We start from the raw sequence: 144,179 nt of genomic DNA on the forward strand, positions 1-144,179 counted from the left end.
AGTGATGACTTCAAATCACTTCCCTCCAGGAGCTTCTAATTCAGTGGATAGTTATAATTAACAACACAAGGCAGCATTTGTTAATAAACACTCAAATGAGTGTCACCAGCAGTAAGTTCTCCAGGAATTCATAAGAAACAATCTTTCTAAACAGAGAGGCTCATAAAGGCTCCATGTTCCCTGACAGTAATTTGTCCAGGTTTCATGTGAAATCAAACACTCAACTAAATGTACATTCTTCCCCAAGGCTTGATTATTGCCATACACAACTTATTCTTTATTTCTGTTTTATAACATGGCTGGGAACAGCAACAAGCCTAAAAGGCATTAGTAATGTTCTCTGAACATATTTCATTAATGTCTTTTAAAAACATATATTTTTAAGCCATGATGCAAAATTACCAGAAGTTTCTATAACATGATTATAAATGTGGAATACTTTTTTAAAAAAGGAAACTCTCAAGACTCATAAGAAAAAAATAGAAAAACATCAATCCTACTGATAAACTAGGTTGTGAAGGTTTATCCAGGACCTTGTCTCTTGGTGAAGAAAAAAAGAAGCTGCTTTTCCTAGGACTTGATTCAATCTCTTACATGGCACTTGTATAAATGTATCATAAATTTTTATTAAGCCACCACAATAGTTAACCTAATTGCCCCTTTCTGAGAGAAACTGATAGAAAAGTATATGATCTGTGCTATGCTGTTTTTCAGGTCATTACTCAAAGGAACTGCAAAAGAAAGTTTGTGAATTCATAGAATCATCCATAGAAAGTTAGATGATTGCAACAATTTTCATTAGTCCCCTGGACCTATTCAAAGGGTTACAGAGGTATCTCAAACAATGTAGGGATGTAAATATCTTTTCTGGCTCTTATGTACCCCATCTGACTGTGTCGTATGGGTTTGGAGGATATTTAAGTATTGTTCAGTGATTTAAGACAAATGAGACAATTGTTGAGACTGTCCTTAGGATATTTTTAAGCTTTTTACAGATCAGATTGCTGCACAAGTTGCTTATTTTCTATAGTTTCTTCCTGTGAAGGTGGAGTAAAATTCTCAATATGAGCAAAAGGGGATCTGGAAATCCTATTTAGTTGTATAGTCTGAAAAGATTTTCAAAGACAAGGAAAGGAAGCAGGATTTGGGTAGAAGGAAAAGGAGGATGGAGAATCACTGGTCACATACACCTTTTGTTTTTAGGGCTTCTTTGGTGCTCCTTGGAGTGTGGGAAGATTTGCTAATGCCACTGGTAAACTAAACTAGTTCTCTCATGTGCCCAGAGTGACAGAGCTCCAAAATATCAAGTCAGTGACTTCTATCCTCAGAGTATCATCAGCTCTCCCTTGAATGACTTTTTGTCAACTTGGTAGCACATCAGTCTCCCAGTGTAACCAGAAACATTTCCTCATACAGATCTTTGAAATAATTTCCTCTCAATTTCCATAGAAAGCCTTCAGTGGGATGGGCCCTGAGCTAAATAAAGGGAAACTCACTAATCTTGAGTTGTGATTGGCAAGTAACTGAGCCAAACCTCCAAAGGACTTTATATGATAATGTGACAAAGGTAGTGGAGTTCTCATGTGGGGTATCATCAAGGAAAGTAGAAGTGACATTTTTAGACTCAATGCTTTATATCATCTCTTTGATCCTACAGATTATCCTCTTTGATCCTACAACCGACATATTATAGCAAAATGAACCCGATCAGTTTCTTCTGGCTTGTGAACTGGCTTGCATGCAAAAACAAAAACATAACATTTCATGAATGCTTTTATTTAGTGACTTTCAACCTTGGTCTTTGCAATTCTAATTGAATCTCTGATTTAGCTTCCAACTTTCAATACTCACATATCCATTCATTTTTCATGTGTCCTCCATGTTTCCCTTTATATTCATCAAAGGCCTTCTGGACTCAATATACAAAAAGGATTTGATGTACAAATGGCAAAATAGTGATAAACACTGAAGCTGGGAAATGGTCATATAAGGTCATTATACCTTTATTTCCACTTTTAGAGAGTCCAAAACACAAAGTCAAAAGACAAAACCATAATAAGAATGATTTTTAGGTTTTGTGTTTATTATCAAGATGAGTACATAGAGTTACAAACTTTACAGAAAGAAGTTTATAGGCAGGCTCAGACTTAATTGTGCTTCCTCTGTCCATTAAAGAACACAAATATGTCCATTGAAAAACACAGGTATTTTCTGTATTAGTTTTGTGTGCAATTAAGTCCTTGAAAGACTGTCAGTGTCCTGTGGTTTCTAAGTTTCCTTGATGGGGTGATCAAGAGTTAGGCCTTGGAATCTTAACTGCTAAATTCACCATTTCTATGTGGTGGTCATTGTTGTTAAATATAAAATTCCACAAATTGCTGATTCTTTTTTAACACATCACTAGTGTCAGGGACCAGATGTTTCCTTTAGATCACGTTAAGGCTTCTTAGTTGCTTCCCTTTTTTCTCTTATAATACATATCTTGCAATATCTTCCATGCAGTTGTTTAAGGAACATTACACTATAGAGTCCTTGAGCTGGAAGCTTGAAATAGTGTCTCAGTGACAAGGAAGGAAACTCTAAGTGAAAAATGAGGAAAGAAAAAAATAATAATAAAAGAAACACAGTATATAGATATACCAGATGAGACTAAGAAAAAAAATAGGCAACATTCTCCAACTTGTTTAACTGTGATCTTAATAGAGAAGAAAAAAAAAACTAATGGGGAAATGTTCCAATTTGCATTGTTAGTTTAATATTCAGAAAAACTTTTAGTAACTGTCTTTTAGAATGTGATAGTATCTCCATGGCTTAATATTCACACTGTATTGGGGCACCTGGGTGGCTCAGTCACTTAAGCGACTGACTCTCGATTTTGGTTCAGGTCATGATCTCAGGGTCAGCCCCATGGTCAGGCTCCTCAACAGGAACTGAGACTGCTTAAGATTCTCTTTCTACCCCTCCCCTACCTCTCTCTCTCTCCCTCTTTCTAATATATATATATTTTTTTCTCACTGTATCATTAAATTTTCTATTATGTATCATTTAATGGGAAAACAAAAATACAATGTTATTCATTACGTTTCTTTTGAGGTAACTTTTGTATGATCAAATAAAAAATATGCATCAACAAAAGGCAAAAATCAAGTTAATCAGGTTTTATTAATTTATCATCTTTCTTCTGCATTTTACAAATGATAAAATTAAGATTTTGAGAAGGGGTCTATGATCACATACATTATAAGTGGGAGAGTCACCATCCCAGATCTCCTGATTCAGTGTTTAATTTTCAAGGGCTCCCGTTATGTAAACAGCTCATTTTTTTTCCTTTGATAAAAAAGAAAAACAGCATTTAAAAATATATTCTGGGTTTTTTTTTCAGCTTCTCAAAAGTCTTTTCCTCCAGATCTAAATGAGTCTCAACTAAGTTGTCATTAGGTTGTTAAACATATTTAAGTGGTGAATCCTGTATCTCATCTAAATCTCATTGTAAGTGGTTACGTGTTTTTGCCTGACAACCATTATTTCTCAAGATCTCATTATATTTAGAAACAGGATATTTCCAAAGGAAAGAAATGACAAGGCTATATCTTTTTTTTTTAAACTAATGCTGTATTTTAGGGGTGAAGGCCAGCTTCTTCGAAGTCTCATCAGAAATTATGGTGAGGACTCATTTGTCACTAGGAAAAAACAGTCACTAAATTTTGTTTGTTTTTACATGCTTGACAATTCAGAAGAAATATTGGATTTATTCTGCTATCTACTAACTTCATCTATAAACATATACACAGAATATAAACAAATTCTTAAAATACCTTTAAATGTTCAAATGTCTGTTCTAAAATGTATTTTAATAGGTGATAAATGAATTCAAGAGGCCTAAATAGACTTCATTTTAAACTCCAAACTGTTAAACAAAGGCTGGTCATTTGGGACACCATATGAGTGTCAAGGAAGAAGATTTGAGTTTTTCGAGGACCGAGACCTCATTGAAAATAGCCCACTCAAAAAACTAAGCAACGGGGCGCCTGGGTGGCTCAGTCGTTCAGCGTCTGCCTTCGGCTCAGGTCATGATCCCAGGGTCCTGGGATCGAGCCCCGCATCGGGCTCCCTGCCCGGCGGGAAGCCTGCTTCTCCCTCTCCCACTCCCCCTGCTTGTGTTCCCTCTCTAGCTGTCTCTCTCTCTGTCAAATAAATAAATAAAATCTTTAAAAAAAAAAAAACTAAGCAACCGTCATTGCAGATGGAATGAGCCTAAGCAAAGTGCATAAGATAAGGTTGAGATCCATCTTCCAGGCAAAGAACCTAGGAATACCAAGGTCAATGATGAGGCTTGAGGTTAAAATCAGAGAGAAGTTTCAGAGCTAGATGAGAGAGTTAGGAATGTCATGAGCACAGATTGGAAATGAGCAAGCAGGTCTGAGTTTCATGGGTTGTCTGAGCTGAGCAGCAGAGTTCAGATGCCAGTGAGGCCCACTCATTTCTCGCAGATTCTGAATGGAAACCTATCAGTAATTAGATAAAATGACTTGAGAAAATTTTCTTGCTTTCTGCTGGGCTTTTCTTCATCAGGAATAATAGCCTATGCTCCCAATGAGGGCCTCCCACTTTGAACCCCCCCCCCCCACCACACCACCCCTACACTCACCAGGCTATTTAAACTGGAAGTAAAAGAAAAGAAGTTACATGATTATATGTTCAAGAATTTATTAGCATCTGCCTGCTGGCAAATTTGTGACACATACATCAGGCACATCACTTAACATTTATAATTTCTACAGTCTTCCTTCACTGAAAAATGCGTGGCAGCACGCGTCCCCTTCCCCCCATTGAGTGCATCGCCACGCCCCATGGCAGCTCTGGAAATATTTGGGGGAACATTAAAGAAAAAAGTATCCTCTGTCATGATGAGCACTGAGTAATGAATAGAATTGTTGAATCACTAAACTGTATACCTGAAACTAACTAATCAAAGTATGATCAGCAAACATACAGGTTTTCTTTATCATCTGGTAACAGAGACTATTGTGATGTATTATATAATTATAAAATAATTTGAACTTTCACAATTATTTGAACTTTATCTCATACAAAAATATAAAAACACCTCGTTACGTAATATTATTATTAAGTCTTTAGGCTTTCTGCCAAAAGTGTTTCAACTTTGATAGATAGGAAATCTCTTTTCCTTGTACCCTTATTGTTATGACTGATTTCTGGCTGCATGTTGAGTCACCAACCGAATCATAGACATGATCAGTTATTATGATCTGAACTCAGTACAGAGATATTGTGGGTTTGGTTCCAGACCACCACAATAAAGCAAGTATCACAATAAAGTTAGTCAAATGAATTTTTTCATCTCCAAGTGTATATGACAGTTATGTTCACATATACTATAGTTTATTAAAGAGTGCAGTAGCATTACAGCTAAAAAATGCACAATTTATTAATTTATTTTTAATTAATTATTAATTAATTAATTTATTATTTAAAATTCTTTATTGCTGAAAAATGCTAACCATCATCTGCACTTTCAGTAAGTTGTACTCTTTTTGCTGGTGGAGGGTTTTGTCTTGATATCAATGGCTGCTGACAGATCAGGGTGGTGGTGTTGCTGAAGGTTGGGGGACTATGGCAATTTTGTCAAATAAGACAATGAAGTTTGTTGCATTATTTGAGTCTTCCTTTCATGAATGATTTATCTGTAGCATGTGATGCTGTGTGTTAGCATTTGACCAACAGCAGGACTTCTTTCAAAATTGGAGTTAATCCTCTCAGTCCCTGATGCTATTTTATCCACTACATTTCTGTAATATTCTAACTCCTCCGTGGCCATTTCAACAATCTTCTTCACCAGCATAGATTCCATCTCAAGAAACCACTTTCTTTCCTCATACATTAAGAAGCAACTCCTCATCTGCTCAATATCTACCATGAGATTGCAGTCATTCAATCTCTTCTCTAGGCCCCACTTCTAATTCTAGTTCTTGTGCTGTTTCCACCCCATCTGCAGTTAATTTCTTCACTGAAGTCTTGACCTTTCAAAGTCATCCATGCGGGTTGGAATCAACTTCTTCCAAATTCGTGTTCAGGTTGATATTTTGACCTCTTCCCATGAATCATGAATGTTCTTCATGGCATCTAGAATGGTGAATTCTTTCTAGAAGGTTTTCAATTTATCTTGCCCAGGTCCATCAAAGAAATCACTGTCTATGGCAGTTACAGCCTTATAAAGTGTATTTCTCCAATAATAACACTTAGAGATCAAAATTACTTCTCAGTCTATGGGCTGCAGAATGTATATTTTGTTAGGCATGAAAACAACATTAATCTCATTGTCCACCTTCATCAGAGCTCTTACCAATAAGCAGTAATATTTTGAGTCTTTTTTTTTTCTATGTAGTAGGCCTCAAGAGTGGTCTTCAAATATTCAGTGAACCATGTTATAAACAGATGTGCTGTCATCCAGGCTTTGTTGTTCCACTGATAGAGCACAGGCAGAGTAGATTTAGCATAATTCTTGAGGGCCTTAGGATTTTCAGAATGGTCAATGAGCATTGGCTTCAACTTCAAGCCACCAGCTGCATTAGTCCCTAATACGAGAGTCAGCCTCTGTCCTTTGAAGTTTTGAAGCCAGGCAATGACTTCTCCCTAGCTATGAAAGTCCTACCTTGCATCTTCTTCTAATATAAGTTTGTTTTGTCCACATTAAAAATCTGTTGTTTAGTGTAGCCACCTTAATTAGTTTGGCTAGATTTTCTAGATAGCTTGCTGCAGCTTTTACATCAGTACTGGCTGCTTCACCTTACATTTTTATGATATGGAGGTGGCTTTCCTTAAACCTCATAAACCAACTTCTGCTAGCTTCAGGTTTTTCTTCTGCAGCTTCCTCAATCTTCAGAAAATTAAAGAGAGTTAGAACATTGCTCTGGATTAGGCTTTAGCTTAAGAGAATGCTGTGGCTGGTTTGATCTACTCAGACCACTAAAACTTTGTATCAACAACAAGGCTGTTTCATTTTTTTATCCTTTGTGTGTTTATGGAATAGCACTCTTAATTTCAAAAAGTTGTTTTTTTGTTTGTTTGTTTGTTTGTTGCATTCATAACTTGGGTAACTGGTGTAAGAGGCCTAGATTTTGGCCTATCAGCTTTTGACAGGACTTCCTCATGAAGCCTAGTCATTTCTACCTCTTGACTTAACATGAGAGATATGAGACTCTTCCTTTCACTTAAACTCTTAGAGGCCATTGTAGGGTGATTGATTGATTTAAATAATTGACATACAATGTTATATTAGTTTCAGATATACAACATAGCAGTTGGACAGTTCAATACATTATGCTTACCCTGATAAGTATTGTCACCATAAAATGCTATTATAATAATATTGACTCTATTTTCTATGTTGTACTTTTCATCACCATGACTGATTTATTTTATAACTGGAAGCTTGTACCTCTTAATCCCCTTCATCTATTTTACCCATCCCCTACCCCTCCTCCTCTTTGGCAACCCCTAATTTGTCTTTTGTATTTAAGTCTGTTTGGTGTTTGTTTGTTCATTTGTTTTTTAGAGTCCACATATGAGTGAAATCATATGGCATTTGTGTTTCTCTGACTTGTTTCACTTAGCATAATACCTTCTAGGTCCATCCATGTTTGCACAAATGGCAAGATCTCATTCTTTTTTATGGCTAATATCCAATTGTATATGTATACCACACATTCTTTATCCATTCGTGTATGGATTGCTTTCATATCTAAGTTATTGTCAGTAATGGTGCAGTAAGCATAGGCGTGCATATATTTTTCGAATTAGTGATTTGGGCAAATATCCAGTGGTAGAATTACTGAATCATATGGTATTTCTATTTTTTATTTTTGAGGAACATCCATACTATTTCCACAGTGGTTGTACCAATTTAAATTCCCACCAACAGTGTACAAGCGTTCCCTTTCCTCCACATCCTCTCCACACTTACTACTTCTCACCTTTTTGATACTAGCCATTCTAACAGGTATGAAGTGATAACCCGTTGTGGTTTTGATTTGCATTTCCCTGATGGTTAGTATGGTGAGCATTTTTAATGTGTCTGTTGTCCATCTGTATGTCTTCTTTGGAAAAAAAAAAAGTCTATTCAAGTATTCTCATTTTTAAATAAGATTTGTGGGTTTTTTGGTGTTGTATAAGTTATTTATACATTTTAGATGTTAACCCCTTATTGGATATATCATTTGCAAATAACTTGTCCCATTCACTAGTTTGCCTTTTTGTTGTTGTTGTTGATGGTTTCCTTTGCTGTGCAAAGGCTTTTTATTTTGAAATGGTTCCATTTGTTTATTTTTGCTTTTGTTTCCCTTGCCTGAAGAGACATATCTGTAAATATGTTGTTAAAGCTCTTGCCCAAGAGATTACTGCCTATTTTTTTTTCAAGATTTTATTTATTTATTTGACAGTGAGAGACACAGCGAGAGAGGGAACACAAGCAGGGGGAGTGGGAGAGGGAGAAGCGGGCTTCCCGCTGAGCAGGGAGCCCAACGCGGGGCTCCATCCCAGGACCCCGGGATCATGACCTGAGCCGAAGGCAGACGCTTAGTGACTGAGCCACCCAGGCATCCCTGCCTATTTTTCTTTCAGGAGTCCTATGGTTTCAGGTCTCACATTTATGTCTTTAATTCATTTTGAATTTATTTTTGGTTATGGTATAAGAAAGTGATCCAGTTTCATTTTTTTGCACGTAGCAGTTTTCTCAACATGATGTATTGAAAAGACTATCTTTTCCCCATTGTATATTCTTCCCTATTTCATTGTAGCTTAATTGGCCTTATAAGTGTGGGTGTATTTCTGGGCTCTCTATCCTGTCCCATTGATCTATGTCTATTTTTGTACTAGTACCATACTGTTTTAATTATGATACCTTTGTAGTATATCTTGAAATCTGTGATTGTGAGTAGGGTTATTAACTGGTCTAATTTCAATATTGTTGTGTCTCAGGGAACAGGGGTGCCCCTGCAAGGGAAAGAGACCAGAAACAGCTGGCCCTTGAAATAGTCAGAACACATACAAGATTTAACAAGTTTGGTGTTTTATATGGCACAGTTTGTGACACCCCAAAACAATTACAATGATAACATCAAAGATCACTGATCACAGATCACCACAACAAATATAACAATAATGAGGTAAACAGTGATTTCTCTATCATCCCTCTGAATGTGAATAGTTAACAACTTTTGTTGGACTTTATTTAGAATAAGAGCATATTAGATGTGGTAGACAGAATTCCATAATGACCCCCAATATTCCTGGTCCTGATACACACACCTTTTATGATTTCCTGCCCTTGAGAATAAGTGGGAATGTCTATATTTCATTTTTCACTCCAGTGATGACAGTGTATTTTATTGCAAAATTGAAGGGAGTCAACCAGAGGGGGAGGTCTTAAAAGAGGACAGAGATTTCAAGTGTGAGAGATTGTCTTGCTGGCTTTCAAGAAGTAAATTACTGTGTTGCGAGAGGTCCACATACCGCTAGGGCCTGAGGACACCTCTAGTAGCTGAGGACAACCCCTGGCCAACAGCAAGCAAGGAAGCATGAGCCTCAGTCCTACACCACAAGGAACTCATTTTTTTCCAAGAAACACATGAGTGTAGAAGATAACCCCAAGCCTTAACTGAGAATGTAGCCCAACAAAAGCCTTGATTTCAGCCATGTAAGACTCTCAGAAGAGAATTCAGCCAGCCCGTGCCCAGACTTTTGAAATCCACAGAACTGTGAGATAATAAGTGGGTATTGTTTTAAGCCACTAAGTTTGTGGTAATGTGTTATGAAGCAATAATGAACTAATTCATTAAGGGTATTTTTGTTTTGTTGCTATTACTTCTCATCATTTTCTGAAAAACAAACAAACAAACAAACCTGGAAGCTATTTCTTGACTTATAAATATTCTATCCCCCATAGAAATCCTTTCATGGACTTAAGGTTCAATGTTAAATCTCAAACATTTTGGTTGTGGGTTAATGTAATAAATAAATATATGACAAATAGGGCGCCTGGGGGGCTCAGTTGGTTAAGCGACTGCCTTCGGCTCAGGTCATGATCCTGGAGTCCCAGGATCGAGTCCCGTATCGGGCTCCCTGCTCAGCGGGGAGTCTGCTTCTCCCTCTGACCCTCCCCCCTCTCATGTGCTCTCTCTCTTTCATTCTCTCTCTCAAATAAATAAATAAAATCTTTAAAAAATAAATAAATATATGACAAATAGTTTACTTAACTTAATAACTTTTTCCAGTATGCCTTCTTTCTGTGTGCTGGATAGTCTTCTAAGCAGTATGGACTATGGCAGTGAACAAGACAGTGGAAATTCCCTGGCCTCAAGGAACATCTATTTTCATATAGTATATTAAAAACTTAAAAAATACCAAACAGATATTTGATAAAATCAAGTAACATAATAAATGGAATAAAGAGGACTTAGAAGATAGAGTATGATGAGAGATTGTTCATTGACTCATAGAACACTAGATCAAAAACTAATGATGTAATGTATGGTGATTAACATAATATACATACATACATACATACATACATACATACGTTGGCCCCAAGAGAGGTAACATTTGAGCAGAGAAGCTGAAGGAAGAGAGGGAGCAGCACCAGCACAGAAACATCTGGGAGAAGGGGGTTTAAGTAGAGGAAACAACCATGGAAGGTCCAGATAGAGTTTGGCCTGTTCCAGGAAGGCCAGTATGGTTTGAGCAGAGTCTATGAAATGGAGCATAGTAAGAGATAAGCATGAAGAAGTGGTTAACATCAAAAGCATATGAGGTCTTTTTTATTTATGTATTTATTTTAAGTAGGCTCTACACTCAACGTGGGGCTCAAACTCATGACCTCAAGAGCAAGAGTCACATGCTCTACCAACTGAGCCAGCCAGGAGCCCCCATATGAGGCCTTTTAGATTCTGAATCTTTGAAGATATTTTCTACTTCTGAACCTTTTGTTAGAATTCTTTGAAGACGCTGTGCCTTTTAATGTCTATCTCAAAAAGATCTACTTAACTGAGTTAACTTAGAGTACATGAAATTTGAGGTCTACTGAAGGACTGCTGTTTTCTTTTATGATGAGAGCTTTGACATATATCAGAGCTCCATTGTGGGCCTGGCCACCAGGGGACACCAAGCTTGGCTTTGAGTGAACTAACATTCCTCAGGTAGGGTTTTGAGATATATCCATTGCCCCTCCTTCATGGTTGTCTTTGTTATTCATTTCATGTCTCCATGGATTTTATGTTGTTTATTGTTTTAAATAACTTCTAGAAACAGGTACAATAAAAAAAGGGGGGACATTAAAGATTCATTTGCCAACCAGAGATCTTTCTTTCTAAAACTATGATTCATATTAAATCCCTTTATTAAACAATTGGTTAGTATCTAGGGACTGTGGATTAAATTAAATGAAGAAAAGCCCTCCATGTCATCAAAGAGATTAAATATGTATGTTAAGTACGATAAAATAAGATTGAAGTTTACAGGGAAGTAAAGCCTCATATACGATACTATGGGAGGTCAACACAGGAAAAGCTTATGCTAAGGGGAATTGACAAAGACAAGACAGAAAGGAGAGGTTTTCACTGAATTTTGAAGGACTACCGTGGGCTGCTAAATATGGTAATGCTTGTTGTACAATGAACAATACTAAAGGGTGTCATCAGTACTGTATATGTCATAAATTATATACATGTGGTAAATTATATAATATAAATTGTATAGTGTAAGATATATAATATAAATAAATATAAATATACATGGCAATTTTCTTATAGAGTGCAGGAGAGTGTCTTGAAGAAGCGATTGTTTTCATTTGCAAAAAGTAACTCTGTGGGCTAATAGTAGCACGAACAGTAATTTTTAAACATGGAAGTATCCATTAATTCTGATTTAATTTGTCTGGGATGGAAATTAAGCATGTTATATATTTTTTAAAGCTTCAAGTGTACACACCATGTTAAAGGATCATTGAATTTGAAGAGTAACATTTACGTAGAGCTTTCAGACTTCTACACAGAGGAAAAATTTGAAGCGGTGGGAAATGCAAGGTGAGAATGCAGGGACCATTTCACTGAAGAATGGACTTCACACAGGAATAGAAATGACAGCTGAGGGCCTTCAACAGTGGTCTAAGGAGTTTAAAGTCCATTCTCTGGGCTATGGGTACAATTAATGTTTTATTTTAAATAAATAAGTCATAAAAACTAATTTGTGTTTTTGGAAGATTAATCTGCAAGTAGTGGAAAGGAGAAATGAGCAGGCACTAATTCTGCATGCAGGAAAATCAATTAGGAGACCAGGGCAGTGAACAAGGTACATTGGAATCAAAACCTGACTTAGGTAGAGGCAGTGAAAATAATACACAGGAGACAAATAGAAGATTCATGGTGAAATTAGAACTGTTAGGAATTGGAAGATGATTGGGTGCATGGGAAACAGTTTCAGGCTGGGTGACAGAAAGAACAGTGATATAATGGTGCAGAGATCGGGAACACAGTCTCAGAGATATGGAGGCGGAGACATGTGTTTAAGGCAGCGGAGTAGAGATGTCCCCAGAAGTGGGAGATGCAATTATACCACAGCGAGTCAAGCACAGCAACGTCTCCCAGCTCAAGAGCTGGATCCATGGAGAGCCGGACCCATATCTGGCCACCTGGAGCACTCTAACCATGAAGCAATAACTTAACTTTACTAAACTTCCATTTAAATTTGTTAAGTGATAAATATTAGTTTTATCCCAAAGTTGTTTTTTGTTTGTTTGTTTTTTTAATCACATGAGATAATACAGACATTTGACTAATGTGTAGAGAATTCTCAACAATGCTAACTAAATGTATTAGTAGGATAGAAGTTATGGATAAAAATAGATTTGGGGGTTAACTGCAGAGGTGCTCAATTAAGCCCACAGAGTAGGATATGTTGCCAAGGAAGAGAGGATACAGGAGAAAAAGAAGGGATAGGCCTAGACCTTCGTAGATGCCTACTTTGAGAATGCAGGCAGAGCAAGGGAAACCCAAACATGGATGGGAAAAGGACAGCCAAGAAAATGGGTGTCTGATCTTTACATGAAAAAAAATTATGCAGAAAAAAAGGAATCATTGCAAATCATGATCTAAAGACTAGAGGTCTTAATTCTAGAGCTTTGTTAGAGCCTTCTAATTGACCTCAGGACTGTCCTACTTAATCTTTCCATTTCTCTTAAAGAAAAGAGGAGAGAGCTACAGTGCCCTACACACTGCTTTGCACAATCACACACCAAGAAAGTACTAAGAATTGCCTGATGATTAGCTGATTAGTACGTGATAACATCAAAACAAAATATTATACCCAGAAAATGCTACAACGTGGAAGTAAGAATTATAACAAACCAAGGTTCTGTGTCTGGTTTTAAAAACCAGTGGGACATCTGCTTGGCTGCTACCATAATTGGCTACCAGCCTGCTGTTTTGTTGTGCTGGAAGGAGGACTTTATGTTCTGTGGGTATTATTTGCTCTTGGTCCAGAGGGACCCAAGTTTCCATTAGATTACAAGCTCTAGACACATAGCCACATGTGTGCAAGAGTCTGTGCAAGAGTCTTGCACAATTTCTCCTAGTCACTAAATTTCTTTCCTTTGAGCACTGGGTTCTTTCAGACTTTCTTGATACTTCTGTGAGAACTGACAATCCCCCTGACCTTCTGGTCTCTGAGGTATCACTTGGTGTGTTATGACTCCCCTTGGGGTAGCTTTGAGAAAACTGCCTATGATAACCTAAACAAACAAACAAAGATACATGTCACAATATAACTGTTCACTCCTGTTCACAAGCACTTAATTCCACTCACTCATTCATTTATACCACCTGTCATTCAAGAAATATTTCAGCATCAGTTCTGTGCCAATCACTGAGCTAGATGTCTTCTGTTATCTGAAGAGTAGTGTGCATGTTAGCGTCTAGAATGATTTCTGGAATACTTTCAGTTTAAAGACTTCCTCAATTCTTCTTCCCCTTTCCTCATATACCACAACCACCACCACCACCAAAATCTGTTGAATTTACCTTCTAAATATATTTTTGTAAATCCATATGTTTTTCTTTTTTTCCCCCCATTTTTCCTATATCCATTTTAGGTCAAGCTACCATTCAAGTTAGTAATAGCTGCCTTACTGGTTTTTCCACACCCATTCTTCCATTCTTACCTCTCTTCAATCCCAGCAGCCATGCTGCTATCAGAGTTTGTTTTTCCAGTGTAATTCAGATTTGATCATGTATCTCTCTGGATTAAAATTTTCAAAGGCTCCCCACTGTTCTTAGGATAAATCCCTGCAAGTATTTATGATGTCTGGCTCTTCCCTAACTCTTCTGCACCATCTCTTATTACTCTTCCCTATCCTCTTGTCCAACCATGTTGGGCTTCTGCTCTCTGCTTTCAGTGACTTGAATCTTCTGTGCTCCTTCCTGTCCATGGCAGACTGCTTACAGTTGCTGGCTTCTTACCTTTGAATGCTTTCCAAATTCTTTGCCACTTAAAACCTACTCACTCTTAGGGGCGCCTGGGTGGCTCAGTCGTTAAGCGTCTGCCTTCGGCTCAGGTCATGGTCCCAGGGTCCTGGGATCGAGCCCCGCATCGGGCTCCCTGCTCGGTGGGAAGCCTGCTTCTCCCTCTCCCTCTCCCCCTGCTTGTGTTCCCTCTCTCGCCGTCTCTCTCTCTCTCTGTGAAATAAATGAATAAAATCTTAAAAAAAAAAAAAAAACCTACTCACTCTTAGATATTAGTGTGTCTGTTAATCAATGGTAAATAAAAATGGTAAATAAAAAGCCAAAGTTTGTGCTCCCAAGTATCTTATTGTTTTGTGAAGAGAGCCAGGCATTATTTAAGAAATCATAATATATAATCATAAACTGAGATAAATGGAATAAATTGAAAAGGAATGTTACACTGTGATAAGCTAAGCTGAAAGTTCAGAGAGGCTTCCCTACATATATATAGGCTTCCTTATATAATGTGTATTTATATAGATATATAGATATGTATGGATATATATCCATATCCACACACATGTACATATATAAACAAATGCTTACAATTTATATGCACATATACATATATGATCACATACACATATATAACATATATACATATATATGTATATTAGAGAAACCTCTCTGACCATTCAGCTTAGCTTACCACAATGACATGTTCTTTCATTACTTACCCCAGTTTATTGTAACACATTATGATTTGTTAAATGGTGCTTGTCTTCCTTCAATAAACAATAAGATACTCGAGAACACAAACTCTGGCTCTTAATTAAGCATTTTTCCCCAAAGGAGTAGCACAATCCTGTACACAGAAACAGAATTTCAATGCATCTTGCTGTTGAATTAATAAATGATTAAATGACTACCCATCCAACTCAAAACGCTGCTTTGGGGCTATAATATTTCATGCAAATTCTTGGTAAAGCTTTTATGACTAATGAAGATGACATTGGAAGGGAGATAAAAATAAGGATATGAAATTTAGCAATAATTTGAGGCTTCAAAGACTTAAAAAAAAAGCAAAGAGAACTACTCTGTTAGATTTTTTTAATAGTATAGATTTCCATGTTTCCTCATTACTTTTGAATAACAAACATAGAGCTAGAATTCTCTCCTAGAGTCAGTTTTGAGAATAAATGGTAAGAAAAACTTTACCTGAAGCTGATGTTCAGACTAAAGGCATTTCACACATGTATAGATTTGAAGAGAGCAAGTTAAGAGATGACTAGTAAGCCTTTATCCAAGCTCTCCTGAGGAAAATGCTCCTTATGAAGAAGGTCTTTGAGTGAAATTATTTATTCCATGCAAACAACCAACAGCCAAACAAATAGAAAACCCTGGTAAAGAGGAGTCTACTAATAGAATCTGTTACAAATAAGCCCAAAATTGTCTTTCAGACCCTGAATATACACTTTAAGCAAGCTGATAATAATCCAAGGGCGTTTTCCAAATACGTTTTTCCTAAAAACAGGGTAGCAAGGTTAATGTGTTGAAGTGTCTTGGTGAATATTCTCATTGTTTTCAAGTGTGTACAGCGGTGTAAGCCAAAATTTCCCAACAAGGCTACAAACTATTCCTTCCCTATTATGTTACAGAGCCAAGGATTCAAGAACACTTTACTGTTAACTCTTACACAATGGACAGAAATATAAAATGAGGGACAAATCTTTGATTTAAAATTTGAATTTCTCTGGAGAGAATTTTTTAAGGCATATTATTAGTTTAAAAGTCCTATACGCATTCATCATGGCATGCTTAAGGATGAAGTCCATTCTGTTACCAATACTTGATGAAGGCCACTGCAAGAGGCTGGCTGGATGAAGAAGAAAGATATCTGGAAGAAGAAAGGCACCCTGGGGACATCAGAGACACAGGACTGGGAGGTGTTGGGAAGGACAGAAAATGAGTCCTCTTAACGCCACTGTATTGATGATGTTTTGCATACGTACAGATGAACTGCTTGTTTTGAGAAAAGATTTTCACAATGAAATGGGAAATTCCGTAATAGCATCTTGTGAGGAAGAGTCTATCAACAGCTGGTGAGAGCTGCTATTTACAGCAGGATTATTGGTTCAACTTGAATGCCTTAAAGTTCTGCCATTCAGTGTGCAACAAAAAACAGATGTTTTGGTTTTGTCTGGTTCAAAAATTTAGGCTCATCAACACTTGAAAGATGACTGATTTGTGGGGGTTGGGAGAAGTCCTGGGTTTAACTGACATTCTGTGATGAAATGTTTAATTTTAAAGATAGTTGGTGAAGAAAGTTTCTGATGATTCTCTGGATGAAGGGGGTCAGAGGTCTTGTCCTCATTCATTATCCTAGAGCCATAGTCTTTTTTTAATTTTTATTTTAAGTAGGCTCCAGACCCAATGTGGGGCTTGAACTCATGACCCTGAGATTAAGAGTCACATGCTCTACCAACTGAGCCAGCCAAGTGCCCCTGTAGTCTTTTTTTTTTTTTTTTAACTCAATCTACCACTAGTCTTTCCTCTCTCTCACCACCCACTGCTTATAAATTGGTGCCTAGCAGGGAGTGAACAAGTTAATGACAATGAATAGGTAATTCATGGAAAGGAATTTCAGGATTTCCTATTCTTATTTATAGGACATAATCCATATTCAAAGATAATGGTGCTTAGAGTGTTGGAGACATCCTGTGATATTCATTGTGATTCATAGAAAATATGTGTGATCCTGAGTTCACTGGATTTTTTGTCTTTTCAGTTCTTTGATGAAATATTTTATTAATAAGTTCAAATAATAGACATTTTACACACATGGAAAAATAATTTTTTTGAATGAACAGGGTGACATTGACATTCTATGATAGTTGAACATGGGACCCCCCCACCCCCCTTCTCATGCAAAATCTCCCTGGTATTTGTTCGCTAAGCTCACTGGCTGACCCTCTGCCCTGTGGCTATCCCTCCTCTAGGCCGTTGCCCAATCTCCACCTGCCAGACATGATGTAATGGCTGAGAAGTGGCCATCGGGCTCTGGCAGGTCAAACTCTGCTTATACAAATTCATGAGGACAAGCTGAAAAACATAAATGCAAGAGATGAGAAAGATCTTTGGCTAGAATTGTGCCTTCCAGAGCTATCTTTTCCTTGTGCTAGGGACATAATGCTTCTGGGCATTTCCTGGTGTCATAGCAATACTCCACAGGGACCGTTTCTGTACTTTCTCTAACTTTGTTTTAAACTAAAAAAATTGAAGAAGCCTGGGTATTACTCATAGGTTGGCTAATCTGATACAGAAAAAGCATGGAAGAAACTCATTTTTAACCTGTAACTATCTTGCATGATGGGAAAGAAACATACTTTCAAGTCAAAATTACATGAGATAGACTCTCCTATGAGTCATTTATTAGCCATAGGTCCACTGTCAGTATTTACCCTTTTAAGTTCTAGGTTTTTTTTCTGCAAATGGGACCTAAAAATATTAACTTGATTTGAAAGGATTTTTTTGGAATGGGAAAAGAGAATGAGATTATATGATATCTACTTAGCAAAGTGCCAAGAACATAGTGCTCAAAACATGGGACGTACTATTCAAATACAAAAATACTGGTTTCAGTCATTGGAAAAAAGAACGATTCTCCTTTCTGGATGATAGGTGCTGCTAGTTACAGGCCTGCATCATTTAGAAGGTGGTAACCCAAAATCCATTATTTTTCTCTAATGCCATTCAGTAAAACACATACTATTGACTAAAAGTATTTAGTACCTCAAAATCTAAGGAGAGCAGTGTGACTTTTCTAGTTCCCCGGCTCACTTTGTTCTAATATAAAATTAGAGATTCTTAAATTATGAATCCTAGAAAGTGATTTATTGTTAGAAATTTTGCCATCATATTGTCAGAGTAATAACTTTAATCATAGCTTCTCAGGCCAAAGGTAACCTTATTTATATGTTTACAAATAGTACTAAGCAAAATTCAATTTCAATCCACTACATTATACAACTCTACCAAAAGATTAACTTAAACCAAAGCACATGGCAATGCATGAGGCTTTCTCTCTCACTGAGACAAACAAAACAGGACCAAATTACCCCTCCACCTTAGAAGAGAAAAGATACCAGAAAGTTTACCAAATAGATATTTACATTTATGGACTGACCTGCATAAGTTACTTAAAAAAAAAGTTGAGTAAATAATTCTTAATATTCACTATTATGTTTCTTTTATACTTCAACGAGAAAGGAGACTTTGCCATAACAAATGGTAAATCTGGAGAGAAGCAAATTGATTACTAATGATTATTTGATTTCTCATGTTTCATAAGCACAGAAACTATTTTTTTAAGGGGCATAAAAGGTTTTAATAGGAAAGGGATTAAAGGTTTTATTTTCCTCAACTGAAGCACAAAATGAATGAGATTTTTCAAGTTAACTTTCATTCCATCTGGCTCAGGTGTCAGGGATCTATATTTATCTCGTGTTAGGCATGAGCCTAAAGTGCTGGAAGGCTCAGGATGTCAATGGCTTTCAGATGTCAGGATAACCTTAAAGACAGATGAATGGTCAAGACCCCGTGCCTCATTTTTGAGTCCTCAGCTGCTGTGCTGTGGAAATCATGTGTTTATTTTCTGCGTCTCCTCCTACAACAGTGTCTCTGAAGCCAGACTTCTGATCCTACATCTAGGCAAGCAAGCTCCTCCAGAAGTTGGTGAGCAAAATTATTTTTACTTAGGGGTGTGGCTATAAGTGTCTTTGTTGTGGATGGGCTATCATCTAGTAAATATTAATAACTATTATTTTTGACTCTTTAGGAAGATCATATTATCTGTTGTAATAATTTAGTCTAGGATGCTTCTTTTAACATTTGTAAGCTTTCAACTAAATAGACACTAAATGACACTTAATTGTAACATTTCCACTAGTCTCCAAATTCATCCTATGATATTTCCATTTGCACATTTTCATGGCTTTGACTTGGAAAGTATCAGAAAACGTAAATTTCTTATTTCAAAAATGATAATTTTACTGGAAATCTTATTCCTTCAGATTCTCTAAGTTGATATGGCTTGTCCCAATCTACTCTGAGTTATCTTATTTTAATTTCTGTATACCTTCTTCTAGGCTTTAAAAAATACTATTCTTGTGAAAAGGACACTCTAAAAATCTGGCCAATTAAATTTTTCTCTGCCAAATTGGAAAAACTTTTATTTTTTTTAAATGAGACTAGAGGTTGAATGACCTTTGTTCATGGGACTCTGAAAATGTTTTTTGACACACTGTCAAGACTAACAAGTATATTTAAGAAATAATTTAAAAGATCCAATCCTTTTAATAAGCTGACTCTTAGAAGGAAAAAAATAAAAAAAAATCTTTCCATATATATACTTACTGATCACTGGTGATCATACAAATTGTGCTGACTGTGGGCACCAGATATCTTATTTTGGAGGGAGGGGGTTTTGTCACATAGCAGAACTTTGTTACCTGGGTTGTTTCATAGTATGTCTGTATGAGCTCAGAGAACACTGCAGAGAATGATAGAGGAGTGACTTACGCAGAAAGGAAACTTAAGGACATACTTAGCTTACAGACAAAACCAGGTGCTGATTTAAAAACAGTCCCTTCTGACACCCCATGCTGTTTTATAAAGTCTCAAAAGGAACTGGGTAGAATTTACCTTTAAAGAAGATCACTTCCTTTTATTCTTTGGAGAAATGGTTGCTTGGAGCTGTGCTGAATTCTGGGGAGAGCATTTTGGGCTGATGCTTACAAAAGTGTTAACTTCTTGTTCACTCCCTGAGTGAGAACTCACAACTCAGGTGGGACGTGGATCAGATGAAGAGAAATAGGCAACCTGTCCTGTTCTCAGGTACACCTGACTAAATAATGAAAGTGGGATTTGTAGGGCAATACATGAGACTCCTGTAATCCTGACAAGGAAAGGAGAAATGTTTTCAAATGATGTACAACGCAAACAATTAATTATTTGGAATCCGATCCTTTTGTAAAGGACAATGACAACTTTGCTGCTAACCGTTCTGAGAGTTTGAGAAAGAAAGCAAACACTTGAGGATAATAAAACAATTTTCACCTGGGAAAAGGTAAGCTCTTGAACTCCGAAGAATCACTGTCAGGCAAAAGTGGGAGGAAAATAAAAGGTGGGGCGGGGGGCCATAACGTGGCTAACAAATCAGTGGTAAAGACCATATAAGACTGCAGAGTAGGTCAGTAAATGGACAAATATGTTTTTCTTAGAGTGAAGATATACATAATAATCTACTGATGATGATGTGACTATGGCTAATTTTGCTTTTAGCACAAATGGCTAATTAAGATTACTCATTAAAGAATTTAATATTCTTAGTATTTATAAACGAAGCTTCATAGAATTCTGAAATTCAAAAGAAATGCTTTAAAATGAATGACAAGGGAAAATGTCTTTTATTGGCCCGTTGTTTATGTTTTTTGATTGCTCTTTGGATGAAACTGCAAAGTGTATCACCACTTTCCTGCAGCCTAAAAGAAGTGGTCTCAAGTGAGGAAGGGGGAGGTGACTGCAGGTGAAGTGACCCTGTGTTTTCTTCGGGTTCCTGGAATCTTAAATTCTGCTGGGTTGAGTGATTCTCTCCATCATAAACAATGAGCTGTTTGTCAGGAAAAAGGAAACAGACTTAAACTAGCATAAGTGCACAGAGAATATAAAAAGAAACATAGATTTATAAATAATTAGTGTTACTGTTTGTTGTATTGTAGCAAAGTGCAGAAGCTGACTAAGCCACTAAAAATTTTTTTCTTTTACAAAAGGCAGTGAGTATACCACTGGTTTCCCAATGAACTTTCTAGCCATTTCTTTATGAAGGTTGGTAAGGTGGATTCCGTTTTGTGTCTTCTGACGAATTTAACTGTGCGGAAATTGAGTAACACTTTAAAGAAGGTGCTTGGTGGTACATTGTTAAATTGTTTAAAATGTTTTGAAATATACTTGGAGACCTTTGTCACACAAACACTATCATCTGAAAGAGGAAATGACAGAAAATTGGCAAGCATTATTGAGGGGCATAGCAAACAGCTTGGCTATATTCATTAAGGAGTCCAGAGTGTCCCCAAATAGAAAAGCATTGTTCTTCGTTCAGTGCTCGTGAAGTTTAAAAGTGGAATAAGAACAGTGCTTTAAAACACAATTAGTTTCATCTCTTAATGTTGTTTTTCTCATTAAATCTTCCAAATATAAATGTTCTATTCCTCCCACTTTGATTTTTAGGAAATCAAAAAGGATATTAGTAGTCACGTCATAGTTTTAAAAAATTAAGAGCACAGTCTAAGCAAAATTCATGTGGAGCCTCATCTTGTCCTATTCTGGAATTTCATTATTACTCTATTTGAAATGTAACAGATGCCATTGTAAAGTGTCCTTCTTCCATCTCAATCTAGGAAGTTTTAGAAATGAAGTAATCGAAGTTAATTTATTCAGGACAGTGGTTTCATAGCATGGACCCTTAACACAGTATCTTCTTAGAGCACCCGTAAATTTGCAGTAAGTGAGAGGGATCTTTTCAACAAGTATTCTTACTTTAAGAGTGAACCCTAAAACAGCAAACCCAATGGAATCAACTACTCTGAATCACTTATTCATTGATGCATTTGTTAAAATATACATATGAGCATTTACTATGGGTCAGACACTGTTGTAGGCTCTAAACAACATGATTAACCATATGGTGCTGGACGTTTGTAAGGATCCAGAATCTTTTTTTCAGGTGCTTGTGCCTTTTTTTTTTTTTTCCAGGTGCTTGTTCTAAATCTTGTTTATATGGAATGAAACCTTTTGATGAAAGTTTAAAAAAACCTGTTAACTTAGTAAATGATAAAGACGTAGGATGATTTTGTGGACACTTTCCCCACCATGCACACAAACAGACCCCTTAATGAACCATCCATCTCCTGAAGAAGATAGGCTGGATGGGTGACTGTTAAATTGACAGAACTAGAAAGAAGATACTGGGCAGAATTGCTTCCTTTGACCGCTCTTAACTTCTTGTCATTGCCCCTACAAATGAGCATTGCATTCTTAAAATGCTAAGTAACTAACAGAAAGCACATGGAAACCCCTCCGGAATATGATCACATAACTGAGTGCGCACTCTCAGCCTGGGGTTTAATAGCTCCTTAGGGTTACTTTTTGTTGAACTGTTTCGTCTGAAATGGAGAACCAACACTCATCTAAATCTTAGCTTGGTCTCTTGGAGGGGAAGGGAAAGACGTCTAGTTTCTATGGAGACTTCTAGTTTCTAGGAGCTGCCTCCTTTTCAGAGCCGCTTGGTCAAAAGTTAGATCTCAGCAGACATGTGGAGGGGCAATTACAGGGCAGGAGGACACAAGCGGTGATAAGTGCAATGAAGGGAGATAAGACTTTCACTGTGCCCTCAGAGTTGGCCCTTTGCCTGGGCTGCCGACTCCATGGAGGCAGGGGTCATTTGTAACTGAGCATCAGCACTGCCCAGTGTCTGACATAGTAAGCACTCAGTAGCTAGATTTTACTCATTTATTCAAAAGTATTATGTCTAAATCTTTCCTAACCCAAAATGTTCACCTTCCACTAAGCGCTCTAAAATTTTCAGAAGTTTTAATCATTTAAACATTTAAATGCATCTCTTAGGCTTAGTGCTCTTTAAAAAAATATCCAACTTACTACAAATCTCTACCATAAAGCGATAGATCTGTGCAGTGTTTTGTGTGCGAAATCCTTAGGTAGGCAGTTTCATGGAACATTACAACGACGAGCACCACCCTGCCCTTCCCAGCGTGCCTGGGGGTTTGTTTTTGTTATTTTGTCATACAGGATAGATCATCTATTAAAAATTTAATTATAAAATGTAATACACAAATATTCTGTAATTCACATAACACTAAGTGTGTAAACTCACACTGATGATCTCCCGTGGGTCAAGTCCATGAAGCTCATTTATTTCACCGAATATCACTGATTTCTTAGTCATCCCTCCACCCCCGTCTGTGTGCTTGCTTCTGCTTTCAGTCTCTGAGATGTCTTTACTACATGTGCCAAGTTTTGGACAAAGCTGGAGAAAAACTCCTAGATCTGTCTGTTCTGTTCTACTCAGGGTCCAATGGTAATCTTCAAGATTTGTTAAGCTGGCCCCAGGCATAGATCATGATTTCTCCACTTCTCACACGCTTAATGGGAAACCACAGCAAGTAGAGTAGCTGTTGTTTGCTAGCCTAGTCACGCAGAACCCCAGAATCCTCCCCGGGGCGGGGGAAGGAATGGCCAGCTGGTGGCAGAGGCACGGTTATCATCTGTTGTCTTCCTCAGTTCCCTGGTCAGGCTTCCTCCGTGACCACATTGAGAGTGTCTTGCAAAGTTTCTTCCTTCAGTTTTCCAAACCTCTGTATTGCATCCTTATCCTGCACTCCTATTATGATAATTCAGTGACGTTTTATGTTTTACCCGATGAAGTCAGGAAAAAAAAAAAAAAAAGGATTAGGCAAGGAAAAAGGTAAATCCTGGTACTAAGAGGCGAACTTCAGGAAGCTTACTGTGATTATGCCCATTATCTTCTCTACCCCATTAATATTCCTCTTAAGTAATAGAGATGCCATTTTGTTTTTCTCTCTCAAATCTCCCACGCAGAACTTCTGTACATAGTAACCGCAAGAACATTTCTGAAGTTGAAATTCTGTAGAATAAATAAAAGCAACTGAAACTCACTGAATGGTCTTTTGTGAAAAGAAAACGACTTACTAATTATTTACCATGGCAGAGCGACAGCTATGAAGCTTGGCTTTTTTCTGAGGTTTAAAGCTAGAAGTTGACGTTCGGCAGCCTCCCAATGTTCACATTTGTTCACAGCAAAAGCTGCAAACATTAGAAGTGGGAAGCGTTCTTCGCATACTCTTAAACCAAGGTCCACTGATTTTTACAAGTGAGGACTCCGAGGCCCACAGAAGCTAAAGGAGCTTTTTATGCCGTTGCCCTAATAGACATTGAAGTGACGGTCCCGTTTCCTTGTGAATCTTCAGTGTTTTTAGGGCCCCCTTCCCCATCAACACTTACTAAGTAACCTTATCAGTTTTTTCATTTCACCAATAATCTATATGTTCAAGAGCACCCAAATCTCTATCTTATGGCCCCCAGTGCCTGCCGGTCAAGGTCTCGATGTGGACGCTTTGTATCTTATGTTGATAGTATCTGATCCCTTTAAAAACATAATTTTGTCTTCTGTTTCATGATGTACATTTTATGTTCAAAATTAAACTGAAAGCATCCCAAGATAAGTGTGTCACTTACTATGGCTAGATCCTAGTATTGAGTAAAATGTATGTACATACATAGACTCTGCAAACACTTTTTTTTAATTTTATTATGTTAGTCCCCATACATTACATCATTAATTTTTGATGTAGTGTTCCATGATTCATTGTTTGCGTATAATACCCAGTGCTCCATGCAGAACGTGCCCTCTTTAATACCCATCACCAGGCTAACCCACACCCCCACCCCCCTCCTCTCTAGAACCCTCAGTTTGTTTCTCAGAGTCCATCGTCTCTCATGGTTCGTCTCCCCCTCCGATTTCCCCCCCTTCATTCTTCCTCTCCTGCTATCTTCTTCTTCTTCTTTTTTTTTTAACATATAGTGTTATATGTTATTTGTTTGTTATATTATTTGTTTCAGAGGTACAGGTCTGTGATTCATCAGTCTTACACAATTCACAGCGCTCACCATAGCACATACCTTCCCCAATGTCTATCACCCAGCCACCCCATCCCTCCCACCCCCCACAACACTTTTTAAACAAATGAATAAGTTAAATAAGTAATTATATCCTGCCAGTGAAACTAGAAATTATAACCACTCGGATAATAATGATGTAAAATGATTAGTATTTAACGAGAGGCATTGTAAACCATTGGCAGAAATACCCTCTCTGTAGTCAGACTGAAAAGGTTTGAAATTTGGGTCTGTCACTTCCCAGCTCTGTGACCCTGGCAAAGTTGGTAAACCTCTCTGTGCTTCACTCATAAAATGGGGATAATCGATTGCTCAAAGTCAGCAAGTTACTGCACATAAGATACTTACACAAGTGACTTCTACGTGATAAGTGCTTAGAAGAATTAACTGTTATTTCTCACAATAATTTAGACATGGGTAGTGTTATCCTCATTTTAAGAATGAGTAAATAGAGATTAAGAACCTGGCCCAGGATCTTGCAGCTAGTTTGGTGAAAATGGCATAGACCCAACCTCTTCCCATGCCCACATCTAGTCCTATTATTTTCTCTCCATTCTTTTCTTTCATCTTGTTCCTAGAGCCTGAAACGTAGGACTCTTTCTTGATTTTTTTTTTTTTTTTTTTTGGCCTCTACCTACCTAATTATTCAGCAAGGCTGAGCTATTCCTGCTACCTTCTAAATATCTCCCCATCTCTACTAAATATTTCTGAAATCTTTCTCAACTGCTTCCTCCCCAGCCACTGCTTTAATTCAGACCATGTAATTTTCTGCCTGGGTTATTTCAAAAGATTTCCTCTGGCTTTCTATCCAATCTATTCTCCACATCGTGCCAAAGCCATCTTCCTAAACCTAAATTTTATTATGTATGCCTTCCCTAAAATCCTTGAGTAGCTCTAAATTGCTTTCAAGAGAAATTCCTGAGAGAAGGAATTCCTAGGTATTCAGGCCCACATCTCAGCCTGGTGCGGGTTTTATTAGGGCTTCATGTTGTCATTTGGGTCCCTCTAGCATCTTGTCTTTTCTTTCCAAAGTCCATACCATGTACTAAAGCCTTCTCAAAATAGCTATATTTCCTCAGCATGTGTTTCTTTTTTTAAAGATTTATTTATTGTTTTAGAGAGAGAGAGAGCACGGAGTAAAGGGGCAGAGAGGGAGACTCTCAAGCAGACTCTCTGCTGAGTGCGGAGCCCAACGGGAGATGGCGGTTGGGGGGTGGGGCAGGCGCTCGATCTCATGACCTGAGTGGAATCAAGAGTCAGAGGCTTAACAGACAGAGCCACCCAGCCACCACGTCAGTGTGTGTTTTCTTATGTATGTACATACACACACACGTATTTGGGGAGAAATGTCTTTGCTCCCTTTATCCTCTCCCACTTTCTTCACCTGGACCTGTATTGTATAACTCTCAAGTAAGATAACACACTTGCACCAAAATGTCCTTCATCACCCTTCCCCAATCCACCATTCTTCTCCCAACCTGGGTGTAGATGTCACAATGTATCCTAATTGTCTGTTTACAAATTTATCTTCCTAGCCATGCTGTGAGCTCCTTGAGGGGAAATACCAGCTTTTTGTTTTGTTCATTCTCCCATTTTATCCCAATTAGAAGTCCAGACTAAGAATACCTTAGGAATTTATTTTACTCTTGCAAAGGCTACAGAAACATTTGCCAGTGTCACTGGAGAAATAAAAGTCTAAGTGAAAAACAAAGTTAATGATTTAGACTATGGTAGGAAAGTGCTTCAAAATTAATCTGGAATTTTCAAGAATGAGGAAGAGTTTGATAGGGAAAGTGATCCAGTATTAGAACCTGTAAAAATAACTGCAAAAAGGCTGAGCAAGAATTTTCATATCTCCTGGGCTGTGCTATGGTGGTAAAGGGAGCCCGATCAGAGCTTGGTTCAGGTTGCAGGCATGACTTGCTAAGTAGGCAAAGGGTTGCTTGCTAAGTAGGCAAAGGGTTAAGGGCAAGATAAGATTAGGGAAGGACAGCACTATGATGGCCGAGCCAAACTCAGAGTCTGATGTCGTTTTAAATCCTTCCTTCTTTTGGAAAACAAGGACTAGCAAGTGAGTGTTGGAAACTAGAGAGTGAGAAGTATTATCTCCTAGCACTCCACTCATTTAACAGCTGTTTAAATCAGACTAGATTTAGCACGGCAGTTCTCAACAAAATTGGTGTGCATGTGAATAACCAAAAATATTTAACTCGGTTCTCATAATGCCTGCTTTTAAAGAAATCTGTTGTTACATTGCTGTTGTAATTAGCTTCATCATCACCATCATCATGATCGCTCTTACTGTTTTCTTAATCTCGGCTCACACCCTATACTTCCCATCTTACTGGTTACCATGAAAATTTAATCCCTTTAAATACAGACTTTATCTTAATACCTTTTAAGAAGTTGTTTAAAATCAACCTACCATTATCTTGATAGCCCTTTACTGGGAGGATCATTAGTTTTCTAATTATATGGTGCTATTTCTATGTTTTGTAGATATTAGAATTGTATAATATTGTCAACATAGCGGCTGAGACTCCTTCCCCTTAGTGGGATTTTGGTGATAAAGACTTAACATACTCCTCTAGCTTCTCTTGAAGCAGGACTATAAAGCTCTTCAGTGCTCAGTGTCCTTCAGCTCTTGATGTGTCTGTCCTCCCCGAGCCCTGGCTTGTGTTCCTATCTTGGCATATTCTTTTATTCTGTGTTTGACACAGCTGCTCTAACCTCCAAATCTTTGTTTAATGCCGTTTGGCATGACCATAATCATCTCTCTTGTTCCTCATCACTACGGCATCTTCTAATTTTCCTTCCTTAAAGTTCCATTTAGTCTTCTACAACATTCTGGGGGATTGTGGCACCAAATACGTCCGAGCCTCCTGACAACAGTGGCATGAAGAGGCAAGCTTTCGAGATACTTTATAATTGTCAATGTTCTTTAGCCAAAGACGAGCAGGAACACACCTGCAGTTGAACAAGCTGAGCTGATTACTCATGGCAAAGAAGGCAAAGTGTACCACAGGGAACCAAGGATGACTCAGAAAGGTATTGGAAAGAATCTCTCATAGAATTTGGACTTTGATTGGGTGATTGGGTGGCAGGGGCATGGGGAGAGGGTAAGGAAACAGCTTTGCTCTGAACTGGATGCTGTAGGGAAGCAGGGTAATTTTGCAACTGGGTGTCTAATAAATCTTATCTAGGAGGAGGCAAGATGAGACTGGCTGAGGCTGCAGCTGACCCAGAAGCAGTAATGATCCTTATTATCTGGGAAAGTGGGTTGTGCCTTATCTTAGTATTCCTAATTGGTCTATTTTTTTAAAGATTTTATTTATTTGAGAGAGAGAGAGAGAACACAAACAGGGAGGAGGGGCAGAGGGCGAGGGAAAAGCAGACTCCCTGCTGAGCAGGGAGCACAATGTAGGCCTGGATCCCAGGACCCTGGGATCATGACCTGAGCCAAATACAGGCACTTAACCGACTGAGCCACCGAGGCACCCCGATAATTGGTCTATGTTTAGACACAATTACAGAGCGTTTTGTTTTTGTCGTGACCCATCATGATCATACAGTGGCCGTGTCTAAGGTCGATATTCTGTGAAATTGTTCATGTTTGACAAACCGATACCAAGTCTTGGCTGCGAGTACCAGGCCAGCGTCCAGAGACAAGACCTACCACGTAGCAGCTGGACAGGTCCCGGACATCAGGGGCAATTTTCTCTTTCTCAGGACAAAATTGTTATTTCAGTAACGAAACCTACTTCTGTGAAATCCACTTTCCACTACTTTGGTGATAAGATTCTAATAGAGTTTCTTTGTAATTTCCTCCCTAAGCCCAAAGGTATGGTCAATGCACGGAGTATTTTAATACAAGATTTCATTTATTTTATGCTAGTATTTTGATGGTCAGTACTGCAAGAGATCAATCTTTGTATAACTATAATGTGCACTGGTTTAGGGAATTGATTCATTTCTTTGCATTTATACTATAAAAACAAATTTGTTATAGAAATGAAAAAATATACCATTGACAGATGTGAAGTAAATGGAGTGAAATCTTAATTTCACTTAGTGAAAGTTTCTTGTGGAGAAATTAGGGGGTCTTTCCACTTAGTACTAAGGAAAGAGCTTAATCAGAGATTGTAGAATCTCGGAGTTGAGAATTAACTATAAATCAAAGTATTTCTAATAGATCTAAATTGAACTTAATGTGGTTAAAAATAAAGATGCCAAATTTCTCCTTAGATATTCTAGATTCCTCCTAAAATAAATGGGATAATCTTTCTTTTTCTTTCACATAATAGACTAATTTTGCTTAAAAGAACATCTAGTAAGTGATTCAGTTTCATGATTGAATAATATTCAATATTTTAGTAATGTGTGGATTTAAAATGATTAGAAACATTGACAAGTGCCACATGCTTATAATTTGCTTTAGAGCTTGTTATAGGTCTGTACAGGAGGTTTTGTGGGTTGGGATGGGACACAGGTGGTGGGGGCGGTGGGGAGAAGATAAGGCTACAAATTAAACTTGATTCCATAAGTCACATATGGAAACAATACTTTCCACGATGTAATATTTAAGACACTTGGAATATTGTTAAATATACCACTCTTTTTTTTTTTATTTTATTATGTTATGTTAATCACCATACATTACATCATTAGTTTTTGATGTAGTGTTCCATGATTCACTGTTTGCGTATAACACCCAGTGCTCCATGCAGAACGTGCCCTCTTTAATACCCATCACCAGGCTAACCCATCCTCCCACCACTCTCCTCTCTAGAACCCTCAGTTTGTTTCTCAGAGTCCATAGTCTCTCATGGTTCATCCTCCCCTCTGATTGCCCCCCCCTTCATTTTTCCCTTCCTGCTATCTTCTAAAATCCAAAGGCAACTAGGACTTAAGTCTTTTTAAGATTTAAGGCTTAAAGTCTTTTTAAAGATTACAGATGTCTGTCACCAGCCTAGGTGATGTGGGTTTATTCAAGTCTTGTACAACCAATGGCAGCACTTCGGATCCTGAAACCCTAAGAGTTCAGTAGTTACAGCAAGATCCTGATAACTGACTTGATTCCTTGTTATCAGTAATAAAAGGGAAATAATGTCAATAAAGTAAAAATACCCATTAGTTACTTGGGAAATTAGTATTCTTGGAGACCATTCTTCTCTCTTTTATGCAGGGTCAAATTTGCATAAATGTACTTGCGGTTGTATACTTTCTTTAACATTACTGTCTGGAAGTTTGCTACAGATAAGCATTAATTACTGCTTTTTGTAATGGTCAAAGTATTTTTGTGTGCTCAGTTTAGCAAGAGATACCTATTTTAAATGGAAATAAAAGAGGATTAAGGCAAATCACTTGCCTTACCTGAAACATTCCTGCACTTGGTGTGTTTCTGCAAACTCTTCACACATCACAGATATTCTTAAAACAGTTGTTATGACTTATGCCAGAATAAAATGGCAACTTTCTCCTCTTGCTTATTTCTAATCCTTGTATCTCCAGAGCATGTCAGCCTTAGGGGCAAACAGAGGTGATTGTTTTTAATTGCAAAAACTACCCAGATTAGGTGATGGACACTGGGGAGGGTATGTGTTCTGGTAAGCGCTGTGAATTGTGCAGGACGGTTGAATCTCAGATCTGTACCTCTGAAACAAATAATGCAATATATGTTAAGAAAAAAAAAAAGAAGAAGAATGTAGCAGGAGGGGAAGAATGAAGGGGGGGAAATCGGAGGGGGAGAAGAACCATGAGAGACAATGGACTCTGAAAAACAAACTGAGGGTTCTAGAGGGGAGGGGTTGGGAGGATGGGTTAGCCTGGTGATGGGTATTGAGGAGGGCACGTTCTGCATGGAGCACTGGGTGTTATGCACAAACAATGAATCATGGAACACTATATCTAAAACTAATGATGTAATGTATGGGGATTAACATAACAATAAAAAAATTAAAAAAAAAAAAAAAAGAAATACACAGACACAACACTTGTTAAGAATAAAATCAAACTGATCTACAGAATTCAGTAAGGGTAAACTCTTCTATTAGAAATAAAATAAACTAAAATGTATTCTCAAAAAAAAAAAAAAAAAAAAAAAAACTACCCAGATTATTTCTTGGAGAGTCGTCTTGTTTTCCAGTGGCTTGGATTCTCTTTCTTTCTTTATCCTATACCTCTTTCAACTGTCCTAATGCATTGACATTTTATGCACCCACCGGCCGAACAAGACCAATTATATAGGTGTGCGCCACAAAGCAGGTTCATACGATCTTTTTCGTACTGCTTATTCCTGACAAGTTCCTTCTCGAAGTTACTGACCCTAGACTAAGTAAGGCAAATGATCAATGTCTCCTAATTACTGGTCCCTGCCTTTGCAATAGAGCACTCTGTCTCTCGACCTTTGTTCCCCAACCTTATCCTCTGCATCTCTCCCCCAACCCCCATGATGCTGAAGTGCTACCCCGATTCCGCACGACCTTGTGAGCCAAATCACAGCCTGGGAAACGTGAGAAATTAGGAGATTAAATGCTTCCTAATAGCCGCTGAAGGCCGTGAGTGCCCTTGTTATCTGCTTTGCTATTTGTTACCATTATACTGGAGTTGGCACTTCAACCAGAGCCAGTAAAAGAGAAATGCTCCTTCCTAGGTGCCTTTGGATTTTAGTGTTTTTGTCTCTGCCTTTCCTGGGGCTGTCAGTTCAGTTCTTACCCAGTTTTCATTACTTCTTCCTACCCCTGCTTTTAGGCTCCAGAGCCCCATCAAACAAGCTTTGCAGGAGTACTTCTCCCACTCCTGAGGAGGACTCCAGGGACTAGCTTCCCAGTTCGACAGCGCCCCCCCCCCTTGCCATGGCTGCCGCCATAACTGCATGTAGTCCCATGACTCCAAATTCTGTCTAGAATGACTCTACCTTCTCCTCATTGGACTGAATACAAGTTTTAGTTCAGAACCTCATGTCGTTCCAGTATTCATTAGTCTTCTGTCGACTCTCATCCCAATTTACTGCTTTTAATATGACCCTTTATAAGTGAAAACTCTTATCTTGTCATTTCCCCTACTTACAGTTACTTAATGATTCTCTTCGGCTTACAGAATAAAATTCAAGTTTCTTAGAAATACGCAAGGGGCTTCAAAATCTTGTTTCCATCCATTTCCTTCACTTTTTGATAGTTCCTTAAAAATGATTTTGTGGTTTTCCAAATACATCATTCCCTTCTGACTTTGAATTTATTCATGCTGTTCTTTTTGCTTGTCCTGCCTTTTCTCCCTCTTGCATGATTAGAAGATGTCTACTTATCCATTGAAGCCCTTCCGTTAATGTATAGTGTAGCTCCTCTCAACAAATCCACTATCTATTAAACACCATGTTTTTATTCATCTTTGTATCCCTGTGCTAAGCTCAAAGTCTGGATATAATCAGTGGCCAGTAAGTGTTTAAATGAATATATGAGTAAATGAGTTCCCTAACACCTTTCCTCCATTTTAATCCAAAGCTTAGAACTTTCTTTACTTCTACTCTTTATAGTTTCTCCCAGAAAACCTTAGGAGGAAAGCTTTATGAAAACTCTTGGAGCTTTCCCCGATAGCAGTTCCTAGTATAAAATTTATATGGCATTTAGTAGATCTGAATTCAAGTGTTACATATTAGTTTCATGCCCTTGAATAAATTGTGCAATCTCTCGGTGTCTCAGTTCCACATCTGTAAAATGGGTGCAAAATTATCGTGTGGTTATGATTTTATAAGCCATACTGTACCAAAAAAAAAAAAAAAGGAACTCTATTTCCTCATCTGAGAAATTAATCATTTAGATGAAATGATTTTTTATTTTCCTTTAGGGTTCAGAATTAGAAGACATGAACTTGGTCCCTGTTCTCTTACTATCCGTGACATTGAGAAAATAAATTTTGGGGTCCTCTTTCTGCTTCCTAGCTAAAATGAGGAAGTTGTACCAGATGATCTATAAAGAATCTTCCAGTCTAAGTTTACTTGATCATCTGTTATCTGAATCTATATCTCTATTTCCTTTCTTTTGTATATACAATTGCACTCTAGTTTCCCAAGTATGTTTTTAAAATTATTGACAAATGAAGATAATTTCAATGGGGGAAAGTGTTCTAGATTTACAGGATAGGTGGCTGGGAGCTGGTAAGCAACAGGCTATAATATCTTGGTCAAATTCCAAACACAGAAGTAAATTTTAGTATGTTGATATTCTGATCTACAGAATTATATAGCAACCATTTGTAAAGACTTCAATAAACTTTTTAGACTAATTAGGGATGATGTCAGCAAGAGAGCAGTTTTAGAAATTTCTAGTATCCATTCCGTCCCAGAAACATCAATCTGAACAACTACCTACACATGAAAATACCTTCACAAGAGCTAAGGATTCCAGGCGAGGAATTATAGTCCCTGTGCGAAGCAGATACTCTATTTTTATAGAGACATTGAGACTGTATCAGATTACCTCAATCTTTTCAGTGAAGTAAAAAATAAAGCAGTTTTCTGAGAAGATAAATTTCCTGGGAAATTCTTAAGAAAATAAAGGCAAAGAAGAAGAGAGTGAAGGTAAGAGACACAAGGTAGGGAAAAAAAGTAAAGGATTGGTAAGTACTTACTGTGGACAGCTCAATTCGAATATAATATTGTTTTAAAATGTATTTGATTGGGGCACCTGGGTGGCTCAGTCGGATAAGCGTCTGCCTTCGGCTCAGGTCATGATCTCGGGGTCCTGGGATTGAGCCCCGTGTTGGGCTCCTAGCTCAGCGGGGAGCCTGCTTTTCCTCTCGCCCTGCGCCTCACCCTGCTAGTGCTCACTCTCTTGCTCTCTCACAAATAAATAAAATCTTAAATAAATAAGTAAATCAAGAAATGTATTTAATTTTCAAATGAATGTGATTGAAAAAAAGTCAAGTGGTATTTTAGCACCTAAAGAAAAAAAATTCAATTGCCCTAGTTTCCCTGTCTTCTCCCATTCCCCATGTCTCTTTCCAGGAGAAAGAGCATTTTCTAGATAATGTACCTATGGTGTTATTCCTTGAATTAAGAAAAAAAAAATTGTCCTTTACACATTAGCCTTTGATCTGCTCCTGTGGAGGAGAAGGACCTAGGTTTTTTTTTTTTTTTTTTTTTAAGATTTTATTTATTTGACAGAGATAGAGAGAGGGAGAGCACAAGCAGGTGGAGTGGCAGGCAGAGGGAGAGGGAGAAGCAGGCTCCCTGCTGAGGAAGGAGCCCGATGCGGGACTCGATCCCAGGACCCTGGGATCATGACCTGAGCCGAAGGCAGCCGCTTAACCGACTGAGCCACCCAGGCGCCCCAGGACCTAGCTTTTCTCGTACACACACAGAACGCTCCCTCCACTTTACACACCGCCTGCACATACACACTTCTTCCAACCCGACCAGGGCGGCTCCTTCTTGATACTGTTCACTGTGGGCATTCATATTATACATTTTCTGAGAAGTAGAGCCACAAGTTTGGAATGAGTGCTTTCTTTCTGGTCAAATGTATCTTTTCCTGGTGATGATAATTGCCTCCTTCAATCTCCTGTCATCCTCCTGATCCAATATTATCTTTCCACACCCCCAGGCCTGTGACCTAATTCTTACCCTGAAACTTCCTTTAGATTTCTTCTTGGAAATTCCCTTTGTCTCTCAGTTATCAGACCAGCTATTTCTTCAACCTTCTGTCTTCTGGTTTCTTGGTTTACTTCCTTGCTTTGGTGGAGGGTTTCTGTTCTGGGAGTTCCTTGAGCTCCTTAGGAAAGGGTAAAAGCCAAGCAAAATTTGGGAACTTGCAGACATTGAAATGTCTTTATCCTCACTCTTGAAAATGTGTTTGCCTATAGAATGACAGCCGGAAATAATTTTCCCTCCGATTTTTGAAGAGATTGCTCATGTGACTTCTAAATTCCCAGCGTTGCTATTGAATTTTGTTGTCTTTCTGACTTGCGTGTGACATTACTCCCAAGCCCACCAGAGACTTTTAAGATCTTTTGTTTGTTCTTGATAGTCTGAAACCTCGTGAGACAGCGAGGACACAGCCTGGGGCCCTGTGAATCCACTGTGCTATATAACTTGGGTGACTTCTTACACTCTGGAGACTTCTGTCCTTCAATTCTGGAAAATATTCATGCATTCTATCCTTATTTCCTCGTTTTGTTTCTGATTTTATTTTGCTTTCCCTGGAAATGCCTTCACGGGAATGTCAGATCTGTTTTACCGCAGTGACGGTGCTCTCTGGCTCCTCTCTGTACAACGAACAGCGTGATCCGGATATTCCAACAGCTCCGCTGACTCTGTTATTTCTGTGATCATCGCTTGCATTTCCCAGATTGCTACCTTTTATTTCCCTTTCTATGATTTTACGATTTTCTGTTTCACTAGCCTCAGGATGGAATCTCTTCTCTTAGTTGCCTAAAGACATCAATCACAAAAATATTTAGTGTTTTTTATTCCCCTGTCTTATATTTATCCTTATTGTTTGCTTGTCTGTTTTATTTATTTTTTTTAAAGATTTTATTTATTTGACAGAGAGAGACACAGCGAGAGAGGGAACACAAGCAGGGGGAGTGGGAGAGGGAGAAGCAGGCCTCCCGCCGAGCAGGGAGCCCGATGCGGGGCTCGATCCCAGGACCCTGAGATCATGACCTGAGCCGAAGGCAGACGCTTAACGACTGAGCCACCCAGTCGCCCCTGCTTGTCTGTTTTAAATTGTGTCTTGCAGGTCAGATGTTCTTCAAACGTCTGACGATTGTCCATTTATATTTAAAATGGTGGCAAATAAATACGAATCTCATTCTAGAGTTTCACTGACCAATAGGGTAGCCACTGGCCATAGGTGGCTATTGAGAACTTGAAATACACTTAGTCCCAACTGAGATGTGCTATTTTTTAAAATTTTATTTTATTTTATTTACCTTCAATTAATTAACATATAGCATATTATTAGTTTCAGAGGTAGAGTTCAGTGATTGACCAGTTGTATATAACACCCAGTGCTCATCACATCACGTGCCCTCCTTAATGTCTGTCACCCAGTTAACCCACCCCCACCCCAGCAACCCTCAGTTTATTTCCTATGGTTAATGAGATGTGCTATAATAGTAAAATAAAAACCAGACTTCTAAGACTTTATATAACAAAGGTAAAATATCTCATTAATTAAAGATAATATAATAATTTTGATTAAAAAATTATGCTTTGTAACGTTATAATTAATACATATTAATATATTAGGTATACAGATTATAATTGATTAAAATGATAGTATTTATGATATTGGGCTAAATGATACATTAATATTAAAATTAATATCACCCATTTATGCTTTTAATGGGGCTACTGGACATTTCAAAAGCATATATAGCATGAGGCCCATGATATACTTCTATTGGACAGTATCACTCTGGAGGAATCACGTAAGGTCCTGGCCATGTCATTGTCCTCCCCCACAGCCCACCTCCACTAGGAAGTCCTATCAACATGTTTTCTCTTACACCAGTCAGTTCCCCCAGAAAAGAATCCTCTCATTTCTGGCTTGCTAGAGTTCTGGAAATGGCAAGAGAAAAGGAATCAGTATGTGGAATTTTGCTTAAACTTATTTCAGCGTGGATCTCCCTCATGCCCCTAAGTGGGCCTCCTGCTCTTAAGTCCAGAATTCTCTGGCTCAATATTGCCAAAGAGGAAGGACCCCCCCCCCCCTTTCAGCAGGGCGAGGAAGGCGAGTGAGCAGGCTGAGTAGAGTATGTGGAGAGAGGATCTAGGGTTTAGGACTTACAAAGATACTCAACCAAGTTAGACCCTGCTTCCCATGACACCCCACGCTGCTAATCCATGGCCTATCTGGGATTGTAGAACAGATTCCTTTTGCTTCTTACTGGCTTTCTGTTGTAGGCATAGATACTGAGAATCTGACACTCTAGGGTTTGCTGAGCAATTATTAGTCCATTTGCTTTCTAAGTATTGACTTGTTTCTGACCTCTCTTATCTAAATATTTAGGCTGAACAGGTGCGTTCGTGTTCTTGTAAGCTCTATCACTTTCATTTTAATGAAATATCGGGTGCCAGTGAAAACACATTCAATCCGCCACATTTAACCAAAAGTCTTAAAAGTACTTCATCTTTTCTTTCTTCTTTCTTTTCCGTCAGGTTACGCTCAGACATTTAAGTCTCCTATAACCTGGTCTAAATATATTTACCTCTACCTGTAGATATATCAAACCAGGAAGAGGTTGTTCACATGCCTTTTTTCAACCATGCCAATTACAGTGCTAAATGCTTTATGTAATTACCTAGTTTTATTTTCTGAGAATCCCACTTCCTTCTACCTGGATCTAAGAGTTCTGCGAATATATTCTTAGGACTCCATGTGATTGTTTCCTACAACTTACAGTTTTTCTAATAGGATAAAATGTTATTGTGACTTATTAATCCACATAGTTTTGTCCTTCCCACGCTCTTCATCTTCTCTGAACTGCAAAATAGGAAGCTGCAAATTGGGGAAGGACCTTAAGTGGAGACAAGAAATGGACTTTATGTGACTAATCAGTTTTTTGTTTTTAATTTGAGAGACAGGGAAAGGACATGAGTGAGGGGAGGGGCAGAGGGAGAAGGAGAGGGAGAGATAGAACCTCAAGCAGACTCTGCACTGAGCGTGGAGCCCCACAAAGCCCCACACGGGGCTCGATCTCATGACCCTGAGATCGTGAGCTGAGCCAAAACCAAGAGTCAGATGCTTGAGGGACTGAGCCACCCCAGTTGCCCCAACTCTTCAGTTTTAATAAAGATCTGGAAAGCAGTTATGACCAACCTGAAACATTGTTCTCAACATTATCCCAAGGCAGATAAAAGAGGATTAAGTTTGAATGGAAGTGGGAATACAGGAGCTTAGATGTGAAGGAATCCCAGAGAGCTACTGTGGTCAGCCTTGCCATAGACACACTGCTGGAGACAAGCTTTCTCCCCTCCCTCCCCTCAGGCGAATATAAGGATCTCAGAGCTGAGGTGTGACTCAGAGAAAACACTGTGTCCATCATGGCACTAGAGCAGTGGTGTCCCGTGGGCTCTATGTGGTATATAGGCAGCTACGTTTAGAAGCAGATTCATGAAGACCCTGGGACCCTAACAGTTTGTGCTCAGGGTTCTAGAAGGTTGTGTAAGTAAACAGAAAAACAGCCATGATCTGCCAAGAGCTCATGGCCAGGACAGAGAAAACCATAGCCACCAGTTTAGAGAGGGTATGTTCTGTGTTCTCCTCTCTTCCTCTGAACCTAACACCTACTGAGAAACCATAATCGAGAGTTTAAACCTGAAATGACTGAGAAATGTAAAAAATGGGAAGTGTCTTAAAAGTGGCTATATGAAATATGCTGGGCCAGATAGAATGAAAGCTTGAAGTAAAAAACAAAATGTAGAAAAATAGAATTTCAGTTTTCACACCTGAGTCTGTGACTCTGAAGCTCATTTCCATTTCAGTGATAAACAGCCACTCCCAAAGTTGCCAGCTGTGATGGTTCACTCTTGCCAAGACAAATGGAAAAGCCTCTCGAGGTCACCAGGACAGCTTCTCTTTGTTGCATGGTTGTGAATTTTATATTCCACATTCCCTTTGTCAGGATAGACAGTTGTCTTTCCTGGAGGGATGGAAACTTGGACTGGATTTTTATTTTAAACTTTGATTTTAGTTTGAAACCTTAACATGGAACGTTCTCCCTTTAAAGAAATACACACCCTTCTAGGTGACAGGAGATCCCGTGGCATTTCCGTGGTCTCTGGTTCAAGTTGATGGCATACACTTACACGTGCATAAGCAATTTGAGCAAATGACTGTGCTTTCAAGACGGTAAAACGGCACAATGTTTTACACTGGCTGCTCCTGAAAAAAGGTAGCGTTTCAGAAGCTGATCGTTATTTCCTAATAGGTATTATTTGACAAGTATGTCAGTGTTCCTCCATATTTTGAGCTACTTTTATTGGAGCAGTCTGTTCCTTGCAGATAAAAGCATCCCCGGTGATACAGCCAGAGCTTCAGCACTCGTTGACCTTGAGCCAGAGACTTAACCTGTCAGTCCTTTACCCTCTCAGTACTTGGGCATCTTTGCCATTTGTAACACTGGCAAAACGATAATCCCTCAAATGGTTGTGAGAAAGATTCATTTAGACCCATATCGAGTTCTCGGAATGGTGTCTGGTCTGTAGGAAACACCCTCAGTGTTAGTATAACGTGACACAATGTGGGGTTTTCAAAAAAAGCGTTCTTCTGATAAGATGATCATTTGGCAAATTAAACACAACGTGATATTACAAAAATAAAAATGGAGATGTGATTATTTAAAAAGTCAAGCAACACACAGTAAGACTATGTCAACCAACCCTGCAATCAGATTCTGGAGATAAATGCGGTGACTGTTGAAATTACTCATGAGAAATGATTTTGGTTGTACTTAACCTTAAGGATGAAGGGGCACAAGGTACCATTTAGGTGGTATTTACTAGATTAAAAGAATTATTTGCCCAGGTGTCTCATTCTAGGAGCTTGCCCACATATCTGAACATTTATCTGTGAGTTTAAACATTGAAGCTCAGTAACGTTTAGGGAAAGAGGAATCCGGTCCCTACCTCCAGGGGGTTAGGGAGTTACCTATTTGATAGAGGAAAGCAAGACTTGGCTTTTTATTACCTAATCCAGTTGAGCAATAAAGAGGGAGAGACTCCAGGGTAAACTGCCTGACAGAGCTCAGGGGGGAGGATTGCATGCTGAGACAGTGTTCTCTCCTCACATTGCCTCCCTGTCTCGTAAGGTTAGGAAAGCCTCGCAATGAATATGACCAGAAAGCTTTATATTTGGGTGGCGCCTGTAGGAGTAGATGTTAAAAATCAGTGATCTGGGATGGGGAAAAGACTTTTAAAGTGAAGGAAATAAAGGAGATAAAAGGACAGTCAGTACTTCCAGAAAGCCAACCTCCCTGACCTAAAGCTACAAGGTAGGCTATCCATATTTTAAGAATGTTTTATGATGAAAAATAGAAGAACTGAGAAATTTTTCTTTAAGAATTTTTCCTCTATGCGTTCAAATGGAAACAAATTCCACCCCTCACCCCTGCATTTAGTTTCTTTAAACAAGAATGCATTACTTAAGTTTCTATCTTTTGTGAATTAGTATTTGTACCGCCTCAGGTTTCTTGTTTCCCGAGGCATGAATATGAATGTTTGCTTTCTGCAATGCCTAACATTCACGGTAAGATGATAGATTTTACCCATAACAAGAGATATATAAATATACGAAGATCTTAAAATTTACTTAATACAACAAGGCAATCTATAACTGTCATAAGCATGTACGTTTTGATATGTTTAGCCTGCCTAGTTTTAGATATAAAAATCATTAAAGTGCTTCCAAGGTTATATATACACCTTTATTTTTCATCTTCATTATTTTCAGATTAAATTGATATGTTTTTATAACAGTCAATATATTTATACTCATTTTCTAAATTTAAGTAACCTTTCATTATCTGTGAAGGTATCAAACAACCAATGATGTTCGTAAAAGGCATCTAGGATGTTTTGTTTTTTCCCAGCATTAAGTAAATTTTTTGTGTGCTTTGAAGCAGAATTTTTAGTTCTTTCCTGGACTTACTTATGCAAAGTTATAACTCTTGGCAGCTTAACACAAATTGCTTTTGAATTTTAGGGTGAAACCACATTTTGACCTAACGGTGCCCGAACTTAGCAGGCACTCAGTTGGAAATTAATTTCCTCTAATCTTGTTCATTTTGATGTTGCCACAACAACTTTTTATATTTTCTTCCTTGAAGTCACTAGCTTTCTGGTAGAAATTGCTATATCTTTCTGAAGATGGAGAAATATTCTCTGCCTACAACCCTTCTCTGCGTTGGCCAATACATGGTAATTGGTGTCTGATTCATGTGCTTATGGAAGGAACTAGAAACAGTTCCTCTGTGAAGCTCGGCATCTCTCCTGAAAACTCCCCACTCTGTAAGTCCTCCACTGCACCATAAATCTTCCGTTAGATCACCTGTTTTCCTATTATAATAATTTTTCTGTATGTCTGTCTCTCACTCCATGAAGATAAGGTTATATTTTATTTACTTTCATAATCTCTGCACCCAGAAATATCCAGTGCCAAGAGGAATAGATTTTTAAGACAACAAATTTATTCACTTTTATTTAACTCTAATCTCTTGATAAAAGTAATGAAAATAATTCTAAAACCTCAAAGTAGCATAGCAAAATGCATCTGCTGAGAGCTTTATATTGACAAAAGGTAAAGATTTAGATCGGGGCAAGGAAATGCTTGTATGTAACCACATATCCTTTTGTCTTTCTACTAATCTTTGATATTGTCACTTGGATGCATAAACTCAAGGTCATCCATTTCATACTAATACTGAAAATCTTAGCATTTATCTAATTTTCCTAGTTTTCTCTGTGTTAGTTATCTCTTCCGTAAAAATGTGGCTAACAATACCTAATGACAGAATTTTCTGTGGACTTGAATAATGACACACGGAACCATTTAGGCACAATGCCTGGCCCATGGTATAATGTTAATAAATATTAGTTTTCTCCCTTGCCCTTTCCGAGAATTTTTCACATTGTCCCATGTGAAAGGGAAGAACTAGAATATATTAATCAAATAGAAATGTTTTCTTTTCATATTTAATAATTTAAGTAATTGTTAAAATGTTTAAATATTTAGAATCAAATTTGAAAAGTCGAAAAAGCAAGAAACAGAATAGTTTTAAAAACTTCACTCTGGTAACAGGGCCTAACATATGGGAATCAAAAAGAGGGGAAAGTTATTCTAATTATCCAGGAACTGAATATTAAATTAAATTAACTAGGATTGCTGAAGAAGAATAAAGAATAATGGAAGGCACACACAAAATCAAAGCATTGCCTTAGCAAATTATCAAGCCAGAACCTGGAAGAAGATATGTGAAAAAGAGGTAAAAATTGGAGAAAATAGAAACATAAGGAGAAAAAGCAGTATTCTGGTTGAGGTTTTGTTTGGTCTTTTTTTCTTTTTCTTTTTTTTTGTTTTTTGTTTTTTTTTTTGAAAGAAGACAATGTAGAACAAGCATTTCCGGCTCTCTGAGTCTCTGTAACCTCTTCTGTTAAATGATCGGGACCAGATGATTCCTAAGATTCCTTCAGTTTCTGCAGCACAAAGGTCATGAACAGAGAGAAGAAATGTGTCATACACAGAAGTGGGTGAAAGATCTTTGAACGAAGAGTCACAGCTATTTATATCTGAATAAATGTGGATGTTGTGGGAGCCCAGGAAACTTTGTGGTCTTCTGCCCTAGACTATATACATAGAATTACCCTTTGTGTGTGAGCTATCTCCTTAGACTGTGAGCTCCTTGCAGGTAGGTGTTGCTAAACGATCCAAGCCAATTTTGAGCATGCACTATTATCAGGTTATCTTAGTAAATATCGGTAGCCCTCAATAACTAACAGCAAGGCGAGCTACAGACCTCCTTCACAAAACAAAGTGAAAGTTCTCTCAGATTGGCTTCTGACTGAAGCAGATGAGTAGCAAGCAGGAAAAGCTGGAACTCGACCTGTTGCTCATGCTCCGTGAAGCCCTCACACTCAGTAGGCTCAGTAGTTCTTACATGGACAGTTCAGAGGCATGCGCTTACCATGCAAACAACGGAATTCAGCTAACCACCTTGGGTCTAGGCAGATAACCAGGAATGCCCCCAAATCAAAATTAAGACAGTGGGCCATTTCTCAGCTGAGCCTTAGGCAACTGGGCTCGGTGGGTATTAAGAGCCTGTGACATAAGAGTAGGGAGTTAACCATATGTCTAGGCAACTCATAAATCTTTCATTTCACCACTGAAAACCCATGTATATATTTTCATGGACATTTTCAGATTTTAGGAGATAAAGATAATAAAATTATAGACTTCGATTACATATTAAATAGCTCGACAAGGAATGTTCACAATCGGGGGGTAGCAGCCCATTTTAAGAAGGTAGCTTAAAAGTGCTCAGTACTCACACGTTGTATTTTCTATGGAAGTATTTGAAGTACTTTACAGAAGACCTCTTGGTAGGAGTCATGCTTTCTTCCTTTTTGTGGCAGACTTCTGGGCACATCATGGCCACATGATAAATCTTAATCGAATATGTGTATGGATAAGGATGCAGGTCATCAACAGTAATCCCCAGGGAATTATTGCCTAAATGATGTGGGAAAAATCATATTTTATTTTGTCCAGTTTAGCATATACCATAATGGCTTGATTTGGTGTTGGAGTGTGTTTGTTTTAATTTTTTATTCTGATGAGTTGCATATATAATAACATACCCACCAAATATTGCTATCCTGGTTCTCTCATATGGCCAAAGAATGTCATGATTCTTGTAGACCCGAACCTGTTCATTTTGCAAGGCCCTGCACCAGAAGCCTCTTATCTCCAGTTTTCACAAACTAGAATAGGCACCGATGCTTTGTTTCTTATCCTAAAGACAAGTGTGCATGTTGTTATGTGGTTCCTAGGAGGGCTGGAGAGTCCTATAACAAAGACACAGGATGAAAAGAGCCAAGGGAATTGCCTTGAGAAAATAAGTAGGGAGATCCCCAGAGAGGGACCTGCTTCTGTGTTCTTTTAAACGTCACAGAGTAATTGTTTCTCTCTCTCTCTCTCTCTCTTTTTTTTTTTTTTTTTTTTTTTGTTTTAAAGGAAAGACCCAGGGTGAGGAGCAGCTCACTTTCTAGCTGGGGAGGTTGGTAAACACTGGCGACAGGGCTCACTGTGGTTTAGGAATCCCACTGCCTCAGTGGAGTGTCACTCAAAATTCCACAGCCATTCTTGGATACTGGGAGGTGGGGCTGACCGATGTACAGCCGTGATTTGACCCAGCACTTGGGGCAAACTCAACCACAGTTATCAGTGTTAATTCCATTTTCTTCCAACCGGCATTTTGCAAATGAATTAATATTGGCGGCTTCGCACTTTTTCATCGGACTTCAAACTGGTAATTATGCTTATGTAATCACTGTGAAGTTTTCTAGCTTAACAACGTAGGACTCAAGACTGGTGCCTGCAATACTAAAATCTCTCCGTTGATCTGATTTTTGCTTTCTTCTTGTCCAGTGTAAGCTCTACTTGTATTTTTCTCTTCTCTCGGCGAGTATTTGAGACCCAGATGTACGGGCAGCCTATGCCAAGCTTTTAGATGAGCAGTTGTATCTAAAAGAAAATGGAAAGAGTTGGTCAGGTGTAGTAACTGCTGTGATCTTGTCAGTGATAAGTATAATACTAAGTGATAAGAGGATATTCAAAAATATTTGAAAGTCTCCAGCCCCTCCAACATACAAGTGCTTATATACATGCAACAATGGAGGAATATCTTCAGAGAACAACAACATACTAAAAGGGCAAATTCGTGCATGGTTATCTTTTCCTCTTAAGAACATCAGTGCCCAGGAAGACTGTTAAATTACAGATGGTCACTTTTTACGTGAAGAGGCGGTTACAATAGCATGAGCAAGTTTTGGACTCTCGAATATTAAGATTGTAAGGCAGAGTGGTTGTCTTCCCGATCTTGGAGAAGGAAGCAGCTATCCTTCCCCACTTCGAGTCAACAGTAATTGGTAGAGGTCACAGGCAGAGTTTGTCCTGCTGACACTCCTGGCATGGCTCTAGCCAACAGGTGGCTGCTGTGACTTGTTGGAGAGGTGATTCTGCAACTTTATTTTATACTCAGGTTAGAGAACTCGGTCATTGTATTGTATATCTGACTTGGGTTACCGAATCTTTGATTCAAAGGCTAAGAGACTATAGGACGTAACATTAGAGAATTAGTCATTAAATTAAAGGCAGTTTTCAACTTGCACATCATTCCTACACTGTTTTTGATGGTAAGAACCAGCCACATGGAATGATAATAGGAAGCATCAAAGACCAGATACGAGAGTTAGGTAGAATTTTTACAGATTTCCGACAGAACCATTTTACCGGTCACATATAACCATTTCTAGTCGTGGCATTTTATTTTGACCTGCGTTGTGATACAGTGTTCTGCAGCAACAAACAATATCTGTATGCCTTAACTTTATTTCACCGTGATTATCTTAACTAGTTGGAAAGTGAACCTTGTGAATTACAAGACAGCTTTAGGTTCACCTCTGTGGGTGTGAAGACAGGGGACTGAGGGGAGAGACTGACATAGAGAGGGACAGGAAATGCTAATACAACCTCATTCAAAGAATAATTCGTGACCTTGCTTGTACCTCAGACCTATACAATTCCGTTTGACATCTGGGTGGTTAACGTTGTTTAAGCATTCTAGACAAGCCATAATTAAACATTCCAATACCAGATCACAGGCCATTATGGATTTACAGTTACATATGTTACCTAAATGTAAACCATTAGAAAACAAAAAAAACTGAAATGACATGCTGTGTGGTAATGCTACTAAACAGATACATTTTCTTTTATACTCAAGGGCTAGGACTTCATGAATGCTAGCATTATGCAAATGACTTTGTCTTTAGACAGTTGGATTATTTATTCAACAAATATTTGTCCAACTCATACTTGGTACTGATCATTTTCTGTATCTAATATCATCCACTTAACACTTTGAAAAGCAATTCACCGCTACAAATATTATTATTTAATAAGTTAAATGGATATCAAGACAGGAGCATTTTATAGGAGGTCGCCGCTCTACTAGGTCATCAGGGAACCCTCCACTGAATCTGGTACCACAGGTTTTCATATTTCTCCCTTAAGGATGATGAAAGATCAGTGAATTCCTGAGTATCTGAAGTCTGTGGAGTCTTGGGTTGCTTAGAAACTGAGTGACTAGGGGCTTGCTATGGCAACCCAATTTATCAGTGAATGCAGAACCAATGTAGCTGGCATTGTGCCACATCTCCATACTTCGCCGGTAAGAATATTCAGACTAGATCCTCTGTTGTAACAGTATTTTTTATTACTTATACAATCAAACTAAAAATCACAGATTACCAAATATTGAAATAACGACCTATAGCTCATAATGGATAGAAACTACATGAAAATTAAGCTTAAGCGTACCGTGTAATTTTAGCTATGTCAAATATATTATGTCTGTTGCTTATTATTCCATTGCCTACCTTGCTTTTATAGAAATGATTTTCATTAAATTGAAAGCATGAGAAAGCAAGACTAGTAAAGTATTTAATCTCCGTGATAATAAAAAGGTTCTGGGGGCGCCTGGGTGGCTCAGTCGTTAAGCATCTGCCTTCGGCTCAGGTCATGATCCCGGGGTCCTGGGATCGAGCCCCGCATCGGGCTCCCTGCTCAGCAGGGAGTCTGCTTCTCCCTCTCCCACTCCCCCTGCTTGTGTTCACTCTCTCGCTGTATCTCTCACTGTCAAATAAATAAAATCTTTAAAAAAAAAATAAAAAGGTTCTGAAATTTGACTTAGATTGATAGTTCCATACAAATAATCTGTAAATGTATCTATGTATGTAGTATATTTTAACGATATCCTCATTTTATATTAACTCTTTATTTGCATATAATGTGTTTTACCATATTATTTTTTTTTAAATCTTAGGCCATAGGCGATATACCATGTTCTCTGACACACAAATGTATCAGATAATTAATTTATTTGGAAAGCACATTTTTGCAATAATGGGGGAAAAGACCTTAGAGGCCTACTCTCATCCTCAGTTTGAGTATTTGCTCCCTTCAGTGCAGTTTTAGACATGTTTTCGGATTTTAACGACACCTTTTCATAGTTTTTATATATTCATGCTATATGTAAGTGCAATCTCTGCCCCTCTTCATAGGTAGGTGCTGTATGGATCTTTTCTCCCTGTTGCCCCCAACTTTCCTATGTTTATCACGGTCCGTAGCAGAGAGATTTTGTTTTGATTGTATTAAGGGTTGTCCCGAGAGTAAAAAAGAAAATCAGTGTGACTCAGGTTTTCATGGGACAAAGAAGGATACATCTGGTGATATTTTCAATTTGTTCTTTATACTTATTCATGTCTACAGAATTCTGAAATTGATCAGTGTTTTGAATCCTCCAGCATGTCTATTCAGCTGGGCAATGCCCAACTTAATGATAATATGTCTCATCTCACAGGTGGAAATAAGGACAAAGACAGCACTTGAGCCAATTTTCTGGAACTAACTGCTATCAGAACAGAAAAGCCAGTTCCCAGGGGTGCTTGTGTAAGGCGCCAAAGACTGAGCCATACGAACTTTGTCCCTTGACAAAGGTGCATTTTGAAGTCAGAGAAAGGCCCACTGTTTTTTAACAAAATAAGTGAGCAGTCCAGAACAAATCCTCTACACAGCCCAGAGGAATCAAACTGTTAGCAAGGGATCACATAAATTAGTTTATAAAGAGACAGATTGGCATGTAAAAAATTAGATGGCAGAGTATACTATTTGGAAAACTTGGAAAAATTCTAGTAGACGAAACAACACAACGCAATCACTTATTAATGGTCCACATCTAATATTGAATCGTGATTTGAACAAATTTAGAAATCTTCATTTTTTTTTTAAAGATTTATTTCAGAGAGCGTGTATGTGCGCACATGAGTCGGAGAGGAGCAGAGGGAGAGAAGAAGACTCCCCGCTGAGCACAGAGCTCATCACGGGGCTCAATCCCTTGACCCCGAGATCATGACCGGAGCCGAAATTAAGAGTCAGATGCCCAGCCAAGTGAGCCACTCAGGCGACCCTAGAAATATTCACTTGAATAAATATGTCTTTTCCTTGCTGTGGACCCATAAACGCATTTGGTCTATTAGAGTCATTTAAAACACTTGCAAAGAGCTTACTGTGTAGGAGCTTGTCCTACATCCTTGCATTGCAGTTCCTCAGTTAAGTGTCTGTGGAATGGCAGAAGTAAAGCCCTTCGTAAGAATATTTTCTAATGTGGAAGAATCAGACTGTTGGTTCAGTACATGCAGATTTTTGCTTAAAGCAGATCACAACTGTTCTTGGTTTGATTTCATGCCTGGTGTCTACTGCATATAAAAAAACACACCTAGAAAATAATCAGTCCTTCTAAACTTGATGTCAGATAACCTGGTACCTCCTCTCCTAGCACAGTATTGAACACACCCATGTCTCTTTTTGATCTCTGCCGTGATACCTCTAGTATAGGTTTTTCAGTATCACTTCAATGCATATTTGAACACCTGTTAGGTGGTAGGCACTATTTTAAAATCTGGGATATAAAGATAAACACTACCAACACAGTTCCCAGTGCGTACGTCACAGGGAGCTCCATTTTGACAGGCTCCCTTGCAACTCAGGAATAAACAACTAAATGATGAACTGAGCTTTTTATAACACTTTTTATGAGTATAACACTAAAGAGTTCTGGAGATACATAGAAGAAAATGTAGTTACATGATATTTTATATGTGCTTAATAATATATTAATATCTCTGTTGCATATGGTGTAAAAAAAACATACTTCTTGCCTTTTTCTTATTTTTTAAAGGCCTCCTGGTTAGGTCATGTTTCTTGACCACATTTAATGAGCCAGGACTTTGGTTAGATATTTTAGTTGTTTAAAATGTATGTGATCTAAGGTGCACATTTTACATAGAGTCTCAAGGTATCAGTTTGGGTGCTTTCAGCTCAAACTAGCTGAATCAATACAGGGATTTTTGGTGGTCCACATAATTGAAAACTCCAGCAGTACTCTTGAGGCATAGTTGGATCAAACTTGCTGGTTCTTTCTCCTTAACTTTCTCTGTTCTTCCCTTTATTTGGGTGTTGGCTTTGACTTAGATTGACTTTCCTTGAGGTTTTAAGAAGTCCTCCAACAGCATGAGTATGTGTTTCCCTATTCTTCTACATCGAGGATGGGGAGGGGGGAGAGAGAATAATAGAAAGAGTGATTCCCACCAATGTTGAGCAATGTTGGCCAATGTCTTCGTGAGTCCTGAGGGAAAATGTATGTTCTGGTAACACTCCCTATTTAATTAAAGGAAAATATTAAATGGAACATTCGTATTTTTAGAGGCAATGCCTCTAGAACCAAAACCTTTATAAATCAAAATCTGGAGGCAGTTTTTTGAATCTTTCCTGCTGAACTCAATATGTAAAGGCATTTCTAAAAGCTGAGTCAGCCACTCGTGGCTTACAGGGCACAAGCTACCCACCCTACATGGGAGGCACTGAGGATCTGAGGGTGTGAAGTTCCTGAACAAATGTTACTGTCTTTCTTTCCTCTGGGAAATTATCAAGCATAGTGAAATATCCCTTGCAGATCATGATTTAGTCAATTATAATGGCTGAATTTAGTCAGATTTATTCATTATGTTTCATCTTTAAAAATCAAAGCCAGGGGCGCCTGGGTGGCTCAGTTGGTTAAGCGACTGCCTTCAGCTCAGGTCGTGATCCTGGAGTCCCGGGATCGAGTCCCACATCGGGCTCCCTGCTCAGCAGGGGGTCTGCTTCTCCCTCTGACCCTCTTCCCTCTCGTGCTCTCTGTCTCTCATTCTCTCTCAAATAAATAAATAAAAAATCTTTAAAAAAAAAAAAAAAAATCAAAGCCAGTTTCCCAGGACATGTCTTGACACTTATGTATTGGACTTAAAACAAACAAACAAAACAGACATTATCTATTCTCAGTTTTAATTTCATTTGCCTAGGATCGGATGAAGATCGAAAGAGTGGCCTATACGATGGTAGAATATTCTAGAAAGAAAAGTTTTCCAAGTGATAAATTTGCACCAGAGGACTTAAAATCACATGGTATTTTTTCCCTCACCTAGCTGACATGGCACTTAAGCCAGAGAAAGTTTAGTAAATAGCACAAATGTAATTTAATCTTCATTTTCTTGAGTTTCATAGTTTGAAGAATTTAAATATTTTCTACTGCACAGGATGGTAAATATGAGGTTAAAAGAATGACAAAATAAGGCAAAGTTTTGACTAGAATATTTTCTGGTAGTATTTGGTATATTGAATTCCCATTGGAGGCTGGTGCCTTTCAAAACAGAAATATCTGTTAAGTGGATAATGTGAGTCTGTTTGTAAAAGGAGTGAAGGGTCAAATGAATTCATGATTTCCACTGATTTAGGGATAGCTGTGCTTTTGTAAATGCAACTGCACTAAGTAATTTGGATGGAACTCCACAAATTTACACATCCAAAATCATGGACCCTTTTGAGAGAATACTAGAAAGAAAAAAAGGATATGTCAAATAGTCACATAGAAATCAACCAGGACAGATACACGTAGGGTAACCGAGGAAGAAGAAAAGGAAAAATTAAAACAGAGAAGCTCGTGAAAGAGAGAAGTCAATGCTGAGGCTTATTATAAAAACAGTATTTGGGGACATGCCTCTTTATAACATAGGAATTATTTTCATGGTTTTTAATTTTGAATTGAGCTAACTCATGAAATGGTATGGTTTCCGTGCTTTTATGGACTTACTTCAGCTCCGATTTTACTCACGGTAGCCGCCTTTTTTCCAACCTACCATGATGACCCAGTTTTCCCTGAGGGGTTGTAGGAAATGAGAGGAAAAACAGGCCTAGCAACATTCTTGGATCATATCCAGAAAATGGTTTTTAGCCCTTGGAATACATGGAGGATGCCGTTCCGAGCCTTGTATCTGTGGCTTGGGAAAACAATAATAAGCTCAGCATTCACTCTGAACCGGAAAGCACTGTGCTGTTAACAGAAGGAGCGTCACAGAATAAAATGAAAAGCCCTCAGATAACATAAGCACTCCAGTTCACATTTGTGTCCTTACCCATGAACTGGAGGCATTGTGGAGGAGGATAGTTTGCTTGCCTACATACCACAGCTGAGAGAACTCGGGCCCCAGTAACCAAGAAAACAGTTGGGTCCCAGCAGTCACTGAGGAGAGAAGAGGTCATGAAGCAGAACAAAACTAGCAGGACTAGCAGAGTCATGCAAGGGTGACATTCCGCAGCAATTCATATTGTTCAAGCTGCTGTTGTTTACATGAATCATACCCTCAGAACAAAAGAGAAGAGTGACCTTCAGGAATCTGAAAGGGATGGCCACAAGAAACATGTTTTGAGTCCTTGGTGGCTTGTTGGAGAGCTATGAGGATGACAGAGACTTGCACAGAGACAGGGTTGATGCTGCCTAAACTCACTTAAACCTCCCTAGTACGGTTACCACAAGGTGATTTCCTTTATAAGTTTTACTCTCAAAGCCCCAAAATGCAACGCAAGCTTTAATGCTGCTACTAAAGTGTCACAGCCAAAATGAAGTTTAATAGGCAAGTCAGACTTCTTTATGATTCAGAATTGAAGTGTGGAGATTACAAAGGGAAGGTTTTACTCTACCTCTACCTCTGCTTGCATGAAAGAAGCAGCCAACCAGCAATCACAGAGACACATGTAGGCCGGTTTCAGGGTTTGGATATTTTAGAATTATTCTGAATTCATCTATCTGTCTAATGCATCACAGAGTGGTAGTGTACCCCTTTTTATTCTGTCTGGATTCTGATGTTTATGGTATCTGGGCTATGCCCATTGGAATATGTAAAGGACATGAGCTAAATGATTCATAACCTTTCCAGGTCAATATTTGCTTCTGGAAGTTTTATCAGATAGATTTATATAAACAGTCTATGTATGCATGTGTATATATTCAATGTTTTTGTTGTTATTTTTCTTACAAAGTATTGTACGAGGCTTTATTCAAACTGAAAAATACGTCTAGAATAAAATGTGCCCACCTTGAATCCTATGGAGTCTTGGAAATCTTAAGAATATATTTCAAGTTCTTCCAAGGAGTTTATTTGATAAGTAGCACTCTCAACCAAACTTGTTGGTTTCTTTGAAGACAGAAAACTCAGGCTTGTCCAAGAGCAAACCCTTCCCTTTAGCCCACTAAGAACCAAGCTGGAGGATGAAGATGATTTGATTTCACTCTAGGGCCGACAGACTGTTCTTTATACTCCCTTAAATCTTCCAGCAGCAGCTGCCATGTCACTCAAATGCAGGGCTTGTGCCAAGTGATTCTTTGTAGTGTCAAACTTTTCCACTTCAAACAAACAAACAGAAAGGCATCAAGAATCTATTTTTTCCTGTGTGGTGATTTTTTAAGATAAATTATTGTTGTATAATGTGTATCTTAGAGACTTTTTTTCATCTTTGAAAAGAAATCTAATTAGGTATGCTCCTATGTCCCTGGAAAACTGCACATGTGTGTGCATGTGCATGTGTGTACATTGACCTCTTACAGGAATCTGATGTCCAGGTGTCGTGTATCTTTAAACTTAAGGTAACAGGTTGTCCGGTGAGATGGATGTCCATATAATTAAGGTGGTTAGTATGTCTCTTAAATGGAACAAAATCACTTTGATTCTCATTATCCAGCTGGTTTCTCTGTGTAAATTTTTTTGTTGTTGTACATTTGCCACACTCTTCAATTTTTTAACTGGTGCTTAAACAGTAAAAAACCTGATATTTTAGCATTTTAAAGCACATCATTTTGACCAAGCCATGAGCTAACGCGAATGTAAACTGATTTCTCTAACCCTTCTTAAAATTATTTTATTTCATTTTTAAGACCCCACTTCAGGGGCTATCTGTAGTCAGATTACATTTCTTAAGAATAAAATGTGTTCGGGGCGCCTGGGTGGCTCAGTTGGTTAAGCGACTGCCTTCGGCTCAGGTCATGATCCTGGAGTCCCTGGATCGAGTCCCGCATCGGGCTCCCTGCTCGGCAGGGAGTCTACTTCTCCCTCTGACCCTCCCCCCTCTCATGTGCTCTCTCTCATTCTCTCTCTCAAATAAATAAATAAAAATCTTTAAAAAAAAAAAAAAAAAGAATAAAATGTGTTGCACCCTCAATTCAGTCATTTTTTAATATTTCTGTCCTCTGAAATTTCAAATTAGTTGGTTGTATATATTTTTTCCCAACCTTTTCTAATTTGGCATTTGTTAACTAAATGCTTGTTTTCCTTATTGATTATTGTGCTTTTTTCCCTACTATTTCACCATGCCATGTTTTCAGACCTAGTTATCCTTTTACCTGACTATTTCTGTTTCTCCCCCCTAATAATTTTCCATTTAGTGTATGAGCACAAATTATTCTGACAACTATGTTGATCATATCTCTTCCTTGTGTTTCCTAGTATCATTTACATGTTGACTTATTTTCTTCCCCCTTACAGAGTTGAGTCAGCTTTGCAAACTGTTGAAGTAAAGATTAGTTAGGTCTGTCAACACTTTTAGATGGCGTGTGAAATTTACATATTGATTTGGCCCTGCCCACATGAGCACTAGCCACATACGCAGAGGTGCTCTCTCTTTAATCTCTTTTACACACAGCTCCTATGATGGCTTCTATTAAACATGTGGGTAAGTTAATTTTCTAATTGTAATGCAGTATCTTTGCTTTTATCCTGCATTTCAATTCATTAGATTACATGGTTTAAATCTAAACTTTAATTACCCTGATATTCTGCCTTTTACCTTTGATGATGTCCTTGAAATTCTCTTTTTAAGGCCATCTTACAAGCCTCTGTTTTAATCTCTCCAGCTTTTGCTGGCATTACATTATACTGTTGTGTCTTAATTATGTACATCTATATTTATTTCTTTTTATTCCTTCATGTGAAGTCCTTCCTCACCATAGAAAGCAGGTAAAACATGCCATTGGTTTAATGCTTTCACAAATAAGCAAGGTAGCAATTGAAAATAATAGGTGTATGTTTATACACACACACACAATTATGTGTGTATATACATGTGCATAAATATGTATGCGTATGTATGTGTGTATGTAAATCTCTATGGTTAGTTATCCCCAAAGATTAAAGTGATAAAACACATTTTACTTACGGTTTGACACTGCTAACTAATGTTCTGAGGAAGTTTACAGGCCTTTAGAAAGATTTTATTGAATTTCAAAATAATTCTTTTTTTTTTTTTTTTTTTTTTAAGATTTTATTTATTTATTTGAGAGAGAGAGAATGAGACAGAGAGAGCACATGAGAGGGGGGAGGGTCAGAGGGAGAAGCAGACTCCCTGCCGAGCAGGGAGCCCGATGCGGGACTCGATCCAGGGACTCCAGGATCATGACCTGAGCCGAAGGCAGTCGCTTAACCAACTGAGCCACCCAGGCGCCCTGAATTTCAAAATAATTCTATTAGTTACCACTTACAGACTATGTTCACGGCTCATTCTCCCTTGTGGTTAAAAATCATTTTCTTCTCAATGTAACATCAGGTTATTTAAAATTGTTATTCAATTTGTACAAATGTGTCAAAGAATATGCAAAATTACGTATTGATCAAGAACTTATCTTCTTTTTTTTCTTTCAGAAAAGAGTATAGGCTCTTCATTCAGTCTCTCTGGGTTTTAACCCTTGCTTTGGCACATACTAGCTTTGTGACCTCAGTTGTCTAAAGAGCCCAGGGAGGTGGTATGACAGGTCGATGAGATAACACAGGTAGAAGACTTAGTTGGACAAGACTCCAGTGTGTGTGAGCTCCCTCATTATGTCATCATCATAATTTATAGGTCTTTGCGTACCCATACAATCTACAATTGCCATGTCTGTTATACTAAGATTCTTCATTTCCTGAACTGTAAAAAAAAAAAAAAAAAAAATCACTTAAAAAAATTCCATCTCCTAATAGAAGCTGCATACAGATTTGCATTAGGTTTAAACCTAATATCTGATTTGATCTTTCAGCCTGAGGGTGTAGGTGTAGTCTGTATGATTATCCTCTTTGGCGAGAAAGGAAATCAGAAGTACAATGACTATGTGTTACTGAGTCCACAAATCTTGTTGTTAATAAGCAGTGATCAGAACTCAGGCCATGTGACCCCTCTTTTAGAGTCCCTACAATGCATCTATCATCTGTTTCTCAAATATGTTGCAATATTTGTTACTCAACTGACTTTACTCTTCCTCTTTTACTTCATAAGTGTTAAATTCCATGAATCAGCTTATCTGAAAATACTGTTACCAAGGATTTTATCTAAACCATACAAAACTAAAAGAAGGTTTATTATTTTTAATATTTTTGAAATGAAGAGAGTCTTTCAAAGTGTGACACAATATTTAAAAGGAAATTACTGTGAAAGTTAATGACATAAAAATTTTAAATTTTAGTATAAAATTATAAAAAAAATAAAGTTTAAAATTGTCAAATTTTTTTTTATAATTGTCAAATGTCAGAAGACTGGCCTGTTCCTTACTAATTAACAAGGAAAGGACAAACAAAGTCATAGGAAAAAAAAGATGAACGAGAATATAATCACAAATATTTTAAAGATTTATTTATTGTAGAGACAGTGTGTGCACCAGCATGGGGAGGGACAGAGAGAGAGAGAGAATCCCAACCAGACTCTCCACTGAGAGTGGAAACCACACAGGCTCAGTCTCAGGACCCTGAGAGATCAGGACCTGAGCTGAAACCAAGAGTCAAAAAACACTCAACCGACAGAGCCACCCAGGCACCCCTCACAAATATTTTAAAATAGAAATGGCTAATATACTTAAGAAAATAGGTTAAATACATTCATTTGAGTATTTACCAATATAAAAGTACTTGTTGGGGGTGCCTAGGTGGCTCAGTCGTTAAGCGTCTGCCTTTGGCTCAGGTCATGATCCCAGGGTCCTGGGATGGAGCCCCACGTTGGGCTCCCTGCTCAGCGGGAAGCCTGCTTCTCCCTCTCCCACTCCCCCTGCTTGTGTTCCCTCTCTCGCTGTGTCTCTCTCTGTCAAATAAATAAATAAAATCTTAAAAAAAAAGAAAATCTTAAAAACAATAAAAATAAAAAAGTACTTGTTAAAAACTCAAAATTCAGTGTAAACCAGTATGAGTGTGTATGCAGACAGGTAGTCTCACACATTGTGGTGTAAAAATATGAACAGAAATTTGGTAAAACTCTACCCCCCCCAAAAAAAAATGTACACACTTTTGACCTAGAAATTTCACTCACTGCTGTTTACTGGTGTCCTAGATCAGGAAAACAAAACTATATATACATGCAATGATATTGTAATAGTATTGTATGGTGACAGATGACAGCTACACTTAGGAGCATAGCATAACATACAGAGATGTTGAATCACCATATTGTACACCTGAAACTAACATTGTGCGTCAACTATACTCAAAAAATTTTTAAACTGTATATGAATGCTTAGCATTTTTTGGTAAGATTAAAGAACTGCAAATAAAGTATCCATTAAATAAGCGATCAGTTATTTAAAAGACAATACATCCTTTACTATGGAATATTTTTCAATAATGGAAAAAGAGAGCATTAACTCTATCCAAAATATGATCATGTCTCCAAGGCACATAATTTGAGAAGAGTCAGGTTGCAGAAAGTATGATCTGGTATATGTATTATTCCATATACATATGTATGTAAATTTAAAATTCATAAAGCTCTAGGCGGTTGCGGAGAACATACCTGAACTGGGGGTTGAAAGAAACTTCTCATTTTACACCTTTTTATAATTTTCAAAATTTCTTATTTGTCCATATTACTTTAATAAATTCCCTAAAATAAACATTTGCTTAATAGCCATTGATCACCATAGCAAGTATTGATTAAACACTATATGTCAGGATCTGTGCTAAATCCTTTATATTATCACTGTCCATTTTTACAACAATTCTGAGAAGGCAATATTTCCACCGTAACCAAGAGAGGTGAAGTAGTTAGCAACAAGTCACACACTTCAGGAAGTGATGAACTCCAAATTCAAACTCTGGTCCATTGACTTTCAAAACAGATGCTCTTCATCCCAATCAAACCATTGAATATTCGTGGTATGAACAGACAGCCTAGTAACTTCTGATTTCTGGTCATCCTTACTCTTTTTTTTTTTTTTTTTTTTAAGAGGGAGGGAGGGAGTGGGGAGAGAGAATCTTAAGCAGGCTCCATACCCAGTGTGGAGCCTGATGTGGGGCTCGAACTCATGACCCTGAGATCATGACCTGAGCCCAAATCAATAGTCGGAAACAACCTACTGAGCCCCCCAGGGGCCCCCATTCTGACTCCTTTTAAAATATTATTACGGTTATGACAATTATTGTGTGTGTCCATTTATTTAATTGGTTACCAGCTTTGAGTCTGGTCTTTACTCTGGGGATTCAGCAGTGAACTAACCAGACAAATGTCCCCCTCCTGATGGAGCCAGTATTCTAGCAGATGCAAAAACAGAACAAAAAATACAAGCCAAATCTATGGGGGATGGTGCTATGTAACCATAAGAAAATAGAGGGGAGAAAAGGGACAGGGGCCCAATGGAAGGGGTTTGAGTTTGAGTGCTAGTAATCAAGCCCCTGTAAAGTGTTGCAAACAACTCCCTCACTTAGTTCTTATTACTATCCGCTTACTTAGTTTTGTCCATTTTTTGATTAAAAAGAGTAAGAGTAAGTGGTCCTTTAACTGCTAACCCCCACTCGGTACAACCTGTGCCCAGGAGCACCAGGATTCACTTGGCTGTCGGATTCCAAACCCTGTGTGGTCACAAGAAAAGAGTTCCCAAAGAACTGTGCCTAAGCGGACTTTATTATGTTGAAAGTTTTATCCTTCATCATACTAGATCTATCTAGTGTTCTAGTGGATGTACATAAGGTGTACATAAGGTGTATCTCGTGTAAGATATATCCCTTCAAAATACTGTGGGTACATATTCTTTTCCCAAAATGAAAATCTCAACAATGTTTACTCAGAAATGGGTACAGTGTTTTTCTACCTTATTGTTCCAGGTAACGATTTTGCTCAAAATCTAGATGTATGGTTACAGATTTTACTTAGCTGTGCTCTTTCTGGGTCTTAGCACACAAGACTCAGAAAGCTACTCAGGAACTGCTGTCTATGGGATTGAACACAGCTGCTTCTGGGAATGTAAATTTGATTCTTTGGACTGCTTGGGAGTGTGTGACATTTCCCTCTCCAGAGACAGTCAGAGGGTTTGGATGACATTGGGCTACTGATGAGTGATCCAAGTAAGTTCAGTGTCAAAGCATCTATTTTGCTTGTATTTTTTTTCTGAAGGATCTTTCTCTAATGGTGTTCACGTTTTCATTGTTATTTAACTATCCTTTCCATATGTTTAAAATGTGCTCTTTAAAACAGGAACTATCTGAACTCCTGTGTGAGCTATTTCTGAATTGTCATGTTGGGGGCGGGGAAAATGTGTGAGAATTCAAGTTGAGAAGAAAATATATCAAAGCAGTTTAAATCCAATAAAATAGATACTCTTAAGATAGTTATTGAAATAGCCCTTTTATTACCTTTTTACTAATACAACAAAGATTAAAGTTCACAGTTTAAAGGACTCTTCTTTTTAAGTTACCTGAAATCTCTAAGTTCTTCTGTTGAAACGAAAAGCATGAATCACAAGGGGACCGTACAAGTTCATTTCTACTTTATCCTACCGGCGTGGTCTAAATTTTGGAAAGAAAAAAGCCCAATAGGCCTAAAGTACTAATACCTAAGCATTCATCTTTAAATAAATGTGTCAGTGAAAATACCTGGGGAAAAGAAGGCAATGCTTGAGGGAAAAAAGAGCACTTGGGATTCTTGTCCAGTTGTACCACAGTGCTAACAAATAAAAGATACACCACATACTCAGAAGGGAGAGCACAGGCAAGCCAATGAGAAGGACTGCTTTAAATATGATCTAACGAACTAAATATACTTCTGCCTGTTATTGTCACCTAGCTTTATTTCAAGGTTGACTTGGAAGCATGTATTCAGCTGGCCTGTCTGATAGATGACAGTTTAACTTTGTAAAGATGTTGATCTTCCTCACATGATTTTGGGAATTTCTTTGTAAGAAGGGATTCTTAATATTGACGGTCTTTCCCCCACAAGACCTTTAGTTTTCGTTAGATTTTAAATATTGCCTTTCCTTTAAAGTACCTTACGTATATACCTTTTTACACTAAAGGTTATCTTAAATGTAATTCTATTTAAATGTTATTGAATAGTTGTATTTTGGCTGAAGAAACTTAAGGGAAATTTAATTTTTTGTTTTCACATGGATATATTGCCGTGCTCGTGAAACTTGGGGAAAACTAACAGAAAATGATAAACGGTGAAGAATTTCTAGTTAGAACAATATGCGATTCCTTTTTTAAAGTCAGTTTATCATCCATGCTGATTGAGTGTCTCCAGTTGTTTTCAAAATCCTTAGTCTTTATGCACTTTAGATTAATGCTGTATAGAGAAGTGCATTCTATTTCAACCTCATGGAGTTTTGCAAGCTAAATCATGACAAGGAAGTAAGATTGCTAATTCGTCCTAATTTACACTTTCCACCCCCGGACCCAATTCATCATCTGGAATAATAATGATTGTGCAGGAAAATAGGACATATTAGAGGCAGATCAGCAGGTCAGTGCCTTTTGTTTCTCTGGCCTCTGACTTACTTGGATGGGAAAATGGCCAAAAAAAAAAAAAAAAAAAAGTCTGCTGAGTATCTGAGATATAGGTAATGGGTCCTCACCAGACTATAAAAATAGACCCGTAAGAGCCATACCAGTAGTGTGATGTGGGTGGGTTTCTTTTTTTTTTTTTTTTTTTTTTTCCTAACTCCTCTGGCAACAAACCACTCATTGGGATTTGATATCGTACTTTTTTTTTTAAAGCATATTTAAAATCACACACTTTATGTAATGAGGATTTTAGTGTAGGGTTTTTCTGCAGAATACCATTTGGTCCTACCAAGAACTGTCTGTTCAAATGTTTGAGCCTTTGATTGAAAGATCTTGCTTAGCCTTTTTAAAGGTAAGTCATATGATTTGTTTTTAACAAAAAAGATTTCTATCTCCTAAGTGATAGGAGATGACTCTACTCTATAAACACTCTTAAGGAGTTGTAGAACAATAACAGTAAAAAGCTGTAACTTTTTTCAAAGACATTAGACTTTATTTAAAAATTAGGTTTGTGTTGTTTTCCAAGTTACCAGTCTTTCTACATTTTATGTTTAAAGAATATTAAAACCTTGTCCAATGGTCAATGGCATTTTATTTTTTGATGTTTAAAGTCTTCTGTAAACATTTATTAATATTTAAAATGATTTATGATCCAATTTGATTATTGTGAAACTTTCATTTTACACTTAGGCTATTTATACCTGACTTTTAATTTAATTTAGGAATAAAAATCATCATAAGATTAATATAATGCATTAATTGTTATAAATGACTTACCACTCTTATGTCAATGTACTTTCTAGTTTGCAATTACCTTCTTATTACCTGACAGAGTCATTAGTGTGTTTAATTTTCTATCTATCTATTATATTCTATCTATTATTGCTATCGATTAATTTTTGGTGAACTTTGTCACTATGGTTAAATGCAATGTGTATTTTGGATATGTTCTTGTTAAGCATTTTTTTTCTTAATGAACAAAGATACTATAATTGCTACTTGGAACAGTAAATTATATTCTAAACAATGATTCTAAATTTAATTAGTGTAAATTATGTAAAATTTGGTAGGTAGGAGAATAAAAATAAATCAAAATTAATATTTTTGGCTCTGTAGGAAGCTTATTACAAATATCAGTAAATTATTTACTTGAATGATGACACCAAGTTTGAATAAAGGATAAATCATTCTGGGAAAATTTAAAGTTTCAGTTTAATTACAGTAAGTTAATTCATACTGGAAATGGCATAAATTCTCTGGAGTGAATCTCACACAGTTTGGGAATTATCAAGAAACATAGTGAAAGACATATTTAAAATGTTTGCAGGCAATTTTCAGTCCTCTCCTATGCGGTTTTGAATTAGTAATGTCTTTTGAATCTAAAAGAAGCATTGCTTCCAATATTGGTTCAGAAAATAATCAAAATGAAATTTTAAAAAGGTTTTGTTATATAGAATCCAGTGGCCCATTGGATTTTATGAGAGAAAAATATGTAGTAGAAAATCTTTATTTACCAGAATCATTAAACCAGAACAATGAATCCAATCCACCATCATCAGATAATAGGTTAGCCTGGGAGGAACATCATCCTTACAATTGGACAGTACTTGCACAGGATGTACTAAAAAGTTTGGAATTTATAGTTGCCTCCCTTATTTTTTATGAGAATGTTTGGCGCTGTTTACTCAAGCACATTTGAATCTTGTGGATTTTTTGTTTCCGAAGGAACAGATTCTGTAATTGTCTTTTGATATAATCACAAGGTGTTTTAGTTCACTGGCCCAAGTTATGGCTAAAAGCTTTAAGGAGCATCTCCTAAGCTAGCAGCTACCTGTCCATTTGTGATACTCTAAGTTCCTATAGATAAAAAAAAGAAAACATCATTTCATCAGATTTTATTGTCATTCTCAGTGTTTTGCAAATAATCATTGCTATCTATGTACACTATATACATTTATTAGATTAAAAAATTGGCCAATATGAAATAACATTTTACTGTTTAATTGTATGGTTGTTCAAAATAATATTTCATGATAACATGTCAAAATAACATTTTCTATGATAGGAATTTTTATACATAATCTCATTTACTTTTGACATTTACAACCTTATTTGATTAGTGATACAGCCATTTTAGAGAAAATTTAGCCACAAAGAAACTATCCTATTAAGACCCAGATTAAATCTAAATCACTTGACTTCAAAGTCCAGAATCTGAACCATTGCAAACCACATGGCATCTTACTGTTTATAATATAATTTGAGGTGGGAAAAAAATAGAATTCCTGTGTGAGATTCAAAGATCAAGAAAAGCTGTAGACAGTCCTATTTAAACTGCTATGACTCTAAGAGAATCATTTCAAACCTATAGTAATTCCAGTAATCAAATACTCCAAAAGATAAGCTTGTTTCTAGAAAGATCCTTAGTATAGCATATGAAGTCCAATATACTTTTTTAATTTAAGTTTACTACCAAGTTTTAAATTGTAATATTTGAAAAGTATAATTTAGTGATATGTATTATTGTTTCATATTATAGATGTTTGTAATTTTTTTCTATTGTATATTTTTACCTCCACATATTTTTTTTAAGATTGATTGATTGATTTTTAGAGGGGCTGGGGAAGGGCAGAAGGGGAGGGACAGAGAGAAGCCCAAGCAGACTCCCTGCTGAGTGTGGAGCCCGGTGCGGGGCTTGATCCCCAGGACCCTGAGATTGTGACCTGAGCTGAAACCAAAAGTCAGACATTTAACTGACTGAGCCATCCAGGTGCCCCTACCCCCACATATTCTAATAGAATAGAAATGCACATATCAAAAGGACTGTGGTAACTTCAATAAGAAAAGATATTGGAGAACTTCTCATCTAGTTATTGAAGTATTTTCTGCAGAGGGGTAGGGTTCTGTGAGGATGACTCAGAGCCCAAGTGAAGTACAACAGGAAGGGGAAAGGGCTACAGTTCTCCCCCCCTTAACCAGAATAGTTTTTCTTTTAGCTATGTTTATATATTGGAATTGCACATAAAGAATTCTGTCTCTAAATAGAAGTTTATAAGGTACGGATCTAATGACCTTCTGTTCCCACATAATGAAACATAAGCAGATTCAAATTATTGGTTTACATCCATTGTAACTAGCTTGGATTTGAATCTGCATCATACTCATGTCTAGGAAATCATAGCTTGTAAACACACCTAGGCATGGTGTAGGGTCAGAGTGTGAAAAGAAATCTAATTTTGAAAGCTAACTTTCATCATTCATATCCAACCTGTTGAATTAATCACATCCCAAAACTCCAAAAATGGGTTTTGTGGGCAGGTAACATATTTATTAGGTGAGGAAGGCTGTGTATCAAAAGAACAGTGTGTGTGTGCGTGTGGTTGAAAACAGAAGCGTGTGGTCTGGTTTTCTATTCTAAGGAAAACTGCAAGGAAGGCTTATGGATAGAATAGGAAATCTGAGCTATTTACTCGTGAGTAAGAAAATGTCATGCGGGTCCTGGCATTCATTTATGGTACAAATACTCTTGTAATCTGAAACTTTTTCAAGTTTTGCAGTTCACATCCCAGGAAATTTTACATCTGGGCCATGCTTTTTCTGGGTGGAGTTTCCCAAGGAACACAGCTTTATCCACACATGGGAAGAATTACAGATTCTCTGGGAATTTTCTCTGATTTTCTGACCTATTTATTGGAGAGGCTTCTTAGAGCTTAGTCTCTCAGTTTCCACCACCAGGTTTCCAACATAGTGGAAAGGCGTAATGCTCCTAAATTCATTCTGGAAACACCCCTTTGATTTGACAAGAAAAAAATAAAAAGAAAAATTGTATTCTTCTTCTTTCAAAGATAACCCAAGGGAATAAGATACATTTACAAATTCTACAAAAGGAATAGAATTTATAATCTGTAAACTGATAAGATACACCTGATCTCCCTATAGCCTCAAGAAAGGAATGTGATAAGTGATATTTTTAAATATGCCTTTTTCTTTTCTCTTCTTTAGACAAGTCTCAACCATTAGTTTTCTTGCCTGTACCTGTGATGATTCTTTGCTTTCTAAATTTAAGTATGTCAAGCAAGAAGTAAATTATTGCAGATATCAATATCTTGTCTATTCTTATGAAGGAGAAATAATAATAAAATGTAATCCAAAATTAGCAAGTGAAATAAATTACTATTTTAATCTGTAAGGAACTATGGTTATGAAGAAAACCAAGTGTGCAAGACACACACTTCACATGCTAAATGTGAGAGAAGAGTGGGGACGAACTACACTTTTTTTCCTGAAGATAAACATGGGTGGAAAAGCTGTTGAATAGAATGTGCTGGAACCTGAACTTTCCTCTTATGTGTGCAGTGTGTGTCTTACATAATGTGTTTGGCCCTCCTTTGCCTCAGGTGAATAAGACTGATTTTAATTTTATAATATGAAGCATAAAGTTAAAGTATGAGTTGAATAACGATACCTAATTACTCATGGCATCAAGGCACTGAAGGAAAATAAATGAACCCAAGTAATGTCAAATATCTTGCCTATTATTAGGGGAAAAAAGTTGGAAACTTAGAACAGAGTACCAAACATGAATCAGTTGAAAATTTGAAAAAAAAAAAAATACACATACTCAGTCTCTCGCTCTCTCTCTCTCAAAAATATTAGTACGCATGTGAAGTAATGTTAGATTAATACTTGTAGCTTTCCTTATATATCATCCAGACCAGTGTTATTCCAGTAACTGTCTAACCATGAGTTCAACAGAATAAATTACTTGACACTTCTGTTTTCTGATGAAATTAACAAAACAGCAGTGGGATGGATACACTGTCTCACTTCAGTTTTAAGTTTAAAGCAGACAGAGCCTAGGCAGGACCCAGGCATATCCATTACTTGACATCTCTGGGGCTCAGGGTCTTTAGAAGTCATAATAATGAGTTTCCTAGTTCCGAGAGGGAGGCATTGGACAACACATGCTGTCCTCTGGGTCTTCTAGTGGACATTCTTGGGACTCTTTGCCCTTTGCAGCAACCCTTCCCTCTAGTACATGGGCTACTTTAATAAAGGAGAATAATTCTGGAAAAAGTCAGATAGATTCATGTCTTGATTATGGCATAGAATCTGGAAAAGGGCAAATATATACACATATATCTATTTTAGCAATAATAGAATTGTAATTTTTAAATCATTTTATGTTCCATCTGTCAAGAGTTGCAAATGACATTAATATTAGTGAAGATGTTTAGTGATGTTTATATGGAATGTAAAATAACTTTCCAAAAGGGATGACTTAATATTTGAGTTGTTTTTTTAAATAGATTCATGATATTATATAAAGAAAACTGCAATTGAACTCTGGGGATTTCCTGTACTAATTTTTAAATGGGTTTGCAAAGCCATGGATTTCTATAGAGATTCTCCTAGAGCTTCCGAAAAGTGGAGAGGAGAGTGTCGGGGGGAGTGGGGAGACTAAGCTGGGAATTGAGTTCCCAGGCACCACAGTGGTACTCCATAGTCACTCTGCCTGTTTGTCATCCATGTAAGAACCTGAAGAAGAACCAGTTCAGCTACTTAAATTAAAAACAGCAGATCTCATCTTAGTGTCTTATTTTACACATGAGGAAACTGAAGTATGAGAGATTAAGTGGTTTGCCCATGGTCATCTGGCAAGAGAGTCACAAATCAGTTTTTGGTTTAATCTCTAGTCTACTAGCCTCAACTACACTAGGTTAGATCTCTGTATTTGGATGGCTACTTTAGGTATAACATGCAAATGAGAGTTGGAGGATGGTCTTTGAAATGAGCATTCAGTAAGATAGTACTTGATAAGCTACCCTGAATATGATTATTTGTTCATAGTGTACAGAACACCAGGATGGCACGCATGTTACATGATTTCAGAGGGTGGGGAAAGTTTTTCTTCACATTCCACCCCCAAGCAATTAATACAAAGCCAACTCCAGTCCACAGGAAAACTAAGTCACTTGTTTAGGCTTATATATTTTCCTTTTACATTGGAAAAAAACATTTGGCACTAATAGGATTCAGGCTTCTTTGCCACCAGAACCTCCGTGTGAATGAGTTCAGTGCATCTGATGTACAGTGGACGTGTCCAGGGTATGAGGCATGGGTAAAGGGAGATGACAAAGATAAGCAAGAGTAGAGGTAAGTAAATAAAACTGCCATGGGAAAATTGTGTAACACTTATCTTTCTCCATTTTGAGGTAAAGTCTAATTTTCCTTATTTTCTTAGCTATGCAAGTAATATTCTTGAAAAGCCAAATGGCTCCTTCCGTGGAAATAAGTACTAATGGCGTCATAAGGGTGGCGCTTCTGTTTGCAACAACACTGTGGAGGGAAAATCCGAGACCATAAGAAAATAGAATTTTTGTTATTGAATTTACAGTGTTGGCAAAAATATTTTGTGTGTGACTTTTTTTGTCTGCAGTCTCCATTCTTTTGGCATTTATGTTTTCCATGGCCTTGGGCAATGAAGTAGGGAATATGTGTTTCTAAGCTACAAGGCATATTTTGACTGTTTATCAATGTCAGGTCAGCCCCACTTAAAAAATACAGTTGCAACCAAAATAGGAATGTGTTTTCAAATATTAGAAGAAACAAATTCTTATTTGTTACAATAGAATCCACTCATTTCAGAAATCACTTCCTTTCAATTTTTATGAAATAACCACATAGTGTATAAAGATACCAAAAATAAGATTGACTAGGTGAAATACATACAGGCACAAATTAGTTGATTTTAGCAGAATTGGTGTGAAACAAATGCCCATGATGACAAAATAATATTACAGTTGAATATACAAAAAAAAAATCTCTGAGACTAGTAACAAAGCAATGCCTATCATTAAAACTAGGTATCCTCTACCTCATGTATTTAAATTCTTCACACCTTTGGTCTATCCAAAATTCAATTATTAATGATGAAAGTAAAGCACACTTCTTTAAAATATTTCTGTTTTCAACATTGTTTATAAAAAAATTCAGGCATGATTTCAGTATTCATGAAAATGAGATTTTCTTTTAGTAGTGATTATAATTTTGGTGACATGAGAGAGTATTCTCATATTAATTTCCTGACAATGTATTTTCCCCAATTTAACCATTAATTTTTGTTTTAACAGATAGCTTGCGAATGATTAGAAGAATTGATTCTTTCTGAGACTCCTCAGAACATTCCCTATAAAATTTGTATCTTGCTCTATACTCGTGAATAAGGTATAGTAAAGACAGTGTGTGTTATCATACTTAACATTTGGCAGAGAAGACCTCAGTCCACGTATCCTCATGTGCAGGAGAGCTTCAGGCAGGCTGTGGGTGGCAGTGTTGGGGAGGCAAAGCCGGATAAAGCACAAGGAGGCACCCAAGTGTCCCAGGAAAGCAGAAGAGTCAGGAAGTATAGCAAGCATGTTCTCCGGAGATAAGATATCAATGCTCATCATCCAACAGTAGAAAACTGAAAAGACGAGAAAATAAGAAAGGGGAAGGCCTAACCTAGAAAGTCCGTCTCGTAAAACAAAAAGAAAAAGCATCTGTTTATAACTGGCAAAATGATTTTTCAATTGTGTTTTCATTGTACTTTGATCTCTCATACTGATTATTTAAGTTTCTGTTTTATGATCTCTTTCTAATGCTAGAACCAGCCCTCTTGAAACCACCTAATCAGACGCAGGAGTTTGGAAGAAGCAGGTGCTGAACCGTAATTTCTTCCCTGATTAAGAAAATGGGCTGTGATCGAAATTGTGGGCTCATTGCTGGGGCTGTCGTTGGCGCGGTGCTGGCCGTGTTCGGAGGTATTCTGATGCCGGTTGGAGACATGCTTATTGAGAAGACCATTAAGAAGGTACGAGTAGTCTAAAGGGTATTTCTTGTCTTGTGATTCCGTCTGTCTTCTGTCCCTGTTTTGCTGTGGTACCTGTTTTATATTTCGTGGTCACTGGCAACATTGTGTCTTTAATACAAAGGTGATGATGAACCATTGCAACTTCACCTGATAGAGAAATGTTGAAAGTATAATGTACATTGAACATGAATGCATCACTATCTTAAGTAAAATATCCAAATTCTGACAAAAGCTGTTTAGAGGTATGCAGGTTCGTAGAAATGATTGCTTTTCATTATGTCTCAAGATTATGTTGATATGCTTTTGAATGAGAAGTAAATGTCTTTTGTGATGGTACATTTATAAATTTAGTTGTACTTTGGTTCACATTGAGAGAAGTTTTATATATATATGTATATATATATACTCATACATATACATACATCATACACACTTAAAATTGTATTTCATAACGAAGCAGGAATCTTTGGTAAAACTGGTATCAAGTTTTTTATTTGGCAAACTGCTTTTTATAATATGTGTAATGACATATGATTGTCTTATAAACATTTCCTATTTATAAAGGTTTATATTGATTCTGCGAAAATGCTTTCAGAAACATTATGTAGGACACATGTCAGCATATATGCAATGAGTTGCCTGTAGTTTCAACAAAAATTAGGATGATTCAATACACAGGCTTTGCACAAGAAACTAGAATTCATCTCCCACCTTCGTTCTTTCTAATGAGCTTCACACTTACCGAACTTTAACTGAGAGAAAGAGAGAGAGAGAGAGGGAGCACGAGAATAAGAAGCAGATCGGCTGGAGTCCTAAACCAAGGGTGGCGAATTCAAATGGCTTCAGGGGTTTGGAGACAGGGTTTAAAAAAAAAAAAAAAGTGACGGTTCCAAGAACAAAATAACATAAGAACAGGAACTAATGTGACCCTTGAGAGCGTATGTCCTGCCCCAGGGCATTTATGCTCAGTTTTTTACATATAATGCTTGCCAAATGAAACATATCTGAGTGCTGACCTCAGGTCGCAGCCTGGCTAGTTGTCAATGGCCCAGGCAGAGGGTTAATGAGCATAGTACACGATGGAGAACAACAAGAATCCAATCATAAAATGGGCTAGACCTACCAATTTATACTGAAATTTCTGTTACTGCCAAAACCTTTACTTCTCTCATCCATTCATCCCTGTTGACTTTTTGCTCTTACTATGAGTGTAAATAAATACCATTTTATTTCACTGAGGCATTGACTGAATTGACAAATTAATATGAAGAATTAATTTCAAATCCAGTTACTCATGACAAGAAGCTACTATTTTCCACTATTTCTTTCTATAGCCACAAATGATAGTGGTTTTAAAACTAAAAGAAATTGTCTTGGGACGCCTGGGTGGCTCAGTCGGTTAAGCATCTGCCTTCGGCTCAGGTCACGATCCCAGGGTCCTGGGATCGAGTCCCACATTGGGCTCCCTGCTCAGCAGGGAGCCTGCTTCTCTCTCTGCCTGCCACTCCCCCTGCTTGTGCGCTCACTCTCTCTGTCAAATAAATAAATAAAATCTTAAAAAAAAAATTGTGTCACTATAGCCATTGTCTTAGTATAGAAGATAGGACAGTAGGACATTTTTGAGGTAATGGTTCATATATATATAAAATAGGAGTGCTGTATTTGCTCAATAATATAGGCATTTCTAATTTTTCTATTGCTAACACATTGCAAAGCTTCAACCGCATGCATTTAACTTTAAATCTTTTTTTTTTTTTTTTTTTTTTTTTTTTTTAAAGATTTTATTTATTTATTTGAGAGAGAGAGAATGAGAGACAGAGAGCATGAGAGTGGGGAGGGTCAGAGGGAGAAGCAGACTCCCTGCCGAGCAGGGAGCCCGATGCGGGACTCGATCCAGGGACTCCAGGATCATGACCTGAGCCGAAGGCAGTCGCTTAACCAACTGAGCCACCCAGGCGCCCCGCATGCATTTAACTTTAAAGATATACTGTAAATGGAATGTCACCCCCCTTCCTTGGAATTCCCAGTTTTCTTGCTATTATTTATGATCCAGTTCAATAAAGATAAGCAGATGCTGGTGAGATGGGGCTTACGTGACTATGTGAGATGGAAGTCCATTGCATGGTGCTCTTCCTACTCTATAAACTGTGCTTCCCTTCCGGATCTTCTGTGGAGAGAGAACAGAATCAATTTCTCTGCTAAAACACAGGCTATCGTGTATCTTTTGGGAAAGTCTCCAGAATGGAAAGTCACAATAATCTCCCACTGTGCAGCATTTTAGACTATTTTCTTTCTGACACATAATTGATGGCCAGTAGCTAAATATTGATCATTTACCTTTTTCTTCTTCATTCAACAATAGTAGTACAGATAGCCTCTCTGTTCAGTGGTGTGTGAAGGGCTAACATCTATTTTAAGTGTTTGGCATTTATCTCTACATTCATAGTAGTTAATCATGAGAAAATAAGAGTTTTGAGATGTCAAAAATGTGCTTTTATATAGTGACAGAGAGTAAAATATTTTGTTACCTCAACAAGTTTAAGATTTAACTGGAGAAAAGCATATCATGCCAACCTACAGAGAACTGTGAGCCTCATGTATAATATGGGAAAATGCTACTTAGAAAGAGGACTCTCTCTGAATATTCAGTAATTTCAGAAAGGTGAACCTGTTGGATTTTGAACAAGCATAGGATTTTGAAAGTCCAAAGAGGGCTGCAATAAAGGCATCAGAGGACTAATTAATATTATGGAAAAAGTTGTGAAAATGCAGCGAACTGCTATGAAGAGGGAGGGAAGAAAATAGAAAATGCACCCCAAATATGGGATCCACAAAAGAGAGGATTAGAAAAACGACATGGGGTAAAATTTAGGAAGCTTCGAAGATCAGGCAGGAGAATATTTAATTGACTATGTGACAGGCAATAGTAGTTGGTGGCTGTTTTCTGGTAGGCTTAAGAGATAACAAAACCTGCATTTAGAGATTTAGAGATTGCTGTAACATGGCTAGCATTTATTTAGAGCTGCGAAGAGCTTCATATATACCAATTCATTTGATCTTTGCAGATCTCTCTGAGAAGCTATTATTTTACCCATTTTAGTCACAAGACCTTAAATTGACTTGCCAACTCATGTGGCTGGAAGGAGTCCGTTCCCAAACCCAGACAACATGAAGGCAGAGACTAGACTAGATCACACACAGTCTTGTGCACTATGATCCTACTATAGAAGGGGCCGGAGAGTGAGGAGGCCAAAAACAGCAGAACAAGGAAAAACTAATGTAGGATATAGCCACTTTCAGGGAGAACCTAAGACTCTCTTTTAGGAAGATCTCTGCACAGTCTGCTCAAGATATCACAAAGGTGCTCTGGGCTAGCATGGTAGAGTACATAGGAAAAAAAGGGTAATGGAGTGCAGTGCAGTTTGGATATGGAACTAAATTAGGAGAGAGTAAAAATACTTCAAGATGTCCAGCTGAGCTATTGGGAAAGATGTGCTATAGGAGAAAAAAAAAAAAAGACTGAAGTTTTATGAGTGTTTTGATGTGAACATCAGTGTATGTTTCAAAGGTCAGAACTCAGACTGAGCATTGCTATCAAGATTACAGATAAAACTAAACAGTCCATGTGCTTTCTCAAGAAATTGAGTGTAGAGACAAAAAAGCAGAGAGATCACTACAAGTTTTATGCATAATTCAGAGGTAAGAAGACAAGAACAAATGATTTTATGTAAAGAAATAAAAATAAAAGAGTATAATTAATTTGGAAGTTAATGGGGGGCCAGCACTCAAGGAAAGAGAAAATTAAATGCCCTCAGGCATATGAAAATTCAGGAAATAATGATTAGAACATGGTCACTAAGGTTCTTGAACATATAACTTCAGTAGGTTAGGGTAACAAATTTAGTCGGGTAGGATGCAACAAAGAAATGGAGGACTTTCTCTTGTTTTTGAAATAAGGGTTATATGTGCAACCTTTTACAAGACAAGCGGGAGTAGTATGGATCTAGACCCTCGAAGGTGGAGGAGGCACAAAACTGAGATTTGAGGAGGAATGAGTTCCAAAAAACTCTTAACTGATGGTTTATATTGTATGCCTGCCACATATCCATAGACTAAGACTAATCATCAGAATCCCTTCACTGCTCAGTATCTCTGATACATTTAAGACTAAGCCTGATTTTGCTCTCAGATTTCAATATAGCCATGTTGATCTTGTCAATTTTAGTCTTATAAAGATACTGGGACTTTTTCTTTCCTTATACTAGGCTGTTTCTTTATTCTTCAGTTTACAAAACTGTTCTAAAAATAAGATTGCAACATGTATCTGCTTGACATAGAGTAGGAGTCAAATCTCTGAATTATGTGTAAACCCACAGAGCTAAGTGCCTTACCCCCTGCCTCAGGAGCACTTAGGTTAAAGCTGTTATTTTGCAAACATATAAACATTTTAGTTCTGGTTTTCGTTTACCACTGAAACTCACTGAAGTTTACTTTCTTCATTTAATTGACTAACAGCAAATTGGGAAAGTTATTACCTGCATACAAGCACCCTTTAAAAAAATTAAAGTGCTTACTTGAAAAAGATCAGAAAATCATCCCATGCTGTTATCTCATTTATTAAGTGGATCTGGAACAGGGTGTTCTCTTCTGTGATATCACTTAGCTATCACAGCACTTGATATGGTCTATAATAGTCCAGAAATTTTACTTCTTTTATATATAAGTGTGTGCATGTATATATACACACACATTCATTTTACGCTATTTCTAAGGGATGTTTTCTAGGGACTTCATGCTTTTTATAGATTATAGCTGAACACTTTCTGACCGGTATTTTTGACTCTGATTCCTAAGAGAGTTCTGTGGAGCCAGCAGGTTTATACAATCTTACGTAGATAAAGTCAATGGCATCAGATGTCACAAATGTGGAAGCTACCACAGCACTTTGGAAAAAGGTCAAAGTTCTGCCAGCATTTACAAAAGATAATTTGTTACTTGACATTGTTAATATCACTTGATAAGTATCTCATGAATTTTGCATAACATTGGTAATTTTAAATAAATCTTAATTTCCCTATGATATTAAGTATAGAACACCAAGAAGGAAATTAAAGCTTTTCCTTTCCTCCTAAAAGACTGTTAAATTATACCATCGCTCAATTATACCATCATTTCTTTTTCCTATTCTTGAAAAGAACAATCCATTAGTAGTTTGTAAGACATGCCTTCAGATAAAATAAATTGAAATAATTATTTGTTTAATAGCCCATCTTTGACTCAATAGTCCATATTTTAAATAATATAATATTTATATTACTTTTGTAATATCAGCTTATAGTATTTCCAAGTATGAAAAAATGATTTGTAGAAATCGTTTTATGTTAATGACAGTATATGAGAACATAAACATGAACATGAAAGAGTGCAAAGTAAATTTTAAATTAAAGTAGAGGTATAAAAATGGATTAAACACTCATACATTTGCATTTTAACTGCAATAATAAAATTACTTAAAACCAGTGTTTCAAGAAACAGCAGGTACGTGTATATAATTTTCTTCCTCCTGTCCAAGTTGTGTCAACATATCAACATAATTTAGTACTCATGCCGAATGCACAACCTCCCATATTAAGTTCTCACATCAGGTTTTGGAGGCTAATTTCCTGGGTTTCACCAAATCTTATCCTGGGTTTTAATCGATGACTTGACACTGAAGCTGTTCTTTGTCAGCACAGCTACCGCTAATACCATAATTCAGTGCATTTTTGTGCACACGCGAACACACACATGCGTGCGTAGACGCTTGCAGAATGCACAGATCTTCTTGCGTGTGAGGAAATGTCTTGTCCTAAATGGAACAAATTGTGGTAGATGGTGAAGACTATTTTCAGTATGTTTCTGCATTTTAAGGAAGTTTTAATGTCGCTGCGGTGAGAGTAAATTTTAAAATGACTAAATAGCAGAAAAAGAAGTGTCAGAGAATACTATGTGAGTTATCGGCACATGACTGATTGAGACAGAAAATGCTATGAATGAAACAATTCAAGCACTTTGGAGAGTAAATGATGTTAGAATTCTCCCTCCAAAGGGTGGATAGGACCTGTATGAGAATAACAGCTAACATTTACTGAATGCTTGCTAGCTATGTGCAAACACTGTTCTAAGTGCTCACATTTATTCATCTCGTAACCAGGAGGATAAATATTCAACTAAACCATATTCAACTTATGTTGAATTTCAAAAAATACTAATTTCGTGTGCTTCAACCTAATACTATTGTTTTTACCCCCATTTTACAGATAAGGAAACTGAGGTATAAAGAAATTAAATAACTTGCCTAAGTTTCAGTGGTTAGCACAGGACCAAACTGGGGACTAAACCCATAGGATTCAGTGTCATTCTTAAACACTTCACTCTGCTTTGTTGGAAGAAGCCACTATACTTGTTCAGCGTGGGGACAAGATATGGGAATCTAAGTCATAGATTAAAATCTACACATAATTCTGTTAGTACTTTATAAGATCCTTGACAACATATTTTCTACATTGGTACTCTACATACTCCACACATAGAAGGATATCAAGGGCATTTTAATAATTACACCAAAGTTGCCAGGGTTGGTGATGAGCACTGTTTTCCTGGAATAGCAATAATCAAGTGGGTATGTAACTAGATGGAAGATATTGCTGTTCAGACATCTGCTTTCAAATTAATGTAGCAAAATAGAAGTTACAATGTCAATAGCTTTCAACCCAGCTGGAGTCCTTGCCATAGGAGAGTCATCATGTCGGAATCCAGCCAGTACTGGGGTTGGATAGACTGTATGCTTAAGGTCAGGGACAGATGCTGATGGACACATCAGCCAAGTGAGAGGAATTAAAATTATTAAATTATTTTTTCATGCACATCATTATTGACTCTATACTTCAAATATAGTGAAAGATTTGCAAAATAGGCTAGATAGCCCAAATCCAACTTAAAATCTAGGCCTTTTAAGGTCACAAATAACATAAAAACCTTTGTTCCTTTTAAAATTAAAGGGCACTCGTGGCATATTTGGTCTTGGTATTCAAGGAGTGGCTATACAATTTCTAAACTACTACATAGAATAGTCTTAGGATCAGAAGAAACGCATTCCTATTTTGACTGTTTCAAGATTTTTTTCTCTTTGTCTCTGATCAAACCATGGCATTATGGAAACTACACAAGATTGGAGTAAGAAGACCTGATTTCTCTATTACCTGCTACTATATTGTCACGTAATATTGAGTCAGACATCTGTTTTCTCTAGGACTCATTTCTACCACCGAAAAAAAATAGAGATGGGGTTAGATGACCCTAACTCTAACAGCTGATAATTCAGTGCACTCATTTCAGTTTTTTGTGTTTCAACTTTCCCATTAAAAAAAAAAAAAAAATCTCCCGATCAACAAATAAGGCAGAGTGAGTCCTGGCCTTTAGAAGAAAGGCATGATACACAGATAGTCTTTTGATATTAAATGCACATACCTTAGAGTTAGGGAGATTTTCTGCCCCGACAAGTACCTTCCATCACAGTTCCTTTTCAATTCTGTAAATATTTATTGAGTTTCTTTCATTAAGAACTAAAGTAAAATGTGTGCCTTAAGAGTTATATGATAATTGCTATTGCATTAGTCCTTAAGATTCTTATAGTGAAGGAGCAGTAATGTGTATGTTCATGTGTATTTTCTTCTCATACAGTCTCTTGAAACTGGTACATTATCATAGCTTTCGGCTTCAACACCCTCATCAGACACCTTTACATTTAGAAGAATAGCCATCATACTTCATCTGCGTGTAACTCTGTCTTAATATTGAGCTTGTTAGTATTGGAAATAAGACTTTTGGGGAGCTAATGAAAAGTTTTTCAGGGACAAGTTGTTGTAAAAAGTACTGGTCTAACATCGTTTTAGCAGCTCCAGTGAGCCCAGTGAAAATGCATTGCAAGAGCATGGGGTTTTGTAATAGCATTTTAGCTTGGTGCCCTGTTCTTCTCTGAGGAATTTCCTTATTCTCTGCATTAAGCAATAAGTAATGTATCCTGAAGATATGAAACTTAGTTTGACTTCTACCAACTAAGTGCAGAGGTGACAGGGGAAAAAAAAAGAAAAGACCATAAGAGCATGGTGTAAAAGAGGACTAGTCTAAGAGTCAGAGACTAGCATTTTCATGATGGTTCTGCTGCTCTTGGAGTACTCGTGGGCCAGCCACATCGTTCCTCAGAGCCTCAGCGTGCTCGCCTAGAAAATGTGATAATGTTTTGTGTCCTTTCCCAATTCATCATTCTATGAATTGATGCTTCCTGGTGAGGGAAACAAATAGGTCAGATTGTTCCTGTATTCGTGGGTCTGTTTGGGCTCATTTTCTGTGAAATACTTTTCTTCCTCTTCCTCAAACACCAAGATGGAGCTTTCCATTGTGGGCACTCTTCCCAAGGTACTTAATTGGGAATACTGCCTGCTACCAAATCACCTTTGTTTGCTCTGGTTACCATAGCTTTACAGACTTTTGGCTCAGAGAGTGAAAGCCATGGACAGAAACTGGGGGAGCATCTATAACTCCTTCAATTAATAGATACTGAAATTGACCCTGAGGGGTTTGGTGACTTTCCATTCAGTCTCACAGCACCTCAAACAGGGGACCAGATTTCTAATACAGGGTTTTGTGATTCTGTCATTGGTACTTTTTCCACTTGTTTATCTTCACTACATGGGGCATTGATGATTTGTAATGAATTCCACAAAATAAAAGTAAGACAACTTCCTTATTTCATCCTTTTATTCTAAAAGTAGTAACTTAATAATGTTAGACTGTTGTAGCTTTTGGAAACGTGTCCTATTCAGTTGCCACAAATATATTGAGTTAGGGATTGAGAAGGATTTTGAGAGAGAGAAAAGAGAGAAAGTGAATGAGCAGTGGGGGAGGGGGCATGGGGAGGGAGAAAATCTTAAGCAGGCTCCACACCCAGTGCGGAGCCCTACTCAGGGCTCCATCTGACGACTCTGAAAGCATGACCTGAACCAAAATCAAGAGTTGGACGCTTAATCGACTACGCCAACCAGGTGCCCCAGGATTGAAGATTTTGAAGAGAAGTCAAATTTGTGTTTTTCATCGAGAAGCTTTTCCTTTTTCTTAATTTAATAAATGTTAAGTGATCCTCCTCTGAAGTGTACAACTTTTGAAGAAAAGTTAAAGCTTTCAATGCTGCCAGATTTTTCTCGGTTTTTCTGTTTTGTCTCCTCAGCCTAACTGAGGGCAGAAGAGAAGTTAATGTTCAAGCCGATAACCTTTTGGAAGAGGTTTAATAAAATTTGCTTAATAAGTTGTGTTATAACTGTTGCAATATTACCCGAGGGTCACTCTAAAGCTTGCCAACCACTGGCCTCAGCTCACCAGCCATGTCTGCAGCGTCACACACTGATTCCCTTTATAAGAGGTTGACTAAAAGAGGTTGCTATAATAATTTGCTGAAAACATGTCTGTTGCAATTGTATGGCAAGTTTGCAAAAGTTCTCCTGAGCAAGGTCCTTGAGCTTGGCCCTTGCAGGGGCTAACCAAAAGTTCTCAACGCCCAGAAGTGCCCATATTTACTACAAAGAAATAACGCAAACTTGTTTTCTTTTTCATAGCAAGTTGTCCTCGAAGAAGGTACAATTGCCTTTCAGAATTGGGTTAAAACAGGCACAGAAGTTTATAGACAGTTCTGGATCTTTGACGTGCAAAACCCACAGGAAGTGGTTGTGAACAGCAGTAGAATCAAGGTTAAACAGAGGGGTCCTTACACATACAGGTGAGTCCCCACAAATAAGCGGCGTTCTTTCCTCGACCATTTGTATTTCTGAAAAGATTTCCATTTGCAAAATGACCTTGTTTTCAGATGTACGTATTATTTTTTCCAGTAAGGCATAATGAAATACTTTGTTTCTGCCTATAGAGAATCCCAATCTAAGGATTTAATGATTCTAAGATATACAGATTTTATTAGAAATTTGGCAGCATCAAATAACTGCCCTACATTGAAGAAGTTATAGGTGTTTTGCACTTGTGACTCATATTCTCGGCAACTCTGAAATATGCATGCTTAGTAGGAAAAATTTATCAGAATTTTAAAAAGCAGAGTATTTTAAAATCCAAAAATTGACTGTATACATTATACCGGTGGTTCTCGAAGTGTGGTTCCCACCTCAGCAGCATCAGCCTCACCTGGGAACATGGTAGAAATGTGAACTCTCAGATCTCACCCCAGGTCAAATGAGGCAGACTCTTAGGTTGGAGCCCAGCACTGAGTTTTTACAGACCCTCTGGGTGGTTCCAGTACATATCCAGTTTTAAAAACCACAGCATTAAACTGATTTTATGTAACTACAGTATATGTCAAGGATTTCTGCTGAAACTAATTTCCAAGTCAGACGGGTATTTGTCTTGATTTAGTGGTTTCATCCTTCTGTTTCTCCAGGACTGAGACTGAAGATGTTACTCCTATATCTTATATTCTCTAATAGTTTAACACCCTTTTGAATAGAATCTTCGGATATTAGAACTAGAGGGGGAATGATTAGCCAGAACTTCTCATTTTGTAAACTAAAAAAACTGACACCAGGGGAAGTGAAGTGATTTCTCCATGTTCACGCAGACCTGGGAACTGTTGACTCCTAGATTTTTGAATGTTTTTTTTTTTTTTTCTGATTTAAATTACACACTATGTGTTTTTTCCCACTATCAAGGCAGGAAAATTGGGGGTGGGGAACTGAGGTGCTAAAGGCACTAACCATCACCAGGATAAGGAATACATTTATGATATCCATGTGGGAACATAGTTAAGTCCTGCTGTATCATTTGTTATACAAATGTGTGATTTTCCTTCAAGGATAATTATAACTCGTTACATAGCACGATCAATTCTTATCACAAAATTTCATATTTACAATGATTTCTTAAAATTCATAGTTTTAGTATCTTATCTGTTTTAGTCCATAATTATAGAATTTATTTCTTCACACATTAATATGTTTTTAGATTGACAACTCACACTCAAAATCTAACATAATGGCCCTTGTGAAGGTAGTGTCTGCTGCCCTAGCACATGATATATATGCTGCCGAGGGCCTTGGTGACTCTTCTGTCCTAGCCATTGTCCCCATGACTCTCGTCTCTGCGCACATGTCTGTGACGATTCACAGTGCTATTGAAAAACACTTGGTTTTCATTGTTACAAAAAAAAAAAAAAAATCTTGGAAAATATTTTCATTTTTTCATGGTCTTAGAGTTCTCATGTTATTATCAAAAGTCTATATGAGTAGTTTGTTCCCCCCAAAATACTGTAACAATGATGCATACCTATGAAAATCTAGAATTCACATGTGAGCTAATGAAAATCTAAGAAAAATTATTTAAAAAATTATAACCTGAGTGAACTGAATACATGTGAGGAAAGCAAATATTTATTAGAATTTGAGAACTTTTCTGTTTTTTTGTTTGGGGGAGGGTCACTTTTTCATTTTTAAGGATATTACTTGAGATGTGGAGAAATATAAACATAATACTGAATCCAGCCCGAGTCCTGCTCTGATAGGTGACAGCTAATACATATTTCCTTTTTAGAGACTTTAATCTATCTCTCCAAGGGGCAGAAGGGTTAGATAAACTTGATTTACTTGGAGAGGCAGTGAGGGCAAGGTTGAATTAGTGAAGCTGGATTTGCAGCTAAAGTTTATAAACAATAAATTCCCATTTATATAACAATGTTAAAAAGATTTCTAATCAACTAGGGGTCATCCTGGCTTATGATGTCACCAAAATGGAACCATTAGTGTCTGTTTGGATGCCTTAAACAATGGGAAAACAATTGGTTACTTTTCAGAAAAAGTTAATTTCAGAGTCTTCCTAACAGCTGATAGGTTGAGGCGAACTTGCCTCCACATAAATTATACCCTGAACGCAGTTAAAACTGGAAGGGTGGAAAGATGTCCCTCCTCAGAACCACAGGTTCCTTTGGCTGATGTCTGCTAACGTGAGTTCAGTGAAACTTTGATTGACAAGGTATAATACGGGTCAAAGCATGAAATTGCCTGGATTGAGATCTTAATTATATGTATTACAATTTCATTGTCTCTATGAAGACTCAGTAATTCCTTGAGAATTTTCTTCGATCCAACATTATTCTTTCTTATTGTTGTTTTTAAGTTACTTTGCTTTGGCAGGAGTACAAAGAAAGCAATCTGGGGAAAAATCTAAGGCAAATTTCTCCCTTTGACCTTATTAACTAACACTTTGCAAAACCTGTATACATTCTGTTTTTTAAACAAAAGAAGTGAGCAATTACGTTCTCTTTCTAAATGCACATCCTAAACACAGGCCTCGGTGCAAAGGATTTTTCTCTTAGTGCCATCTACTGGTATGATGATGTTAGTACAACTTAAGTAAGCTAGAATCTGGGTCACTTATGTTGCTATTGTTTCAATTATTACACATACATAGGTCTTCCTGAAAATTAAAGTGCTCCAATTCTAAATGTTAATAGCAAGTTGTCTAATTTTAAGATATAATTACATAAAAGAAATTAGTAGTTGACTAGTAATAGACTGTCCTGGATGCTGCTTCAGATTTGTATATTCCTGGTACGTCTACAGTACTCCAAGAAGAATAAATAATAAACTGTTGACAAAATTATGTTAAAAATAAATTATCTTTCCATCTTACTCTGAACTCTTTTGAAAAAATGTGATCCATTATTTAATTTATTCATCCAAAAATTATTTATCAATAACTCACCATGTGCCAGGCACAGTGCTTGGGGATACAAAACACCCATAATTCCTATCCTACAGGAATTTCCTTTTTTTAAAAGATTTTATTTATTTATTTATTTATTATTTATTTATTTATAGAGTAAGAGAGTGTGCATGCATAAGCATGAGCAAGGGCAGGGGGAGAGGAAGCGAGAGAATCTTGAGGGGACTCCATGCTGAGCATGGAGCCCAGCCTGGGACTGGATCCCACCACCCTGAGACCACGACCCCAGCCGAAATCAAGAGTCTGGTCCCCAACCAAATGAGCCACCCAGGCGCCCCCAGGAATTTACATTTTTATTATACTTGAGTGAATTGTTGTATCTTTTGTTTTTACATTTTTTTTTAGTCCCATGTTTTCTCAGTCTTTACCTTAGCTATCTATTTGTCTCATGTATAGACATTCACATATATGGTAATGCAATGAATGATACCTTATTTTGTCTCAATAAATATCCTGTACTTGCAAAAGATTTTTTTTATAATAATCATCCTTCACCATGTTCCTAAAAAGTAGTTGGTACTTTTTAGCCTAGAGATTTTACAGCCAAGAGCTTAGAACTAATAAGTATTTAATATATAGCAGGAGTGGGGAGGGGAACTGGCCTGTAAAATGGAAATTTATTGCATTAGTTATCTTTCATTCTCATTAAAGTACTGGAAAATATGTAAAAGCCAGTGCTGGATAGGCTACGTATGTTGAGCATTCTTTCTAATATAAGAAAAGGGACTCTTAATATTCCCTGACGGGAACCTTCCTACTGTCTCCTCCTTACCCTCAGGATGAAGGCTAAATACTAGAGCATAGGATGCAACCCTTTTATGTTTGAGATCTTGCTTATTTTGATGGCTTTATTTCCCACCATTCTCTTTAATCTCATTCTACAATCCAAACAAATTCAACAATTTGCGTTTTTAACAATACACGATGGGGCTTTTTACCGTTTCTCCTAATTTAACTTCTATTTGTCAGACCACTTATGTGGAATTGCTACCAAATTGTATCTTGACCCTTTCTCCCACCATGATCATCCTAAACCTGGATTTGTATCTGTTCTGGGTTTTCCCATGGATTCTGTGAAAACTCTTTTAATAACACCTATTACTTCTCCCATCTATGCAGATTTAAGATCCCCTTCTCTAATTTGCCCAAGACCCAGCATTGGCTTATTTATCATTTTAAACCAATTGGGTAGCATAATTTCTGACATATTCTATATACTCAAAAATTATTTGTTACCTGAATGAATGGCATTGGAGACCTGTTCACTTGAGGCAATTATTCTGAATTTTATTGGTTTGTTTTTCAGAGTTCGTTATCTAGCTAAAGAAAATATAACCCATGACTCTGAGAGCCACACAGTCTCTTTTGTCCAGCCCAATGGTGCCATCTTCGAACCTTCGCTTTCCGTTGGAACAGAGAATGACACTCTGACCGTTCTCAATCTGGCTGTAGCAGTGAGTAGACTAGATAAACAATAAAATTATTTGTTTTGAAATACTCTAGAACCGACTATAGTTAATCTCACAATTAGAACTATCATCAGATACTCTTTATCTTGTCATTTTTATAAAAATATATTCCTATGTCATTATTTTGAATGGAGTTAAGGTCATTTGGAAAGAAGACAAAATCAGAACAACGGAATTGGAAGACCACTTAAAGTATATCACTGTGGACTCTGAGAAACAAACTGAGGGTTCTAGAGAGAAGGGGGGTGGGGGGATGGGTTAGCCTGGTGATGGGTGTTAAAGAGGGCACGTTCTGCATGGAGCACTGGGTGTTATATGCAAACAATGAATCATGGAACACTACATCAAAAATTAATGATGTAATGTATGGTGATTAACATAACATAATAAAACAACAACAAAAAAAACTGAATCTCAAAAAAAAAAAAAGTATATCATTAAAAAAGATAGGGTCTAACTTTAAATGTCTCCTTGTGACCTGCACTGAGGCAGGGAAATGTAATCATCTAGGGATTAGACAAATTACATTTTTTGTCCTGGCAAGATTGGGTAATAATTTTAAAGATACAGTTAGGTTTTTTCCCCCATTGAACTTAATTCTAGTATTTAATCCATCTATTTGTTAGATACTAAATAGATACTAAAATTGATGTCTCAAACAGTGGCTTTTTTTTGTAGGCTGCACCCCATCTCTATCCAAATGCATTTGTTCAAGTGGTACTCAATTCACTTATCAAAAAGTCAAAATCTTCTATGTTTCAAAAAAGAACTGTGAGAGAGCTCTTGTGGGGCTATAAGGATCCGTTCTTGAGTTTGGTTCCATATCCTATTACTACGACAGTTGGTGTGTTTTATCCTGTGAGTACTCAAATATGAATGTTGATTTTTTTAATACTTTAATTGGATAAATATGGCATTGGCAATTTATAATTTTATAATTTAGTGTGTTTACATGATTTCTGATCTGGAAATAAATATCCTAATTTTTTAAAATCTCTCACATGGCTTCAGCTTTCTGGTTGGAAAACTTTATTCATCTAAATTTAACAATTAAATTTAAAATGAAGCTGAGATTTACTTAGGTTTCCATTCTTTGAAAAATACAAAATTGTCTACAATAAGTCGTAAGCCAATAAGGCTTTGAATTCTATTTTTGGTTTGATTTCCCTTCTCAAAAAATCAAGTTTAATACCATATTTTTATTTGTGTTAAATGGATTCACTTATCATTCCTCCTTCTCCAGACCTCTTGGAAATTTGTTAATATAAATTTAAAAGCCTAAATTTGCACACATTGAGACGGATAAATCAGCAACGTCCTATTTTAATGCAGTTTGTCATGAAATAGCAGTTTGCAGATTACAGAAAAGGCGAACTCGGCAATGCACTTAGTTATAGCTTAAGGTTTTGAATTATAAATAGGACAAGCTAACTGTTGAATTGGAATTTTGACTGTGACTTATTTGGCACTCTCTGTGATATTAGTTAGATTCTCCAATTCATTGTTATTTTAGTTTTAGATAGTGTTTAGGATCGCAAGGCTATAGGTCAATAAATATGAATGCAGAAAGCCGTAAAGGATCAGAGATTCAGTTACTATTTTTTTTTTAACTCAAAAACTCGTAACTCCTTCCTTGGCTAATTCTGTTTTTAATTCTGTAGGTCTAATTTTTAGTATCTACTTATTAAAGATCATAACATTTAGAAAGAAAAAAAAAAAGACCATAACATTTGGAATACCTCTGGAAGTCTGTCCTTGTTCTCCTATTTATAGAAGTATTTTTTAATATCCCCTCACCTCAATATAATAGGAGTAGTGATCAAAACTGCCTACTGGCTTAGCTAGGACAAAGAGCACTAGAATTTGGATCATGTCAACTTCTGATACTGGCTTTTCTTCCTTTGCCTCAACCTTTGGCACTTATTTCTAAGTGCTTTTTATAGTCTGTCTTTTTAAAATGTTCAAGACCAATACTTTTAAAATTTCCTTGCATATATATTTCCAACCATATAATTATGAACCACCAGGATCCGAAAAACACAAACGCGAGTTACATATTTTATAACTTGGAAAATATGGCTTGTCCTAGAAGTAATTTCTTCTTGTACCTATCTTTTCAGTACAACAACACCGCAGATGGAGTTTATACGGTTTTCAGTGGGAAAGACAACGTAAGCCAAGTTGCCATAATTGACACTTACAAAGGTAAAAGGTGAGTGTCCAGATAAAGTGTGTGCACTCTGAGGCAGGCCCGGTATTGGTTTAACAACTGGTAAGGCCCAGGCGCCAGCCGTGGTCCAGATCTGCTTGTATCTCAGCCCTGGACAGTCTTGTTCTGCCAGGTGTTAACACTTCAGTTGTGACAGCTGGTCCCCCTAGTGCATAGCTGCTGAATATCAGCCCCACTTGAGAATTTGGTTTACCTTCATGCACAGGTTCTCTTACATAAAGAAATCCAAAGATGGAAATAGTTTATAGTTCCATCTTTGCTGCATGGCCAGCACTGCAGGACGTCCCTACAGTTACGTGACCACAAAGGAGAGGAACAAAATCGATACGTCAGCCGATCAACTAGCAGCTAGAAAAACATAACCTGCTGGGTGTGTTGTACTTTTGTTATGAAGCCTATCAAATAAAAATTGTTCATTTCACGGCATGACGTCATGTGTCTATAAAGATGAAAACTTAATGCATCCATGCAAATGTTTTGAAATAATTTTCTATATTGATAAATCAGCATTTTTAAACCTTTATCAGTGCAAAAATGGAATTAGTACTTCACGTACGGTTCTAAAATGGGCATATTAAACTTGAAAATAAAGACTGTGCCTCCTTTGAAGTAGTAATAGAATGAGAGTATAGTATATACTATACTATAGTATAGTCATGATTTGCTTTTTTTCCCTACCTCCTGACTCTTCATCTGGAGTATACATAATAATCCTATGTGTAAAAAATAGGAAGAATCTTAATAAGTGTCAGAGAAGATAGTCCTTTTCTAATTGAAGTTAATAAATGTGCTTTAGATCAGTTATTTCCTGGTAAATAATACAATAGTCAAAATTGAAAGAGATGAAATGTTTTTATTAATATAAGTAACCACTGCCTCACACTGAGTCCCTATTTAAAAATTGCATGTAGCCCTTACACATTCACTAAGGTGGTACTTCTTCTTCTACAGATTCCACAGACTCTACATCTTTCTATAGAAAAGTCTAGCGGAAGAAAACAAACACGTCTTAATGCTTATTTCAGGGGAAATAGCATCACTGTACATCGAAGAACATGAGCATATCTGCCATTTCAATATTACAGAGACATTTTGAGGAGAGATGCTAAGTGTTTCTAATCGGAGTGAAAATTCCACATCATTTTGAGATTATGACAAGATCCATTTAACTGATCAGGGCAAGACTGAGCATGATTGCCAAGCTTATTCTGTTGAAAAAAAGAAGCAACAGTTTGCCTTGACATGTCACTGGATGATATGTTAACAGTGGGAAAAAGACAGGTTTTCCATCACCAAAAAGTGGCTGAGGATACAGAGAAACTATTACTACTATTGTTTGTATTGCTTCCAGATATATATACATGTATCTTACTTAGATACCAGAGTAGAAATTAATCAACTCTGTCCTACTTGAATGCCAGCTTCTGCAAGCCTTAAAAGGGAGAAAAGTATAAATTGATGATCTGCATGTTTCCAGTCTCTTCTCTTCAATATCTGCTTTTTTCTCCTCTTCAACATCTGCTTTTCTTTTCTTCTCCCTCAGACTGAGCTTACATCAGTTAACCACTTATTATTTTTCTCCTATTTATTTTGAACACTCAACATACTACCAAGTGGTCCATTTCTCCCAATGGGGAAAAAAAAAAATTCTCCCCTAGGTAGAGATCTAAATTTCTGATGAGTTTCTTCATTTTCTTTCTTCAGAAATGTGCTCTATTCTGTTGTTTTGAATTAACATTTGGCAATTTTTATTATATAATCTGGCCACTTAATGGTATTGGGCCCTTAATTGATCTCAATAAGATGGAACCTTCAAACAAAACATGGGCTCAATGATTTAGAACATTTCTTCAACTTAGCATTTGTCACACATCTAGTCTTTATTATTTTAGCAGAAGTACTGAATCATAATAGATAAAGTAACGTGAGAAAGGTGCTCTAGAAAAGAGAATGTTTGTTCATTTCCTTTCTTCTTATTCCTCAGGAATCTCACCTATTGGCCAAGTTATTGTGACATGATTAATGGTACAGGTAAGGGCATTTGTTTCGTGGTAATAATCACAATGAACCCGCCTCCCTCTCTCGCACAAATTCCACCACTGTACCTACAATGTTCTGAAAGTTAAGGGTAGGCATTTACCTATCTTTATAGCCCTGCAACAAAATTCAGAATCTCTATTGTTACATAGGCTTAGCAAATGTTTGTCTAATGTGATGGGATTTCTGAAGATTATCCTTGAGGATTAGCCTTTCTTGCATGACTAGGGAAACATTTGTTATATAAAAGCTCAACTTCATGAACTACCTTCATGGCAACAGAAGTAAAGGGTTAAAAAAGAAATAAAAACCTAGAGAAGTAGTTACTATTCACATATTTTATAAATAATATACAGATAATTTAAAATTGACAGAATTTGAAACTAATACATTACATGTTAAAAAAAAAAAAAAGAAGAAGAAGATAGCAGGAGGGGAAGAATGAAGGGGGGAATCGGAGGGGGAGACGAACCATGAGAGACTATGGACTCTGAGAAACAGACTGAGGGTTCTAGAGGGGTGGGGGGTGGGGGTATGGGTTAGCCTGGTGATGGGTATTAAAGAGGGCATGCACTGCATGGAGCACTGGGTGTTATGCACAAACAACGAATCATGGAACACTACATCAAAAACTAATGATGTAATGTATGGTGACTAACATAACAAAGTTTTTTTAAAAATGAAGGTAATTACAAAAGGTAAAACATACTTCCAAGTGGGATTTCAAGCTGAGGTAGAATCCATGAAGTTGCAAGACAGAGCTGTCTCTTTTGAATAAGGTGGTCAGAGTGAAAGAAAAAAGAACAAAAACTTAAGGTTAGATGTCTACTAACCATGAAAAACGGGTGCAAAAATGACCATTCTGAATTAGAAGTGGGGAAAAAAAAGTAGTATGAACTGAGATTTTGCAGCGGGCTTAGATCTGGCTGCTCACTCTCCTTGAAGAAAAGCAAAAGCAAAGCACAGGTAGACCTATTAGTTTAAGAATTAAGGTTTTAAAAAGCAAATGGGATTCGAATACCATGAGGTAATTAAAAGCTGAGATGAGGAGAACTCTCAGCAATGCAGAAGCAGAGAACAAGCATGAGGTTTCCAAAGTTGGTGAGGCAGTGCCCTGTGGGAAAACAATATACTAAAGAGGAAGACAGTTAAATACAAAGTTATGTAAAGGGTATGGAATAAAAAGGAAACACAGGGAATATTTACTTTTCCAAAGGTATTGTTGAGTTTCATACATCTATTTAATTTTGTTACCACTGTCTTATAGAAAAAGAACAGCAAAAACCTTGTTGAGTTTGCTTTGTACCAAATTTCAAGCCCTAAGTAAAGCATTTCTGCAAATAAATTGCCAAGTGTCCTAATGCTACTCACTCCCGTAATTACATAAGAATAATATTTCAGACCTTAGATACAGAGAAATATATTGTACTGCTCCTAAATAGTAAAGGATTCTTTATGGATTTAAGAAAAAAAAATTAAAAAATTCTGTCCAAAGGTAAGTTTTAAAAGGAGAGGTAAAGGATTCATTAATCACAAAATGATAAATACATGAGCATCAGGCATAAATTTAAAGGTATCTAAGAAGAAAATAGGAAAACAAATTAGACTTAGAGGTGGTTTGGACAGGGCAGGGGACTCTGATGTGATCTCTGTGAGGGATTCTTGGTTTATGGCACTGGGGAAAAATGACCGACAAAACAGAAAAGATTTAAAACCTATACCTTCTATAGTAAGAAGAGACATAAAATGAAAATACTGATATACATTTGAACTTTAAAAAAAAAAAAGTCAGCAATCTTGTAAGTTATTTCCCTGGTAATTGGGAATAATTATGGCATAATCTTCAATGATATATCAGATAATGAGTCTTAAAGCTTTTAAATGTATTCTTTTCCTTTAATGCTTATGGTGTTGGGAAGGCAGCTGTAGACAAGGTCCATTGAGTGACCTCTCTGGGGAGTTCAAGCCAACCTTGAAGATCTAGTACTCTCAATGCCAGAATCAAGTTCACTGTGATCTTCTATTATATTTCACTCATCACAAGAGTATAAGTGAAATGTAACAAGATCACAAGGTTGAGACATTTAACCAGAAAAAGAACCCAGAATGCATAATTAAAGGATGGGTCTTCCTGTTTTCAACAAACACATTCAATGGTATGGCTCATTTTAGTGATACTAACTGGAGAAGCAAATGCAGGAGTTATTTAGTTATTTCTTCATATATCCAGTGTGTGATGGATATGTTTTCCAAGCATTTGGAGGAAAGTCTGGTTAATGAGAGAACTTTAATAAGTGATTTTTAAAATATTAATCAGTCATTAGGACAGACGAATGAATCACTCTCTAAAATAAGAACAATCAGAGGGGGAGAGGAACCATGAGAGACTATGGACTCTGAGAAACAAACTGAGGGTTCTAGAAGGGGAGGGGGTGGGGGGATGGGTTAGCCCGGTGATGGGTATTAAAGAGGGCACGTTCTGCATGGAGCACTGGGTGTTATACACAAACAATGAATCATGGAACACTACATCAAAAAACTAATGATGTAATGTATGGTGATTAACACAATAAAAAATTAAAAAAAAAAACCATAAATCTAACAGAAGTCCTAAGGGAACTTCATAGTAAGAAACTTCATAGTAAGAAAAGTATCACCTACTGATGGGGTGGGGGATTTCAAAAACAAATATAATCACAATTTTAACATGTAATTTTGCCATTATTTTTGTAACTTTTATTTATTTTTAAGGAGTGGGAAGATTTAATATGAAATTAAATACCAATGAGTATATATATAGTATACGGACTTATGAATAGGATAACTGTTAGGCACATGCTGATATTATGGAAAGAAATTAAGAAAAGTGTGCTTAATGGAATTATGAATTGAAATGTGCTGTAAATATAAAATACACATTGGATTTTGTTAATTTTTATATCGATTACATGTTGAAGTGATGGCATTTGAGATGTATTGGGTTAAATCAAATACACCCGTTTCTTTTTACTTTCTAAAAAAATGTGGCTACTAAAGAATTTAAAAATTACATATACAGTTTGCCCTATATTTCTATTGATCATACTGGCATAGAGATTTCTAGATTTTTTCTAGGATACACGTTACATCTAATCCCTTGTCACTGGCTTGATTTTTAAACAGATGCAGCCTCATTTCCACCTTTTGTTGAGAAGACGCGAATATTGCGTTTCTTTTCCTCTGACATTTGCAGGTAAGACCAAGACAACAATGTAGTTGTGGGAGTCAGAATTTTTTCCCCCAAGTGACAAAACACAGACCTAAAGCTCATACTTAATAATGATGTTATCTGAGGGGAAAAAAGTACACATAGGGAAATTTTTCTTGATTTATTCAGAATAAATACGATATGGTATTCATGATGTGCTTAATAACTTTTATAAAAATTGAAGGTTGCAGAAGGATGAGATACATTATACAAATTATTTTTTCTCATTTTTAAGTAAGAACTATTTTTCCTTATTTATTTTTTTTAACTACACTAGACTATTTTCAATAACAGTCATGTCTAGAAGGGCATGCCCATCTTTCTAATGAGGTCCCGAGAAGAGGATGCCATTAACACAGAACTATGTTCATGAGCTCTTGTACTACAGCCTCTTAAAATTGATGGCACCCAGCAGATATCATACAAGCATTAGAGCCCACATCAGTCCACTTGAGTCCTAGCCCTGTTCCTGAGGATGAGATTATGGGCAAACCTTTGAAATATCTCAATATTTTCCTTACCTGTAAAATTGAAGAGAGCAATGCTTCTTTACTTAGGGTTATGTGGGGATTAGAATATGTATTGAGCCCAGCACATTGCCTAGGTGTTGGTGAGTACTCAGTAAATGATGCGGGCACTCAGTAAATAATGATATATATATATATATATAATGATATATATATATATATATCAATGATATATATATATATATACTCACATGTGTATATATATACATATATATACATGTGAGTTCTTGATATATATATATATCAAGAACTCACATGCACATGCCCCAGTGAGTACTTGGCCTTTCGCTCCAGGATTAAATTCTGAAAGAAAGAAATTTTCATTGTATTTCATTTAAAGTGGGCACAAATAAAAGATTTGAGGGAAGTCATATGAATATTTGATCTATCAAGGAAATTAACTATGAGAAATGTCTTTGGTATAAATTCCCATGGTAGTTCACAAGCAAAAATTGCTCTTGGAAACTTTTGAGAGTAAAGGTAAAAATAGTTCATACTCAGGTATTATGTCCTGGCATGCCTTGAAATTTCACAAGAATTTTTTTTCCTGTGAATTAAATGAGAATTTAAAATTCTAGCAAGAGTATCCAATCCAATTTTTCTAAGTTAAAGCAAGAATATAAATCTAAAAATAAGAGAAAAAAAAATCTCCAGACTGTAGTTCAGTTTCCTGGAATAAAGCACTTTCTTATCTGTGTTTAGGTCCATCTATGCTGTGTTTGGAACCGAAATTAATCTGAAAGGAATCCCTGTCTATAGATTTGTTCTTCCATCCATGGCCTTTGCATCTCCACTTCAAAATCCAGATAACCATTGTTTCTGCACAGAAAAAGTTGTCTCAAATAATTGTACATCATATGGTGTGCTAGACATTGGCAAATGCAAAGAAGGTGAGTAAATGTTCTCAGTATCACAGTCCATGATACAATTTGCAGTATTCTTTACCCAAGATTCCTTTCCACCAAAAATTTAAAATCTAAACAAGAAAGCAATAAGGCCAGGAAGTAAGTGTGGTGGTAGAAAAGCATTGTTTTGATTTTGCTTTGTTTTTCAGGTCCCAATCGTGTTCCAGTGTTGTGAAACTTAGTTATTATTAGGTAAAACCATACTGATATTTTCCCTGCTACTTTGGAAAATATCTGTTTAGGTCCTCAGCCCATTTTTTTAAATGGGTTATGTGGTGTTTTTGTATTTTTTTTTTTGAGCTCTATGAATTCATTGTATATTTTTGATATTAAGTACTGATTGGATGTTGTTTTGTAACCATTCCTGTGCTCCTTTCAGATATCTGGTAAGAGAAAAAATAACTCCTAGACTACTTTGAGCATCTCAACTTACCCATCTTCATTTTTCTTCCCTAGAAATTGGTTAATAAAAATATGTTTTCAGTGTGTCTTTGAAACAAGAATTGACTTAAATACAACTTGGAGTCTCTCTTATTTAGCTCACTTCCTTCATATTGGGATGAATGTGAATGAGGAAAAGAAACCTCTTAATTCTCGGTTCACAGATATAGTACTGCCTGAAACATAAACATAATGGTTGAAATTTTGTGCTCAGCAGCTCAACTTTACATATTGAACATTAACACCTAAGGAAGAACAATAGACACTAGACATTAACTGACTAGGATGATGCAGAGATTTGTATTTTATTTTTGTACAGTAGTGATCAGCTCATATAATTTCTTCCCCAGTCAGTGTTCAAGCCCAGCTATGCCTTTTTTTTTTTATTTAAAGAGTTTTATTTTCAAGGAAATATTTTCTGAGTGGTATTTGAAATGAGGAAAATGATTCATCCCCAATTATTTCTTAAAACTTGTTTTCAGGAAAACCTGTGTACATTTCACTTCCTCATTTTCTACATGCAAGTCCTGATATTGGAGAACCTATTGAAGGCTTAAGTCCAAATGAAGACGAACATAGCACATACTTAGATGTTGAACCTGTAAGCAAATATATTATTGATGTGATTTGTTTCATTAAATTGAAAGAAAAAATAAATTCTCTCCTTTTTGTTAATCACATTTATTGAATCACAATCTTGATAAGTTACTACTTTTATTTCAGTAAAAATTACATTGATTTCTCTCTATTGTTGTTCATGATATATCAAGGTCATTAAACTTTAGTTTTTCAGCTTATGGAACTTTATAGGCCTTTCAGTGGTTCATAAGTCAGGAATATCAATGATGGGAATGAGTCTAATTGGCTTAAAACGATATGTATAAAATAAGCATAAAACAGCAATTTATGGGGCACCTGGGTGGCTCAGCCCTTTAAGCTTCGGAATCTTGGTTTCAGCTCAGGTCATAATCTCATGGGTCCAGAGTTCAAGCCTGCCTTGGTGCTCAGTGGGGAGTCTGCTTGAAGATTCTCTCCCTCTGCCCCTCTCTTTACTCACACCCTCTCTTTCTTTTTCTCTGAAGTGTAAATATCGCTTGCCTGAAGAGATACTGCGTATTATGAGGAATTAAAAGATTTTATGGATATATGTGATTTTGGGGCAATATCTATTATACTTAGTGTCAAGAAAAATCAAACATATAACTCAACAGTTTAAAGTTTTATTAATATTTTCCTCTTCAAAAGTTAAATGAAATAGCAAAATTTTAGTGGTTGTGTGTCAGTTTAAATAATGATAGAACTAGTATTATAATTAAACTGATGATACATCAATTCTGAGTGAATATACATTTGATGATGCATAGTTCAGGAATCTATATGAGCTCAGCGTTGCAGTATTTTGTTAATTACCCAAAGCCAATTTCTGTAGATATCACAAATCTAACTAAAACCCTGATATTTGGTTGGGCAAAGAGATTGTGTGTGCGTGTACATGCATACATATGCATACCTGCGTGTACACATGTAATTATAGTTATATGTCAATTTCACAAGTTTCAAGTAGTACAGTTTCATCTTAAATTCTATATAACAATAAAATTTTGGGATTTTTTTTTATAGTAACTAGTTTGTTCTCTTTTTAGATAACTGGATTCACTTTAAGATTTGCAAAACGGCTGCAAATCAACATATTGGTCAAGCCAGCAAAAAAAATTGAGTGAGTCTCTTGAACAAGTTTAATGGTTACCTGATTTTTAGTATTTTCTTATAAGAACATGAGTTAGTCTATTACAGTAAGTGGAAAGAATAAAAAATTTCAACTTCTCTTTGGCTTAAGGTCATTAATCATTAAATGCTTATAATTTTTATTTGTAACAGAATTATATCTAGTGTTTATTGAAATGATAATTACACATATTTGAGAATGTTTTGAGTATTTGGTGGTATCATTTTGTTAGCTGTCCAAATATTTCTATGACCAGTTTCTGGAATTCCTGTTTTACTTTCCTGAGTAGAATTTGAGGAAAGGGAAAATCTGTGCTTAGAAAAAGTCAGTCTAATTAGAAATCAGTATTAGAAAGGTTTGTAAGAGTGAAAGGTGTCTGAAAAACAGTCACATTAACATTTAAATGATTTATTACAGGGAACAAAAGTCAAGGAACTTAACCAAGTTGCTTCTGAACATATATTTATACTAGTACTTACTGAAATTTCTGTTGTATATGTTAATATATTAATATGTATTTTCATAATTACTTTTAATGTATATTACAGGGCATTAAAGGGTCTGAAGCGAAACTATTTTGTGCCTATTCTTTGGCTTAATGAGGTTAGTATATATTTTTTTTAGTCTCTCAGTCATTAAAAGCAGTAAACTTCCATGTATATAAAAAAAGCTTTTGGTGTCTCAAAACTGAAAATGTATGTATAGTATTTGAAGTTGTATATGTTTTCATTGCCTATATAGGTGAGTATATATATTATACCTATTTGAGAAAACCCAAGCACACATAAATATCAAGTTTGTGTTAATTTTCAGTGTTTTTCTTTTAGAAAGTCAAAGCACTTTCTATCATTTTTGATTATTTTCAAAATGCATCTTTTGAAGCACTTTTTCTTGCTGTGGTGCTTGTTTTAGGAAAGAGTCATATGTACATGTAACTCCAAATAACTCAAGACTTGGGGAATATGACAGTGCTAATAAAAGTCAACCAATCTTATAAAGACCTGGTTGGAGTAGGTGTAGGCAGTCTATCCTATTGCCTGATGAGATATTTGTAGTATAAACCATGGAATTAATTAGCCCCAGAATTAGGAAATGCAGTACATAAAACTTGAGAGGGATTGAAACTGTTGACCCTTGCCACTTCCCTCTGTCAATAGGAAACATCTGTTAGAAAATTGTGGACTTAGTATGTTCAATAGTGCTATTTAACATGTTCAAAGGGAGGGGGATTATATTTCACTAAGTATTCTTCCTTGGCATTTATTGCTTTCTTTGACATGCAAAGTGAATTCTATTGGCTTGTCTTCAAGATACAAATGACTAATACCTATGCAAGTGTTTGGAGAAAAGAGTGATATGTAAGTGGAAGGTTGTAAGTGTTTTGCTCCACTAATCTACTCAAATAATGCTAATTATTCATCTGATTACAGACTGGTACCATTGGTGATGAGAAGGCAGAAAAGTTCAGAAAACAAGTGACTGGAAAAATAAACCTCCTTGGTCTGGTAGAAATTATCCTACTCAGTGTTGGTGTGGTGATGTTTGTTGCTTTTATGATTTCATACTGTGCATGCAGATCAAAGAAAGTGAAATAAGTAAGTATATATCAAAAATTATATATTGCTTCAGTAACATTAGTTTACATATTACTTGTTTTCGTTTTACCAAAGAGGGGTTATAAATTAGGCTGCAAACATTTCTAGACTTGTCTAGCCTACTACTATCATTTTTACTATATCCTCCAAGTTTTGAGATGTCTAAATTAAAACACAAATGCAGATTGAACAAGTAAATGTGGCCTATCTACATTACATCTTAAGTTCTAGAAGGAATGAAATAAAAGATGAAATTATCACCTTTGAAAAGTTAGTATGAATATAGCTTTATTCTGACTTCATTTCTTGATTTCTTGCTAATTATAAAAGTCACAAGTCATTAATATATCATTGCCTAGAGAATGTTCTGCAAGATTGAAATTCTTAAGGGGACAAATAAAATGATAAAAACTAAAAACTCATTACGAAAGAATAGAAATAGAAGAAAAATATGCTATTAAAAAACACTGAAGTAAAATGAATAAAACATGTTAAAATAGAAACAGAATTGCTGCATATAGACATGCCGGTCTAAAGTTAGGGTGTGCACCCTAGATGTTTACTGTGGAAACCCCAATATATGATTAAAATGCATGCTTTGAATTTGAATATAACAGTACAAGAGAAAGGAAAAAATAGTGTTCAACACAGCAGAACTAAATTACTCCGTTTAGAGGAAAAATCTGTTAAATGTGGGCAAGATTTGAGTTTTGGAAAAATTGTAGAGGTAGTTCAGACCTCTGTGTTTTAGATATTAGTGCCCATGCCCCCTTGTTCATAAATAGGAATGAAAGCCTGACCCTATCTTCCCTAAATTGAAGTCTTTAATCATCATGGGTGGCATTGGTGTGGCCTCTAGGGGAGAATTTTTCCATTTCCCCAAATATTTCTTCCACTTCCCCACATGTTTCCACCAGCCTCTCTTCCCAAGCACTTCAAAACAAAAGCAACAAAATACAACCTAAATAAAAGCAATATGCTCACTTTGACAATCACAACTTCAAAACAAGTCTTATTACATTACTTCAAATCAGACTGCTGACCCTAAGCTGTCTTATATAGAAATTCTGGAGTTGCCACCAATAACTACGGAGCTTTTACTTTGTGCCAAGATTATGCTAAACAGTTTTCATGGATTATCACAATTAATCCCTAATAAAATTTCATGAGTTTCCAATAGTCACAGAACTCTGAAGACATTCCAGAAAATTATAACAGTGCAGAATTGTTCATTTTTAAAATGTGAATCAAATTGATTGATAAATAATACAGTGGAATTTTCAGTCCAATATTTTTGTGTAAGATTCACAACTTGTGTCTAAAGAAGCAGCCGAATCTTTTTCTGATCACTTCAGCCACTATTTACTCACTAGGAAGTAGACCAGACGACTCTGCCTACAATCTATTTGGACAGAATATTCAAAATGATAACTAACACATTCACATTAAAACCTATCAGCACAGTAAAAAATAAGTTGTGATTAGACAAAGATATTCATATGACAATTTACCTAAAAGATTATCCACTAAAAAGCCAAATTACCGCAAAAAAACTTGTTCTAGTGGGAAAGCATACTTTTCAAAAAGTATAATTTTGTTTCTGTATTCTCTAGTACAATTACATGATAAATTTCATCAGCGCTTAATGAGCCCTGAATGTCAAATTTCTTCAGTCCATACATGACTAAAAGTGAAAGCTTTCCAGAGTGTCTTTGTCAGCAAGTATGTTAGTTTTGCTTGAACATGACTGTTACTGCTTTTTTAAAACTATTTCTTTGTAAGAGAAGAAAATTTTTCTTTGCAGATTACTAGTTCTAGAAAAATCACGGAAGATGGAAATTTCCTTAAGCATCAGTTTTGAATATTATAAAAATTACGTCTTTGGGTAGATTTGAAAACAGTTGAAAAAATAAGATGTATAAGAGGGAATAAAGATGGTGGAGTTTACATGTGGTTTTACTCAATGGATCACAGATTAAGCCAATAGTTCTTTCAAAAGAAATAGTGTATACACCTCTAAATGAAAGATGGCCTGAAGGGACAGCAACAAGTGGTTTAATTAGCTACCACTCTTTATCTGGCTAATTCTTGAGAGTCAGAAAGTAGCCTTCCATGATTGAGAATACGTATAGCCTTATCCATAACGTCCATCTGAGAACTTTTGTCATTTGAAAAATTAGGCTAAATAATAGAAAGTATGATATCTTGCCTCTATAGACCATAAGTATTACCTGTATTATTTTTCCACTGCTTTCTGGTAAGTAGTAACATTTCTTCTATTTTTCAGGCCGTGAATGAGTTTTTACCTTTCTGTACCAGTTACGTCAGGACCTTTGTTACTATTGGCCTACAAAATGAAGATTTTAATATGCTTTTTACAAAACACACCTAATCTTCTGGTCAAAGAAATGGTGACGTTTTTCTTTCTTTCTTTTTTTTTTTTTTTTTTGCACTAAGCAGCAGCACATTTCTAAAGGATTTTAAGATGTTGGTAAAATCCACACTTTGAACACAAAACTGGAACCTTATAAAATTCATCATGTGCACAATCGAATTGATTTCAGTTTCTGTAGACCTGGCTCAGACATGAACCAACTGTTCTTATTGGGTACTGTTTCACTAACCGGTTCCCTGGTGGCAAATTCAGCAGAGTGGACATTCTCAACAAAACTTGAACCCTGAACTCCTGTCTTCTCTGTCAAGGGAAAAACATCAGTGTCCCTGTTCAGTTGCAATAGACCAACCCCAGGGCTGTCAGTACATCACAGTTCATGAGCACCGACTCTTTTGAAAGACATTTAAGAATGGAAAGTAAAATTATATACTACTCAAGGTTCTCTTTCTGTGGAATCCTTTGTACAGCAACAGCAGGCGTTGTAACCATTTCCTTACCGTATAACGATATATTTTGTCACTGATTATGCAAATGGACATCCTTTTTAGCACATTTTGGCTCTTCGTGTTTAAGGACCTTATCATCTTCCATGTTCTGCAGCTCTTCTGGCAATATGAATAGATTGTGACCTTTCTACTCAGTTACATAGAACTTATGCTTGGCACCTTCAGAATGCTGTGCTAGGTATTAAGAGATGTAAATGATAATAAAGGAATTATTGTATGAAAGATTATCAAGAATAGAATATGCGTTAACGGTTATTTGTAATAGCTCTTGCTTTCACAGTCACCTCAGAATGGTCTCAACCATTAAAATATGTTCTTCTTCAAATTCCTGTGCTTTGTGTGGTTCTTGCCGTGTCACAAAACATTTACCCTAGTTTTCTGTAAGAAGTATTCTATCATCTGAATCTCTATGTTCTTCCGGCATATGCTTTCTGAATTCAATCATGACCACTTTCTCCTAGGCTAAGTTTTTAAGCCCATATGGGGAAAAGCAAAAAAGATACTTAGTTTCATCCTTTACAGTAGCAGAACTTCAGTCTAGAGCTTAAGGATTTTTCCTTTTTATTAGGAGACATACTGTTTGTTAGTAATCCTTCTTTCTTTAGCAAGGATTCGCTTATTGCAGAGAGCACTAGTCCTACTAAAAAGCTTCTCACAGGGAAAATGGGCCACATTCTGTCTTGTGTTTTATACAGGGTGGCTTATAGGACAAAGTAGTAGTAACTGGTTTGGATACTAAAATAATTAATTAAAAATAACTTGTTTTCCTCACATTACCTTCCAGGGCAAATACTGAAAACCCTAAAGACACCACCAGTTCAGAGGGATCTTGAGAAAAATCTCAAAAGTGTACTGATTTCTTTACATTTAGTTGAGGGGTGGTGGGGGGGTGGGAGGTATCCCTATAAGATATTGAGATTCTAGACATCTGATACTTAAAAGTTGACATGGTGATCTAAGAGATATATGAAGGAAATTTAATTCTTGAGCTAGGTGGGACTGAAGAATTGGATGAAAAACATATATATCCACCTCACACAAGATCTATGTATCCAAGAAATGATTCAGACTTTAAAATCTTCATACAGAAAATCATCTCACAGCATTTAGGTATCAGGAAAAAGATTTGTACTTATGTGTCTTTAGTATTGTTTAAATGCATGTATATTCTAATCTATCACATTACTCAACATTTTCTTTAAATTTGATAAGAGGAAAGACAAGACATATGCAAAGGTAAGTAAGTTATATTAAAAATACCCTATAGCAAAGACAATACTTTCTTTAAAGAATAGATTTTTTAATAAGAAAAATGAGTTTGGATGTGTGTGTGCATGCTCATGTGTGCTAAGATGGGAGTGGGGCATTTTGGGGAATGTACTAAATGTGTGACTTGTATGTGTTCAAGAAGGGAAAATGTTTGAATACCTATAACTGTGCATTGGTAAATTTGTATGCCTTATTCCACAGAAAAACTACACCATTTGCTAGAGAGGCACATTTTCATTCCAAACTATCTTAACCACCACACAAACTATAGTTGTTGTTCACACCTTAAGTTTGAAAATGTATAGCATCTGCAAAGGGGTTAACATAAGTTAGAGAATCTACAACATCTCAAAATGGGTTAATGCTTATTGTTGCTGACAAGTGCGTAAAGAAAAAAAATCTATATAGCTTTTGATTCTCAGGAACAGAGGTAAAGGGGCTATCATTTCAGGGAAAAAAATGAGGCTACAGACAAATTGGTTATCCCTGAAAAATTCACTGTGAAAGTACTAGATACTGGTGTTGGATTTGTGCATTTGCAATAATCTGTCAATCTTTTAACCCATTATCAGTGTCGGACCCACACAACATTTATATCTATAACTGAAGTAGAGGCAGAGGGAGAGCTTAAAGATGACCTCCATTAGTACGTTCCTTGAGAACACCTCCATAGGCTCTTGGATGTGTGCCGAACCTAAAGCCTGTCCCTCAGGCCAAAGCTCCTGGACAAGCAAATTGGCCTCTTAGATGAATTGGATTTTGTTTCAGTCTGTTGTCTGTGCAATGCTCTGGGAGTGGTAATCTGTCAAGGACCATCTCCCGATTGTTTTGGCCCTATGGGATCCAGGAACATAAGCTCCCCTGGACACCAGAGCCAGGTAATCAAAGGGTGTTTCCTGGGCAGCAGCTGCAGAAATCAGGGCACCAGATGTGTGTAAAAGCTCCCCTCTGGGAGCTTCTGGCACTCAGGAGCATGGCAAGGAGCTTGAAATTGGTGCCTATTGGCTGGAGCAAGGCAGAGAGCACAAAGATGGCACCTGCCAGTTTCTGTCCCTAGAGAGTATCTTAGCAGGCCACTAGAACTATGTTAAAATTCATCTGGAGATTTGGTGACTGCTGCCCAGGGGACACAGAGTACCTGGCAGCCCTAGTGGCCAGCAGGGCATACATTTGCAATTCCACAAGACTGTATATATTTTCATACTTTAAAAGCTGCTGCCTGAGGGTCTCTCAGACCTCCTCAAAGAGGAGGAAACTCTTTCAAGACTATTTCATCTAATACATAGAAACTACCACAGAGTCAAATAAAATGAAGAAACAAAAGAATATATTCCAAATTTAAAAAATAGTAAAACTTCAGAAAAAAAGAAACCTTAATAAAATGTAGATAATTTACCTAATACAGTTCAAAGAAATTGTCATCAACATACTCAAAAGACCCAGAAGAAGAATGGATGAACACCGTGAACTTCAACAAACAGAAGATATAAGTATCAAACAGATGTTACAGAGCTGAAGAATCAATGTACATGAGAGGGGTTCAGCAGAAGACTAGACAACACGATGAAACAGAAGAAAGGATCAATGAATTCCAAGACATGGCAGAGGAACTCACCCAATCAGAACAGCAAAAAGAAAAAAAAAATGAAAAAATGTGACGATAGCTTAAAGGACTTAAGGGACAACATCCAGTAGGCTAACATTTGCATTAAGGGGGGCTCAGAGGAAAGGAGAGAGAGAAAGGGACTGAAAACTTCTTTAAAGAAATAAAGGTTTAAAACTTCCCTAACCTACAGAAGAAAATAGACATCCTGATCCAGGAAGCCCATAAAATTCCAAATAAGATGAACCCAAGGAAAGCCTCACTGAGACACATTACAGTTAAACGTTAAAAAGTTTAAGACAAGGAGAGAACCTTAAAAGCAGAAAGAAAAAAACTACTTGTTACACACAAGGGGTTATCAGAATTTTCAGCAGAAACTTTACAGGCCAATATATTGAAAATGTTCAAAGAAAAAAAAAAAAATCCCAGCCAAGAATACCCTACCCAAAAGCAAAATCATTCAGAGAAGATACAGAATTTTCCAGACAAATAAAAAAGCTAAGGAGTTCATCACCACTAAACTGGCCTTATGAAAAATTCGAGAGGGAGTTCTTTAAAATGAAAAGAAAATATATAAAGTATAAATCATATAGATATACATAAATATATAGTAAAGGTAATGGAATAATCACTACTAAAGCTAGTATAAAGATAGCAGTAAAAATAACTAATAACTAATAAGGGGCACACAAGATTCAAAAAATGTAAAATGTGATGAAAAAACAAAAAACAAAAATGTGGAGCTTTAAAAATGCATTCAAACTTAAGTTCTTATCAACTTAAACTGTTATAAGTTTTTCTATGTAAGCATCAGGATAACCACAAAAACCTCTAGTAGATACAAAAAAAAAAATAAAGAGTAAGGGGCGCCTGGGTGGCTCAGTTGGTTAAGCGACTGCCTTCGGCTCAGGTCATGATCCTGGAGTCCCAGGATCGAGTCCCGCATCGGGCTCCCTGCTCGGCAGGGAGCCTGCTTCTCCCTCTGACCCTCCCGCCTCTCGTGCTCTCTCTCTCATTCTCTCTCTCTCAAATAAATAAATAAAATCTTTAAAAAAATAAATAAATAAATAAAGAGTAAGAAATCTTTTTTTTATTTTATCATCTTATGTTAATCACCATACATTACATCATTAGTTTTTGATGCAGTGTTCCATGATTCATTGTTTGCGTATAATACCCAGTGCTCCATTCAGTACATGCCCTAGAAATCTAAACATACCGTTCTGAAAGTTATCAATTCACAATGGAAGAAGGCAAGAGAAGAAGAAAGATATAGAGAAGAACTACAAAATAGCCAGAAAACAAGGAAGAAAATGGCAAAAGTACATACCTATCAGTAAGTACTTCAAATGTAAATGGAATAAATTTTATTATCATAAGACGTAGTGAATGAGTGGATTTAATAAAGGAAAACAAGACCCAGATGCAGGCTGCCTATGAAAAATTCACTTCAAGCATAAGGACACACATAGACTAAAAATGAAGGGACTTAAAAGGATATTTCATGCAAATGGAAACCAAAAGAAAGCTGAAGTAGCTATACTTATAATAAACAAAATAGACTTTAAGATGAAGACTGTAATAAATGACAAAGGACATTATATGATAAAGGGGTCAATCCAACAAAAGGATATAACATTTGTAAGTATTTATGCACCCAATATAAGAACATCTAAAAATATAAAGCAAATTTTAAAAGACTTAAAGAGGGAAAGAGACACCAATATAATAAAGTAGGGGACTTTAAAACTCCATTTGCATCAATGAATAGATCATCCCAACAGAAAATCAATAAGGAAACATTGGCCTTAAACAACATGTTAGAACAGATGGACTTAGCTGATATATACAGAACATTCCATCCAAAAGAAACACAATACACATCCTTCTCAAGTGCACATGGAACATTCTCTAGGATAGATCATATGTTAAGCCACAAAACAAGTCTTAATAAATTTAAAAGATTGAAATCATATCAATATCTTCTCTGACCACAATGGTATAAAACCAGAAATCAGTTATAAGAAGGAAAGTAGAAAATTTACAAATATGTGGAGATTAAACAACATACCACTGAACAACCCATGGGTCAAAGAAGAAATCAAAAAAATAAAAAATAAAAAAACCTTAAAACAAATGAAAATGGAAATAAAGCATACCAAAATATATGTGATGTAACAAGAGAAGTTCTAAGAGGAAGTTCATACCAACAAATGTCTACATCAAGAGACAAATATCTTAAAGGTACAGCCTAACATTACATCTCAAAGAACTAAAAAGAGAACAAATAAAGCCCAAAGTTAGTAGAAGAAAGAAAATAACGAAGATCAGAGTGCAAATAAATGAAAAAAAAAAGAAAAAGAAAATAGAAAAAGATCAATGATAATAAGGGCTGGTACTCTGAAGAGAGAAAAATTAACAAACTTTTAGCTAGACTGACCAAGAAAAAGAAAGAACTCAAAATCAGAATGAGAGAGAAGACATTACAACTGATGCCACAGAAATACAAAGGATCATGAGACTCCTATGAACAATTATATGCCAACAAATTGGGCAAAACTAGAAGAAGTGGTTAAACTCCTAGGAATATACAGCCTACCAGGACTGAATCATGACGAAAGAGAAAATTTGAACAGACTGATTACTAGTAAGAAGAATAAAGCAGTAATCAAAAACCTCCCAACAAACAGAAGTCCTGTACAAGACAGCTTCACTGGTAAATTCTAGCAAACACTCCAAGAAGAATTATTACCAATCCTCCTCAAACTCTTCCAAAAAACAGAAGAAAGAACACTTTCAGCTTCATTTTTACAAAGCTAGCATTACCCTGATACCAAAACCAGAAAAGGAGGCCACAACAAAACATAGGCCCAAATGTCTGATGAACATAAATTCAAAATCCTCAACAAAATATTAGCAAACCAAATTCAAAAATACATTAAAGGATCATACATCATAAACAAGTGGGATTTATTCCAAGGATGCAAGAATGATTCAACTTCACAAATCAAGCAATGTGATATGCCACAGTACATTAACAAAATGAAGAATAATCATATGATCATCTCAATAGATGCAGAAAAAGCATATGGCAAAATTCAAGATCCATTAATGATAAAAATTCTCAATGAAGTGAATATAGAGGGAACGTACCTCAACATAACAAAGGCCATATGTGACAACAGCACAGCTAACATTATACTCAATAATAAAAAGCTGAAAGCTTTTACTCTGAGATCAAGAGCAATACAAGAATGTCCACTCTCACTACTTTTATTCAACATAGTATTGGAAGGCCTGGCCACAACAATTAGGCAAGAAAAAGGAAATAAAAGGCATCCAAATTGATAAGGAAGAAGTTAAACTGTCACTATTTGCAGATGACATGATACGATATAGAAAGTCCTAAAGACTCCACCAAAAAGCTGTTAGGAACAATAAATGAATTCAGTAAATTGCAGGATACAAAACCCATATACAAAATTGCAGTTGTGATTCTATACACTAATAACAGAAATTAAGACAATCTTATTTACAATTACAACAAAAAGAGTAAAATAACTAGGAATAAATTTAAGCAAGGAGGTGAAAGATCTATACAGTAAAAACTATAAGACATTAAAGAAAGAAACTGAAGGTAACACAAAGGGAAAGATAGTCCATGCTCATGGATTGGGAGAATATCGTTAAAATGTTCATACTACCCAAAGCAATCTACATATTCAATGCAATTCCTATCAAAATTACAATGGCATTTTCCACAGAAATAGAATAAATAATCCTAATATTTGTGGGTAACCACAGAATAGCTAAAGAAATCCTGAGAAAAACAAAGCTGGAAGCATCATGCTTGCTGATTTCAAAGTATGTTACAAAGCTAGAGTGACCAAAACAGTATTGGTATTGGCATAAAAACAAACATATAGATCAATAGAACAGAATAGATATCCAAGAAATAAACCCATGCATACATGGTCAATTGCTTTCCAACAAAAGAAACAAAAATACACAATACAAAAAGGGCAGTCTCTTTATAAATGGTGTTGAGGAAAATGAACAACCACAGACAAAAGAATGAAACTGAACCACTATCTTACAACATACACAAAAATTAACTCAAAATGGATTACAGATTTGAATGTAAGACCTGAAACCATAAAACTCTTAGAAGGAGACATAGGCGGAAAGCTCCATGACATAAGTCTTGGAGATGATTTTTTGGATCTGATATCACAAGTAAAGGCAACAAAAGGAAAAACAAGTGGAACTACATCAAACTTAAAACCTTCTGCACAGCAAAGGAAACCATCAGAAGGCAACCTATAGAAAGGGAGAAAATACTGCGAATTATATATCTGATAAGAGGTTAATACACAAATATATAAAGAACTCCAACTCAAGAGCAAAAAAAACAAAACAAACAACTACAACAACAAAATGAAGAATCCAATTTAAAAATGGACATAAGATCTGAATAGACATTTTTCCAAAGACACACAGATGGTCAACATCAATAATCATCAGGGAAAGGGAAATGCAAATCAAAACCACAGTGAGATACTACGTCACACCTGTCAAAATGCTAAAATAATAAAAAAAAAAAAAAAACAAGAAATAATAAGTGTTGGCCAGGATGTGGAGAAATGGAACTCTCATGCACTGTTGGTAGGAATGTAAATTGGGTACAGTCTCTATGAAGAACAGTATAGAGTTACCTCAAAAAATTAAAAATAGAACTACCATAGGATCCTGCTATTCCACTTCTGGGTATTTTATGAAGAAAACAAAAATGCTAACTAGAAAAGATATTTGAACCCCTATGTTCATTGCAGCATTACTTACAATAGCCAAGATAGGGAAACAACCTAAGTGTTCATCAATGAATGAATGCACAAAAAAGATATGGTAAATACACCCCCCCACACACACACATGCGCGCGTGCACACACAAACCACTATTATTCAGTCATAAAAAATTAAATCTTCCCATTTGCAATGTGGATGGACCTTGAGAGCATTATGCTAAGTGAAATAAGTTGGTTAGAGAAAGACAAATACTGTATGATCTCATTTACATGTGAAATCCAAATAAATAAATAAATAAGGCCCAGCTTACAGATATAAAGAACGGTGGTTGCCAGAGGCGGAGTGTGTATGAAGTGATGGAAATGGTTGAAGGAGGTTGAAGGGGGCAATCGTCCAGTTATAAAATGCCTAAGTCATGGTGCATGGTGACGCTAGTTAGTAGTACCGTATTACATATTTGAAAGTGACTGTGAGAATAAATTTTTAAAGTTCTATCATAAGAAAAAAGTTTCCTAACTACATACGATGAGATGTGAACTAGACTTACTGTGGTAATCATTTTACAATATATACAAATATCGAATCATTACATTATAATCCTGAAACTAATATAATGCTTTATGCCAATTATACCTCAATTTAAAAAAAAGAATATTCAGCTCTGCTAATAAAAGAAATAATATGGAGAGATGAGACTAAGTGTGTAAGGAAGTAGTTTGTGTGACATGTTAGACGTAAAGTCAAGCATGTGTTGAAAATAGGAAGGTATGGAATTATCAAGTAAGTATGAGTCACTAAGTGTGTATAAGACATTTCTAAGAGACACAGACATACCCCATTTTCCCCTGCCAGTAACATACAGAAAAGAACAAACACCAAAGCCGTGGCTGTCTATCAGGTCACTGGTTCTCTACAGCGGGCCTAGACACATTTGCCCTTGTGTGTCTCTCTAATACAACAAGAGTGGATTTTGACACCAAGCACCCTCTGTATTTTGGACCCCCCTTGCTCAAACCCCAACTCTGGTCTTACTCTCCTCGCCATCAGCAGGGAAGGCTGTTGCAACAGCACAGGATTCAGGTATAGTGGGGCTTCCACTCTGTCCTAAGTTTGTAAACCTATGCAATCTCTTTTTCATAACTCCTCACTGTGCATTTTACATGGATAAATTATGTTATTTGCTAAGCTAAAGTTCTCTGAGATGGTCTGTTCCATGACCCGTGGGACAGCTCCTGGCCATATTCTCAGAGAATGCTACTGCCTCAAGAAATTCCCTACACAACACTATATAGTTCTTCTACCGGGACTAAAAAAACAATGAACAAGTTTGTTTAGACTAACTCAGCATGCAAAATAAGAAGAAGATATTTAACAGTCTTGCTAAATAAACAACAAATTACAAATAGTATATGCACATTAAGGCCCAGATGGCAAATAAGTTTCTTTTAGCAGCTGTTTGATGGTAGTTGCCTGAAATCATTTGGTTGAAAAAGAATGAACTGGCTGAAAAAGATAAGTAGACGGGTCCAAGATCTGTGTAGACCAAAGGCCATGAGTAGTTAGCAAGGTCTATCATGGGCAACATTGAGAGAAAAATCCCTGGATCTCTAGAGGAAGGGGAGGTCCCTAAAGTTAGCTGTATGAAATGGGCGAGTTGATGTGTGGGTTTAAACACTGACACCCTTCCATGGGATAAACCTTCATGATCAACAAGTTTAATTCACTGCCACACTGTAGAAATGTTTACAAACAAAAACTCTCAAAGTTTTATTAATTGTAGGGTTCACTTCTAAACCTTAAAGTTACAGTGTGACTCAGCTTTATATATATGCATTTAGGTATTTATCACTGATGAAAATACGCTTAAGCTACTAAAATAGGAATCAGCATACTTTCTCTGTAGAGGACCAGACAGAAAATATTTCAGGCTTTCCAGGTCACATGGGCTCTGTGGCAGTTGCTACTACTTAGCTCTATCATCGTAGCATGAAAGCGACCGCAGACAATACCAACAAATAGGTGTGGCTGGATTCCAATAAAACTTTATTTACAAAAATCAGGAATGGACTGAAATTGGCCCCCAGGTCATAGTTTATTGATCCCTGTGCTAAAAAGTACTTACACTTTGTAAATTATGGTATGATGGGTAATTATTTTGAGTGGCTTGGTTAATGGGGAAGTTTCCTATATACTAATATTACACTAGCCTATCAGAGCTATATAAGATATATGTCATCCAAAATTTGGGCTATAAAGAGTAGATATTTAACTGATTATATTGCTTTACCACACCAAGAATGGAACTCTTGACTTTTGGGACTAGAGGCCCATCTTAATGGGGTTGCTCTGCTTGATCCTATCTGAATGGTTAAATAAGAATTATCATCATATCTGAAATTGGTGCAGCCCTCCCTTCTAGTTCAAAACTCATTTGCTCTTTTCTCAGATACTCTTTATACTCGTTGGACAATAAAATTTTGATTTGCTTCTCTTTTTATAGTAAGATATTTGCATATTCAGGGTTTTTATATTTCAGAAAATCTTTCTTCAATTAGGTTATTTTTACTTTTGTTATAACAGTTCTGGCTTTTACTGTGACTAAATCTAAAATTCTGTATCTCCTTTCTCTTAGTTTGATGGATAGAAATTTGGTTCTGGTGCCTGGATTTGAATTCCAGGCCCACCACTTACTGTATGGCCTTGGGAAAATTAATTAACCCCTTTATGTCTTAGTTTCTTCATCTATAAAATGAAGGCACTCATGGAGTGGCTCTGAGGATTAAATGAGTTAATGCATATGAAGTGCTTTCAAGGGGTGCCTGGGTGGCTCAGTCAGTTAAGCATCTACCTTCAGCTCAGGGTTCCGCATTGGGCTCCCTGCTCAGCAGGAGACTTCTCCCTCTGCCCTTCTCCCCTGCTCATGCACACACACACTCTCTCTCTCTCTCTCAAATAAATAAAATCTTTAAAAAAAATAAAGTGCTTTAGACAGAGAATGAAGCAGAGTAAGCACTCAAATGTTAATTAAGACCACATAAATTTGGTAGATCCCAGCAACTGTGAGAGGATTGTCTACTAACTCGTATTTCTCCTCTGTCAAATAGAATTCATAACCCTGGAAAAATTATTCAAATTAATCAACCTTTAGAAAGAGCTGAAAGTTGATCATGTTGTACTGTTGTCTCCTGTATTTGAATTTACCCTACTTACAAGCTAACAATTTAGCCTATACTGTTCATGGACGTTGACAGCAGACACATGATACTCCTGGGAAAGAGACAAAAGACTTTGTTATTTGTAGGACACCAAAGCACAAGCATCAGCATATTTTCTCTCAGCTGCTCCTAACCTTAAGTCTCACAGGGGCGATGCAATATGGCCCAGATGGATGCTGTGCACGTAGCGGGTTTGTATCCCAGGTGAGGAACACGGAGTTTCAGGAATCCACCACTCTGAGAGTAAACAGTAAGCAAGGCTGCTTTTTGTTTGGGGATGGGAGTGAGACTTTCCCTTATCAACCCCCCCGCTCCCCCGCCCCGCAGTGACCACTGCAAATATAAATCTTAGAGAAGGACCACATAAGAAGCAGCCAGGGCCTTTCTTTCTTGGTACATCCAGCAAGACACATAGGAAAACAAGAAGTCTGATGGTTACTATCTCTTTCAGGAGTAGACATGGCTAAGCCATTTGTGTCAGGTTCATTTTTCTTTACTCTTTTTAGCTATATGATAAACACTTTGATAAATGTGGGTAAATACCATTAAACTGATTTCTTCCTGGAAAGTTTCTCAAAGGCTTTAAGGTGCTATAAATCTCCAAGAGGAAAAATTACTGTTCAATGTATCCCAAAGTTTTATGACTCTGAATTCCTTTTAAGAATAATTACTTATGAATGCTAAGTACATTCTTTAAAAACACTGTTGGCTGTTCCTATTTTGCTTGTTTCTCACAATTTATTTCTTGGTCTTTTTTTTTTTTTTAAGTCACTGTAAAATAACCATACCCTCAATCTATGCAGGAATATAAAGTGCCTAGGACAGGGGCACCTGGGTGGCTCAGTCGTTAAGCATCTGCCTTCGGCTCAGGTCATGGTCCCAGGGTCCTGGGATCGAGCCCCGCATCGGGATCCCTGCTCCACGGGAAGTCTGCTTCTCCCTCTCCCACTCCCCTTGCTTGTGTTTCCTCTCTCGCTGTGTCTCTCTCTGTCAAATAAATAAAATCTATAAAAAAAAAATTGTTTTTAAATTAAAAAAAATAAAGTGCCTAGGACAAAAAAAAAAAGGCACATATAAAGGGCTCAATATTTAAAACCGTTGCCTTGGGCACTTGGGTGGCTCAGTCATTAAGCATCTGCCTTTGGCTCAGGTCATGATCCCAGGGTCCTGGGATTGGGTCCCGCAAGGGGCTCCCTGCTTAATGGGGAGTCTGCTTCTCCCTCTCCTTCTGTTGCCGTTCCCCCCTGCCTGTGCTCTCTCGCTCTCTCTCTCAAATAAACAAAATCTTTAAAAATAAAAATAAATAAAACCGTTGTTTTCCCCTACTCTGTGGCTTTCAATGACATGCTAGTTTTAATCATCTGATCGCGGTAGTGACAGCATTGTTTCATTAACTTTCTGTGCCACAGGACACATTCCTGGACTACATAGCTACCCTTTTTAAGCAAATGCCAAACGTTCCTTTGGTTCCTCGCCAAGACTTTCTGAAATTCTTCTCTCACTAGGACATGATACATATCTCACTAATGCTTTAATCTTCTTACACTCAGTATTTCCTCATTCTGCAGCAGACTCTATTTACCGTGTTACAACATGTATACTTCTCTCTCGTGACATTCAGGAGACAGCGATCTCAATGCCATGGAAACGTCACTCATAAAAAGAAATTAAGAAGCATTGTTAGTAGCAGCAGAGAAGGTGGTGTTCCCCAACATTTTGTCTACTTCCCTGCATCTCTCAGACTGCTACATTTAGGAGTTGCGCAATAAATTCTGGCCAACTGTCTACGGATAGAAGTGCCATGCAGTACTTCCTCAGAAGCACCGAAGAGCTTTGAGATCATCGTTAACCCGTTGCTGCGCGAGACACCGCCACAGAGGACGGGTGTGTGTAACACAACCACCAGCCCCAACTGCGAGACCTGCGGCAGGGAAAATAAGCTGTTGAGTGATGCCGTGAAGATTTGGTTATGTTATGATAAAACCCAAAACCAATTCTGAACAAAAGACCACCCCCCAAAAAAGGATTCCCCCAAACTGTTTGTTTTTGGAACCACCGACAGCCTATGTACACTCTGTGTTAATACATTTGGAAACCCTGAAGACCCTTATATTGAGAATGAAGATCTCCTGTAGTAATGCTTACTAAATGGTGTCCCTTAGCACACTAATTCTTGCATTGGTTCTATATGGGAAAATATTGGTCCTCTGGTGAAATATTTGGGAAATATTACAAACTAAATACGACTCTCTTACAGAGTCACAAGATATATAAGCATGATATATGTTCCAAGATTCCACTGACTCCTTTAATCCAATGTTTTCTAAACTTAAGCATGGAACACAGTTGTTTCCATTAAATATTTGTAGTAGTGACTTACAGAATTCCAATTTGGGAAGGCCAATGTAGAGAAATGTTTAATACTTCTTCTTACTCAGCCGCTATGTAATAGAGGGATTATGCATATTTCATATCGCTCAAGAGCTCCAGGATAAGTGGGTCCGATATAAGGAAGATAAAGAAGATAGACGCTGACTAAAAAAAATAAACGTCTTGACTCCTACGCAAGTGCCTGGATATAAATAAATAAGGACAACACCGAACTTCAGCAGGCCGCACTCAAGCTCCAAAAGCAAATAGATGATTTGGTGGGGTGCCTAAAGCACCTGAACCTTAACTTCTCAGTCACGCAAAAATTCGTGTTTCATATAGTTTTAAAGCAGACAAAAAAAGGGAAATACGGGGCATACGTGTACACACACATATGTATGCGCTTACATGCGGACTGTACACGTGTGCACGTGTGTGTATATAGAAGAACATGAAAATGTCCTTGTTGCATGGAATGTTAAGTTTCTCAAACAAACATATACCCTGAATTTTATGAACAATACATTTGGAAAGGCTAGAGACTTAAACAAAATTGAGAGAGTATTTTCTGAGCACCTGTTATGTGCCGAACATTATTCCAGGATCATCAGATATAACAGTTTTTTTGAAAGAGAGGTATAAATAATTAAATTAAGGTGATATGATAAAGTGCTGAGCAGTCCCTTAATATTGGCGGATCGGCAAAGATCTCTGTAAGGATTTGACATTTGCAGTAAGAAGATCGGCTCTCCAAAGATGTCTATGCCTTAATCCCAAAAAGCTGAGAGTCTATTTTGTTACATGGCAAAGGGACTTCACAGCTGTAATTCAAGTTATAGACTTCAATTGGGAGATTATCCTGTATTATCCATGTGGGTCCAAATAAATCACAGGAGCCCTTCAAAGTACAGAATTTTTTCTGCCTGGAGGAAAAAGAAATGTAGCAGAAGGGGACATCAAAGAGGAGGCAAGCAGGCTTCATTCAGGTCTTGGTAAATGGAGGTGTAGAGTTAGACTCATTTCCATACAATAGGACCACATTGTGAGAATGTGCCAAGAATTATGAAGAACAAGCTATGTTAATGCAGTATTTCTCAAACTTGTTTTTTTCAGAGCAACTTGCAGGACTCATGTTCTGCAGAACAGGCTCTGAGAAACAGTCATCCTGACAAATTATAATCCACATTTGTGAAGGGTAAAATGTTTTGGCTGATAAGTAATAGACCAGCAGACAGGAGCTCCAAATTTAGTCCTAACTGCCAATAACTTCCTGATTAAATTTCTTTGGCTTCATCTATAAATCGGAGGAATTGAGCTAACCTAAGCGTTTTTAATCTTGAAAATTCTAGATTTTTAAAAGAGCTTATGCTAGTTATAATATGCTGTAAAGAATACACAAACAAGAAAATTGGTATTGTTACTCCAGAATCACACTGATTACATTTCCAAAATAAATTGACTGAAATTATTTGAAACATCTTAATATTTTATCTGATGAGATTTGACTATTCTGAAATTTGTCCTCTCACTTAAGACAATATTTTCCCGTATTTAAGGCTTTTGCCCAAATTACAACGGACTTAAACACTCCTCAAAGGCCACGTGCGCTACCTTAAATATCCTGGAAAGACATCTTGGTCTATAAATGGTTCATGGGCCATTGGTGCTTCCGAAACTTGAATGGGCATCGAATCGCCTGGGAATCTTTTAGAATGCGGACTCTGATTACATAGGTCTGGGATGGGGTCTGAGAAGCTGCAGTTCTCACAAGCTCCACGTGTGATCCTAATGCTGCTTCTCGGCACGCAGTAGCACGGACTTGAGTTTTAATGCATTTTCTATAATTGTCAGCCTTTGTGAGATTGATCAGCCAAGTATTTCTGTTCCTGTTTGCTCACTGGCAGGCAGTAGTAACAAAACTTGCTCTAAAAGCCTCTCAGAGTTATTGTGAAGATAAAATGAGATTTTATATGGTGATTCAACAAAATTTAAAATTATTCTATCCATATAGGTTATTTTTATGTAGATTCAATGATTCTCTCATGGGCAATTTTTATCTTCTTTCCCACAACAGATGAGACTTACGTTAGTCATCTTTTAAGACCTCATTTATTGATTCTCCACATAATTCTGATCTTCTAATAACTCACTAATACGTATGAATGATGTAAGTAATGTATGAAAATAGGAGAAGAGTGTCAATAAAAAATTGCGATTTTTACTATTAAGTCAAGAGTTAGTATAGTGCCACAGAATTCTATAGTTGAAAGAGATTTTAACCTCATTTTGTGGAGGAGTAAATGAAGATTGGGGAGGAGGAGGAGAGATATTATTGTCCAAGGTCACGTAACATGTCAGTAGCCTAAAACTAGATTGTAGAAAAAAATTCAAGATGACAGAACACCTACTAATACATGACATAAGAAATAATCTGCACATAAAAGTCCTTTAAAAGTGTCAGGTAAAGACAAAGACTTCGATTAAATTTCAAAACCAAATAGATAGGATAACCTACAGCAGAGAGTGAGTCCTTAGTTTTTACATGTGGTTTTTCAACATTCCACTAGATGGCAGACAAAACCCAGCGTAAAATACAGTGGGCCTTAAGAGCGGGGAATGGATAAGCAAATCCCCTCTCTCTCTCGTAAATATTTTCTTATTGAAACACTGGGCCTCTGATTTTGATATGTTTATTCAATTTACTAATATAAATCCTATCACTAATATACAGAGATATAATTCCTATACATTAGTTTGTTTAACACTGAACTAATTGGCTCTACAGAGAAAAGTATTTAGTATCGTGGAAAGAACATAAAAGGAGGCTTGGGGCCTGATCATAGTCTTGACACTAAATGAAGGAATTATATGAAGATATCTAACCTCTGAATTTCATATTCTTACCCATAAACTGTGGATAACAAATAATAAAGCACTACCTAATTGGAGGGTATTGGGTTGTATGGGAAATTGCTTTGCAAACTATAGAGCGGTACTCAAGGGTTGATGAATGTTATTTATTTCAGCCTTTTCCCCCTTTTTTGACTGGATGGTAGGAACTGAGAACCTCAAGTCAGGCTGGCCCCCCTTAGCCGACCCCTACTCCAGTAATCACCCCCAGCGTCCTTAGGCTCCAGGAAGCATCGGTCTTCACAGATTCTGGCTGGCTTCGGTGTTTGACTCCCAGACCCCTTTGGACATTTTCAGGTATGTCTACTTCAGGTAAAACATTCTACTACTTTAATACCATGGATCACAAGGACTCTTGTTCCCCCCACTGTGAGTTAAAGCCCCGACTTGGCTTTCATGAAAGAAAAACAGGAAACTTCAGAGTCACTTTGCTAGAGTCACTGAGTTTTCAAACCTATGAGACAGAAGCCAGATGATGTCACACTTGTCTCCTCACATTCCCCCTGTCCTTCTGCAGAAGTTTTGTTCCCCTCCAGGTACTGCCCAAATTCCAGTAATTCAGACTCAGCAACAGCCTCACTTCCTCCTTATATCGCCTCAGAGGCAGATTCTTACTTGCAAGCCACATCCCAACAATAAAGCTTAATTCAAGATTCAAATTTATTACTACATGGAATATGACTCAAAACTCTAAGTACAGCGGGCAATACTGAAGACATTCGTGCTATTTAATACGTGAGAGGAAATGGAAGGTTACTTGTCAGATCTGAGCTGGTTAGCACAATAGGTTGTAGAATATGCCCCAACGAAGGTTGTGGCCAAGCCATTACTAGAGAGTGTGACCCAAAGGTGTTAATCAGAGGGCGAACTAGCCAGTCCATGCAGGAACGGTGGGAATCTTTGAACAGTCTGCAAAACTTCTGAGTAATAAACTGAATTCCAAATAACAAAGCATTTATCTGCCACTTACAGGCTGTTAGAGACGTGTGTTCATCTGTCCTTCTTGTTAGTAATTTTCACAATAAAACAAACTTCTCGGCTGTTAGCGTTGTTCTCAAGACCTGATTGTCCTCATTCACAAAGGAGGTGAAACTGATTCACTGTGTGTTCTTTCTGGGAGCACATCATTCCCACTTCCTAGAAATGCCCCTATGTGTAAGCTTTCATCTTTTTCCACCCATCAAGTCCTACCTCACTGGCTTGCATTTACACAGAATGGCAAATACCTGACAAAATCTGAATGAATTAATTACTCCTTCCAAAGCATTCACATTTCAAAGAAATCCGAACGGGATGAAGCAGAAAGAATGGTTGAGATTTTCACTGGTTTCTAAAGCCCTTGAAATTCCCCTCCACACACACACCCAAGACTGACACATCCTAGCATCCTTTACAAATCTGAGTCTATGTAAATATACTAAATTTCTGTCTTTTTACTAACTAGAGACAAATAGCTGACAGAGTTGTAACAAACTGGAAAATTATGTTTGGAATGATTTGACACACCCCAGAAGCACATTTCAAAGATATAAGTGAGCAGCCTCCAGAGCAGAGGTAACTGGGGTGTAAAAAGAGGCCCATCTAAGTTCAAACTGGACAGAGTCGTATACAAATTAGAATATCCTATATAGAGAAAATACACACTGCTTTGTATTCAAAGTCCTAAGTTGAAAGTGGGAAGGACAGAGCATCCAAAACACAGGTGCTAATATGATATGTTCTTAAACAGCTTTTCACTTGAGCAATTCCACAGTGAGTGGCAGCTGACTTATTTACATAGACCAAGCAACAGGAAGGGGGGAAGTTAGTGAGTACAAATAAATATGTATTAATAACCTTATCTCTCAAAATACTAATACCAAGCTCATGTCAGAAAAAGACCTCTGGAATATTAGAGAATATCTATAACAGAGTCTAAAGCAGTGTAGAATAATTTCTGTGAAGTTCCAATGGCATATTCTGATCACATCCCTTATACGTGTTGGTTGGAGACTGAGGCAAGCTCCCATCCTGCCATGTCTTGCTTAGACAATCCATGACTTCACCTTCTAACTCACGAAGCTCACAGGCCCCTGTGTCAGAGGTTTCTTAGATTGCTTTTAACCCACCAGCATGATTATTTTCAAGTATTGCCGTCTACATCTCTTCATTTCCAAAAAAGTACAAGAAGTAGTCACTTTTCTTATCTGAGCATATAAGTATGCTAAAATATTTCCTACCTTTAAATGGTAACAAAAATCCCTTTGCTACTGTAGTATCCTAGGCAAGGGCTCAAAGCCACCATTGTGTTTCCTAACTGGAAACAAAGCTTCCATTCTTGCCACTCTCCCCACCCACTCCTGCCAGTCTCTTCTCAACCCACGCGTAAGAGTGTCCCTGTTAAAATCTTGACCCATGTCACTTCTCTGCCTAAAACCCTCAGAACGTAAGCCAAAGCTCATGAAATATCCTTCAAGATCCCAGGTGACCAGTCCACGCTCCACCTTTAACTCTCCGACCTGAGCTTTTATTCCTCCTGCCCTATATCACCCAGTTCTAGTCTCACTGACCAGCTTGTCCATCCTTGGACATGCCAGGCACACTTTCACAGTGTGGCCTTTGTGTTTGCTGCTCCCTCAACCTGGGGCAATGCCTACATGCCCAAATATTCAGAGTGCTTCTTCCCTCACCCATTCAACCTTTTTCCTTGAAAAACCACCTTCCGTGCAGCACCTGGGCGGCTCAGTTGGTTTAAGCATCTTCCTTCAGCTCAGGTTATAATCCCAGGGTCCTGGGATCCAGCCCCACATCGGGCTCCCTGCTCAGCAGTGAGGCTGTTTCTCTCTCTCCCTCTGCCTGCCCCTTCCCCTGCTTATTCTCTCTCTCTCTCTGTTAAATAAATAAATAAAATCTTTTTTAAAAAATCACCTTCCTATGAGGTCTTCCCTAATTACCCTATTGAAATTTGCATTCCACCCCTAGCCCCTTCATTTCTGCCCAGGAAATACATATTGAATGAGAGAAATGGCCATACTGGTATGGACTATGAGATTGGGTAGTTAGGATGGAGAGAATGGACAGATTTGAGCAACATGTAGGAAACAGAAATGTCAGGATCGGTGAGTTGGAGGAGAATGACCTGTTAAAGGAGATTGAGAAGAGGCAAACAAAAAAAGCCAGGAGTGTGGGGACATAATGGGAGGCAAAGAATGAACTCTTCCTGGGGGACAGGGGAATAGTCAGGAGTATCAAGATAAAGATAAAAAAACATTCTATTAGATATGGTGGCAGGACGAACTCGGCGAGAATCCTCTGATATAATGCCACAAAGGTTCTCTGATCACTCTTCCACTGTGCTGCTTCTCACCAGACAAGCCTCCTTTTCCCTCTTTCTGACCAGCGCAAATGCACGCAAATCCACGCAGTATGCGCACAAATGCATACAGGTATTTATTCATGGTGGTTTTAAAACACACGCACAAATTCTTTGGTATTTCTTCAGTCAAGAGGTGGAGTCAAATTCTTCTCCCCTTGAGTATGGGTTGGCTTTAGTGAAGTTTTTACTAACTAGACACAAATAGCTGAAGTTTCCACTTCTAATCAGTGGAATGTGGCAGAAGTGAGCCTGCATGGCTGCGGGTGAGAAGTCACACAAGGTGATGCAGCTGCTGCCTGGCCTGGTCTCTCTATTGTCCCTTTGGAGCACTGGGCCCACATGTAAATAAGGCTGGCTACTCTTTTTTTTTTTTTAAAGATTTTATTTATTTATTTGACAGAGAGAGAGAGAGACACAGGGAGAGAGGGAACACAAGCAGGGGAGTGGGAGAGGGAGAAGCAGGCTTCCCGCTGAGCAGAAAGCCCAATGTGGGGCTCGATCCCAGGACCCTGGGATCATGACCTGAGCCGAAGGCAGACGCTTAACGACTGAGCCACCCAGGCGCCCCTAGGCTGGCTACTCTTAAACCACAGGCTGAAGAGACCAGCTGAAGAAAACACATGGAGATAGGGAAGTGCCTATGGAGCCCCAACTCTTCCAATCTCCAGCTGTTTGAGTCTTTTCAGCCCACTCCAACGTGGGACTGAGGAAGCTTTTGAGAGGACTCCAGCATCCAACACCATCTGACTATGACAACGATAGAGACCTATATGAATCCTATCGGGCTGCCAAAACAAAACATCATACACTGGGTAGATTAAACAACAGCAATTTACAGAGCGGAGGCTGCAAGACTGAGATTTAGGCTGCCAGCGTAGTCAGGTTCTGGAGAGAACCACCTCCCTAGTTAATAGATAGCCACCTTCTCACTGGGTCCTCACATGGTGGGGAGAGACAGAAAGCAAGCTCTCTGGTGTCTCTTCACTAATCTCATCACAAGAGCTCCACCCTCATGACCTCATCTAATCCTCGTGACCTTCTGATACCTCCAAATACCATCAAATTGGGAGTTAGGGCTTCCACATATGAATTTTGAGGGGATATAAATATTCAGTCCATAACAGCTCTGGAATGTCTGCTTGAGGCTGGTCCACACCAGAACCATGAGAGAGAATATCAAATAATTGGTGTTCTTTTATGCCACTAAGTTAGGGATAATCTGACATACAGTGAGTGACAGAAAACCAGAACACTGGGTGACTCCTCTTTAATCTTCCAGGCTTCTGCCAGTTATGTCTGCAAAGAAAAATGTTCTGTAGTATTCTCCATTCTCCATACCCAGGTGTAAGGAAGCTATACATCCTATGGACTCCCCCAAGTCATTGATTTCACTTTAATATGGCATTTATCACAAATGAGTACAGTTGTCTGTGTCCCCTATGAGAGTCTCTGGAGGCAAGCGATATAGAAGTCATAAAAAAAAATGTTGAAAAGATAAGCATTTTAAAATCCATGCTCATACGATATCTCTGAGGAGTACACTTGTAGGTAGAGAGGAATTAGGAACAGCACAGGGTGTGGACAGAGCAATTACAAATGACTCCTAAAGAAAATGACATTAGTTTTACCCTCCATCTTTAATCCCCTCAATAATTGTGTGTGTGTGTGTGTGTGTTGAAGTCTGGTTGAATTTTAAGAAGGCACAGACCTAGAGAAGAGCATCAGCAGCAGCGGCAGGCTTGTTTCTGATATAATCATATATGAATGATTAAAGAGAGCCACAGATGGTGACTAACGCTGCAAACATTAAACACAAGCAAGATCCAAATGTACTCAATTTATCAAAGCATATTTATTGAATGCCTGCTATGTGTTTGGAACTATCTTATTTGCTATGGGAGAAATGAGGGAATTATAAGGAAGACTTCAAGGGAGTAATTATCTAATCAGTTTAGTGGGGATACAAATCAGTAAATAGCAAAGTATAATACACTGTTAATCAGGGCAGGAGAAAAGACTACAGAACAATCAGACTGAGAAAAATGAAAAAAATAAATAAATAAATAAATAAATAAATCAGAAAAACTAACTGATAATCAAGTCAAAATAGGGAGAGTTCTAAGCAGAATTAACGTCATATGAAAAGATTTAGAGGGCACCCGGGTGGCTCAGTTGGTTAAGTGGCTGCCTTCAGCTCAGGTCATGATCTCGGGGTCCTGGGATCGAGCCCCGCATCGGGCTCCCTGCTCGGTGGGGAGTCTGCTTCTCACTCTCCTCCCTGCTCCTGCTCTCTCGCTCACACTCTCTCTCTCAAATAAAATCTTTAAGAAGAAAAAAAGAAAGAAAAGATTTAGGGAGAAGGGGATTCACCTGAAGGAGCAAAAACAAGTTTCACATGGTTACAGTTTCAAGTGCAAGTTAGGGATTGGCAAGAGTGGGGCTGAAGAGATGAACAACAGGTGAACAGGAAAGTATTTGTAAAGCAGGCTAAGGAGTAATGGACGTAGGAGGGCATGGTGGAGACAATGAAAGTTTTAGGTAAAAAAGTGACATGACCAGATAATATTTTCAGAAAGATTATTCTGGCTACTGTGTATAGAATCAACTGAAGGATGTTATAACAAGCTTAGCAAAAGATATTAGCAATCAGAACCAAGGTAGTTCAAGTTTTCAATGATATGGAAAGTATTCAAGAAATATTGAGTGGATTAAATTGGCAGGACCTATGGATTCATTTGTGGACTGTAAGAGAATTTTATTTAGAAAGTTAAGCAACTTGGATGGATGGATGTACCAATCCCTTATATAGGCAACACAAAATTAAACAGTTTTGGTTGAAGTGCTGATTTTTTTCAGACGCATATATAATTTATAAGTGGAACTCAAGAGATGGAACTGGAAAGAGCTATACTTAAAGCCATGGAAGTGAATGGATTGGTCCAAAGGAAGTGTAGAAAGTAACAAGATAATCCTGGACAAAATTTTGAGACACACTAGCTTTCTTAAAGGATCAAGTGGGAGAGGGAGTATTTCCAAAGAAATCTACCAGGAATGCCAAGAACAGTAGCGGGAGAGCCACCATGGAAGCCAAGAAAAGAGTGCTGTAGAAAAGGAGCATTGGTGATTAGCAGCCTCCAACCTTATGCTAGACTTTGGAGGGGAGCAGGGACATTGGAGTCGCGGGAATGGAAACTAGATTGCCCAAGATGAGTGGAGTATTAAGAAGTGTAAAAAGGGGGGCGCCTGGGTGGCTCAGTCGTTAAGCGTCTGCCTTTTGGCTCAGGTCATGAACCCAGGGTCCTGGGATCGAGCCCTGCATCGGGCTCCCTGCTCCGCGGGCAGCCTGCTTCTCCCTCTCCCACTCCCCCTGCTTGTGTTCCCTCTCTCGCTATATCTCTCTGTCAGATAAATAAAATCTTTAAAAAAAAAAAAAAGAAGTGTAAAAAGGTCTATGTAACTCTTTCAAAAGCTGAGGAAAAAAAAGAGGTCATCAACTCAATCTCATCATATACATCACTCAAAAACTTAAAAGAAGGTAGCCAGAATGGTTAGTGAGCACACAGCTTACTCTGCAAGCACATTATCTTGGAGAGCTTTAGAAGCCTATAAAACTCAATTCCGCACTAATGCACAAGGCATCCCTCTCACCCTCACCAACTGAAGCTGCAGCTCCTAAACGCTTTGCTTTCTTCTTCCACCCGTAATCAACCAAAGATTGGCTCTTCCACTGATCCTGGGGTGGTGTGGTATGTGAAAGAGGTCACTCAAACTAGGTATCAGTGACAGTCTTTCCTTTTCTCTCTTGTGGCACAAATTAGAAAGAACTGGGACTTTTGATGAACTCCACTTTGACACCTTAATTTGGCCACCCTTTTATGGCATTTCAGTACTGTGAAAGCTGGTGTCTAAACCTGAGAAGATGCTTTCTTGAAGAGTCTCAAGACTTCTGCCAATTAAATTGAGTTAGGCTCTTTTTATAGTCTTGGGACTATAAAAGTGACTACAAAAGCTGCTATCTCTATGTCAAGAGCTTCCCCAACTGAGGATCCTACTCACTTCTGGATGTGATGAAGGCCAAGCTACTTGTCAATCATAATAGATTCCTGTACCATAATCACTCAGGATAACCTATCACCAAGGTAAACTTGACCAGCTACTTGTCTATTTCTGTGAATACACTCAAATTAATTGTTTTTATTAAAATGACTGCTTACAGTAGCCTTTCAAGCAGAGAAGAAAAAGCCACTTCATTCAAAAGGATCAATCTGCTTGCAGATAGGACAAGGACTTGGTACTTCAGGGAAATGCAAAATGAATCTACTTTGAGGTTGAGTTACAATATCCTAATTTCTTCAAAAACCAGCCAAGTTTCCATCACTTTTGGTGGACACTGTATAATCAGATATCCAGCTATGCTTATATGAATGTCACTTCCCCACTTAAAAACTTTTCTGATCTGGCATAGGTCACTGGAATAAAGGGATCTGCCAGAATTAACAAATATTTCATATCTTTTTTTAAAAGATTTTATTTTTCAGAGAGAGCGAGCGAGTGAACACAAGCAGGGGAGTGACAGGCAGAGGGAGAGGGAGAAGCAGGCTCCCTGCTGAGCAAGGAGCCCGATGTGGGACTCGATCCCAGGACCCTGGGATCATGACCTGAGCCAAAGGTAGACACTTAACCCACTGAGCCACCCAGGTGTCCCATTTCATATCTTTTAAGAAGAACACTATGATTTAGAGCACAGAGTCTCAAGCCAGAATGCGTGGGTTCAGATCCTATCTCCATCTCTTATTAGTTATGTGACATTGGGCAAATTAGTTATCTATTACGTCCCTCAGTTCCTTCATCTGTAAAATGCAGATACTAATAGAATCTTACACACTGGATTATTAGGAAGATTAAGGTAATATTTTCAACAAACTTAGGATGGTGCATAGTACATAACACTATTCATAGTGCATGCTAAGTGATAAACAAGTATTTGTTAAACAAAGTAGAAATTTCAGAATCTTGATAGGCTTACATCGCATCCAAATGGAAGTTTACTGGGGCGCCTGGTTGGCTCAGTCGGTTAAGCATCTGCCTTCAGCTCAGGTCATGATCCCAGGGTCCTGGGATAGAGCCCCACGTTGGGCTCCCTACTCATTGGGGAGTCTGCTTCTCCCTCTGCCTCTGCTTCTCGCCCGCTTGTGCGCTCTCTCGTGCTCGCTCTGTCTCTCGTTCTCAAATAAATAAAATCATTAAAAAAGAGATTATTTCAAATTGAAGCTTACTGAGGATAAACAGCATGAGATCAGAATTATTTCCAAGTTGTTATCTCCCCTGCGTTGTCTGATATGTTTGTTTGCATATAATAGTTTCTAAAGAAGAGTTTACTGATTTTAATTTGTTTCCTGAGAATGAAAGTCTAAATGACTTTGGAAAATTAGAACCAGGAAGTTCTCTAACTGCATGCCAAAGAAGATGACAATAAAGAGGGAAGTGTTGCAAGACGACTACAACTTTATAAACTGTACCACATACAAATAGTGGTAATTTCTGGTCAGAGCAGTAACTTCATGCTAATAGCTAGCATTTCCAAATGTTCAAAGTGTGATAAATACCGCTGTCATGTCTGTTATAAATTTATAGTTATTGTTACCAACCAGCTCTAGCCTACAATTGAATTCTCCTTGTGACCTGTCTTCTTGTACACATAATTGGCTCAGCTTGGCTTCTCAGAGTCCCTGGGGGACCTTTTGGCTCTGCGCTTGCACATAGTCCCTCCGTGGTGTACTCAGCACATTGCACATCTCACTGTCGAGCACACCCACCTGGATTCTCTCCTGATTTACGTGTGATACTGCCAACCTCTTCATCATCTTCTTGAGTCAGTACTCCCCAGTGGTCTTACATCTGGCCCAGGGACTTGGTGAATCAGGAGTCAGGCCCAACATTCCTGGATATTTCTTACCGCTAACTGGGACTAACATTTGGGTTAAACTAACCATGCTTTCAGTTTCTATGAACAGAGTAGCGCAGTAGACCTAAGTGTGTCCAGCATGACAGCTGACCAAATCTGAAATCCCCCAAGCAAAGGTTAATACTTCTTCAGCACACAGCCAGGATTTGGAATTCCTAATTTTTATCCCTTATTCTACTACACTAGGACCCTCCCATTTTTGTCTTTATTCTTGCTATTGTGCAATGGGGTTAATAATAATGTAATTTTTAAAAACTTCGTCTTGTCAGAGGATGAAAAAGGCAAGGTAAAATAATTTTAAAGCAATATACAAGTTTCCAACTTGGCAAGGCCTATTTTACTTTGGACATGACTAATTTTTAAATGAGCAAGAGCACTGTTTTCTGAAACAGGATTTTGGAATACTATTTCCAAACAATGATAATGGTATTTACTGAAAGATAAAAAAAGAGAGAGAGAGGAGTAGGCTGTGAGAATAAGCCTGAGCAAAGCTGGATGGAGTATACAACATTAAACAGATTGCTTTATTATAGAATTCTTCAGCTATTAGTAAATAATTGTGCAGTATGAATACTTAAGAAGACAGGAATGCAGTGTACGGCATTTCGTGATGGAGTTCCTTGGGTTAGTGTTCCATGGATCGTGGTTAGGAAAAAAAAAATGCTCCTCTAAGGGCGTCACCACGGACAGGCTCACACAGGTCATACATACCCATACATGAGCTATCAAATCACTGATGGTTTTGAATTTGCTTTAGCTCCAAGATTGGGAAGGACCATCATCCACACTGCTCCCTGGTGCTTTTATGGACTCTGGTAGAATAGATTAACTAGGTAGTTGATTGACTGCCCTAGGCCATGGGTACCAAAGGCATCCATCGGCTAATAATGTTGGCATCAATTTCTACTTACAGTTTCTGCTCAGACTGAATGTAGAGCAAAGTTAATCATCTCCCTGGCCCCACCTAGCACTTTAGCTGATTAGCATTATTCCTCATGAATCCACATAAATAGGAAATTTGAAAAAGAAGTTATATCTAAGCAGGTATAGTATCCTTTAAAAATAAAAATAAAAAGCTGATTCCTCACCTAATGACTAGATTTTCTGTATGTATTTCCTGAATCTGTACAACAAAGGATGTTGAAAGCACAAAATAAGATCATATACTATCTCCTTTTGGTAACACAGCTGAGAATAATTCATCTTACAGAGCCACAAGAGGTAAAAAGATTCCACTGCCATTCTTGTGGTAAGGGGGTAAGGGGTTGGGGGAAAGAAGCTGGGGCAAAAATCTGCCCTTTCTGGCTCCCAATGCTGATTTGTGTCCTGAAACAGCATATCAGGTTCTCTTATCTGTAAGTGAAAAGGTTTTAAATTCTTAGAAAGAAGGGTATCACATTAGCATAAAGTTTTAAAAGATGATTTTGAGAGGGTCTGTTCCTCTCATGCTTGAGGAATAGTGTTATCTTGGGACCCGTGGATACCACCATTTCAAAATCTAGTGTCCTGGTACTAATGAACTGCTACACTCTAAGCAGTGGTGTTATTTAACAGTGGGCTCAAAGAAGAATCTACTGCTACAAACAGACAAGGGCAATCACAGTTCCTTAAAGCCCAGCAAAAAAGAGATCCAATTTTCTCCTTCCAAATTTAGAGGGCAAACTATCAAAGAGATGGGAACTGAAAGCTCTCAGACTCAACAATCACAAAGAGTGGTTTCATGTCTGGACAACTTATGGAAGGATGAATTGGAGTACTACCAGCTATAGTGATATACTAAATATTAGCCTATTTTGACAGATTTTTAAATATAATGCACATAATATAAATTAGCATATCTATATTATACATTATATAACATACATAATTTTATATATTTGTTACATAGAATATTTGTAAGAGAAAACACTAAATAAAAATGTAAACTAGGAGTGACATCACCAGGATGGTGACATAGGTTGTTCCTGGCTTTGCTCTCCCCCACAAGGAAAACAACTAACAACTATTCATGTCCAAGACACCACTGAGGAAACCAGAGGACATGGGGCTGAGGCCGAAGTACCCCCTCCATGATAGAAACCAACACAGACCATTAGAAGGGTAAGAAGAGTGGCTATAGACAGACCACATTACCCCTTCCCACCCCTGTGCAGCACCATGCTTGGAAATCTCCTGTGAGCCTAGGGTTCCTCCAGTAAGAAAAAAAAGAAAAAGAAAAAGAAAAAAAGAAAAGAAAACAAAAAAGGAAAAACAAAAAGAAACAGAGCCTAGGATGGACATTCAGCTCCCTCAGTGTTATGGGTTGCTTCTTGGGCGTCCCCAACCGGTCTTGCCCCATGGGGACTACAGGGCAATCTGTGGGACTTGACCACTGGGAATTACGATGGAGAAGCAGAAAAGGGCTCGCAACAATCAACACTCAGGTGATGGCAGACCAAGTGCCTACTTACAGTAGCCAACTTGTAGTCCCAACAAGCAGCTTTGCTCACTTGCAGAGCCAAGATGGTGGTGTAACTGACCAGGGAACAGAGCAGGATGCAGGTCTGCCTAATTCAGCGTTGCCAACCCTGGAGCCCAGTCTGCCTCTGCCTGGGTGGGGGAGCTGAGTTATAGCCCAAATTGCTGCTGAGCTTACCTCCCAGCCCACCCTGACAAGAAAGCCTGACTGGAACCATATGCAAACCCAACAACACTTGAGAAAAGAGTTTGGCAGGTAGAATTAATTGCAAAGCAAGCCAGTGCACAGTTCAGCCAGGGAACACAGGGAGTGGGCTGGTTTGAGTCAAGAGCACAAAGAACCTGGCTAAGCTTGAAGTATGTTCCTCTACTCTGCCCAGCCAGGAAAACTAATTTTAATTTAATTACTATGTGTTTTGGTGAGGACCTCCTTGGGATGATATTCTCAGGGACTGTCTGTGTCTCCTGGATCTGGATTTCTGTTTCTTTCCCCAGATTCAGGAAAATTTCACCTATATTTCTTCAAATAAACTTTCTGCCCCCTTTTCTTTCTCTTCTGCCTCTGGGATTCCTATAAGGCAAATGTTATTATGCTTGATGGTGTTGCTGAGTTCCCTAAGTCTATTTTCATTTTTTATTATTATTTTGTCTCTCTCCTGTTCAGCTTGATTGCCTTCCATTACTCTGTCCTCCAGGTCGCTGATTTGTTCTTCTGCTTCCTCTAGTTCATATATTCCATCTAGTGTATTTTTAATTTCCGTTACTGAGCTCTTCATCTCAGTTTGTTTTATGTCCTCTATCTCTTTATTAAGGGTCCTGCCAAGGTCTTCCACTCTTTTCTGAAGTCCAGGGAATATATTTATGACCATTACATTCTCTCTGTTATATTATTTATCTCCATTTCATTTAGCTCTCTTACTGTAATTTTGTCCTATTCTTTCATTTGGGACATATTCCTCTGTCTCCTCATTTTGTCTCTCTGTGTCTGTTTCTATGTGTTAGGAGAGTCAGCTACATCTCCTGCTCTTAAAAAAAAAAAAAAAAAAGTAGTGGCCTTACAGGGCACCTGGGTGGCTAAGATGGTTAAGCATTTGCCTTCAGTTCAGGTAATAATCTCTGGGTCCTGGCATCAAGCCCTGCATTGGGCTCTCAGCTCAGTGGGGAGTCTGCTTCTCCCTGTCCTCCTGCCTCTCCCCTCTGCCCATCCTGTCTCTCTCAGATGAATAAAATCTTAAAAAAAAAAAAGTAGTGGCCTTATGAAGAAGAAGGTCCTATAGTGTCCTGCAGTGCAATGTCCCCTGTTCACCAGAACCTGGTATTTCAGGGTTGTCCCCTTTGTGTGTTGTGTGCACCCCACTGTTGTGGCTGAGACATGTTTGTCTTCAGTCCAGTCATCTGCAATGGCTTTCTTTGCCATGTGGACAGTGTTTTGTCCCTGCATTGTTAGTGAGCCAGTCTGGGGACATCTTGGGCTTGGGTTGAGTCAGACAAGGTGTTTGACAGAGATGCAGTAGCAACAAACTGCAGGGAACTTTCCCTGTGTTGTCCTCTGAAAAACTTTCATTGGTGGGCAGGGCCTGTAATCAGATAAGATGCCTGCCCCCAGCCTACTGCTGGGGATGAAGTCAGACTAGAATGTGTGGTTATTTTCCCCTCACCCTGGTGCATGAGTCACTTTGTTGTGGTATTGGCCCCTGGTGGGGCTGCTTGCACACTGCAGGCTTGCGGCATGGCTTTTGATGGGCTCTGGCCAAGAGTGTATTGGAGTGGGCAGGTCGGCAGCAGAACAGGAGTAGGGGGCACAGTGTTAACAGGGTTTGCACAGGTCTCCTATGGGATGGGACCCAGCACTGCTTTAAAAAATTCCTGCTGCAGGGCTGGAGGGGGTGGGTCTGCAGAAGCACATGGAGGTGAGGGCACTCTTAGCAATCTAGGTGGAGAGTGTTGGCACTAAGCTGGCACCTGCTGGTGTCTATGTGTCTAGGCTGAGGGGTGAGGGAGGAAATGGCACCAGCCAGCTCTTTTGTTCTGAGAGAAGTCTCCCAGTGATCCCTGCCCCTCCAGGACAGGCTCTGAGATTAGTAAACAAGTCTCCATCCCATATACACCAAGCATTTTTCAAACTACTAATTATATGCTATATCTCAGTAGTGCTAGTTGTTGTGTTATCCCTTTAAGGACTGGGACTCAGTTTCCCTTACCCTCCTAGCTTTCCCAGAGCCAAGCCTGCTGATTTTTAAAGTTCTTGGTATTAAGCCCCGCTGATTGTAAGAACTCATGAAATTATGCTCCTCTAGCTTCCGAAACTAAATGTTATGGAGATTCATCTTCCCTGTACAAGGTACCTGTGCCTGAGGTTCCTGGTATGAGGGTCCGTTTCTCTCCTCTCCCCATGCCTGTGGTATCCCTCCCTCCTGCAGACAGTCCCACAGGATTGTGTCTCCACCATTCCTACCCTGTTTAATGTGGCCTTTTCTCTACATTTAGCTGTGGAGAGATATTTCTGCCAGGCTTTAGGTCATTTTCTGGATTCTTAACACTGATATGGGTGTTATCTAGTTGTATCTCTGGAACAAGGTGAGCTTAGTTTCCTCCTAGTCCACCATCTTCCCCAGAAGTCCTGAATAGATGAATTACTATTAAGGAGATTGAATCAGGAATCAAAGATCTCCAATGAGGAAAAACCCAGGACCAGACAGCTTTACTTAACCAATCATTTAAAAAAGAATTAGTGCCAATTCTTCTAAAACTCTTCCAAAAACATGAAGAGAAGGGAACACTCCCAAATTCATTTAATGCCAGCATTACCCTAACACCAAAGTCAGAAAAGAATACTACAAGAAAAAGAAAACTACAAGCCAGTATTCCTGATAAATACAAATAAAAAACCCTTCAATAAAATGCTAACAAGCTGAATTCAGCAGCTCACTAAAAGGGTCATTTACCATGATCAAGCAGGATTTATGCATGGGATGCAAGGATGGTTTCCATACTATGTGATACATCACATAAACAGAATGAAAAACTCTGATTGCCTCAATACTTGCAGAAAAAATGATGGACAAAATGCAACATATGTTCAGTCTTAACAAATTACACACAGAAAGAATGTATCTCAGTGTAATAGATGCCATATATGAAAAGTCACAGCTAACAATCATACTCAACTATGAAAAGGTGAGAGCTTTTCCTTTAAGATCAGGAACAAAACAAGGATGCCCACTCTTACTGCTCTTATTCAAAATGGATTGGAAGTCCTAGCTAGAGCAATTAGACAAGAAAAAGACATAGAAGACCTCAAAATTAGAAAAGAAGAAGTAAAATTGTCACTATTTGCAGATGATGTGATATTATATATAGAAAATCCTAGGGGTGCCTGGGTGGCTCAGATGGTTAAGTGTCTGCCTTTGGCCCAGGTCATGATCTCCAGGTCCTGGGATTGAGCCCCTCATTGGGCTCCCTGCTCAGCATCGAGTCTGCTTCTCCCTCTTCCTCTGCCTCTCCCCCTGCTCATGCTCTCTCTTTGTATCTTTCTGTCTCAAATGAATAAATAAAATCTTTTAAAAAAAATCCTAAAGTCCACCAAAACATGTTAGAATTAATCAACAAATTCAGTAACATTACAGGATACAAAATCAATATATAAAAATCGGTCACATTTTTATACACTAATAATAAACTAACAGAAAAATTAAGAAGACAATCCAATATATAATTGCATCAAAAAGAATAAAATATGCTATGGTGAATGCTGTGAATTGTGTAAGACTGTAGAATCACAGACCTGTACCTCTGAAACAAATAATACATTATATGTTTAAAAAAAAAAAGAAGAAGAAGAAGAAGAGAGCAGGAAGGGAAAAATGAAGGAGGGGAAATCGGAGGGGGAGACGAACCATGAGAGACTATGGACTCTGAGAAACAAACTGAGAGTTCTAGAGGGGAGGGGGGTGGGGGGGATAGGTTAGCCTGGTGATGGGTATTAAAGAGGGCATATACTGAATGGAGCACTGGGTGTTATACGCAAACAATGAATCATAGAACACTACATCAAAAACTAATGATGTGAGGGGCGGAGCAAGATGGCAGAGGAGTAGGAGACCTGGATTTCGTCTCCTCTCAGGAATTCAGCTGGATAGGGATCAAACCGTTCTGACCACTACAAATTCAACAGGAGATCGAAGAAAAGAATAGCAACAACTCTCCAAGCAGAAAAGTGACCATTTTCTGGAAGGTAGGATGTGCGGAGAAGTGAATCCGAGGCAATATTCGGGAGGATAGATGGCGGGGGAGGGGGCCTCCGTTGGCCGCTTCTGGCAAGTGATAGAGCAGCAGAGCACAAAATCGGAACTTTTAGAAGTCAGCACTGCTGAGGGACATCGCTCCAGTGGCTAAGTGGGGGGTGGAACCCTCGTGGGACAGTGTGGTCTCAGGACCCTCGGGGTCACAGAAAGACCAGGGGTGCTTGAGTGCGGCAGAGCTCCCAGGTATCGGAGCAGGGAAGCCGGCTGCAGAGATGGAGGCAAGGAGTGGGCTCTCAGCTCGGGGTTGCCATAAACTGTGAACCGCGGCACAGTCGGGCCACTGCTCCTCCAGCAGGGACCCAACAAGCAGCAGATCCGGGGAGACTCCCAAGATCCGCAGGGATCTGCTGGGTTTGGGGACTCCTCACGGGGTCATGTGCCAGAGATAGAAACGCTCGGTCACAGGCCGGGTGAGCACGGAGTGTGGCTGGAGACCAGGGAAATGGGAGTGATTGACTGCTTTTCTCTGGGGGCGCACTGAGGAGTGGGGCCCTGAGTTCTCGGCTCCACTGGGGCAGAGATTGGGAGACCGCCATTTTCACTATCATCCTCTAAAGCTGTACAGAAAGCTTGCAGGGAACAAAAGCTCCCGCGAGCAAACCCGAGCAGATTACTTAGCCTGGCCCCCGGCAAGGGGGGTGCAATTCCAGCGCCGACAAAGACATTTGGGAACCACGGCAACAGGCCCCTTCCCCAGAAGATCAGCAAGAACAGCCAGCCAAGACCAAGTTTACCGATCAATGAGAACGGCAGAACTCCAGCGCTAGGGGAATACTGCACATAGAATTCATGGCTTTTTTACCATGATTCTTTAGTCTTTCAAAGTTAACTTTTTTTAACTGTTTTTTTTTTAATTTTTTCTTTTCCCTTTTTCAACCAACATCTTATCAATCCCTTTTTAAAAAAATATTCTTTATTTTTCATTTTTAGAGTCATATTCTATCCCTTCATAGTAGTTACCCTTATTTTTGGTATATATATATAAGTTGTTCTCTCTTTAAAATTTTGAGATACAGTTTTTTCTACCAGACCAAAATATACACTAAATCTCTAGTGTATGGGTTTGTTCTAGTCTCCTGCCTGATCACATTCTCTCCCTTTTTTTTTTTCTTTTTTTTTAAAATCTTCTTCTTTCTTTTTTCAAACAACTTATCTTCTCAATTCCTTTTATAAAAGTTTTTATAATTTTCATCTTTACAGTCATATTCCATCCCTTCACTGTATTAACCCTTATTTTTGTACATATATAAGTTTTTCTTTCTTGAAAATTTTGGGAGGCACTTTCTTCTAACAGACCAAAATACACCCAAAATCTAGTGTGTGGCGCTGATCTATGCACCAGCCTGATCATATTTGATCACATTCTGTTTTTTTTGTTTTGTTTTTGTTTGTCTTTATCTTCTTCCTTTTCTTTTCCTTTTTTTTTTTTTTTCTGTCTTTCCCTTTATTTTCCCCCAGTATCAGGTCTTTTCTGATTTGTTTAGAGTATATTTTCTGGGGACGTTGTTACCCTGTTAGCATTTTGTTCTCTCATTCATCTATTCTCCTCTGGACAAAATGACAAGACGGAAAAAATCACCTCAACAAAAAGAACAAGAGGCAGTACCAACTGCCAGGGACCTAATCAATATGAACATTAGTACGATGTTGGAACTAGAGTTCAGAACGATGATTTTAAAGATACTAGCTGGGCTTGAAAAAAGCATGGAAGTTATTAGAAAAACCCTTTCTGGAGAAATAAAAGAACTAAAATCTAACCAAGTCAAAACCAAAAAGGCTATTAATGAGGTGCAATAAAAAATGGAGGCACTAACTGCTAGGATAAATGAGGCAGAAGAGAGAAACAGTGAGATAGAAGACCAAATGATGGAAAATAAAGAAGCTGAGAAAAAGAGAGATAAACAACTACTGGATCACGAGGGCAGAATTCGAGAGAGAAGCGATACCATAAGATGAAACAACATTAGAATAATTGGGATCCCAGAAGAAGAAGAAAGAGAGAGAGGGGCAGAAGGTATCTTGGAGAAAATTATAGCAGAGAACTTCCCTAATTTGGGGAAGGAAACAGGCATCAAAATCCAGGAGGCACAGAGAACCCCTCTCAATATCAATAAAAATAGGTCAACACCCCAACATCTAATAGTAAAACTTACGAATCTCAGAGACAAAGAGAAAATCCTGAAAGCAGCTCGGGAAAAGAGATCTGTAGAAACATTAGATTGGCAACAGACCTATCCACAGAGACCTGGCAGGCCAGAAAGGACTGGCATGATATCTTCAGAGCACTAAATGAGAAAAATATGCAGCCAAGACTACTATATCCAGCTAGGCTGTCATTGAAAATTGAAGGAGAGATCAAAAGCTTCCAGGACAAACAAAAACTAGAAGGAATTTGCAAACATGAAACCAGCCCTACAAGAAATATTGGAAGGGTTCTCTAAGCAAAGAGAGAGTCTAAAAGCAACATAGACCAGAAAGGAACACAGACAATATACAGTAACAGTCACCTTAGAGGCAATGCAATGGCCCTAAATTCCTATCTTTCAATAGTTACCCTGAATGTAAATGGGCTAAATGCCCCAATCAAAAGACACAGGCTATCAGATTGGATTAAAAAACAAGACCCATCAATATGCTGTCTGCAAGAGACTCATTTTAGACCCAAAGACAACCAGAGATTGGAAGTGAAGGGGTGGAAAACCATTTACCATGCTAATGGACACCAAAAGAAAGCTGGGGTGGCAATCCTTATATCAGACAAATTAGATTTTAAACCAAAGACTGTAATAAGAGATGAGGAAGGACATTATATCCTACTTAAAGGGTCTATCCAACAAGAAGATCTAACAATTGTAAATATCTATGCCCCTAACACGGGAGCAGCCAATTATATAAGCCAATTAATAACAAAAGCAAAGAAACACATCAACAACAATAGAATAATAGTGGGGGACTTTAACACCCCTCTCACTGAAATGGACAGATCTAAGCAAAAGATCAACAAGGAAATAAAGAATTTAAATGACACACTGGACTAAATGGACTTCACAGATATATTCAGAACATTCCATCCCAAAGCAACAGAATACACTTTCTTCTCTAGTGCCCATGGAACATTCTCCAGAATAGATCACATCCTAGGTCACAAATCAGGTCTCAACCAGTACCAAAAGATTGGGATCATTCCCTGCATATGTTCGGACCACACTGCTTTGCAACTAGAACTCAATCACAAGAGGAAAGTCGGAAAGAACTCAAATACCTGGAGGCTAAAGAGCATCCTACTAAAGAATGAATGGGTCAACCAGGAAATTAAAGAAGAATTTAAAAAATTCATGGAAACCAATGAAAATGAATACACAACTCTTTAAAATCTTTGGGATGCAGCAAAGACGGTCCTAAGAGGAAAGTGTATAGCAATAAAAGCCTTTCTCAAGAAAAAAGAAGGTCTCAAATACACAACCTAACCCTACAACTAAAGGAGCTAGAGAAAAAACAGCAAATAAAGCCTAAACCCAGCAGGAGAAGAGAAATAATAAAGATCAGAGCAGAAATCAATGAAATAGAAACCAAAAGAACTGTAGAACAGATCAATGAAACTAGGAGCTGGTTCTTTGAAAGAATTAACCAGATTGATAAACCCCTGGCGAGACTTACCAAAAAGAAAAATGACCCAAATCAACAAAATCATGAATGAAAGAGGAGAGATCACAACCAACACCAAAGAAATACAAACAATTATAAGAACATATTATGAGCAACTTTATGCCAGCAAATTACATAATCTGGAAGAAATGGATGCTTTCCTAGAGATGTATCAACTACCAAAACTGAACCAGGAAGAAATAGAAAACCTGAACAGATCTATAACCACTAAGGAAATTGAAGGAGTCATCAAAAATCTCCCAAACAAAAGCCCAGGGCCAGATGGCTTCCCAGGGAAATTCTACCAAACATTTCAAGAAGAATTAATACCTATTCTTCTGAAACTGTTCCAAAAAATAGAAATGGAAGGAAAACTTCCAAACTCATTTTATGAGGCCACCATTACCTTGATCCCCAAACCAAAGACCCCATCAAAAAGGAGAATTACAGACCAATATCCTTGATGAACACGGATGCAAAAATTCTCACCAAAATACTAGCCAATCGGATCCAACAGTACATTAAAAGGATTATTCACCACGACCAAGTGGGATTTATCCCTGGGCTGCAAGGTTGGTTCAACATCTGCAAATCAATCAACGTGATACAATACATTAATAAAAGAAAGAACAAGAACCATATGATCCTCTCAATAGATGCAGAAAAAGCATTTGACAAAGTACAGCATCCTTTCTTGATCAAAACTCTTCAGAGTATAGGCATAGAGGGTACATACCTCAATATCATAAAAGCCATCTATGAAAAACCCACAGTGAATATCATTCTCAATGGGGAAAAACTGAGATCTTTCCCCCTAAGGTCAGGAACACGGCAGGGATGTCCACTATCACCACTGCTATTCAACATAGTATTAGAAGTCCTAGCCACAGCAATCAGACAACAAAAAGAAATAAAAGGCATCCAAATCAGCAAAGAAGAAGTCAAACTCTCACTCTTTGCAGATGATATGATACTTTATGTGGAAAACCCAAAAGACTCCACCCCTAAAATGCTAGATCTCATATAGGAATTCAGTAAAGTGGCAGGATATAAAATCAATGCACAGAAATCAGTGGCATTCCTATACACCAACAACAAGACAGAAGAAAGAGAAATGAAGGAGTCGATCCCATTTACAATTGCACCCAAAACCATAAGATACCTAGGAATAAATCTAACCAAAGAGGCAAAGAATGTGTACTCAGAAAACTATAAAATACTTATGAAAGAAATTGAGGAAGACACAAAGAAATGGAAAAACGTTCCATGCTCATGGATTGGAAGAACAAATATTGTGAAGATGTCAATGCTACCTAGAGCAATCTACACATTCAATGCAATCCCCATCAAAATACCATCTACTTTTTTCAAAGAAATGGAACAAATAATCCTAAAATTTGTATGGAAACAGAAAAGACCCCGCATAGCCAGAGGAATGTTGAAAAAGAAAAGCAAAGCTGGCGGCATCACAATTCCGGACTTCCAGCTCTATTACAAAGCTGTCATCATCAAGACAGTATGGTACTGGCACAAAAACAGACACATAGATCAATGGAACAGAATAGAGAACCCAGAAATGGACCCTCAACTCTATGGTCAACTAATCTTTGACAAAGCAGGAAAGAATGTCCAATGGAAAAAAGACAGTCTCTTTAACAAATGGTGTTGGGGAAATTGGACAGCCACATGCAGAAGAATGAAACTGGACCATTTCCTTATACCACACACAAAAATAGACTCCAAATGGTTGAAAGACCTCAATGTGAGACAGGAGTCCATCAAAATCCTAAAGGAGAACACAGGCAGCAACCTCTTCGACCTCAGCCGCAGCAACTTCTTCCCAGAAACATCGCCGAAGGCAAGGGAAGCAAAGGCAAAAATGAACTATTGGGACCTCATCAAGGTAAAAAGCTTTTGCATAGCAAAAGAAACAGTCAACAAAACCAAAAGACAACCGACAGAATGGGAGAAGCTATTTGCAAATGACATATCAGATAAAGGGCTAGTATCCAAAATCTATAAAGAACGTCTTAAACTCAACACCCAAAGAAAAAATGATCCAATCAAGAAATGAACAGAAGACATGAACAGACATTTTTCCAAAGAAGACATCCAAATGTCCAACAGACACATGAAAAAGTGCTCAACATCGCTCGGCATCAGGGAAATCCAAATCAAAACCTCAATGAGATATCACCTCACACCAGTCAGAATGGCTAAAATTAACAAGTCAGGAAATGACAAATGTTGGCGGGGATGCAGAGAAAGGGAACCCTCCTACATTGTTGGTGGGAATGCAAGCTGGTGCAGCCACTCTGGAAAACAGTATGGAGGTTTTTCAAAAAGTTGAAAATAGAGTTACCATATGATCCAGTAATTGCACTACTGGGTATTTACCCCAAAGATACAAATGTAGGGATCTGAACGGGTACATGCACCCTGATGTTTATAGCAGCAATGTCCACAATAGCCAAACTGTGGAAAGAGCCAAGATGTCCATCAACAGATGAATGAATAAAGAAGAGGTGGTATATATATACAATGGAATATTATGCAGCCATCAAAAAGAATGAAATCTTGCCATTTGCAACGACGTGGATGGAACTGGAGGGTATTATGCTGAGCGAAATAAGTCAATCAGAGAAAGACATGTATCATATGACCTCACTGATATGAGGAATTCTTAATCTCAGGAAACAAACTGAGGGTTGCTGGAGTTTTGGGGGGTGGGAGGGATGGGGTGGCTGGGTGATAGACATTGGAGAGGGTATGTGCTATGGTGAGTGCTGTGAATTGTGCAAGACTGTTGAATCACAGATCTGTACTTCTGAAACAAATAATACATTTTATGTTAAAAAAAAAAAAGAATATAGCAGGAGGGGAAGAACGAAGGGGGAGAAATCAGAGGGGGAGATGTACCACGAGAGACTATGGACTCTGAAAAACAAACTAAGGGTTCTAGAGGGGAGAGGGGTAGGAGGATGAGTTAGCCTGGTGATGGGTATTAAAGAGGGCATGTTCTGCATGGAGCACTGGGTGTTATATGCAAACAATGAATCATGGAACACTACATGAAAAACTAATGATGTAATGTATGGTGATTAATATAACATAATAAAAAAAACTAATGATGTATGGTGATTAACATAATAATATAAAAATAAATAAATAAAATCTTAAAATAAAAATAAAGAATAAAATACTTAGGAATGATTTTAACCAAGGAGTTGAAAGAACTGTGCGCTGAAAGCTATAAATCACTGAGGGAAAATGAAGGGGATACAAATAAATTGTAAGATACCCCATGCTTTTGGATTGGAAGAATTAATATTGTTAAAATGGTCATACTACTGAAAGCAATCTACAAATTCAATGCCATCCCTATGAAAATTCCAATGACATTTTTCAGAGAAATAGAGCAAAAAAAAAAAAAAAAAATCCATAATTTGTGTTAAACTTCAAAACACTTTGAATAGTCAAAGCAATCTTGACAAAGAACAAAGCTGGAAGCATCACACTCCCTGATTTCAGACTATATTATAAAGCTAAATCAATCAAAAGACTTAATATTGGCATAAGAACAGACACATACATCAATAGAATAAAGAGTTCGGAAATAACCCCACATATATATGGTCAATTAATTAACAACAAAGGAACCAAGAATCAACAGTGGGGTAAGACAGTCTCTTCAATCAATGTTGTTAGTAAAACTGGAAAACCACATGCAAAAGACTGAAACTGGATCACTTACATCATACAGAAAAATTAATTCCAAATGGATTAATGACTTAAGCGTCAGACTAGACACAATAACACTCCTAGAGGAAAACAAAGGAAAAAAATTCCTTGACATGGGTCTTGGCAATGATTCTTTAAAATACAACAGCTGAAGCACAAGCAACAAAATAAAAATTAAACAAGCAGGACTGCATGAAACAAAAGAGCTTCTGCACAACGAAAGAAAGGATTAACAAAATAAAAAGGCAATCTACAGACTGGGAAAATGTGTATGCAAATCATGTATCTTATAAGGGATTGATATCCAAAATATATAAAGAACTCATACAACACAATAGTAAAAACAAACACAACAACAAGAAAAAAAGAGTCTAACTAAAAAATAAGCAAAGGCCCTGAATAGACATTTTTCCAAAGAAGATAAATTAATGGTCAACAAATAAAAAGGCACTCAATATCACTAATCAAAGGAAAAAGCAAATCAAAGTCACAGTGAGATATCACTTCACACAATTCAGAATGGCCATTATCAAAAACACAAAAGATAACAAATGCTGGTGAGGGTGTGGAGAAAAGGGAATCCTTGTGCACTCTTGGTAGGATTGTAAATCAGTGCAGCCACCTGGAAAACAGTATGGAGGTTTTTCAAAAACTTAAAAATAGATGTACAAATGATCCAGCAATTACATGTCTGGGTATTTGTCTGATGAAAATGAAAGCACTCACTTGAAAAGATATCTGCACCTGCATGTTCACTGCAGCATTACTTATAACAGCCAAGGTATGGGATTTACACACACACACACACACACACACACCCGTGCATGCAATGGAATACTATTCATTTTAAAAAAATGCAATCTTGTCCTTTGTGACAACATGGATGGATCTTGAAGGCATTATGCTAAGTGAAATAAGTCAGACAGAGAAAGACAAATACACTATGATCTCACTTACACATGGAATCTAAAAAAAATATTCATCGACAAAGAGATCTTTACGTTTACTAGAGATGGGGGCGGGGGGGGAGTAGAAATTGGAGTAAGACAGTCAAAAGGTATAAATTTCCAGTTATAAGATAAATAATTACTAGGTATGCAATGTACAATATGATTACTGTAGTTAATACTGCTGTATGGTATATTTGATAGTTAAAAGAGTAATCCTAAGACTTCTAATCACAAGGAAAAAAGAATATTTTTTTCTTTATCTTTTTTGCGTCAGTATGAGATGATGGACGTTAACTAATTGTGGTAACCATTACACAACATATGAAGTAAATCACTATGTCAGACACATTAAACTTGTACAGTGCTATATGTTAATTACATATCTCAACAAAACTGAAAAAAATTAATGCATGTTTTCCAATAACCTTCATTTCCCCAAATCAATTCTAATAATTTTAATTTAGGTCTCAATAGGCCAAGGACAACATTTTGTGTGAATAGTTTTTTTAAAAATTACCATAAAGGTTTAGATAGAACACAAATTACTACATTGAAATTATTGTTTATTTCTTAAGCTCTTTTTTCCATTAATATTTAGAATTAGGGGTATAAGTGTGTAAATCTAAGTGTCTTTTACTTTTCAAATGACTACATATACCTTGTCAGTGACAAGTCCCACTTGGGGAGGCAATAGTGATAAGGAAGGCAAACTGTCTATACCTGAATCCTGGTCTTACCGCCTCTCAGTGTGTGACCTGGAGCCTAACACTCAGCCTCTCCCTGCCTCAACAATTTCTCTATAAACTGAGGATAACATAAGTGCCATTCTCTATAGTTGTAAGCACCGAGTTATTATAGGTGATGTGCACAATGTACCCAGCACATAGTAAGTACCACAGGAGTTTCAGCTATTATAATGATCATGATAATGATGGTAATGATGATGATGAATATATATGGGGAACAGAAAAAGAGGAAAACCTTATCTCTGGCAGAAGGAAAATGGAGATAGAGAGGACAGACAAGTAAGTGTTTAATTGTAATTCAAAAGCAAACTGCAGTGAGTACTGCAGTGAAAATATAAGTAGGGTGACCACCTGTCCTGGGACAGTTCCAGTTTATCCCTGTTTTCCCAGCATAAATATTAATTTCACCCACCACACCTTTAGAACTGACCTATGGTCACTGTAAATAAAATCATCCTGGTATGAGAGGCCAGGGGATGAACTTAAGGCCTTGTGAAGGAAAGACACTTGAACTGACCCATAAATGGAACAATTAGAAAAGGAAAGCCATTTCTCTTATTCCTTGCCAACCTCCTCCTAAAAGGGAACTGAGAAGGGGAAAGCTGTTTTCCTTCTGTTTTCACAAGGAAAGCAAAATGCAGAAAAATTTGAAAGAAGACTGTATTGGTTTCCTCTTGCTGCAGCAAATTGCCATAAAATTAGTGGCTCAAAGTAATACAAATATATTCTTCTACAATCTAGAGGTCAGGAAGAGGTCTTAAATGAGTCCATGGGACTGCAGGTCATCTGGAGGCTATAAGGGAGAATGTTTCCCTTTTTTCAACTTTGGAGGCTACCTGTATTCCTTGCCTCATGGCCCCTTTCTTTCTTCAAAACATGCAGCCTAACTTTTCCTCTCTGACCTCAGATTCCATCCACTGAATGTCTTCTATAAATGTTCTGACACTGCCCCTTCTTCTGATAAGGATGCTTATGATTACATTGGGCCCACATGGATAATCCAGGATACTCTCCCCCATGTTCAGATCCTTAGCATAATCACATCTCCAAATTTCCCTTTACCATGTAAAGTAATGTATCCACTTGTTCCAGGGATTAGACCATAGACATCTTTGGGGAGCCATTATTCAGCCTACCACAAAGATTTGTTTTCATTACTCTGGTGTCAGGTGCATAGTACTTGGAGACAAATACCATCCTATTAAAGATGAAAGATTCAATATTTTAACAATCTCAGGCACATGGCTAAGTCAGCTAACTATAATTTCTAAAACCAGAATCAGGAATTATTTACTGAGAAAATAGGTCTCTAAACTTCCATGTGACTTTTAGATAGATGTTTAAACTAGGAGAATACCAGTGTAGGAAGTCTTCATTATCTGAGAATAATTGAAAATGAAAAAGACTTTTAAAGTAAATCCCTTTAAAATTGGGAGAACAATCCATATTAAATAATAATAAGCAAAGTTGACTGGATGTTTTCTTCACAATAGAATTTAAAATTCTACAAATGCAGGTATTATGCTTAACAAAATTTGTTGCACAGAGAATAAAGCCAGTTGACCCTTTTGATATACTATTTAAAAAAAATATTATAGAGTATGACTGCCTTCACACTTGGCTTTTATGTAATCATGTTAAAGAGTTATTTCTGGGGGCACCTGGGTGGCTCAGTAAGTTGTCTGTCTTTGGCTCAGGTCATGATCCCAGGGTCCTGGGATCCAGCCCCACATCTGGCTCCCTGCTCAGTGGGGAGTCTGCTTCTCCCTCTGCCCCTTCCCCTAGCTTATGCTTTCTCTCTCTAATAAATAAATAAAATCTTTTTTTAAAAAAAGAGTATTTCTGAAAATGTTTTTGAGGGCTTACCAAAGTTCATAATGATTAACCTCTGAATAATCCATTTTGTTATCATTCTTGTTAACAATTCTTATTCTGGGCGCCTGGGTGGCTCAGTCGTTAAGCGTCTGCCTTCAGCTCAGGTCATGATCCCAGGGTCCTGGGATCGAGCCCCACATCGGGCTCCCTGCTCCGCGGGAAGCCTGCTTCTCCCTCCCCCACTCCCCCTGCTTGTGTTCCCTCTCTCGCTGTGTCTCTCTCTGTCAAATAAATAAATAAATAAAATAAGATCTTTAAAAAAAAAAAAACAATTCTTATTCTGCCAGGTATTAATTTCTTTATGGGATTTGATTATATTTTTTCCAACATTATCTTCATCAATTGCATTAAATCTTATATTCTCAAAAACATTGGTAATTTTATTTCATACTTGATTTGAATCAAATTTGCATATAGCTTCAGGTCTTAAAAGGCAAATACAATAATTAAAAACCTAGATTGGCAAAAAATGTTGCTGTCCTGTAATGCAGTGGACCCTGTTAATAAAAGAGGGATGTCTGAGTAGGGACTAACTGAATAAAAAGCTCTAAAGGAAATTTTCATCATATAATGACTTTTTATTCCCATGCAGTATTTTTTTTTCTATGGGGAATTCAAATAATGAATACCCTGGTAAACAACTAAGGCTTTTACTTGAATAGAGCTGCCATAAATTGGAAAAAAAATTGGGAAGTAAAAATAACACTGAAGTTGCCTTAACATTTTGTTCCTTATAAAGCTCCATGAAAGCAATAATTTTATCTATATTGTTCACTATTGTGTCCTTAGCACTAAGATATTATCTGATATAGAGTAGATACTCATTCAGTATTGGGTGAGAAAACATGATATAAATTTATTAAAAGGTGATTACATTGAAAAAGCATTCACTAAACTGCAATATTTACCACAGATAATTTGATATTTCCATATCAACAAAGAATCCATTGTAGAAAGTAGAATTCAGAGAAGGGAAGATGGCAGCAGAGTAGGAAGACCCTAGGCTCGTCTTGTCCCATGAATACAACTAAAAATTATTGAATCATCCTAAATAGCCCAGAAATCAACCTGAAGTCTGGAAGAACAAATTCTACAACTAAAGGTAGAGAGGAGACCACACTGAAGAAGGTAGGGGTGTGGAGATGCAGTTTGGGAGAGAAATGGATAGTGGCTGTTGTAGTGGGGAGGAAGCCACAGCCATGGAGAAGGGCAAGAGACAGGACAACAAAAGGGGAGCAGATGGGAAAAGGAATCCCCATAGCAGTTGGCTTGGAAAGTGAGAAGGGTCGAATTTCCTGAGTTCTTGCAACCCATGGGGCTTAAAGCCTGGAGTTCTAAAGGTTAGCACGCTTAGCTTGGGGAGAGCACATAGGCACTGGGGCTGATCATGGAGAGAGCAAACAGCCCACAGGCATATAGCATGAAAACAGTGATCTGAAGAGTCCCTGAAGTTATTTGCTCCCAGAAAGGCAACATTCACAGAAAGACCCTTCCAGGAACAAAGGAACTGGAAAGTGCCATTTCCATCAACCGCCCTTCAACATAAACACAGAGCTACCTGCAGAAACCAGCAGAGCATCAACATGCATTACCTAACTTGCTTACATCAAGCCCCAGCTGCCCTGCACTCCAGTGGACCCACCCCTCCCAGTCATGCTTGCCTCAGTCCCAGTGCAGCAGCCCCTCCCTCAGAAGACTGGCCCAAAGCCCTGCCCACATTGCATCTCCCAACCCAGGAGTTTTGCAGGGTCTCATTTCACAAGCAGACCAGGCCACACCTACTTAAAACCAGTCACATTCAGGCCAGGGACAAAACACTGCCCACAACAGGCAAAGAGAGCTTCTGCAGACAACTGACCTGAAGGATAAGGCAGCCAGGAGAAAACAGCAGAATGCAGGCAGCATGCATTGGCGAAACTCCCAGAAGCACCAGGCCCTGGGGAACAGGGGCATTGCACTGCAGGGCCTTAAGGGACCTCATCTTCATAAGGCCATTACCCTCAAGAAGAGAAGTTGCTCACTTTCCTAACACAGAGAGGCAGGCAGAAACTTAGACAAATTGAGAAGACTGAGGAACTTGTCCCAAATGAAAGAAGATGACAAGGTCACACAGCAAGATCTAAGTGAAACAGATATAATTAATAAGCCTAAAACAGAACTCAAAGTAATGATCATAAAGATACTGGACTTGAGAAAAGAGCAGAAGACATGAATGAGACCCTTAACACAGAGATAAGGAATAACATAGCAGAGATGAAGGGTTCATAAACAAAATGAGAAACATACTTGATTCAATGAACAACAGTCTGGAAGCAAAGGAACAAATTAGTGACCTAGAAAACAGAGTAATGGAAAGTAATGAAGCTGAACAAGAGAGAGAGAAAAGAATTATACAAAATGAGAACAGACTGAGGTAACTCAGTGATTCTATCAAATGTAGTAACATTCACATTATAGCAGTCCCAGAAGAAGAGAGAGAAAAGAGGGCAGAAAATTTATGTGAAAAGATATTAACTGAAAACTTCCCTGATCTAGGGAAGGAAACAGATATCCAAATCCAGGAGGCACAGAGAACCCCCAACAAAATCAACAAAAGCAGATCCACACCAAGACACATTATAATTAAAATGGCAAAATATAGATAAAGAAAAAAAAATTTAAAGGAGCAATACAAGAGAAGATAGTTACATACAAGGGAAACCCCATAAGGCTATCAGGGGACTTTTCAGCAGAAACTTTCCAAGCCAGAAGAATACAATTCCAGAAGGGAGTGGCATGATGTACTCAAAGTGCTGAATGGGAAAAATCTACAGCCAAAAATCCTCTATCCCACAAGAGTATCATTCAAAATAGGAGTGATAAAGAGTTTCCCAGGCATACAAAAACTAAAGTTCATGACTACTAAACCAGCTCTGCAAGAAATATTAATGGGGAATCATTGAGTAGAAAGTAAAGACGAAAATTGACATTAAAAATTAATATTTTTGTAAAATATCAGTCAAGGAACTCACAAAATAAAGGATGCAAAATATGACACCATAAACTCCCCACCAATGTCGGAGGAGAGGAGGAAAGTATGGTTTCAAACTTAAACAACCATCAACTTAATATAGACTGCTATATGCAGAATATATTATATACAAACCTAATGATAACCACAAATCAAAAACTGGTAATAAATATGCAAACAACAAAGAGAAAGAATCCAAGATCACTAAGAAAGACAGCAAACCATGAAAGAGAGAAAGACAAGAAAAGATCAGAAAAAAATCTTCAGAAACAAACACAAAACAGGTAATACATATCTATCAGTAATTACTTTGAATGTAAATGGACTAAACATTCCAATCAAAAGACATAGGGTGACAGAATCGATTAAAAAAAAAAAAAAGACCCACATATATGCTACTTGCAAGAGACTCATTTTACCTAAAGACACCTGCAATTTTAAGTGAGGGAATGGAGAAACATCATCATGCAAATGGATGTCTAAAGGAAACCAGGATAGCA

General features: G+C 37.6%; 1 protein-coding gene across 11 annotated transcripts; it reads left to right on the forward strand.

Moving 5' to 3' along the window:
* The first annotated feature begins 19,223 nt into the window (after positions 1–19,223).
* On the forward strand, positions 19,224–97,783 carry CD36 (CD36 molecule (CD36 blood group)). Of its 11 annotated transcripts, XM_078060079.1 has the most exons (16): positions 40,101–40,277; positions 41,112–41,292; positions 66,849–66,942; positions 67,362–67,567; positions 77,218–77,378; positions 81,687–81,834; positions 82,528–82,707; positions 83,970–84,061; positions 86,064–86,110; positions 89,279–89,348; positions 90,593–90,780; positions 91,719–91,837; positions 92,880–92,953; positions 93,511–93,565; positions 94,393–94,557; positions 96,845–97,783. In XM_078060079.1, the coding sequence occupies exons 4-15, from the start codon at positions 67,448–67,450 to the stop codon at positions 94,555–94,557; spliced, it is 1,419 nt and encodes a 472-aa protein (XP_077916205.1). In that variant the 5' UTR covers positions 40,101–40,277; positions 41,112–41,292; positions 66,849–66,942; positions 67,362–67,447; the 3' UTR covers positions 96,845–97,783. The 11 variants fall into 11 exon arrangements, with proteins under 11 accessions (XP_077916211.1, XP_077916205.1, XP_077916204.1 ...); XM_078060078.1 differs by lacking the exon at positions 41,112–41,292; XM_078060076.1 differs by lacking the exons at positions 40,101–40,277; positions 41,112–41,292 and adding an exon at positions 44,030–44,309.
* The last annotated feature ends 46,396 nt before the right edge of the window (positions 97,784–144,179 follow it).

Source organism: Halichoerus grypus, chromosome 12 (assembly GCF_964656455.1).
Source record: "Halichoerus grypus chromosome 12, mHalGry1.hap1.1, whole genome shotgun sequence".
In the NCBI taxonomy this organism is placed as follows: Eukaryota; Metazoa; Chordata; class Mammalia; order Carnivora; family Phocidae; genus Halichoerus; species Halichoerus grypus.

Bases quoted from the DNA above. Each gene is read 5' to 3' on its own strand.
- CD36 (XM_078060085.1), top strand. From the start codon at position 67,448: ATGGGCTGTGATCGAAATTGTGGGCTCATTGCTGGGGCTGTCGTTGGC. The intron at 84,062-86,063 runs GTGAGTGTCCAG...CTTATTCCTCAG, and splicing joins GACACTTACAAAGGTAAAAG to GAATCTCACCTATTGGCCAA. The intron at 90,781-91,718 runs GTGAGTAAATGT...ACTTGTTTTCAG, and splicing joins CATTGGCAAATGCAAAGAAG to GAAAACCTGTGTACATTTCA.